A 144,179-nucleotide genomic window follows, 5' to 3' on the forward strand; every position below is an offset into this window, starting at 1 on the left:
GAAGTAACGTCGAGAAAGGAGTGTAAATAAATAGGGAACTATTAGTCTATAGTGACCAGAAATGGGTGAAGAGTGCTATCGATAGAGACAGAAATGTCAATGAAATTGATGATTGCAGTGATGGTGGTGGATTTGATAGTAGTGAATTCCAGTGTGGCGGTGGAAGAGACAAAAAGACTGAATTGTTCCTTTGTGAGAAAATTGGCCTCGTTACAAGCATCGATATAACTGCCACATATCTCCGGGTTCGGTCCAGTGAACTACGTAGAAACATATACGTCGATGTGATCCACAAACAAGTTACTCAAGGATATTCTGCTCACATGGTGGTCGTCATCTCAGAAGAAGAATCAGTTTAAAGTGAGGACGAGTTGAATGAAAAGTGCAAGAGCGCTAGATATGAAGGTGGTGTGCAGCACGGAAAAAACTGAAGAGCTTTCATATCCCTGACTATGATAGGACGTCTTCGTGTAAATAATAGTATCAGGAGTTGTGACATTTTGTAATGAGGAGCATAGGACGTTCATGGTGATGGAATGTAGAGCTGGACAGCATAGTTTTTGCTATAGGTATCGAAGACAGTAATCAGAAGCTGCATGTAAAGACAAGTTAAAGCTTTGGAATGGTCAAAATTGTTGCGTTTAGATAAGTTTAAAAATGTGAATCATAGTCAAACTTATCCTTGAAAATAACATATTTTTCCAATGGAAAGAATTACATTCAAATTAGAGGCACAGGGATGGGAACAAAATTTGCTCACGTTTCTGCAAACTCCATAATGGGATACTTAGAAAAACAATTCTATCAAAGAGAGAGGAAAACTACAGCACTGAATTTAGAAGGTATATTGAAGATACATGGAAGAGATATCTTCATAAGCTGGACAAAATCTCTGGATACTCTGGAAGAATTCAATATCCTCCTGAACAATCTGCACCCAACTCTTCAATTTACAAAGGAGATTTAACACTTCAACAGCACTTTTCTCACGGTAAAGCAAGAGTTTTTATGTGAGTGACAGCAGTTACATTCACCAGATGCCTTCGCTAAGCCGGAATAATGTCTTCGCCACTTGACCCTTCTAACTTCTTCTAGGCCACCAATAGCTAGAAGAGAGATATCACAGACCTCCAACGAAATCTATTGTTCTCAACAATATGTCTATCCTTCTAGCTAGTTTTGGATAGTAATAAAAACAAGAACTCTGTAAGCCAAAGTCAGTTAGTGAGAGCGACTTTGGTCGAGCTAGTTATTGGATGGGAGTGAGTATTTATCATTGTTATACCTGTAAGGTTAGTGTTATTGTTTCCTGCTTGCAGGAATTATTAATTTTTTGTTGCGGTTTCCCGTAAGGGAAACATTGTTGAACTTATAGGAAAGTTGGTTATACATCATTAGATGTATACCTGACTTTCCTATATAAAATTATGGAATATATAACGGAACGCTGAACTCCAGACTATCAACTTAAACAACATTTTATTCAGGTGGTAAATATATGCATCTTTAGCTCTTGTTGACAGCTTCTATGTGTGTGAGCATAGTTGTTGGGACGTTGTTATGTAGATGTGAGCGAGCTGTCGGTTGTAAGTCCGAAAGATGGAGAGTGACAGCTATACACGTAAAGAGACTGTCTCCAGGTTGGAATGTCAGAGACACTGCTTGACACGTCTATGCTCTATTGCTGGCCAGCAAGAAAGAGAATGAATTGAGCGGGAACGCTTGCTTGTTTAATTCCACGCATGCGTGAGACTACGCATGCGCACGGCGTTACTACAGGGCTCCCTTGCCAGTGCGAGAAACGCACGATAATATAAAATCTGTTAGAACGCCTGAAGCAGGATGGCCACTGAAAACCACCCACAAGATGTAGCACAAAACACACACAAAGAAAAATGAAAGAAATGAAATGTACACTCGTGTGATACATGCATGCAATGTATAAATGAAATGACAATGACAAAACAACCGTGATGACAACTGTCCAGGAAACTAGAATCACGCGACGTAAAAGTCTGATTGTTTGTTTTTACTGAAAGGAAAGAAAATGTATGAGTGCACAAGTGTGTGTGTGAGAAAAAACACAGAACAAGTGAAAGTGTCTGTAGTATAGACTGCGAAAAGTCCCAAAACACCGAGATAGAGAAAACCAGTTCGTATTAAAATTCCACAAGGAGAATATGGTCTGTTGATCGTGAGTGGAAACATCCACGCTAACAGAGTCGATAAAACCGAGTGTGTTGATCTGGGTTGTTGGCGCACGACATTGTGGTAGACAGTACATTGATGGTGAAGACGTCGGCGCAGGAACTGTAATATAGCTGTGTTCTGTATGTGTGGTGCTAATGATGTTGATAGTGGTAACTTGGCGACGTCGGGGGGAATGCTTGTAGTTGGTAGTAGTAATTGTTGTCGTCACGGTGGTAATCTTGGTTGAACGAAGCTGGTGGCGAAAAGGTCACTCGGTGATGGTGTTTGAAGAGGTACGCTTTTACAGACGATCGACAGACAAATCTCTGTACGACCATTAGCGAAAACCTCGAAGAAAAATTTCTTAACCCAAGATGAAAAAACGACCGTGCGAACTCAAAAAGGAGAAATGGTGACGAATGGAAAAACAGAGGACTCCTTTTATTTAAACGTGTCACACGGTCGAACACCAAAATATATATCAAAGATGATATACAAGTAATTATGTTATACTACGGTAACATAGATTTCGTAAATACCAGTAATGAGACGATAGAAAAGACAACCATATGAAATGAATAACAAGAGTTATTGTGTGGCATAAAAGATGTATGTGTATGTGAGAGTGTGAATGCGACATATAAGAACATAATAAAAACAGGCCGTCTATATGTATGTGAGAAATCACAGCAGATAGAAAGTCAGAACACGTGAGAGATTTATACCAAGTTTTTTGAGTACACAATAGGAAATATCGCAGGCTGTAATTCTTGTCTGTTTATCGTGAGTGGAAACAACCACTCTAACAGAGGCGAGAATAAAAACCGCGCTTGTTGGTGTTGGTAATACGTAGTTCAGTCTCCATGGCCGTATTTGTTCTTAGTCGGGTTCACCAGTTATAAGTTGGTAGTCCAGAGTCCATGCTGCGTTTGTTTCTTCGTCGAATCACCACTTTATAAGAAAGTGGGTTATTTCAGCTCAGCGGGCTGCGTGTTCGAATCACGTCGGGGGTCACCAGTATAGGAAAGTTGGTTATACATCATTAGATGTATACCTGACTTTCCTATATAAAATTATGGAATATATAACGGAACGCTGAACTCCAGACTATCAACTTAAACAACATTTTATTCAGGTGGTAAATATATACATCTTTAGCTCTTGTTGACAGCTTCTATGTGTGTGAGTATAGTTGTTGGGATGTTGTTATGTAGATGTGAGCGAGCTGTCGGTTGTAAGTCCGAAAGATGGAGAGTGACAGCTATACACGTAAAGAGACTGTCTCCAGGTTGGAATGTCAGAGACACTGCTTGACACGTCTATGCTCTATTGCTGGCCAGCAAGAAAGAGAACGAATTGAGCGGGAACGCTTGCTTGTTTAATTCCACGCATGCGTGAGACTACGCATGCGCACGGCGTTACTACAAACTGTTTTTACAGTAAATTATTGTTGAAATTGTTATCCTCCCCTACGGGGAAAGGATTTGTTTATTTTTGTTTACTTTGTGCAGATTGTGTTCCATTTTGGAATGTACTTTGTTATTAACATGTTTTATGAAATTTTGTGAAAAATAATGTCTTATGTTGAAGAAAAAATGAAATTTGCCTCCGTTGTGGGAGGAAGTGAAATAATCACATACAAAAAAGAAGAAATTCAAGCTTTGTACGGCATGATTTCTGAGAAAAACGGCGAAAGCAGAATTACGCTCCCCATCGAAATTTTAAACAGAACCAAGGAATGCACAATTGTGTATAAGACTTACAACACCGAGAAGAAACATTTTGAGCACCTAGAAGAAAGTACAGTAGAAAGGTGTCTCGGGCCAGTGTTGGGCCAGATAAAGTACTTAACCCGAGGTACAAGATTCGCAACGGTAGAGGCAAGGTTCGAGTCGGTCGAGAAAGCAAAAGAATTATCGACTCGAACCTTGCAAACTGGTAGTATTATGATGCTACCACTATATCTGGGACGTAGAACGTCCCGGATTAAAATTAATAATATCCCCCCACCCCCACCCGAGGAGGAAATTTCATGGATACTGGCTACACTACTTTACGAGAGGAAAGAAAAAATAAATATCATACAAATAACAAGAGATGCACCACAAAACTGGAGAGGACAAATGCTAGAAATCCTATTTTAAGCTACCATGATTGATTTTTAAAAATTGCCAGAAAAGATTCTATTCGGTGAGAACATCGTGTTAGCAGTACACGTGGAAGCCCAGGTGGAAAAAAAATGTGGAAAAAAGGGGAACATGAGGTCAAAATGTTCCCTTCTACAAAAGGAAAAAGTACAGGAGAACGAACAGGAGGAAAATACAGAGGAAGCGGCGCCCCCGGCCACGGAGGTAGTTACACAGGGGGACCGCCGAACTAGAACCCGAAAAAAAAAACCGGCCTAAGCGACACCAGCAGTAGAAGAAATGAACTTCGAAACGGTGTCGCGAAAAAGCCTAAAAAAGTAACGGAGTCACCAAGCAAAGAGGCGGCTCCGAAAACTAAGGAAAAGAAGGAAAACAACCCGGAGGAGAGGATAAAGAAGAAGAAAAAATTACTTGACTTAGTAAAAATAGAAGTCACGCATAATTTAAAGGAAAGGACCACTGTAGTGTTTAAAAACACTACCAATACCATGATGGGGATAATCAAGTCCCACTTAAAGTGCGACATTTTCCGGACTAGCAAGTCAAAAACCCAAATCGCATCGCAAAAATACCCTGAGATCTTTACAAAGATCTGAAAAACAGATATCCAAAAGCAATAGAAGAATTAATAGACATGCCCAGAGTGTTCGACCCGCGGAAGGAACCCACATTAGAAGAGACGAAGGTGGGGTGGTCCTAGTTTCAGTGAGACTAAGAACGATCCCCCTGGATTAAGGTAGGCAAATTTCCTTCTTTTCTTGATTTTTGACATGGCTGCACTACGTGTAGGCTGTCTGAATGTACGTGGCCTGAGTTCGAAGTGGAAGCAAGCCTGTTTCCTTGACGACCTCAGGTCACATAAAATTGATATTATGGTTGCTACAGAGACAAAGCTGGACAAGCTGCAGGCCGTCTCAAACCTCCTGAATGACTATGAGAAAATCATGTCACCTAGTCGGGCAGGGGAACGGGATGTTGTGGTTCTGATCCGAAAGAACTTGGCTCTGCAGACACGTGCAATCTTTGTAAACCCAGAAGGTGATTCGGTCGTTCTGGATCTGACTGTCAGTGGTAAGACCTTCAGGTTGATCGGCATTTACGCGCCTTGCACAACAGGCAAACGGAATGAGTTCTATCGACGCCTGGAGGATTTTTTTGTGACGTCAAAGACAATAGTAATGTTAGGAGACTTTAATGCACGCCAAGATAACGTTGGCTCAACCGGTAGGAAAAGTAACTCACGCCTCATCGATCTGCTGAAGCGATTTAGGCTGGCAGATCGATTCAGGCTCGAGAATCCGAGCGTTCCAATGTGGACTTGGAGTAATAACGACGCATCTCTCAAGTCTTATATAGACAGGATAGTAGTGAATACCAGAGATAGGTCCTCCTTTAGCTGTCCACAGTTTACTTATATATCCTACATGGATCACAAATTAGTGAGGCGTAAGGTACATATAGATAAAGACAGGGATCTGGTTACTGGAAGTTGAACAAGAACCTATTGACTTGCGAAACATACCATAGCCAGGAGTTAGTCATGAGGGCACTCACCGATACCGTGTTGAATAACCGGTGGGTGGGTTGCCATCAAAAGAACCATTTGACTTGAGTTTATTAGATTTAGCAAACAGTTAAGTCTAGAGCAGACTAGAGTAGAAGGGTCTCTAGTTAAGGCATTAGAAGAGACACTGAGAATGGGCTCTTCACCCCAAGTTTTGGCGGCGAGATCGGCCTTGGACCAAAACCTCAATGCCAAACACGAAGGTTGCAGGGTCCGGGCTAAAGTACGTGCACTGGGTCGCGAGGGTATCAACGTTGCCGGTTGGGCTTGCTCGGTAGAAACCCAACGTGGCGTAAATGCTACGATAAGGTCTGTGGTAAATGAACAAGGACAGGAGATCGACGGTCAAGAAGAGATGTATAAGGCTTTTCAGGAGCATTTCGCTGCGTTGTCCTGGAGGGGCAGGACGCTGGACCATGGGGATGCCCTTCGGGATTTCCTGGCCGGCAGCCCGTGTCTCTCGGCACGTGAAGCGGAGCGCTATGAAGGGCCGATCACAGCTGCAGAAGTCATAGAAGTACTTTCCGAGTGCCCCGGGGACAAGTCGCCGGGACTGGATAGTCTTCCTTACGAATTTTATAAGTGTATGCCAGACTTGTTGGGGAACATACTGGCCGGTGTATACGCAAACTGGCAGCAGAACGGGAGAATTCCCAAATCTATGAGCCGAGGAGTAGTAACATTGGTCAGGAAGGACCCGAGCAAGAGGAATTACATTAATAATTTTAGGCCAATAAAGATTTTGGCCAAGGTGTTAGCCAAGAGAATGAGGCTTGTCGTGGGCGAGCTGATGGGAGAGGCACAGACATGTGCCATCCCAGTAGGAAAATACACAACAACCTTCACCTCATACGCTACACTAAAGAGCGGGTTGGCAAAGGTGGGGCACTGGTGAATTTAGACCAGTCTAACGCATTCGATAGGGTTGACCATCGGTATCTGGTGGCGGTCCTCCGGGCGGTCGAACTGGGTTCGACTTTCTGTGGATGGATCCATGCTATCTATAACGACATCGATTCAGTTGTCCGGGTGAACGGTTTCTTCTCGAAGCCGTTTGTGATTGAGCGTTCAGTTCGCCAGGAGTGCCACCTGTTTACGCTTCTGTACGTATTGGCTCTTGATCCACTGCTGCGGAGGTTAGAGGCCACGGGGGGAGACCCGCGTGATCTATGTTATGGTAGAGGAGCAATGGCATATGCAGATGATGTCACCGTTATCGTGTCTGATGAAGGACAGCTACCTCGTTTAGAAGACGCCATCAAAAGATACGAAGCGGTGGCAGGAGCAAAAATTAACCAGGAAAAATCAGCCAGCTTGCAACTCGGCACCTGGAGGGTCAAGTCGATGCCTCCCAACAGCGTCGTGGGACGTTGGACGGAGGGCCCGGTTAAATTGCTTGGGGTCTGGTTTATACCAGATCTCCAGATGGAGAAAAACTGGAGCGAGGTCACAGGCAAGGTGACGGCCATAACCAGACTTGGTCTGAGAGGTCGCTGCCCTTGCTAGGGAGGGCCGAGGTTGCTCAGGTGTTTATAGCATCTGTGATAACTTACCGCCTAACCGTTGTGCCTTGCCCCGGTGTGTGGCTGACCAAGCTAGAACGGATCCTTTTCCGCTTTTTGTGGAATGGAAAGCCACCACTTGTGAAGCGCTCCATCTGCTGCCAGAAACCGTTAAAGGGTGGGTTAGGGATGCCTTGGCTGATTACGCTCATGTATGCGCTGAGGCTGCGACACCTCTGGTTCAACCTGAATGGTGAACAGGTGTGGTCAACGCATGTCAAGTTCTTCCTGCCACAATTCACGTCCCGGCGGGACGTGGGTGCATGGATCACGCGGAGACCAAAAATGAGTGAATGTCAGAGGGAGTGCAGACATGCAATCGCTCTGTTCTCCTTAGCGAGCAATACTGGCAGCGGGGCTACCACTGCGGATTTTTATAGCGGGTTGGTAGAGCACATGTCCGACGACGTACTGGGGAAGATTCTAGGCTTCGATGAAGAACAACTTGTCAACTCGTTCGGAAGAACATTCGGGCTGAGGTAGCTGGACAACTTCCAGAAATCTTTGGTCTGGTTGTGCTACCGATCGGCCTTGCCAGTTCGAGAGAGGTTGTCAAGGCATAGTGCTGGCAACTCACCCATATGTCCGAGGTGCGGGCGTGTCTATGAAACTGTCACGCACGACTTCGTGCATTGTGAGGAACTGAGGGGATTGATAACCTATGTCAAGCAACTTGTGTCAGATACGGAAAGAGTACGGTTATCGATTGAGTCTATCATTAAGATTGTGTCGCCTCCTTCCTTTAACAAGGAAAAGGAGGCGTCATTTTTCTACGTAGTTGCTGTATTGAAAGAGACACGGGTAGGTAAGTTACCAGACACGGGTAGGTAAGTTATTTTAACTACCACCTGTCCAGGAAGATCAGTTTGGAGAAGAGGTGCCTGCCTCAAAGAACGTTTGAGAAAAGATGGACAAATGTCGTAAGGAAGTTGAGAGTGAATGGGGCCGCGCTAGTGTAGCCAGTCTGAACGGAAAAGAAGGAAAAAACGGAAGAAAAAACTGCAAAAATTTAATATAAGAGTAAAAAATGAAAAGAAAAAAAACCCGGCGGGACGAACACAAACCGGAAAATATATTATCACTTAATTTTAAATTCATTTCGATTTCATTGTACTGTGTAAATTCATTCGATTTCATTATATCCGATTTTTATACGAACTAACTAATGTATAACCCCAGTCCCTAAATGTTTTTGTTTTGTCCTTGTGCTGTCCCCCAATGTGAGCCATGTATTGGCAATAAAGAAATTAGTTAGTGAGAGCGACAGTTGGTGTGAACGGACAACTAGAGTCGTGGCCACAAGCAGGCAGCCACTAGAGACCAAACGGCCAGAGCGAAAAAGAAAGTTACTATCAGCGACTATGCGAGACTTTCTCACTTTCACTAACTTACTTTCTTTTCTCTGTAACATTACCATATCTCTATATACTACTTTGAGATCGTGTACACATATACCGGCCGAAATTAGCTCTTTTTACCTCGCATGCTTTTCCATTAACTAATTATACATGCCAACCCGTCGTGGTTTTGGATAGATACAAAGTAACGGTAAATAAAAATCTATTTACAACTTCAATCAATTCTTCCATCTTGCATACTGGCAACCAACACCTTAACAACAACCGTTACAAATTGGTGACCCTCGACTGCAACGAAGAACTAACCGTTACACACACACACATATAAACGCTACGCATCCATTTCCAAGCTTATATATACATACATACATATATATATATATATATATATATATATATATATATATATATATATATATATATATATATATATATATATATATATATATATATACATTTAATTAGAGGATATGTAAACTTCATGAAGGGATGGTTTCATCCAAGGAAATACTGTTTCAATACCTAATATTTTGGGGGAATGAATTTCCTTAAAATAATAGGTATATATAAAACATATACAGTTCTATATTTAAGAGATGAGGAACTATGTACATTATTTACAGTTGACGGATATTTGTCCTCATCTTGTTTGTTGTTAACACAACGTTTCGGCTGATATACCCTCTAGCCTTCATCAGGTTTCTTGGGGGAAATTTCAAACCTGGGTTCTCATTTCTAAGGTATTTTTCGATGTTATTTATTATTATTATTATCATTACTCAGGTCACAGCCTGGAATCGAACTCGGAATCTTAAGGTTAGTTGCCCGCGCTCTTAACCACTACGCCATATGCCCGTTAAGAGCGCGGGCTACTAACCCCAAGATTCCGAGTTCGATTCCAGGCTGTTAGCTGAATAGTAATAATAACAACAACAACAACAACAACAACAACAACAATAATAATAATAATAATAATAATAATAATAATAATAATAATAATAATAATAATAATAATAACATCCAAAACTACGTTAGGAATGAGAACCCAGGTTCGAAATTTCCCCCAAGACCATTGATGAAGGCTGGAGGGTATATCAGGACAAATATCCGTCAAATGTAAATAATGTATAAAACATAGTTTATATCCACTTAAATGAAGAAAAGAAAATGGAGATTTGAAAGTTAATAATTGTTTTATTATTAATAACAAATTGGTCATCTTCGCTTTTTACTACCGTATATATATATATATATATATACTGAAAGAGTAGGACACGATTTCTGCCGACCAAATTCCACTCACAATGTTGTCTTATTCAACCCGAGCTTCTGGTGGGGGACACTTGCCAAGGTGCTGTACAGTACATTTGAACTCAGAGTCCCTGTGTCATAAAGTAAACTTCATGAACATACAATAATACAACCATACAAAGGGATATACCATCAATTGCTTATAGACTCCTGTTGATGGTTACTACTTGCTGTTGTTCAGCTCCGAGTCAACTCTGATCTGCCTGGCATATTAGCCGTGATCTTCCCTTCTTTTAATTATGCAATGTATGCCTTGGACAACATCATCCATTCTTCCTTTCAGACGATCAGACTCGATTCGAGAGACATTTGGCTGCCGTTTCTCGCATGTGATGCGCTCACATAGAGGTCCCACTGCTTGGCTTAGTTTTAGCTTTTGAGGATATTTTTTTTGATAGGATAGTAATTCTCAATTATCTCCCTTGACTTAGTCTTAACTAAGATCCGCTACAGACTGGTCCAAAGTTTTCATCCGGGTTTCGTATTCAGACAAAATCTAAATTAAACTGGATATTGCACAACAAAGCGTCAGTCACCATAAGGTGGAATGAATCACACTGAATGTTTCTGGCGTCGATATCATGTAAGTATTTTAATGAGACATCTCCGTAACACTATCTAGCTATTTAGCGCAGGTGTGTGTGTATACGCACTCACGAAGATAGAATGTGATGTGAGGGAGATTTGTCTACTATTTCTCGCAGCTCAGACGACTCACTAACGGCTCTTTTGTCTTGTTTTTCTTTATTCTGCGAAGTTGCTATCCTTAACTAGCTTCTTTTGGTGATCCCCGTATAAATAATTATGGTAGGTACCTTTCCAATATTACAGGTTAAGAAAATTTTGACAGATGAAACATGATGTGACAAATGGTTACGACATTATCAGTGAAAATCGGTGTTCTTTTCTCTTCCCGTATGTAATTGTTTGCGCGTGTATTAATGCGTGCACACACGAATATAAACATACGCACACAAACATGTTTGTGTTGATTGACCCTCAACGTAGTTCTTAACCTGCTTGAAATAACTGCCAAATCTCCCTTAGATATATCTTATTGTCTTAAAGAAGGATTAACACTGGAAGAAAGAAAATACCGATCATAACTAAAATGTCTTTAATTATAGATCTGTCCGATCAATACCGAACTAGTGTTAAACAACAACTACTAGCGCGAGACAACAATCGATCCTCTACCGGTCTGTCGCAGAATGGACCCGGAGCTAAACTACTTACGGTTACTTGTAACAAAAAACTATATGCAATCAAGCAGAATATAATATTCAGTTGTTTTTATATATCTGACTCTGTGTCAATAGAACTGTGAGGAATTGTTAATTTCTGAGGAAATTTAAAATAAGACTGTGTAGCCTGTATGAATCTCAAAAAAAAATGATGACGTGTGAGGAATTATTAAACTTCTGTTAGTGCTCGGTAATCTTAGCTGACATCAGGCAGCAGCACATAGAGTTATGAAAAGTGCTAATTTGTCCAAATCTTTAAGAGACTCTCTTTCTCTCTCTCTCTCTCTCTCTCTCTCTCTCTCGTAAAATACTTATATAAACAGAAACGTCAACCACCAAACAATTTGCTATATAACTGCGCATGTACATACACGCACACGTATATGTATAGATTACACACACACACATGACTAAGTAAAATGTACTGCATATTATTGCCCGTCAGAAAAAGAATTCAGTTTGTATATGCATATGTACGTATGTGTTGAAAGCGGAGTTAACACCAAATGCTTGTGGGGACTCCTTTGCACTGATGAATCAGCCACAGATCTAGAAAAGAAATTAGAGTAGAACCAAAAATTAGAATTGAGAGGTATTAAAGTTTACTTAGCAAAGACTAAATAGAGGATAATAAGTAACAGACAGGACCCTGTTACCATCTGGGAAATGGCCATGCTCAATATGCAGAAAAGGAGTTGCTAAGAATTCCATATGCTGTACTCAGTGTAAACAAGAGATGCAGTAGAATCACAGGGAGACTAACAGATGATGCAGGCTTCAGATGTGACAAGTCCACTGAGGTAATAAGCAAAATAGCTCATGGGAAATTCTATCAAATGTCTGGAAGTTCCCTTGAAGTAGTTGATAATTTCTGCTACACAGGACATCTAGTTAGCAGTGGGGTAGGTGTTCTGAAAGCATAGTAGCCAGTGTAAGAATAGTTGGAAAAAAGTTGAAGGATCTATTACTTCTGCTGCCAACAAAAAAGCATCTCCCACAAAGTAAAGAACAGATTGTATGATGCATGTGTACAGTGTTATGTTACTTGGTAACTATATATCGCCTTTGAATATAGAAGATTCGCAAGAAATAAAATAGTCATGCGCCACTGAATGTGTAATCTTAGAGAGCATAACTGATGAGATTTTACTGAGCTGAGGGGAAAAGTGAATATAAGAGGACTGAGACATAGTGTGCAAGAGAGGAAACTGTGACGTTATGGATATATGATGTGCATGGAAGATGCCAGTTATATAAAGAAGTGCCACACACTCAAAGTATATGGAAGTTGTGGAAGAAAGAGACTATGAAAGATTTGGAATAACATCTGACCTCAAGATGCTGCGTGTCTTGCAGAAAACGAGAGTGTTGAGAGGTGATTTGTTTTCTTGCAGAGGATCCAACCACAGGCGACCTATCCAGCAGTGCAAGCATGATCAATGAGAGTATATTATATTTATGTGTATATGTATTCTTAGGAGTGTGGGCATGTGTTTGTGTAGTTATATTTACCACTAAGTCTACTATTACAGCCTCTTCTGCACCTAGGTGCCTTTTCATCTCCCCAATAGTCACTTTCATGTCATTCCTTATCTCAATAGCTCAACCTACTAAATTCATGCTGTCTATTAATATGGGGCCAGTCTACTTTCTGTCCCCTACCATCATCCTCATCCCTTACCTCTCCTGCCCATCTTGAGGTCTATGTATAAAAGACCATGCCATATTGAGCCTGTTGTACCCCGTGCACTTTACACTCAGCCTCCTCTTCACCCACACATCCTGGCTCTTCCTCTATCATCATCCTGTCCTCTGGGTCACATGACCTTCATTAATCACATATGCTTAAGCACATCAAGTACCCCTTTCACTAACCTTTTTATGATTTATTACCATCCTTCATGCCTCTGCCACTACCTTCCATACATCTCACTATGCTAAGAGTTTGTCAAGTGAGGCAGAGGCATGGGATGAAGAAGTTGCTTTGGTCATGTTATGGATATGGCTACATTTGTAGTGTTGGTGCCATGAAAAAATATCCTCAGTACACTCTGTAAAATGTATAGGTGAGAAAACTCAATAGTCTTGTTGAGAACATGACACCTCTTTAGTGTTGGTGCCACAAAGAAATACACCCTGTGAAGTAACTGGTGTCAGGAATGAAGCCAAACATGGAACTCATAAGTGCGATGTGATCTGCTGACCCATCCAGGTGAACAGCAACCCCAAATATGTACTGACCCTGACTGTGGTGACTTGTTCAACCCATGCCAGCATAAAAAGTAGTTGTACGATGATGATGAGGTTGATGATATATATATATATATCCATGCTAGCATGGAAAGCGGACGTTAAACGACGATGATGATGATATAGATATATATATATACATACATATACATACATACATACATACATACATATCATACATCTCTAATCCTTCTCTTTCAGTGCAGATCATCATAATTTGCTTATTAGTTCCTTTCATTATTCTATCTATTTCATTACCTGTGTAAACATAGTTTCGTCTTCCACATTGTATGTTTAAAAAAAAACACACTTAAGATCCCTTTTACTCGATCCAATTCTCTCCCTTTCACGCATATTCATTATCGTCACTTATTCATTCATTTATCTAATTTTGTCACAGATTGGCTGACCAAAAGCTTTTGGTTATAATTGTAGTTTAAGATTTTCAAATGCCCAATTCTATCTCACTATTATCACAATATTCTCTGATACCAGCAACTTGAGTTTCTCTGCTGTTTCGCGGTGTGCTCACCCTCCCACCACCACCACCACCTGTACCGGAAGTCTCTATCCTCTGACCTCTATCGGATGTCTTCCATGAACACTTCTAAAGGCTTAATGCCCTCCCCTCCCTACTTAGGGTTTATCTCCTATGTAAGGTAGTGATCATATAGTGCATAAAAATGATGGTGGGATGTATGCAGGTTGAAGACTATTGTACATATATGAGTTCTGCCAAATGCAAGCTTTCTTTTCAGGTGCATGACGCTGCTGTCCCCCATCCCAGGGTCTCATGGGCCCACACCTCCCACACCCTCGTGGGCACACTGAAAGGTAGGTCCGGTGAGATTGTTGAGGTGCTTGAACGGAGATGTGTCAATATCTGCTGCCTCCAAGAAGTAAGGTGGAGAGGAGGTTCTGCTTGGTTCCTCACAGGCAAAGAACATAGGTATAAGATTTTCTGTGCAGGGAACACTGACGGGGTCAGGTTCGGGGGCGTGGGTATACTTCTTGTGGAGAAATGAGCTGATAAGTTAATCGAGGTAGTCAGAGTCTGCAATAGATTAAATTAGTGCTGCAACATGGATTAGCAACCATTATCTCGGCCTATGCCCCTCAGCCAGGGCTACCTGATGGACAGAAAGACCGATTTTATGACACCCTCTTGCAGACTACCTCATCGACGAATGACAGGGACCTTCTCTTTGTGGCTGGTGACTTCAATGGGCATGTTTGACAACATGCAGGGGCCTTCCATGGTGTACATGGAGGCTATGATTTTGGTTCCTGCAGTGAGGAGGGAACCAGGCTGCTGGAGTCCTGTGATGCAAATGACCTTATGGTTTGTAACACTAACTTCAGGAAACCTGCCAGTCACCTATTCACCTACCGATCCTTGCTAGGAAACAGGAAAGATGGCTACTTATAAATGCCAAAACCTTCCCAGATGACAAATGCACCCCACAACATAGATTAGTAGTTAGCGACTCCAGGATCAGGGCTAAATGGATGCCCAGTAGACGACCAGCATGGAGGAGAAGGGTCTAGAAGCTTAAAGATCCTGCGAATGGACAGAGATTTAGAGACATATTACTCGAAGCTTTTGACGAAATAGAGGGGAATATAGCATCACATGATGTGGAAGACAACTGGAGGTTTCTATGGGACAACCTGTTTAGGGCCACTGACCAGATCTGTGGATGGTGCAAAGTCCCCTCTCAACTCAAGGTGGAACAATATAGTTGACAGGGCCATTAGGGAAAAGAGACAGGCTTGGAAGGACTGGAAGAACGGTGGTAGCAGGGAATTGTATCAGACTGCCAGAAGGGAATCTATACGACAGGTTTATTTAGCCAGAGGGGAAACAGATAAGAAAAAAGATTGCCAGTGTTCTGTGCCGTGAGGACCAAAAACTTGAGGTATTTTGTGGTGCAAGACAGTGTGTGAGAGAGAATCGTGGTGTCATAAGAGAGAAATGTGTCCGTATGGATGATGGTACACTTGTACTAAACGAGGCTGCAAAGAGAAAGACTTGGAGACGCCACTATGAAAGGTTGCTCAATAAAGAGAATGAATGGGAGAAAGAGAGTCTGCCGAATGTCGACCCAACAGAGGGACCAGCTATCCAAGTTGACAGTACCATGGTAGATAAAGCAATTAAGAGTATGAAGAAAGGGAAAGCCCCTGGCCCATCAGGAATCACTGCAGAGATGCTTAAAATATCTGGCGGTGTCGGCTATTATCTAGTCATCTGTATAGTCAACCAGGCGATACATGATGGAGTCATACCCAATGACTGGTGTAGCAGCACCATAGTCAACTGTTACAAAGGTGACGCTTTAGATACAAATAATTACAGAGGTATCAAACAGTTGGATCAGGTAATGAAAGTCATGGAGAGGGTCATATCCCAACTAATTAGGGAGAGAGTCAGTTTAGACAAGATGCAGTTTGGGTTTGTGCCAGGGAAAAGCACCACTGATGCTATATTTCTGGTAAGACAGCTGCAGGAGAAATACCTAGCCAAAGATAAACCACTGTACCTGGCTTTCATTGACTTGGAGAAAGCTTTTGACAGGGTCCCCCGATCCCTTATCTGGTAGTCAATAAGGAAAGTAGGGATAGCTAAATGGTTAGTAAGAGCTGTGTGAGCCATGTACAGGGACGTTATCAGTAATGTGAGGGTTGGCGACAAGTGCAGTAAAGAATTCTGGGTAGGGGTAGGGGTTCACCAAGGATCAGTCCTCAGCCCCCTTTTATTCATCATAGTCCTCCAGGCAATAACAGAAGAATTCAAGACAGGATGCCCCTGGGAGCTTCTCTATGCTGATAACCTTGCTCTAATAGCTGAGTCACTATCAGAACTAGAGGAGAAGTTTCAGGTGTGGAAGCAAGGATTAGAATCAAAGGGCCTTAGAGTCAACCTCGCAAAAACCAAAGTCTTAATAAGTAGGAAGGCAGACAAACCACAAATTCCTGCTCGATATGTAGAAAAGGTGTAGGTAGAAACTCCATAAGATGTACCCAGTGTAAGCTATGGAGACATAAGAGGTGCAGCAATATCAAAGGAAGGCTAACTAGGAAGATAGTTTTTGTGTGTGGCAAATGCTCAGGGGCAATAAACACTGAAAATGAGCAGAGAACAGCTTCCATCACATTCCAGGGGGAAAAACTAGAAGTAGTTGATAGCTTCTGTTACCTAGGTGACCAAGTCAGTAGCAGGGGTGGATACTCTGAAAGTGTAGTTGCTAGAATAAGAATAGCCTGGGCAAAGTTTCATACATATATATATGTATGAAATTTAGTTACTATTTCTTGCAAATTGAATGATTATATAGAAGCTGGTACATTATTTGTCAAACCCCTGAATTCAAATTCTCAGGGCAATTTGAATTCAGAACATAAGTTACTGAAATAAATGTCTGCATGTATTTTGTCTGATTCTCTAATGCATTTGCCTTCTGCTTGTATAATATAGGAATCATATCCTGAAATATTTAACCAAGTGGTTTCTTTTTACTTTCCTGCTTATTTCAGAGAAGCGAGTAACTTGGTTTTACCATGTCTTTCATCAGAGCTGAGTGTGGTTTGAAGTGTCAATCGAAACAACATGCTTCCCAGTTAAATGCAGCAATAACAAAAGGAAGTTTTGAAGAAATTAAAGCTTATTTCCAGACATGCCATGCTGCAGGCAAACAAAGTGATCTTGATGGCAATTTTCCTCTCCATGTGGCAGCTGGCTGTGGTAAGTTGGATGTTGTCCAGTGGCTTCTGGATGAGAAACATGTGGATGTTAATGCAGTGGACAGAGAATCAGGATGGACTGCTTTACACAAGGCTTTGTTCTATGGTCATTTGGACGTAGCAAGGCTTCTCATTCAGGTGAGTGCAACAAAACATTTGTGTGTGTGTGTGTGTGTGTGATCATGTGACAGATCAGGCTATCTATGTTGTTACACGTCGCTTGTCACAGTGCACTTTTGCTTTGTTTTAGCTTTCAAATGATGCTACCCCAGTGGCTAGGTGAACAGGCCAACATCCCCCACTGACTGGAAGGGGGATTGTAGCAATGTGTAATGAAGTATTTTGCTCAAGAACACAATGCACTGCCCAATCAGGGAATTCAACCATGATCTAGTGATTGTGAGTGCAACAGCCTAAACGCTAGGCCACGCGCCTTCACACACACATATATATATAGTTGAAATTTATAGAAAAACGAAAGATGAAGACAAATGTCTGAACAACAAGTAAGTATATTAGTTTGACACTCAGGAAAAGAAAAAAGTCTTTTATGTTTTGAGCCTACACTGTTCAACAGAAAAGAATATGAGAAAATTTTCTCATATTCCTTTCTGTTGAAGAGCATAGGCTTGAAATGTAAAAGACTTTTTCATTTTCCTGAGTGTCAAACTCATTCACCTGCTTGTTGTTCATACACTTGTCTTCGTCTTTTGTTTTTCTATAAATTTCAACTCTGTATTATAAGCTCATGTAGTCACCCCAGTTTTATCCTGCCTTAACTTCCTACTCTTTGGACTTACATATCTTAACTACTTCCTGAACTTTCTGCACCTCTCCTCATCTACATACCAGCACAACACCTGGATTACCTCTGGATATACTGACTCTACTTCCATGGATTTCACTGGATTTTTTGTTGATATATTTATGTATACATATGTATGTAAGATCCAAGGATTGTGGTGTAGGAAGAAAGTGAGCATCAAGCAATCCATAGGAAATATAAAAAAAACAACTTTGGGGAACAATAGTGGTTTATTGGTGTGGAAATTTGTAAATTTTCCAGGTATGCAAATAAAAATCCAAGAGTTAAAGGAATAGAGTAGATTAAATCTGAGCTGCATATGTTTCATTGTGAGCGGAACCTCAGAAGTGGTAAATATCAAAGCGAGGTGTATGCCGCAGGCTACTCTTTAGGCCAAGGTTATCTTGATTATATGAAGTTTTAACTAGTTGTTAGGAGGCCCATGTTAACACAGAGGATTTGATCAGAATCCTCCTTGTGTTAACATGGGCCTCCTAATGACAATGTAAACTTCATTTAATCAAGATACCCTCAGCCTGAAGAGTAAACTGCAGTATACATCTCACTTAGATATTTAGTACTTCCAAGGTTCTGTTTGCTATGAAACATATGTAGCCCAGATTTAATCTACTCTAATCCTTAACACTTGGATTATATACACACACATACACATACACAGAGATATAGAAATATTTTATTCTCAAATGCATAATAATAATGCTGAATAGCATAAATAGGATAGAACGTCCTTATATTGCGGAAAAATTTGTTTGTTTACATATATCGTAATATATCATCATCATCGTTTAACATCCGCTTTCCATGCTAGCATGGGTTGGACGATTTGACTGAGGACTGGTGAACCAGATGGCTACACCAGGCTCCAATCTGATTTGGCAGAGTTTCTACAGCTGGATGCCCTTCCTAACGCCAACCACTCCGAGAGTGTAGTGGGTGCTTTTACATGCCACCGGCACCAAATAATCACTGCGATATATATATTTCTACTTTTTGAGCCTCTCCGACAACCATTCCAATCTTCCCTTATCATCTCTCCTTGCCTTTAAAAATGATAGGAATCTTGAAAACCTTGGAATCTTGGAAAGTAAGAAGCTCAACAGTACTCAGTCTCACACAGTCAAGCACCTTTAAATACCCTTTCTGATGCTGTAACATCTGCCCCTACATTAACAACACTATAACCATTACTGGGCCTAAGTTCCAACATTACATTACTCAGAACTTCTGTTGTCCAACCTTGTCCAACATTGAACATTGTCCAACCTTATACATTGTATCATATGCAAACTTGCAATGCTCTTTACATTGGAGAAAGATTTGCCATTCACTTTTGGGAACACATTCAAAGTATACTAGCATACTACTATATATGCCAGGCCAACATATTGCCACCCACTTCAACACTACAGGCCATTCCATCATTTACTTATCAGTGTGTGGCATCTCTGTACACCATAGATCCACATTTTCAAGGATACAGAATAGTGTTTCATATTTGAACTTAGCACCATGTCACTAACAGATTTAAATGAACATTTTCCCTTCACCTCCTACACCTCCTTTTAGTTCATTAATCCCTTCCCTGTCTTCCAGCTTCTCTCTCATTTCATCATTTCTTTTCCCCATGTTTCTTGACTTTGATTGCTTCTCCTCCTCATTCCATTCCTCTTTTCTTTTACCTTTTATACCACTTCTTGTTTATGTATGATGTTTGTTCTCTAATCAGTGATATTTATATATGTGTATATATATAACGGAAAAAAGTGGGTGTCTTTAAGTCGTGAGTTCAACTTTGCCTTTCATCTTTTCAGAGTTGATAAAATAAGTACCAGTTGAATACTGGGTTGATGTAATTGACTTAACCCCCTCCTCTGAACTTGCTGGTCTTGGGCCAAAAATTTGAAACCATTATTATTATTATTATTCTTAGCATGAAGCAAGCCTCGAGATACAAGATCATGAAGGACTGAGACCTTTCAACATACAGAGAGAAGATGAATTGACCAAAAAGTTAAAATTTCCTGGAGGTACTTATAAGTTGTTTTATCATAATATGTACCCTAGTAGTAGACATTTCCACAGTAGCATGTTTAGTTTCATAAAGATATCATATAACATTTCACACTAAAACCAAAGCCTTGTAAGTGGATTTGATGTGTGTGTGTATGTGTGTGTGCATGTGTGTGTGTATGTATGTATGTATGCATGCGAGTGGATTTGATATGTATGTACATGCGTACACACATACACACACACACACACACACACACACGCACTCACATATATACATGTGTCTCCTTGTCTTAACATTGTCACTATTGCATGAACAGCATCATTCATTTCCAGTATTCTGTGGGGACATGTCTGGCCATGGCAAAATATTGCCTTGCTTGGAAACAGGTGAGGATTGATGACAAAAAGAACATCAAGCCATAGCAAAATCTACTCCAATAAACTTTGTCCAGCCCATGCAGGCATGAGAAAGTAGATGTTGAGATGATGTTGATGATTCTTTTGTGAAGTCTCATCAAGGGGTTCTTCAGTAATTCACCATCTCTATCACATGTGGCCATCCAGGTACCCAGCAGTACTTCATGTTATTATGTTTCATCTTGATCTTGCATCATGTCTTGTAAATGCAGTTATTGAGTCTCATCAAAATACTCTTTAATAATTTATTGTATTCTTTATTCTCTTATCGGTTTCAGTCATTTGACTGTGGCCATGTTGGGGCAGCACCTCCAAAGGTTTTAGTCAATTATATATCTGGTCATTAAGAATGAAACGTCTGATTTTCTTATGCACCAAGTTTGACAGTTGTTAACTTTAATGTTTAATCCTGACAATTCTTTGTTTTACAACATTGAAAAGTTGCATCATTACTTTTCAAAATGCAATTCATGGTGTCTGATTATATTGTGAGTTTTCTCTTGTAAATCAATTTTTGTGAACCCATGGATAGATCAAAAATTCAAGTTGTTTATGACTATGAGTTTTGTCGTGGAACCAATGCATCCCAGACAACTCAAAACATCAATGAGGTGTTTGGTAAAGATGTGGCAAATGAGTGCATGGTACATCGATGATTTGAGAAGTTCCGGTCTGGTGACTTTACTCTTGAAAATCAACCCCGTGGTAGACCTGAGACCAAGGTGGATAATGATGAGCTGGAAACTGTAGTGGGTGCGGATACATCACAAACTATGCGTGAGTTAGCAGCAAGTTTTGATGTTTTGATTCCAACTGTATTGGACCATCTGGTAAAGAAGCTGGACAAGTGGGTACCACACGAATTGAACGAACATTAAATGATACGTCATCTTGAAACTTGATGTTCTTTGCTGTCTCAGCATAAAAGCGAACCATTTATGCATTGTATTGTTATGTGTAATGAAAAATGGATTCTTTTCAACAATAGCAAGCGTTCTGCATGGTGGTTGGATTGAGACGAAGTGCCAAAACAAAATCCAAGAAAGAATATTCTCCAAAAGAAGCTAATGGTATCTCTTTGGTGGTCCAGCACTGATGTCATCCACTACAGTTTCATGAGACTGGTAAGTCAATTACAGCTGATGAAATGATGAGTGAACTTGCAATTAAACAACCGAGATTGGTCGATAGAAACAGGCCAATTCTCTTGCAAGACAATGCTCAACGACATGTTGCACAAAGAATGCTACTCAAGTTACAGGAACTTGGAAGTACTCTGTCATTTACCATATTCACCAGACCTTGCACCAACTGACTGTTACGTTTTCCAGGCATTAGACAACTTTTTACAAGGAATAAACTTCAAACCTGAAGAAGATGCAGAAACAGCCTTTCATGATTTCATCACCTTTTGCCCTCCAGAATTCTTTACTGCTGGTATAAATAAGCTACCAATAAAATGGCAAAATTGTGTTGATAATTTAGATGTATACTTGATTAACTGCATTGCTTTTTGTTGAGATAAAGTAAAATAAACTTTCAGTTCAAAATTGGACATTTCATTCTTAATGACCTGATATATATATATATATGTATATATGTATCATCATCATCATTTAATGTCCATTGTCCATGCTGGCATCGGTTGGATGGTGTGACAAGAGCTGGCAAGCTAATGGTGTGGGGGAGCTGCACCAGACACCAGTCTGATTTGGCAAGGTTTCTACAGCTGAATGCCCTTCCTAATGCCAACCACTTTACAGAGTGTGCTAGGTGCTTTTGCATAAAAAAAAACACTGATTAGCACTCAAATGATTTACATTTACACTTTGTACCAAGGACCAAGTCTATGGAATAAAGAATAGATATAAGAGGAATTCTGGTGAACAAATATATAGATAATGATGCAAATAAACAAATAAAACTGCTTGGGCTAGAGATATAAAATATACATACATGTACACATATAAATAGAGAGAAAGCAAAAACTGAAAACCTAGGTTTTCATCTCTGTCAGACTTGCAACACCATACCTTCTCTCTAATTTTCTCTATCTTTGTACCCTGTGTAAGTTTGCTCTGTTAATATGTAATTATATATTTATACTTGTATAGTCATCGTCTCAGAATTTTCAGCCTTTGCTTTCTCTCTATTTACATGTATACATATTTTGTATATCTAACCCAAGCAGTTTTATTTGTTTATTTGCATCATTATCGCTCTCTCTCTCTCTCTCTCTCTCTCTCTCTCTCTTTGTCTACACACACACACACACACATACGCAATAACAATATGTGTGTGTGTGTGCCTGTGTCTGTATCTTTATATGTGTGTGTGTATATATATGTATATTTACAGACCGACAGATGTATGTATATATGTATGTATGTATGCATTCAGATATATATGTATGGATATTGTATAGATTTGGTCAATTTGCAGCCCCAAATAATGTGTATGTGTGGGGAGAGAACCACAACAGTACTCTGGGATTGTCTACAGACAAGGAATGTCCCAAACCTACAATTCTTGATACATTCCAACAGCAACACATCACCATCAAACAGGTTAGTTTTTTCTCTACATTTGTTTATCTCTCTCCCTTTGTTGTACTCTGTTTTTCTTCCTCTTTCTTTGTGTGTGTGTATGTATGTGTATATATGATGACAGTTTCTTCATGACAGAAGATAAAGAGGAAGAGCAGCATACCTGAAAGTGCATATGCAAACTGATCCTTGATGCTGCAGAGCTGTCCTTCCTGCCTCTGCTGAGTAGTTTTAAGGTGAGGATCAGTCCGTGCAATCTGATCCCTCTCTTTAAACATGGAAATTTGAGACCACAGTAGCTCAGTGGGCGAAGGTGACTGCAGTGACTAGCAAACTAGGTTTTACATTGGAGTGGTCTTCTAAGTGAATTGCCTTACACGGCTGGTGAGCTCTACCTACACTGCAGTTGCCAAAATGGTGTCAAAGAGGGGACTGGGCCACTTGAGGCACTTCACTCCTTGATTTGCTTTCAAAGTTGACTCCCCTAGCCTTTTCCTTTCCCAAGGCACTCATGAGGCAGTGAAGGTTTCCTTCTACAACATTCTAATTAATCCACAGCCGGGACCCTGACAGGTGCTGCTACTCTGGGTCAGAGTTAGCCTGAGAACAGCAGTTGCTAAGAGGTGGTTCCACACACCTCAAAATCCTGGAGCTCCTGAACCAGCGTCTCGCTACCGGATGCAGTTTTTTTCTATATGTGTAGATCTGGCAGTCTATGAGTCAGAAGTTTGGGTTTGAGTGGCGTAAAGGAAGTTCACTAAGGATTGGTTTCATTGGAGGATAAGGCCATTGTGTGTTAATGGCCAGCTACAAATCACCTCACAAACACATATATATACTTGAAGTGTGTAAGAATTTACATGTGTGTGTGTGTGTATGTAATATATGTATGTCTGTATATACACAGGGTGGCCACTAAAAAACCAAAGGGTTTGAAAAAGTCATAACTTGTTTGTTTTCAATCTTTTTTATTTTCTTTTTTTTGCATGTTATAAAGCATCCCTTGGGGATTAAAATGACTACGTATGATATCCAGTAATGAGTAAAACCCATTGAGTTTTTCTATTCAAACTCAATTATTCAAACTGAGAGGAAATACTGGCCACATTTTACTGTTAGAGTATCTCTGAGTGATAACATGATTCAGAACCTAATTGCCCAATTTGAAAGAACTGGATCAGTCGGCGATCTTCTGGGAAGAGGTCCTAAGTGCACTATGCACACTAGCACAGCGGTGGAAACTGTATGGCAGAGTGTCCTTGAGGATCCATCAGCCTCTACCCATCGTCACTCTGCTCAACTAGGCATCACCAGAATATCAATTCAGAAGATTTTAAAACTGGATTTTAAAATGTTTCCATCCTAATAAGATAATAAAAAAATAAAATACCATGTGTTTGTAAAAGTTATTTTTGTTTTATATTACTCAGTCTTTCAGTGGCCACCCTGTATATATCTATGTTTGTGTGTGTTTGTGTGTGTATGTGCATATGTATGTATATATGCATGTATATATCTTTACATACAGCTCATGCTAGTATGGAAAGCAAATGTAAAATGATGATAATGATGATGAAGTTACACTTACATATACCTAATGTACATCATGTTATCATAACCTTATCTTTCTTGCTGAACAGGTGATTCTGTGTACATACCACACTGTATTTCTAAGTCATTGTGGGCGAGTCTACACTTGTGGCCATGGAGGAGGTGGACGTCTTGGACTTGGGAATGAGAAAACATACCTCGTAAGTCTCTCTTTCATTCTTCTAACCCTCAAGCATTCAAACTGGCCATGTCTGATCCAGATACTCTATCAGCTTTATGTTCAAACTGTTCAGATGTGGCCTCTCACACCTTCTCTAAAAATAAATAATCACATCATTGAAATCCTGAAGCTATGAGATAATACAAGATTAATTCAAAAGAAAGTGAGTAAATGATCATCGTATTTGACAGAGTAATCTAAAGAGTTAAATGGAGATACAGATCCATCAATAACACCGTGTTTCACAATGGGACACAGCCACCAACTATGCAACACTTGGATGCCCTTCCTGTTGCCAACCCTTACTCATTTTTCAGGAAAGGACTTTTTTTATTCGACTTGTCTTTGGGAGAACTGAGCAACCGATTTTACTGTCAACAGGGAATGTAAATATCATGTCAACGTTTTGTCAGGCAGTGAGAAGTACACATGCATGCATGCATACACGACAGGTTTTCATACAATATCTGTTTACCAGTTCCACTCACAAGTTATTGGTTACCCAAAGGCTGTAGTAGGAGAGTGTCATACAGTGGCTAAGAAATTGAACCCATGATTACGAACTCAGCTCTGTATCCACACATCCACACCTGTATCTATATTACACACACACACATACATATATATATGTATATATATTTTGTATGTATATATTTTTTTATCTTTTATCTTGTTTCTACTACAACCATGCTGGGGAACTATCTTGAAGAATTTTTAGTCAAATAATCAACCCCAGTACCTTTTTTTAAGCATGGTACTTACCCTATCGATTTCTTTTTCCTGAACCACTAAGTTACAGGGACATAAACATACCAACACCAGTTGTCAAGCAGTGGTGGGGACAAACACAGACACAAAGACACGGACAGAGACACACGATGGGCGTTTTTCAGTTTCTGTTTACCAAATCCATTCCAGGATTTGATCAGCCTGTGGCTAGAATAGAAGACACTTGCCCAAGATACCTTACTGTGAGACTGATCCCAGAACCATGTAGTTGAGAAGCAAACTCCTTACCACACAGCCATGCCTGCACCTATATGTGTGTGTATGCGTATGTGTGTGAGAGGGTGCATGGCTTAGTGGTTGGGGTGTTGCACTCACAATCACAAGATTGTGATTTCATTTCCTAGACTGGGTGGTGTGTTGTGTTCTTGAACAAAACACTTCATCTCAAGTTGCTTTGGAATCACTTTGACACCTGACTCATTGTATACTGTGCACCTGTTCAAGCAATGTCAATTACGCCAATCAATTGGGAATATATCTATATAGTTTGCATATATTTTGGAAAGATTATTTAAGTATGTTGAAGTTTTGAAGTTAGCACATGTTGTAAGTATAGTTCTTTTCTGAATGAAGGTGCATGGCTCAGTGGTTAGAGCATTGGGCTCATAATCATGAGGTAGTGAGTTCGATTCTTGGACCAGGCTGTGTGGTGTGTTCTTGAGCAAGATACTTCATTTCATGTTGCTCCAGTTCTCTCAGCTGTAGACATGATGTTATATGGACTGTTAGATATGTAATTCGTCTGACGTTCCGTGTGTCATGTGGTTCGTCTGAGTTCATTGTTTCATTGTTGTTGTCTTGTGGGACTGTCGTAGTATAAGGTCATTGATATATATATGGCGGACATGACTTTTGTTTATTCATAACGAACATTGGGTGAGTGCGTTCTTTGTATGTAATTGAACAATAAATGTAATAATTAAATTGTATAACTCGTTGTGTTATCTCTACGAGTCACCCGAGGGAAACATAACAGAGTTTATTGGCGTCGCCGATAGGACCGATAGGATACATGCTTACTTTACCGTAAAATTATTCATCGTAATAACAATGGCTGAAAAACAGACAGTAGAACTTATCAAATTGTTTAGGGAACAAATGGACAAGCAAATGCAACAACATCAGAGAGATATGGACGCTCTGTTAAAACTGTTTGGTGCTCGACAAGTTGAAGGCGATTCTAGTGGCTATTTTTCAGCTGCTTCAACAACAGTGTCGATTCCACCATTTACTGCATTTGATTCAGCGACAGAACTATGGCCTGATTACTGGTCAAGATTCCGTACGTTTGTGGCTGCTAATGCTGTACCTGAAAAACGCATGGCACAAGTGTTCCTGACCAATCAGACTGCTACTGTTTACAAACAACTTGCTAATCTGACTACCCAACAAAATCCGCCTAAAGATATCAACAACTTGATAATGGACGAAATCGTTGACTTCATGAAGGAACAGTTCGACCCTAAACTTTTCATTGTGAGAGAGCGTTTCAAGTTTTGGAGTGATATGCAGCGGAAGCCAGGCGAAACTCTCCAGGAGCTGGCAGCACGTATACGCCAGGATGCAGCTACCTGTGATTTTCCAGCGATCACCAACCCACAGGATGAAGCTCTGAGACAGAGATTCATATGTTCGGTTAACAATGAAGCGGTTCTGAAGGCGCTTTTTAAGATAAAAGACTCAGAACTAGATTTTGCCCGTGCTGTCCAGGTTGCCATTGAGACTGAAGACGCAGCAAAGGTTGCAAAAGAAACTGTATACGGTTCCAAAACCAAGCAGGTGTACAAGGTCCAGCAGAACAGGAATAAGAGTCCTCAAAAGAAACATCAGCAGTCTTATTCCACAAACCAGGAGAAATGCTACCGATGTGGAAAGGCCCACAAAGCAACAGACTGTCCTTTCAGGGAAACCAAATGTCATTTTTGTGATAAAAAGGGTCATTTGCAAGCGGTGTGTAGGAAAAAACAACATCAGCAACGCAATGGCCATTCACAAACTCCCATGAAAAGAATCACAAAAGCTGAGCTAGTCAAGGCGATCCTAGGTGAAGTTTCCCGAGACACTCACAGTTTAATTGTGCCAGTAACAATCCAGAACAGACTGTTCACAATGGAATTGGACACTGCTACTACAGGCAATTTTGTTTCCTTGTCAGTCTGGAAACAACTTGGAAGACCAAAGCTGCAAGATGTCAAGCATCGCTATGAATCTGCCAGCAAGCACAACCTGCCTGTTCTAGGAACTTTCATGGGCCAAACCAAGGATCCAACAACTGGTAAGCAGGATCTTATACCTTACATAGTCACCAAGATCTCTGATCTTAATTTGCTGGGTCGGAATGCTATCCAGACTCTGGGAATTTCCGTAGACACTGCTCTAGGTTTGAAAAGCATAGACAGCCAAGCTAAGAGGGAAGGTGCAGAAGGGATGTATCCAAAGACCTCAAGCGAGCCCTATGTTTCCCTGCAGCAAGATTGTCACAACATGTGTGATGAATTTCCAGATCTTTTCAAGCAAGAATTGGGATGTCTCAAGAACTTTGAACTGGAAGTGAAGTTCAAATCGGACGCAACACCAGTCTTTCACAAGGCACGTCCGGTCCCATTTGCTCTTTGTGATGACCTGGCCAAAGGTTACGAAGAAGGCATCGCCAAGGGAATCTGGAAGCCTGTTCAATTCAATGAATACGGAACGCCAGTGGTACCGATTCGTAAAGCACACGCTTCAAGCAACCTGAAGCCCAAACTACGGATTTGTGGTGACTACTCTGTGGGAATTAATGACCAACTTGCTGATCACCGTCATCCAATGCCACTCCCTGCTGAACTGATGCAGAAACTCGGAGGTGGATTCGGATATACAAAGATAGACCTTGCTGATGCCTATAATCAGATCAAGCTGGCTCCAGAAAGTCAACGCAGACTCGCACTCAGCACTCACCGTGGAGTACTCCTGCAACAACGACTCCCTTTCGGAATCAAGTCAGCACCTGGTTACTTTCAGGAGATCATGGAAAACCTGACCCATGATCTACCTGGAGTGGCCGTCTTCCAGGATGACATGCTCGTCAGTGGGAAAGATGCAAACAGTCACTTAAACAACCTAAAGTGTCTGCTCACACGTCTAAGCGACAATGGACTCAGATGTCGCCGTGAAAAGTGCCAGTTTGCACTACCCAGTGTAGAATACCTTGGACACATTTTGTCGACTGAAGGGATCACTAAGGGATCCAAAGTCGAAGCAGTCTTAAAGATGCCATCTCCAACGAACGAATCAAGCTTGAAATCTTTCCTAGGTTCAGTTCAGTTTTATGGAAAGTTTATCCCAAACCTAGCCAGTATAGCAGAGCCACTCTATTGCCTTACAAAAAAGTCAACTATTTGGAAGTGGGGAGATGAGGAACAGTCAGCTTTTGATCACTTGAAAAATGTACTTTCATCAAGTCAAGTTCTGATACACTTCGATCCAAACAAAACTTTGGGACTGGCTTGTGACGCATCAAACGTTGGTATTGGAGCAGTCCTGTTTCACCGCTATCCTGATGGAAGCGAGCGCCCAATATCCAATATGTCCAAGACTCTCACTTCTGCACAGCGTAACTACAGTCAAATTCAAAAGGAAGCCCTAGCTATCATATTTGGCTTGCAGAAGTTTTACCAATATTTGTACGGTCGTAAATTCGTACTCGTGACTGACCACAAGCCACTGACATCACTATTCAGTCCGAGGAAAGGGACGCCACTTCTCGCTGCTAACAGACTAGCACGATGGGCCCTGTGGCTGAACCAGTTTAACTACACCATTGAATATCGGAAATCAGCAGATCATGGCAATGCTGATGCCCTCAGTCGCTTGCCATTCGGTGATGATAACGACTTTGACAGAAAGGAAAATGGTGAAGACATAGACATGGTGTGTGCCATCAAAGCTCTTAGTATTCAAGTCCAACCTGTGGATGCTAACGTCCTCCGTCAAGAGTCAGGGAAAGATCCAGTGATATCTACAGTGATGCGCTACGTCCGTGAAGGCTGGCCACCAAAGAACATGGAGATCAATGACGAAGTCAACAAGTTCCGTAAGTTATCAAACTCACTTAGTATCTGTCATGGATGCCTTATACATGGATCTAGAGTTGTGATTCCACATAGCTTGCAGCCAAAGATCCTCAATCTTCTGCATCTTGGACATTTTGGCATGGAACGCATGAAACAACTAGCAAGAACTGCTGTTTATTGGCCTGGTATCGATGCTGCTATAGAGATAGCCAGTCGACGATGTGATTCATGTAATGAACATCAAAGGCAGCCATCTAAGCCTCCAGTTCACCCATGGATGTTACCAGAAAAGCCGTGGAGCCACTTACATCTGGACCATGCAATAAATTTTATGGGTAGAGATTGGCTGGTGATCACAGATGCTTATTCCAAGTACCCATGCATTCATCCTACTTCCTCTACGTCCTCCAAAGCCACTTTAAATCTGCTTGAGGAAGACTTTGCGCACTTCGGATTTCCTCACACACTGGTCACCGATAACGCACCAACTTTTACGTCTGAGGAGTTCCAGAGCTGGTGCAAAGAACGCGGGATCACACACCTGACAGGTGCACCTTACCACCCAGCTACCAACGGAGCAGCGGAACGTTTGGTGCAGATCTTCAAACAAGCTCTGAGGAAGTCTTCTCTTCCGCCGACACGAGCACTTCAAGAATTCTTGATGCAGTACCGGAGAACACCGACATCCTGTGGATTCTCTCCAAGTGAACTTTTGAATCACCGGCAGATACGAACAAGGATTGATTCTCTGCTGCCATCGCCAGTACACATTGCTCAAGGCAAACAGTCTAAGGAAGCACATAAGTCTCAGGTGACTCCAAGCTCGGCTGATGTCGCTAAAGTTACCAGGCAGTACAAGGCCGGAGATCCTGTGTATGCACTATACTATGGACCTCGCCGAGACAAAGATCCCCGATGGGTACCAGCAATCATTAAGAAGTCATTGGGTACTCGCTGCTTTAACGTGAAGGTCATACCTCATGGCCCGATGTGGAGACGACACTGGGAACAGCTGCGACCGCGGTACACAACTGAGGAAGACAATGAACCTGGTGATGCAGAAAACACTGTATTTGAATTTGCAACAGATCACCCGATGGAGATCTCGGAAACTGTGCCACTAACACAAAGACAAACCAGACCCAAGACCATGTTACCCGTTCCAGAGTATGGACCAGACAACCCAAGACGGTCCAAGAGAACCCGTAAAACCCAAGAGAGACTTTGCTGTTGATACTTCTTGTGTAGCATCAATTTCAGTGGGGAGGTGTTATATGGACTGTTAGATATGTAATTCGTCTGACGTTCCGTGTGTCATGTGGTTCGTCTGAGTTCATTGTTTCATTGTTGTTGTCTTGTGGGACTGTCGTAGTATAAGGTCATTGATATATATATGGCGGACATGACTTTTGTTTATTCATAACGAACATTGGGTGAGTGCGTTCTTTGTATGTAATTGAACAATAAATGTAATAATTAAATTGTATAACTCGTTGTGTTATCTCTACGAGTCACCCGAGGGAAACATAACACATGAGTTGCGATGTCACTGGTGCCAAGCTGTTTCAGCCTTTGCCTTTCCCTTGGATAACATCAGTGGCATGGAGAAGGGAGATTGGTATGCATGGTCGACTGCCAGCCTTTCATAAACAACTTTGCCCGAACTTGAGCCTCTGAGGGTAACTTTCTAGGTGCAGTCCCATGGTCATTCATGACCGAAAGGGGTCTTTACCCTTTACCCTCTTTTGTGACAACTGACATAGATGGGCAGATGGATCATACATTTTGTTTGGAAGATGAAAACATCTACTCTATGAAGACTGCAGCTGACAATACCACCATCACTCCTACTACGACAACATGGGTGTAGCCAGGATTTCAGTTGATGGGGTTTTCAATTTTTAAAACAGATCTACCATTTGTCACCTAATTTGCAAAAGAACAATAAAATTAAAATAAATGCTTCATAATAATTACATTTGCATGAAGCTTTGAAGTGGAGGGAAATTTGTCTGAACCTGTCAAACCACCTCACTTGGTTAAGAGGACAGGGTAGCCTGTACTACAGCTTCTGCTTTGGTAAGATTCTCTTAATATTTATTAATAATTCATTCTTTGTTTTCAGACTCCTCAACTGGTGAATTCTTCAAAGGTAGAGAAATATAATGCCATTGCAGCTTCTGTCAATCATACGGTGATGGTAACTGAAAGGTTAGTTCTTTCCACATTTATTTCAGTACTCTCACTAACCATAACCCCCCCCCCCACACACACACACACACGTATACCTGTGAGTGTGTGTGTTTAAACGGCTATATAATGATGTACACACATTTCTTCTTTGTTTCTAATGTGCAGTCAAATTAGCATGAGAACTTCCTAATGGACATTTCACAATTTGTTGATTGTTCCTCTGAGAAAACATGCTCATCTCCTTCACCAACCAATAGCATAACTGCTATGTATAGCAGTAGGCAATTAAGCTACTAGCATGACAGATGGTTTAATTGACATATTTGTCAATGCTATTTGTTTGAAAAAGAGATGAGTATATCAACATCTTCTCTGAGGAACAATCAATAGATTGTGAGGTGGTCCATCACTCAACTCCTATACCTTCTTTTCTCCACACGTGAAAAGCAAGGAAGAGATGTGTGTACATTCCTATGTAGTTCTTTATCACAACAAATGGTTTTTATAATTTTATTTATTTCAGTATTTATGATTCATACTCTGTGTGTGTGTGTGTGTCAAGGATCAACATCAGAAACAAAAGTTGGGTCTACAAGTACGACCCTGGGATGAAGCAACAGTCATCACAATTGAAGAAGGCAGCTCGGTCAAGACAGAAGGCAATGTATAATACATTTAACCTCTCTGCAATCTCTCGCACAGTTATATGACAATCAGATTCAATTATGACTTTGATTCAGTCATCATCAACTTCAGTAGGTCGACCAGAACGTTGGTCATCTTTGAATGAAAAATCTCCAGAACAGATTTCTTAAAACCATTTTTGACATGTGCATTCTGTTAAGCAATCAACATCATAAACTTCACATATCTCTTTGTGAGCCTCAGCAGCTTTCTTGCCTTTATGGAAATAAAAAAGCAAAATACGGCAAAAATGTTCATTTTTGCACTCCACGTTAAAATTGACACTGAACTAATAGCTGTAAACAAAATCATGTGCAATTTGCTTCTAAAGTAAGCTAAAAGTAACAGCTATCAAATGTCAAAAGAAAAAAATCATAAGTCATTCAAAAAAAATCATAACTCTGTTTGAAAAAACGAAATTACTTTCTTGCCAACCCATACACTCTCGGAGTGGTTGGCGTTAGAAACTCTGCCAGATCAGATTGGAGCCTGGTGCAGCCATCTGGTTCGCCAGTCCTCAGTCACACCAGCCAACCCATGCCAGCATGGAAAGCGGAGGTTAAACGATGATGATGGTGATGAAATTTCATAAGACTGTTATCATGTAAACTTGATTATTTACCAATTTTTTTAGCATCACCATCTTCACATGTTTTTCCTTTCATCTGCATTTGGGAAGACTTCTATATAAAAAAAAAATGAAACCACGTGCTTTATAATAAAGCAGTTACATGTGTTTTATTCTGAAATACAAATGCATAGTTGTACATGCATACATACATACATACACACATACACACACACACACACACACACACACACACACACACACACACACACACACACACACACACACACACACACTCACACATTTTCCCTAAGTAAATACATACTGACATCCATACATCCATATACACCCCTGAACAGAGAGAGAGAGAGAGAGAGAGTCTAGAATATTTAAGAGAATAAAACACTGAGTGAAATTAATTCAGAATTAATGAGAAACATCAACTTCGAAAGCAACAACAATAATTAGAATTGATTTCACTACAAGGAAGTGACCAAAATATCAATGACTGATATTATTTTGAATGTTTCAGCTGGTATGGGGAAGAACTGTGAACATGTTTTAGTCTTAATAGAATAGACTTCATTGAAAAGATTCCATTCAAAGAAAAACTTCATTGTACTAAAGTAGGAGAATCATTATGGAACTACAGTATACTAAATGATGTGGAAATTTGTGTTATTAATTTATTTGGAATTGGTAGTGTTGCTTACAATATTTACTTTTGTTTCTGTTCACAGAGGCAAAGTACATTCTTGTGGTTCAAATGAACATTTCCAGCTGGGGCAAAAACCTGTGCCTGCAAATTGCCTTATTCCTACACTTGTTTGTTTGAAAACCTCTCGTGTGATTGGAGCCTGTACAGGCCAGTACCATACTGTTGTCTTCACCCATGATGCTATCTATGCTGCTGGTTTCAATGGAGGACAGTTAGGTAAGTTTGAAAGGAGGACAATTGACTAAGTTTTGATAGGTTGATGGAGAAGTTGACTATGTTTTAATAAGGTGGAGCAAAAGGCAGATTTAAGTACAAGCATCCCTCAACTTAAATCAGCAATTGGTTCCAATGTGACTAACCTTAAAAAATAATGTAACACAAAAGTACATTTAAAAGAATTAGCTTATATCTGTTTGAATGAATAATTTGTACATACTTTCATATGTATTTTACTTGATTTTCCACCTCAGTATTGGACTTTAAGTGTTTTTTAAGTTTATATGCTTTAAGTATTCAGATTTACTCTGTTAAATATAGTGTTTGTTTATTTATATTGTTTTGAATTAATCATGCATTATCTCATAGCTTTGAGATTTCAATGAAATGATTGTTTAGTTTTTGAATGTCATTGTATGATTGAGGTGAGAAACTGGATCCGGTCAGCTTCAGCATGAAACAGGTTAAATATTTTGGCCGGATATGGCCAGTTTGAATGCTAAATGGTTAAATATGTTTGCAGAGACTGATTTAAGGTTGAATAAATTGACTGAAATGGAAGTTTATTTTTTCCTATTAATTTCTTAAAAAAATAAAATATGTTTGAAAATGACAAGTTGAAATTATGTAAGTTGAGGTATGCTTGTATTTTGATTTTAATGGGGAACAATTGACTATTTTAATGGGTATTAACTGAGTGACTTTCAATGGCAGGAGAGGCAATTAGTTAATTTTTAATGATAAACAATTGATGGGGTGACAATTTGGTAAGTTTTAATGGATGAGGTGAATAATTAAAATAGCTGTGTAGATTTTAATGAGATACAATTTGCCATGTTTTAACACATTACAACTGAATAAGTTTTGTTATGAAAGCAATGGCTTTGTTTCAATAAAAAGAAATATTTTGGGTAAGTCTTAATGGGGTATAGTTGGGTATATTTTACCAAAAGACATTTAGATAAGTTTTCTTTACTGTTATTTTTGTTTTGCTTTCTGCTTTAACTGGAGACACTCTGTGCATTGTATACATGCAATGGCATAGACAAAATGGTATAGATAGGGTGTAGATACAGTGGCACTAAAGCAGATGCAGGAATATAAATGCATCAGTAAAAATATAAAGGTAAAACTTAAGTACAGAGTTGAGCTCAGCACAAAAGTAAGTACCAGGTTGTTCCTATCTTTTAAGTGAGTACCAAGTTGTGACCAGTTTATAAGTGAGGACCGAATTGTGCGTGCTTAGTGAGTATGTGATGATCAAGTTGAGCCCATCACTACACAACTATGTCCAGTAAATAACCATTTCTGTTCAGTGTCAGGGGAACAGATAAAACATTATTTGGTGTAGTATGTTATCACTCTGCTTTCTTCAATTCTGTGTTCTCTTATCTTTGAGGTCTTTAAAACCTCCAGACCATATTGTGTCTTCCTAGTTCACTATTTTTGTGCCTGGCCTGGAAAAACATTGATTCTGCATCCTCTCGACCAAGTGGCCCAGCAAAATTTTCACTATTTTTATGATGAGTCATCAAGAAACATCAGTATAGCCTATGACCACTGACTACTTCTAAGTCCTATGTCCTCTTCTCTTGTCTTGGAGGTCCAGCAAAATAGCAAATCTCATTGTGTCTCCCCTGTCTGCTATATATATATATATACATTTCTTTTGTTGTATTCAGTCAGCAGGAAGCACTATTGGTCCAACATACAAATACCCCATTCTCCATCATTTCTATGTCTACTCTTCTCATTTTTGTAGCCTGACAAAACACACCAAATCTAATTGCATTTCCCAATTTTTTTCCATGACAGGTCCACTGAAAGGAGAACATTATCAGAAGCAATTCTATCTAATACTTGATCTCTTAAAACTTGACCAAACAGTCAAGTGTGTTGAAAGTTCTGATGCGGCAACTGTCTGCCTCTCTAAAAATGGGCATGTTTATGTTTTCCATGAATTTCTGTCTCGGAAAATCACATCAGAGTAAGTGATTATACATCAGTTTGGTGTTATTATTTGTTGTTGTTGTTGTAGCTGCTGCTGTTGCTGCTGTTGTACTGAATCTTCTGAATGATGGTCATCTATGCTAAATGGAATACCTACTTACAAAAGCATTCCAGCTGTGACCATTTTAATTTGGATTCCATTGTTCAAAGGGTTCTCTTTCGGTGGCAGTAGTATTCTGATTCAAAGGAATTTATCTGCTATTTCTAGCAATTTGAGGCTGCATTCCTAGCTTGTACAGGCTCTGCTCAAGTAGCCATATCATCAAAGTTGTTCCAGCCATGATCATCCTGTCTGACTATTTGACTTAGTGTTTCAAGGACTACATTATCCAATGAGACTTCATTTTAAAAACTATCACATGCAATTTAGAGGAGGTTTAACTGCTGTATATATTGAAAGGTTTGTTGCTGTTTGACTTCAAGTCAGCCTTGAATGAGCAAACCTATGATTAAAGTTGTTCCAGCCATGACCATCCCTTTAGTGTATCCAGCACTACATTATTTAATGTCCTTTTTTTCGTGTGATTTGAGGGAGGTTTTATTGCTATTTAGCCCCAGGCCAGTCTTCACCAAGCAAACTGATGAGCAAAGATGTTTCATTAATGACCATCCAATATTTTTTGAGCATATTTAGGGTTACTTCATCTAATTTAAAGGGTAAAGATACGAAGTAATATCCACATTTCACCACCATTACCACATGTCTCACCATGTGGTAATGTGTCTCACTATCGTCACCACATATCTCACCACTGTTGCCACATGTCTCAACACGATTGCCACATGTCACTATACCATTGCCATTATTGGTTTCAGAATTTGGCACAAGATCAGGGAGTTCAGGGAGGGGACATGTCGATATCATCAACTCCAGTACTCAGCTAGTACTTATATTATCAGCCCCAAAAGATTGAAAGGCAAAGCTGGCTTTGACAGAATTTGAACTCAGAATATAAAGATGGGTGGAATGCTGCTAAGCATTTTACCCTGTATGTTAATGATTCTGCAAGCTCACCACCTATTGCCATTATTGTCACATGTCACTGTATTCTTGCCACTTGTCACCATTTCCACATCAACCAGTAATTCCATGCTTCTGTTATATTATAGTTTGAACCTTGCCACGAGAATCACTTTGATTGGAGGAACCCTGAGCTTGGAACATTTAAATACATCCTCATCTTCATCCAGTTCCAGTTTGTTTCCAAATTCTCACCTTGTTATTCTAATATTTTGTAAAAGTCAAAAAAGGGTAAAACATTTTATTTCTTTTTTATTCTTCTTCAACTCTTTCACCTAATTCAGTTGTTGCACTTTTGAAGGGTTTACATGATCATATCAACCCTAGTATTATTTAAAATCAGATACTTATTTTATGAATATCTGTTTGTCAAACTGTTAGGTTACAAACAATACTGCTTAATTAAGCTGTATAAAAACAAATACATGCACACATATTAACATCACTATCATCCTTTTAATGTCTTCTTTTCTATACCCACAAGATATTGGTCAATCCAACACTATGACTAGAAACACATACTCAAAGTGTCATGCTATAGGACTCAGCTACAAACTATGTGCTTGTGAAGTAAACTTAAATGCTTTAAAGTATTTAGTTAAAGCTCTTTATGCTCTGAATTCATATCCCTCTGAGATTCATTTTATCTTTTATTATCCCAGAAAGGGACAGTGAAGTACTAGAGTTTATAAAATTAGCTGCCCCTCCCCTCAGATTTGAGACTTTTTGCTTAAGTTAGATATATGGCAGACATGACACTTGAGCATCTCTTGTTATTGTTTAACCCTGGGTCAGCCATGATCAAGTACATTATGATGAAAAAATGTTCTCACCATGATCATCCCGTCTGTTTTCAGATAATAGGTTATCCTAGACTACAGTATCCAACCTAATTGAAAGTGAGACTGAAAGTAGACTTGGCTGCTGTTTCTAACAGATTGAGGCAACTTTGAAGATCACCTCTCTTTTGTCAGTGTTGTTTCTGAGTCAACCCTGACTGAGCAAACATATGAACTAATGTGCTCCAGTCATGCTCATCTCATCTTTTTGGTCATGTATATCATCATCATCATCATCATCATCATCGTTTAACGTCCGCTTTCCATGCTAGCATGGGTTGGACGATTTGACTGAGGACTGGTGAAACCGGATGGCAACACCAGGCTCCAGTCAAATGATGAATACTTCCTATATTGAAGACAATTAGATGTGAGCTGAGAGATTTGTTTTCTATTTCTATATGAAGCAACTACTGTTATGTAACATTGATGATAACAGCAACAAGAGTTTTTTTTTTCCATTCTCTCTGCTTTTCAGGTTTGTATCTGGTGGTCAAATACTCCCGTCATAAAATACTGTCGGTTTGATTTGTGTGATTTCAATGTGATGGATATATGTTTGAGTAAGTGCAATATTGGTATTGTCACAACTAAAGGAGAAACTTATATTGGCAAGTGGAAAAAAACACAAGTGACTTCCAAAGAAAAATGTGAGTACTATTGTGCCATGCAAGTTTTTGTAGCACTCTTCTGTTTCCACTCTTCTGCCTGATCTTGTGATTCTTTTGCAGGTTGGCATTGAGCACTGCTCATGCATCTGGCCATTATTTTGTGTTTCTGCATTGATATGAGGAGGAGCATTTGTTGGACTGGTATTAGGTACCAGTCTCTTCGGAGGTGTGGGTTCACATCCCACTGCTTCCACCATATTGTGTCATGCAGGTACTACAATAATGCGATGCAGAGTGGTTGGTTGTTTATTTGACTATTGTTACGCCAGCCACTGAGCTGGCCCGCCTTTTATCTGTGACAGCGTATTTAACAATGGGAAACTAAGTACATTTAGTTTCGTATCATTACAACAAGTACTGCAGCAAATGAATTTTATTTATCTTTTTCTTGTTATTGTTTCATTTTTTCTTTTTGCTGCATTTTAAAATACTTTGAAAAAATTTCGTCGCATCATCTCACTTCACCTTCCACTTTCTGATACCACCTATAATGGGTTGGTTAATTCTCAATAATCCTGCTAGATTTTTACATGATGAAGAAGAAAAAGATGAAATGGGGTCCCCTTTTATGAATAGATATACCTTCCTATCATTGATTCATAATATGCTATTATCAGCACTGCCATCATTGTAGAAGCAATTCACTGCTGTAAGCAGTAAACAGAGTCAGTAGTGTGAATTTGATGAGTGCTTCACTTAATTTCCATTGCTCAACTCAGTTCTTTCTGCAAGTGAAGCCTGGAGAGGTGTGGGTTCCCTGCAAGCTTGTTTACTCTTCAAACTGCTTTGATGGAAATTTTTGAAAGGACCTCAAAATGACACAGAAGTTTAAGGGTTTCACCTAATGTGAGCCACTGAACCTTCTTGAAAAAATCTGGAAGGAATGTGAAAGCGGAGAAAGGAAAGTTGGGTGTTAAGTATATTTACCCAGGCAAGAAAGTATGTCAGAGAAAACTGAAATGCCTTTGGGGAGAAGTATATTAGGAATGATTGAGGCACACTTATCCATTGTACTGATGACAAGAAAGAAGCATGGAAGTGCTGTTGTTATGAGAGGTTGCTGATTGAGGAGAGTGTGTATGGGAGAATGAATGTTGACCCACCAGTGGGACTGGAAATACAAATGGACAGCAGTATGGTAGATAGAGTGATTAAAGAATGGAAGGAATACTGCTGACCCATCAGAGATTTTTGCCAAGATACTCAGAATATCTGGTCTGGTAGGATACATGCTGGTTACCCAAATAGTTAACCAGGAAGGTGTTGTACCCAATGAGTGGTGTAATAGCATCACTGCTATAAGGACAAACTAAATGCTTTAGAGTGAGGAAATTACATATGCATCAAATTGTTGAACCAGGTTATGAAGGTCACAGTAGCACAATAATCTGGATCAGAACTAGTCTGACTGAGATGCAGTTCAGCTTTTGTGCCCAGGAAAAGTACCACAGATACAAATGCCTTCTTCCTCATGTAGCAAAGTACTTCTAAGTACATTTAGTATTTGTTGACTTGAAGGCTTTTGACAGGATATGCCGTGCTTAGTAATATGAGGATCACTAAGGAAACAAGGTACACAAATGGTTTGTGAGGGCTTCACAAACTATGTACAAAGATGCTGTGATTAAAGTTAGAGTTAGAATGAGTCCAGTGATGAATTTAGTGTGATGGTAGAAGTCCGTCAAAGTTCATTCCTCAAGTGTCTCTTATTCATCTTAGTCCTGCAAAGCTGTCCTTGAGAACTTCTATATGTGGATGATCAAGTTCTTCTAGCTGAATCTATAGCAGAGTTAGAGAAGAAATTCCAGCCATGGATGGAAAAAAAGATAGAACTGAGAGGCCTCAAAGTAAACTTAGCCGAGAGTAAAGTTAGTAAACGGAAAAGAAGGTAAGACTCTGGTACCACCAGAGAAATGGCCTGGCTCGATATTTACTGAAGTATTTAGCAAGGCTGCAATGACATAATGGTTTATGGCTCTCACCATCATAACCTACCAAATCATCCTGACATTGATGTGGGGTGGGGTATATATGGCGTTATCCAAGTTAGCTCCACTCAAGCAAGACTTATTGTCATCTCCACTTAGGTATTATTTTGAAAAGATCGATCAAACATAACATGAGTAACTCACTAGAGAAATGGCCTTGCTCGATATGCAGAAAAAGAGTAGGTAGTAACTATGCCCAGAATAAGCTATGGACACAACGTGGTGAAGTGGAATCACAGGTAGACTAACAGAGAAAGCAGGCTTTCTATGTGGCAGATGCACTGAGGCAGCATGCACTAAGAACAGGCAAGATATAGACTCTCTTAAATGCCTGACTGGCTTACTGGAAGTTGTGGATAGGTTCTGTTACCTAGGTGACATAATAGGCAGTGCAGGTGGAAGTATATTACCTAGGGTAAGAAGTGATTGGACAAAGACAGGGACTATTACTTCTACTGGCAACAAAGGCGTTCTCTCTCAAAGTGAAGAGCATCATACAAATGATGTTTGAAAAATATGTTTGGCAGGGAGAAATGTTACTTTGCTTGGAAACAGATGAGGGTGGGTAACAGGAAGGGCATTCAGTCATAGAAAATCTGCCTCAACAAATTCTGTCTGATGCATTCAAACATAAAAAATTAAACATTAAAACGATGACAACCATCATCATCTGTGTGTGTGTGTGTGTGTGTGTGTGTGTGTGTGTATGGTGTGTATGTGTGTGTGCGTGTGTGTGTGTGTGTGCATGTATTGTGTTTGAATCAGTTCTAGTTAGCCCTGTCCAAGTAAATTCTGTTCAGCTGCTCTCAGGTGTAATGAAGTGGTAGGTTCATTAAAACATGAGATGAAATACTTTGTAGTATTTGTTCTGACTCTGATTTCAAATCTCACCAGGTCAAGTTTGCCTTTCAGGGATAAAATAAAGAACCAGCCTATAACTACTGTAATTCATTTTAATGCAATTGTCTAATATACTTTCTACTTCGTTTTATCCTGAAAGGAGGAAAAGTAAGGTAGACCTAAGCAGAGAGTTGGAAAAGATACAAGGAGCCATTTTGTCCTATGCTCTAATGCCAACCAATTTGTACACCTAATGCAGTGGGTTGTTTTAATTAAGGTGTGATTTGACTATTTTTACCCAGTTGAGCATCCACGTAGCACTTTCTTTTGGAAAGTTAAAGAGTCCAGCAAACTTATTTATTCCTTATTGTTTACTGACTTCAATATGAAATGTTTAAGGAGGGCTGCAATGACATAATGGTTTATGGCTCTCACCATCATAACCTGCCAAATCATCCTGACATTGATGTGGGAGAGGTATATATAGTGTTGTTAAGCAGGCTACATTCAAGTTAGCCCCACTCAAGCAAGACTTATTATAGTATTGAAAATATTGATCAACACCTACATGAGTAGCTAACCATGACCAATGCCCCAGATGTGTCCTTCAATGAGTTCGGGAGTACTGGGAGTACTGGAATTGTGAAAGACATTGTATGGGGTGTAATGTGGTATGAGGGACAAGTTGTATGGAATGTAATTTTGTAGTGAGTACATGTCTTGGGTGTAGTGTGGTAGTGATAACATGTATGCAGTGTAGTATGGTATTGGGTATTTGTTGTGTAGTGTAGTAGTTCATGTGGACTGGAATGTAGTAGTAAAGACATTGTATGGAGTGTAGTGTTGTTGTGTAGTAGATTTATGAAGGTATGTGTAAGTGTACTGTAGTTGTGTGATTAGTAACAGTGACTTGGTGTGCGAGGTATAGTATGATAGTAAGAACATGCTGTATGGAGTATAGCATGGTAATGAGGATAGAGTGTTGGGGTATAGCTGCTTGTTGGTAGTGGTGGAGGAGGTGGAGGAAAATATTTCCATTATATATACAAAATATTTCTCCTCTATTGTCTATCAAACATTTCTCACATGATTTATGTCAATATTTTTACCAGAACATCTTTCAAATAACTTCATCCAATATTCATTGTTCTACCAAGGAAGGAGGAATTTCAACCATGTTTCGTGGTCTGCTACCACAACAGCTCCTTTATAGGATCCAGTTAGCTCAAGACATCATCAGGAGGAACCACGTCCGGTTTCGGCCTCTACCAAGTCTCTACTAATACTTATATCTATATTTCTATTATGATATCTACCAACCAATGGTTTGTCATATCTAACAATATTTCTATCAATACTTCTACATATAATTTTTGCAGCTCCTCTGAAGGAGACTCGGGTTCCATCCAAAGGCAGTTCCCTGAAGAAAATCATGACTGAACATCTTCACATGAAGCGCCTTCCTTACATCCATCGAGCTACACATCTTGCCATAAGCCATGATGAGAAGAACTTTGTTGTAACCCAAACTGATCCTTTTGCAAGGTTTCTAATAACCCTTCTTTTTATGCCTCAGCATTTTTTCTTTCAGCCATGATGGTGATAGAAGAATTACTTGTACATATATATTAAGTTAAGAAATTTGCACATTGTGGGAGCAATTTGTTTTTACAGCTGGGCACCATGCCTACCATCAGTTACTGCGTTGTTATGTAAAAGTATGCCTTTGGTTGCAATCCTCTGGCTATAATTAAATGCATTTTGGGGTCATTTTTAGCCAGGTCTTTCAGCACCATTTTTGTCTAAATTCCATTTTTAGGCAAAAAAAAACCAAAAAAAAACATGAGTAGTGTGTATGGCAACTTTGAATAATCTTTTTGATTCATAAGGCCACCAGCACAACCAGAATCTCAGGATTAATTCAGGAATGTTCAGCTTGCAAAAACAATAGCATTCAGCAGACAATTAATCGATGATTACTCTAAGAATTGAAGACATCATATTTGAAAGCCTTGTAACATATTCAATTACCTCCTGACTAATGGCCATGACTTCAATACCAGGTAACAAGTACAGGCTTGAACATTATGAATAAATGTGAATGTTGATGTGTAATACAACTAAAGGCTAATAATATTTCTATATATCACATGATGCAATATCACAAAAAAAAAAAAAAAATCAATATTAGTTCAAAGCTGGGATCCTTTTTTTATTCTTGAGAAAGGTGTGAACATTACCCATTTCCATTTATCAACCCTCCCCCAATAAATTTCATGTTTTCTGCTTAAGAAAATATTCTAACATAGAAAATATAGTCTCTAATATGCACAGGCATGGGTGTGTGGTAAAAAGTTTACTTTCCAAGCCATGTGGTTTCAGGTTCAATCCCACTGCATGGCACCATGGGCAAGTGCCTTTTACTATTGTCCTAGACCTACCAAAGCCTTGTGAGTGGATTTGGAAGATGGAAACTGAAAGAAGCTTGTTATGTATATATATATATATATATATATATATATATCTACACACACACACACACACATACATATGTGTGTGTGTGTGCGTATATATGTATGTATGTACATAAATGTATATATCTTTGTGGTTGTCCCCTACCATAACTGGTGTTGGTTTGTTTATGCCCCCATAATTTAGCAGTTCAGCATGAGAGAAAAGAAATAAGTCCTGGGGTTGATTCTTTTCATTAAAACTCTTTAAAGCGGTGCCCCAACATGGCCACACTCCAATGACTGAGACAAGTAAACAATAAAAGATAATCACCAGCACCACCACTGCTGCCACCACCACCACCACCACCACCACCACCACCATCATCATCATCACCAGCATCATCTATATCTTTTTTCCATGCTGGCATGGATTGGACTGGTTGTTATGAACCAAGTCATTTCTTATTTAAAGTTAATGACTTCCAAGATAGGTCAGAGAATATATCTCACTTCTATGTTCCATTTTTGGCATATTTTCCAATGGTAGGGTGGCTTTCTCATCACCTACCAATTTGTAATGGATGCAGTTTATCAGGGTACCATCTTCAAGAATTTTAGTCTTTCATGTTGATTCCTGCACATATCTCGCTCTTGTAGTTATTTCATCAATTTCTATTTATTGAATCACTAAGTTATGCTTCAAGCATAAAGGGATGCAACTTGACACTGGTTTGCACAGTAAACACACACACACACTCACACACACTCACACACACTCACACACACACACACATACACACACACACACACACACACACATTGTGTAGCAAGATAAGGAATTATATGATTCACCTCATAGTTGTTTGGTTTGACCACCACATAAACATACACTGCACCGCAAAAGAAACGCGAGTCATTTGGCCACTCTGCGGCTACTTTAGAAGACAATTATCCATGGAACTTGACTGGAATTACACTGGGAACCACAAGGTTGCAGAGCTTACATCTTAATCCCGCAGCTATGTTTGTGCCTTCGTAGCATTTTGGAGAAAGATCTTTCCGTGAGATGCTGAAAGTCAACAACAAAATGAAATCCATTTCTTATCCCTTTCTACTGTTTCTACTGTTCAAGTGTGCCCTGTCTCTTTTTATTGTTCTTATCTTTCAAAGTATAACTGCATCTAGCAGACATTATTAGATAACATGTACAAGACGTAACTGCATCCAGCAGATTTTATCAGCTGTCAAGCTAATTCACCTACATATATTTAAAAAACAAATTTTCTTTCGTGTTTCTTGGTTTGTTTCAGTTTAAAAGATTACACAGCTCAGAGAAATTCTAGAATGATCTCCTCCTTCAGAGAACTACTGGATGCAAGTGATGACATGTCTCTAATTCAGGATGTACAAATCAAGGTTTGTCTCTCTTCTTTTTTAATTCTTTCTTTTTTTTTTCCAAACACACACACACACACACATGCACACACACACACACACACACACACATATATATATATCTCATAGAATGGATTAAGCAGAGCAAGAGCACACACAAAGACGGAAAGTGTTGCTGAGGGGGTCACAGATGTGTGACAAAAGATTTCTCAACAATGGACACGAGTTAGAATACGAACAATAATAAATGAATGAAGAATGAATACAGAGTGCATGTGTTTATTTGGCAAAAAAAATAATAATAACCGTCCCAAAATACAACCATACACACACACACACACACACACACACACACAAAGGCAGTGAGCTGGCAGAAACGTTAGCACGCCGGGCGAAATGCTTAGCGGTATTTCGTCTGCCACTACGTTCTGAGTTCAAATTCCGCCGAGGTGGACTTTGCCTTTCATCCTTTCGGGGTCGATTAAAATAAGTACCAGTTACGTACTGGGGTCGATATAATCGACTTAATCTGTTTGTCTGTCTTTGTTTGTCCCCTCTGTGTGTAGCCCCTTGTGGGTAGTAAAGAAATAACACACATGTGTATGTGTGTGTGTTTGTAACTGTTAAATTTTAATTAGTGTATTTACCAATTGTAACTGGTAAGATTGATTAGGTACACAATAATATGAAATGTCGAAGTCAGCAGTTGTGACGATAAAAAATTGTTGTTGTTATAACGGCCTGTTGTAGGATGCGAAAGATGAACAATGCATGAAGTTTTAAGAAAATATTTATTAACCGGTACGTTGAAAAATACCATACCACGACAGAAAGGTTATAACATCCGAGAGCATGCGAAAGAAAGATGTGGTAAAATGTTTCTTTGCATAGTTTGGCGTATACGAATTGTTAGTAGTAATCCACAGATAGCGATAGAATGATGTAAGAGAACAGAATTAGAGCTAGTGGAAGTTGTAGGTTTGTGGGACGTTGTCTCACAGTTGCTGACAGTAAATTTGGTTTCTCTCGCTGACCATTGTCTTAGTAGCTGCATTCCTTGTGATCATGATTCTAGCAGTTCGTTCCCTAACTAATTGAGTCGTCACGAGCCGCCTCGCTACCTTGTCGCCAAGTGACTACTTGGTTTTTGCTTGGGGTTTCCTTGCTGTTATAACAATCCAGAAGGATAGACATATCAATGAGAACAATAGATTTAGTTGGTGGTCTTGTTATCTCTATTCTAGCTTTTGGTGGAGTGGAAGAGGTTAGAAAGGGTCAAGTGGTGAAGACATTATTTCAGCCTAGCTAAAGGCATCTGGAAAATGTAAAACTGCTGTCAGAGAAAAACCATTGTTCCACCGTGGGAAAAGTTCTGTTGCAGTGTTAATTTAAATTTGGCTATGGTGGATCGAATCCACTTCATGCATGCAAGATTCACTACATATATATATATATATATATATATATATATATATAAAGAGAGAGAGATACACATGTATGTTTGTATATCTTATCTATCCTTCCCTCTGTTCCCTCCAGCTATTATTGATCACCTCTGATCTTACCCAGTCTCTACATTCAATACTTGCTCACCTCTACCTTACTTGTAACTCATTTATCATCAACTACCCCTCAACCATTCTTCATCATTCATTATATCTGCCATTCCCACCCTCTCTCTAACCACCACTCACTCTTCTTGTCCAGTCTTGTAACCTCTTCCTGTTTTTCCAACCCCATTCCTACTCATACTTTGTATGGTGGTGGCCCACCCCAACATCTCATCACTACCATTTTTATCTCTCTTTTCAGCTCCACCCTGATTACTCCCACTCATCCATGTACAACAAGAGTAGCCAGATATCTCCTTTAAAGCAAGAAACTGTACCAGCCCCTTCTTTCATATTCAAACTCTTCGTTTCTTAGCATAGAACCAATTCCCATTCAGCTGTAGTGTCACTCAGTTGAAGGAACTCTTAGTTTTGTTTGTTCAATGTTTACCTTATTGGTGATGTTTCCAAGATAAAACCACTCACTTCCTAGTGCTATCCATTTTATAAAGTGGTTAGCATTAGGAAGTGCTTCAGGCTGTAGACACCCAATCAGAGCATTGGAGGTTGATGCAATCCTTGGATCTGTCAAATCTTGTCAAATCATCCAACTCTTGGCAACATCGAATACAGACATTAATAGATGATAATCACACACATACGCACACATCTAGGAGCTGACATCCTATTCTATAGCTGTGGGTTAATTCATACCTTGTAAGTGAAAATGATAGATAGAAACTGAAGAAGTCTGTCACACATATGTATGTATGTGTATATGTGTATATATATATATATATATATGTATATCATCATCTTCATCAACATCATCATTGTTTAACACTCATCTTCCATGCATGCATAGGTAGAATGGTTCACAGGATCTGGTCAGGTAGAAAAACTACCCTATGTTACTGTGTCTGTATTGGCAGAGTTTTTATATATATATATAGAGAGAGAGATAGATAGATAGATAGATAGATAGATAGATAGACAGACCTATTTATATATGTGTGTGTGTGTGTGTGTGTATACATGCACTGACACACACTCATACATATGCACACAGCAATACCAACGCACTCACACACTTGTCACCTTGCGTGACCATCAAATCTAACTGCAACTGCTAACCTAGCCAGGCCACTCCCTTATACAAACATCACTCACATAAACACAAAGGCACACAGATTCTACCACATACACACACTGGTCATTTTCACACTCTCCTACCTTAAAAACACCACTTTCTCTGTATCTCTCTCCACTTCTGGTCACTTCAGCCATGTAACCACACATGTCCTTTTCTTGGACTTTTTCCTTCTCTCTGGACCTTTCCTCTCTCCTTTTTCTGATGCTCAAAACATTATACACCCTCTCTTTTTTTCATCTTATACTGAGTGTCACGTTAATACATTCCACATGTATGACCTTTTGACTTCTGTTGTTTTTGTTTTTATTTTCATTTTTGATTTGCCTCTATATATATATATATATATATATATATATATATAGATATAGATTTAGATATAGATATATATATATGTAGATATATATTCTTTTACTTGTTTCAGTTGTGTGACTGCAGCTATGCTGGAGCACCACCTTAAATATATATATATATATATATACATATATACATACATATATAAAATTATAATTTAGGGTATCTAAGAGATACCACCATGCTGAAAATAGCAGCCAGTACGAATGGTTTTGATAAGCGGTGTCAAGTTTTACAATTCTGTAAATAATAATAATGCAAATGACTAAGGAAAATAGTCTAATAATGGGGCTTATAAGCCCTCGACAGAATCTGCATTCCTTGTTAACATTATTATTTACGGAATTGTAAAACTTGACACTGCTTAACAAAACCATTTGCACCGAAAACATATAAAGTTTGTTTACAAAAACAACTATGAACTAATTTAGTTCTTAAATTTGTCAGAAAGAAACAGGCTGGTTCGCTGGTGTAATCGGTAACACACTTAGTCGCTTTAACAAAGGGATGTGGGTTCAAGTCCCATACGTACAGGAAAGCCTAATTTTTTCTGTTTATATGCCCCATTATTAGACTATTTTCGTTAGTCATTTGCATGGTGATCACTATCAGCTTTAAGCTTATAAAAAATTACTATTGTTATATATATATATATATATATACACACATTTGTTTGTGTTAGTCAGTTTACACTTTTCCTCGTGTTCACATATATGTACTGATTTTAAACAAAGACCTCACAATTCATACAGTTGGTACCCTTTGTTTGTAGTCCATCACAAAAGCATGTGTGGGCTGTTTGTTGTTCAACAGCCTGGTGCATTATTATCTTGCATGGAAACAGATGAAGCTTAGCATCAGGAAGGGCAGCCAGCCATAGAAAAATATCTACTTCAACATAGTCTCATATGACCCATACAAGCATGGAAAGTATACATTAAAACAATGATAATGATAGCGATGACAATAACAACAACAACAGTCTTCTGCACTATTTTCATCTACCAAATTTTACTCATGTCATTGGTCAAAGCAAGTTTATGTTTGAAGATACTACTCGAGGTAGTGTGCTGTGGGATCAAGCCTAGAACCATGTGGTTGTGAAACAAACACCTCAACCGCTTCTTCTCTATGCCTCATGGCATCAATGTTTGTTTTTTATATACTTTCTATTTCCTGTCCTCTGGCTCATTGGTTCCTATCAAACCATCCAACCCATGCCACCATGGAAAACTGACATTCATAATGATGATAGTGGTGATATATCATGTGGTCAACTCACCATTATATTGTAGTTAAAGATTCAAACATATAACACAACTTGATAGCCAGCAAGGTGGGGGCTTGTAAATATCCCCACTCTCACCTGTGCAGGGTTAGGGTTAGGGTTAGGGTTAGGGTTAGGGTTGGCATCACACTTGAATGGGGAAGTTTCCATCCTTCATCTAAGTTTATGGTACAAGAGTCCCAGCACCTTGTAGAGGAGCCACTGACTGTATCTAGCTATTTGGTTTCCTCCATTAGCTCCTGCTCTTTATCTGTAAGGGTTGTAACTTCCCAATTCCCAACCATTAATGGTTGCCCCTCCTGGATCCACTACAGGGGATACCCATCCTTTGTGCTTCCACCCAATGCCCTCCAGAAGAAGCTGCAGGCTTATTGCTGGTTGTTTTGGCTTTGGGTGGACACTGAAATATATTTTTCAAACAGACCATTTTGCCTAAAACCTGAATGTGTCCCTTGTTAACCTGTGTGATGGACAATACAGTACAATTATTCTTTTGAACACCTTTCATTTTGCAGTTTTTTGTGGTCTTATTAGCACCTGGTATGAAGCAGGTATATGAATTTGACTCAAAAAATAACAACTAGTAATCTACAAACATACATTTGTATTTATTTACTTTCTCTTTCTTTTTCTTTTCCAGTCAGGATGCAAATCCTGGTTTGCTCACCGTTACATTTTAGTACACAACTCAAAGTACTTCCAAGCCTTAATACTGATCAATTCTCCAAAACATATAGATGATGTTCAATTGATATTGATTCCTTACATTCATCCTGACCTCATCAACCAAATCTTGCAGTTCATTTATACAAATACCTGTGATTTGTTAACCGTTGGCAAGCAGTTTATTTGGAGTGTGGAGCCTGACATACATGTGAGCCAGTGTCGGTTCTGTAGAGACAATCAAATGATACAAACTGAATCCACTGATCCTATTGCACTCCTTGTGCAATTGGCAAAAAAGCTTGAACTTAATGAACTCGTTCAAAGGTTTGTTAAGTAATTTGTGTTTTAATTTTACTTCAATTTTGTTTTTATTTTTGAATTTCTGTTCATTTTAAAATTATCTCTTCAAAGTCAATGTGTAAAGACAATTAATGCTCGCTGCTTTGGTATGGTTTCTATGGCTGGATGCTCTTCCTAGTGCCAACCATTTTTACAGAGTGTACTGGGTGCTTTTTATATGATACCAATGCTGGCGAGGTCACCTAATAATTTGCAAGACAAAGACCCATCAACTGAGATGGGGAGTAATATTGAAGGAGGTGATGAGAAATTAAACAATGATACAAGGACAGAAACAAATGTCTTGCTGTAGAGGAGATATATGGCTATCACAGTCAGAGGGGTGAGAGAGAGAGAGAGAGAAGATAGAGGTGAAAGCGTACCAGGGCATACCTTCAAGGTACAGGAAGGTGAATATAAGTGTAGAGGTAGAGGGGATTGGACAGGGTTAATGAGCAGGGAGTTCACGCAAGGAGAGTAGTAGATAGAAGGGAGAGGAAGGGGAATGCAATGAGTAGTGAACATGGGTGTACAGGGAGTGGCAGGGGAGGAAAAAAGAGGGAAGTGACAAAGCTGCAGGAACAGTAAATGATGAGATATAGTTTGTCTCATTGGGTGGCGTGAATTAATGTAATGTGTGGGTGGAAAGGACATAATATTCTGCACTTCTAGAACTCAGTTTCACTGTGGTGGTTGGGTCTTCTCAAGAATTTCATATTGTCAGAAATCTCGATCTCTTGTCTCCTCTTCTGTGAGGTTCAACATCTTGTGATCAGCTTTCACTCCTTCATCCCTGTCGTCCTGGGTCTCCCTCTTCCACAGGTTCCATCTACTTTAAGCAATCAGCACTTCTTTATACAGTTGTCCTCATCCATATGCATCACATGACCAAACCATCATAGTCTTCCCTCTTGTCTACTACACCTGATTCCTCTTAGCCTAACTTTTCTTGCAACACATTTGCACTTTGTTGTACATGCATACTGATGTTGCACACTTGTTGCAGCATACTAGCTTCATTCTTTGCCAGTCTTCACATTCAGGACCCACACCTTACTACCATACAGCATAACCATTCACACACAAGCATTATACAATCTGCTTTTGTTGCCAACTGAGGTTCTCTGCACTTTCTCTATTCTTATTCTAGCAACTATACTTTCAAAACATCCTCCTCCACTGCTAATTTGCTCACCTAGTAACAGAAACTATGTTCAACCTCTAGTGAACCTCCTGGGCATTGGAGAAAATCTAATCCTCATGTGTCTATAGTGTTCATTATTCCTGTGCATCTGCCACATACAAAGACTACTTTCTTTGTTAACCTACCTGTGATTCCACTCCACCTTTTATGTGTCCATAGCTTGCGTTGGGTGCATTGAGTGGAATTTCTTCCAACACCTTTCCTATCTATTGAGCAGGGCCATTTAACTGACGGAAAGAGTCTTATCTGTTTTCTTGATAACTACAACTTTGATCTTTGCTAGTTTAACTTTAAGGCCCTTTCATTCCAAGACTAGCTTCCATACCTGGAATTTGTGTGTGTGTGTGTGTGTGTGTCTCCTTGCAGTTTGTAAATGATCATCACTATCATACAAGCTGTGACAGTCATTTCCAATATTCTGTGAGACCATGTCTGACCATGGGGGAAATATTACATTGCTTGGAAACAGATGAAGGTTGATGACAGGAAGGGCATCCAATCACAGAAAATCTGCTTCAAATAAATTCTGACTCATGCAAGCATGGAAAGTGGACATTAAGATAATAATGATGTTGATGATGGTGGTGGCAGTGGTGGTGGCTGTAACAGCAGCGGCAGCAATGATGATGATGATGATGATGATCCAACACCAGGAATTTCTGAATGGTTAGACAAGATGTAGTCAATTAAATCAGTCCTCACCATTAATTCTCCACATTACTTGATTGGCACTTTATGTCATTGACTCTGGAAGGATGAAAAGAAAAGCTAATCTTGGCAGGAATTGAACTCAGAGCATAAATGAAAGTGATTAATTTCCACCAAAACAGCTTGACTGCCATTCTCTCGATTCTGTCAAAGCCTTTTTACTGTAGTAGTAGTGGTGGTGGTGGCGGCGCCACCAGTAGTAGTAGTTTAGCCCCAGATCAAAATTTGATCAAGCAGACTCAGATGGAAGCCATTCCAGCAGTAGCCATCCTATTGTGATTTTTATATTTTTTTTACTTTAGGTATATTTAATAAGGACATCATTATTCAAGATGTGCTTCCTTTTATAAGATAGTAGGGTAAGATTTTATGGACATTTGTTTACTATTTCATGCAGCTGAAGCAGATACATAAGGTTCTCTTTGTTGGCTCATCCAAATTATATGTGAAATAGTATACCATCCTTTCTGTCTGTTGCTTTTATATTTTATATATTCTGTTTGTAACCCTACACAGCTAGAATTGGTGGCAATGGTGTACATGGAATCAGGCTTCGGGAATAATGTTTGCATTGCAGACTGGGCTATGATGATGATGATGATAATGATAGTTCAACAATGCCTTTCTCACTCTCACATTAACAACAACTCTAGTGTCAACAACAAGAACGATACAAGATAAATAATTCTTGTTCCCTTATATTATTAATCTTTTCTACTCTTGGCACAAGGCCTGAAATTTTGGGGGAGGGGGCCTGTCGATTAGATCGACCCCAGTATGCAACTGGTACTGAATTTATCGACCCCAGAAGGTTGAAAGGCAAAGTTGACCTCAGCGGAATTTGAACCCAGAACATAAAGACAGACAATATACTGCTAAGCATTTCACCCGACGGGCTAACGTTTCTGCCAGCTCACCGCATTCCTAATATTAATAATGTATGAAACAATGGTTCAGTTTTGATTTTTTTTTTTTTTTTTTTTGTCTTTTGAAGGTTAGATAATGTGTGTCTGTATGAGAACAAAGTTTACTTCAAGAAGAAAGTGAGAAGGCTTTCATTCAGTGAACCAAAATTTGATCGATCAGCTTTGTAAGTATTTAATATTGATATACCCAGCCTCTGCTCAAATATCATATAATAAATTTCTACTTCAAATTTCTTCTAAGTCTAAAAGCTATATTATACATTACAATTCTCTGCTGTACTCTCCTATACTGCTTTATACTGTACTGTTCCAAAACAATTAGAATGCAACTTTTCTGTAACAGAATAACTCTCCACCTTTGTAATGACACTATCATATTTTCAATCAGTGAAGTGGAACCAAAATAATACAGAGAAAATGTTTATGCCATGTGATGAGATTTATCAGTGATTTACAACAAAGAGCTACATAGCAGCAGAGCTAGGCATGGCTATTTTGGACCCATGCAATTTTATGCAAATACTGTATTATGTCACTCTCTATTAGCGCCCCCTTGGGAGTATTTTGAGCTCCCAGCAAGATAACAAATGTCAAGGGGGTACTGTAGAGAGTACTGAGTGTATAATGATGGGTGGTGGCATGATTTTTCTTTGAAATAAAATATTTGAATCAGATACAATACTTGTATGTTAAACACATTTTCAGAAAAATCTTTGACAGGATTAAAATGAGTCAGACATTGTATTTTTAGTGAGTAGAAACATCGCTGATGATATGCCAAGCTCCAATAGATTTTCATTATATAAGTTCCTGCTTCCTTTAGTAATCATTTGTCCCTTTGTCTGTTTGTATGTATGAACGTATATACAGACAGGCTGCAGAGAACAACTGATTCCTTCCAGTCTCTTTAGTCTCGTGTCTGGTCCTAGCATGGCATCTCAAAGCAAACAAAAATTGCTGTGTACCATGCATGTGTACTCACATTGCTCCTTTACTTATGTGAGGCATGGACCCTTTGCAAACATCATGTAAGGGTCCTTGAACGCTTTCATCAGAGATGTCTCAGACACATTGTGAATGTTGGCTGGACCTTAAAAATTCTAGACACACAGGTCCTGAGGACAGCTGATATCTTGAGTATTGAGGCGATGGTGCACAAGCAACGGTTACGTTGGACTGGATATCTTATTAGAATGAAGGATAGCAGAATCCCTAAGCAGATGCTATATGGAGAACTTGTGAATTAAGGACTGTGTTAGGTCCTCATTCAAGGCCTGTGATATGCAGGAGACTGACTGGGAGAGCAATGCCTGGCATTGCCACAGATGGAGGAAGCAGGTAAAGGAGGGGGTCAACACATTTGAGAGAGCACGTATTCAACATGAATAACTTAAGTGTGCTGCTTGAAAGTGCACAGCTCGTATAGTGAATGGGGAAAGCTTGGTTTGCAATGTTTGCAGTCGTGTATGCTTGTCAAGAGCAGGGCTCATTAGCCACCAACTGAGCCGCAAATACAAAATTTAAGTTAGTCCTAGAGCACACAATGTTCCTGAAGGTCAGCAATGGTCTTCGTAGGTCACAAGTGGATGGCCATCATCATGAATGTACATACAGACAAATATATTTCTCAACACTATCATTAAAGACAGAACAAAAATATGAATCTCTATTCTGTCCATCTCTCTCTCCTCTCTCCCTCTCTCTCTCTATCTATTTGTCTATTTATCTGTATACTTAAATATATACAGACATACACACAGGTGTGTGTGTGTATATATATATATATATATATATATATATAAATGACAAGAGTATTATCTGTCTGGATGTACATAGACATACATATATATTTTTTTGCAGGCATTAAGCTACCACCTCTGAAAATGATAAATTTCTTCTTTTAAAAGAAGTAAGTTTATTACAAACTGGAGAGAAAACTTAATAAAACCAGCTAATAAATAATTCTATTTTGAAACATTGGCTCTTGAGGAACATTGCATAAAGCTATAATTAGTAGCAAGTAAATTTGGGGTTGAAAATCCCTTTTGGACAGAGAAAGTTGTAGGCAAGCTTTGACTTTCTCTTTCCCAAAGGGTTTTTCAACCCAATATACACATGCAGTTATTTATAGCTTTTTGTGATGTGCTTCGAGAGCCAATATTCCCCAAAAGATTTATTTCACATTCTCTTTAAAATTTTTTAATTCTTACCAATAAATGTTTGTTTTTCTCTGTTAAATTTTAATAAGTTACTTTTTTCACAATAAGAAATGCTGTCTATTTATCTGTCTGTCTGTCACTGTGTTTTCACCACAATCTCTTACCAAGTACACCCCACTCTGAAAGAAAATGATGAATCTACATTCTTTAAATTTCTCTTAAGAAAACTTAGGAATAAATACTCATTTTTCTCTCTTAAATTTAAATAAGTTATTCTCTTTACAATTATACTACTATCTGCACACATGGTCAATTGCCTGTTGTTCTCCGTAGGGTTTGTGATCCATCAGATGTAAAGATTTTTTTCTGAACAAAATCAATTTACTACACCAAAAGAATCTCACAGGCATCCAATCGTAGAAACATTAAATTCCATTAAAAAAATTGTATATAGCTGCCATTGAGGAAGTACTATCTGCACATGCGCAAGGGACTTGCCTTTCCAGAAGCCCCTTGAGTGCGCATGCGTAGTAAAACTAGTACTTAAAGAGTTTGTTTCACTTTGTAAGCCTCTTGGGCGCAACACCTTCGACGTGACAACACCTCGCTCCTCATCGAAGCACTCTTCACCATGATGCTATCGATATGATAGCTATTAGCTCCTCTGGCATGCATCAAGGAAGCTCTTAACCTTCCAATACCAATTACAACTTAATCAGTGGCTGCTAAACTGAATGACAGGATTTGTAAAACCAAGCATCACCAAAAATAAAGCTTATTTTTATTACATTGTTAATCGTTCTACTGTTCCTTCATATATAATTATGTTGAAAGGTGATAGAGAGAGAGACTAATGTCTCTATGGCAACTATCAACTTTTTACATTTCCATAAAAATTTAACACAGGGGACTATATTGTCTTTGTGAATATCTATAAGTTGCACAAACTTGGTGAGATGATATAAGTACATCGTCGTCGTCGTCGTTTAACGTCCGCTTTCCATGCTAGCATGGGTTGGACGATTTGACTGAGGACTGGTGAAACCGGATGGCAACACCAGGCTCCAATCCAATTTGGCAGAGTTTCTACAGCTGGATGCCCTTCCTAACGCCAACCACTCAGAGAGTGTAGTGGGTGCTTTTACCTGTCACCCGCACGAATAAATTACTGTTCATAGTTAGCTTCTGTTTGATTAAAACAATTTGCTATTTTTACTCTGAAAAACTTAGGGAAAGAATATAAAATGTCATTCTCATATCTTTCTCTCTTGCATTCTCTGTCTCTCACTCATATTCTTTCTCTCTCTCTCTCCCTGGCCAGCTCAGCTTTGTCAGATGTGACAATCAAGTGCAGTGACAGTAAGGATCAGTTCAAATGTCACAAGTGTGTCCTTATCGCTCGATCAGAATATTTCAGAAGTATGTTCTCTTGTGTTTGGAGAGAGGTAAGTCATTAAACATTTATTACTTGCACACACACACACACACACACACATGCACATGTACACACACACGCACATGCACACACATACACGCGTGCATACACACATACACACACACACACACACACACACACACACACACACACGTGTGTGTGTATGCAGACATGGGTGTGTGGTAAGATGCTTGCTTCCCAACCACATGGTTCAGGGTTCAGTCTCACTGTGTGGCACTTTGGGCTGACCAAAGCCTTGTGAGTGGATTTAGTTGATGGAAACTGAAAGAAGCCCATCATATTTGTGTTTGTGTCTGTGTTTGTTTCTCCCACCTGCACCACTTGACAACCTGTGCTGGTGTGTCTACATCTCTGTAACTTAACAGATCAGCATAGGAGACTGATCGAATAAGTATTGGGCTTTAAAGAAAAAGCACTGGGGTCGATACATTCGACTAAAATTTCTTCAAGGTGGTGCCACAGCATGGCCGCAGTCTAATGACTGAAATATGTAAAAGATACATATACATATACATATATATATATATATATATATATATATATATATATATATATATATATGTCTACATATATGTATGTATGTGTCTGTATACACATGCATATATGAATACACACACACACACACACACACACACACACACACACACACACACACACACACACTATTCCTATTCTCTTTCTTATATTTAGCTTGTACCTTGAGGGTATGCCCTATCCATTCTCCCTCTATGTTTCCTGCTGAGGAAGCCATGTACCTTCTCTTCAGTAAGACTCATGTTCTTGTCCTTCCATCATGTTTTCATCTTCCTCAGTCTTGCAAGTTCTTGGTTATCTCACTAGTGCTGGTGCTGTGAAAAAGGTGCCTGGTATACAGGAAGGGCATCCTGGAGTATGATGCAGTCTTCTGGCTGATTGATTCCTGCCAAACTGTTCAATCCATGACGAGGACATACACAATACACAATACACACACACACACATACACACATACATATATACTTATACAGTTGACATGTATGCAGCAACTTTTACAGTACTGTACAATCAATGAAAGCCTCTTCATCTCTGTTCTCTATTTTCTCTATAGACATCTGCTAGTACTTTAACGTTATCATTTCCAGCTGATGTTCTGGAAATTTTCCTATGGTACCTCTACACTAATGATATACCCAATTTAAAAGGTAAGTTAATCGTTGGGTTGTTGTTGTTGTTGTTGTTGTTGTTGTTGTTGCTATTGTTATTTAGCTTTTAGTCAGTCCAAGTTAAGCATACTTGTCTGTGACTAAATTCATTCCTCCCATGACCATTCCATCTTTTTCCAATGTGGAGGTAACACAGAATCACATTATCCAATGTGTTCTTTTTTTAAGACAGTCAGGTGTGGTTTAAGGTAGATCTGGCTGCTATTTCTAGCAGGTCTTGTGTGACAGAATTTCTTTCTTTGACAGTTGTTGTAATTGTTGTTGTTCTTTGTGGTTAGTTTTGTTATTTACAAATACAATATGAAGTGTATAGGCACAGGTGTGGCTTTGTTGTAAGAAGCTTGTTTCCTAACCACATGGTTCCGGGTTCAGTCCCACTGCATGGCACCTTGGGCAAATGTCTTCTACTATAGCCTCAGGCTGACCAAAGCCTTATGAGTGGATTTTGTAGATGGAAACTGAAAGAAGCCCATCGTATATATGTGTGAGTGTGTGTTTGTGTGTTTGTGTTTGTCCCCTCATCACTGCTTGACAACCAATGTTGGTGTGTTTAACTTAGCGATTCGGCAAAAGCAAATGATAGAATAAGGATTAGGCTTGCAAAAAATAAGTCCTGGGGTCGATTTGTTCAACTAAAACTCTTCAAGGTTGTTCTCCAGCAAAACTGCAGTCAAATGACTGAAACAAATAAAAGAATGGAAAAAACCTCATATTGTTTTCTTTTAATCTCTTTTACTCGTTTCAGTCATTAGACTGCATCCATGCTGGGACATTGTTTTGAAGGATTCCAATCAGTCAAAATGCCCTGAGTACTTATTTTTTAATTATTTGTCTTAAGGATCTCTGTTGAGCCACAAGCACTGGTTTTTTTCGAGTAGTCATGCGAAACAGTCTGCTGGACTTTCTGAGTGGCACACCTAACAAAAATTACTTTGAACCAGTTTTTTTGTAGTGCAGCTTCCCTGATGATGAGCCATGTCTCGTGTAGTTCACTTCTTGGAAAAGGTTGCCTGTGCCTGATCTAGAGGGTCAACAAAAGGACCAACATGGAAACAGAACTGTCTTAGCAGCATTATAGGCCTTCGGACAAATCAGTCACTGGGCCCTATGTGTATATATTTATTGTAATGAGCAAACCACAACATATATAGGTCAGAATACGGCCCCTAGACTAATGAGGTCCCTTGGCAACTGCCCAGTGAGTCCATGGCATAAGATGGCACTATATGGAAATACACACACACACACACTAAGTCCACTCTGTAATCAACATAAGTATTTATTCAAAAGGAACAACTGGTCAACAATATTGGATGTAAACAAAGTTGAAGGTATTTCATAGGAGTTTTCCTTCTCCTGGAGAGTTGTCTAAATAAAGACCAGGGGCCTCACACTCCCAGCTGTTAAATAGGTGTCCACTCTACTGAGTTCATCTACCCTTTGACAGGTTTTGGTTTTTGTCCTGCATAATATCCGACAAAAACCATCCTCCTTACAAGGCAATTGTTTAGTAGAATTCCTGGTTTAGTTGCAGACGTTCCAACCTTGCAACATACATACACGTGTGTCTGCATGCTCACCTACACGCACACACACACACAGGATCATGCATCCATTCATTCATTGAGACACTTGTGTATGATATAAGAGATTATACTTGATCTTTGATTTCTCATTTTATATTCTAGATTGTATCTTACTGCAGGAAATTCTAGCAAAAGCTGAAGAAACTTTGCTTGTTGATCTAAAACACCTCTGTGAAATCCAAATTATCAGAGCAAGTAAGTCCAATTTTTGTCTTTTTTTTAATAGTTACCTCATTTTGCTGTTAAATTAATGTGTAAGTGGCTGAGTATTCCATTGTCAAGTACAATGTAACACTATGTGGTGACAAGGTCGAATCTTTTGAATTAGTTTTCATTCACACAATTTCACTCACAAGGTATAGTTTTATCTGAGATTATAGAAGATAACATTTTCCCATATATATGATATACAAGGTGATATCAAAAAGTTCTCAGGCTAGTTCTGTAGCATGCCAACAGATGGCAGCACATGGTTGTGTGCACAGTGAGAGCTAGCAGTGACCTTCATGAGGCAGTGTGCTGAATAACATCACTGTGTTTACTTCACAAATTGTGAAATGTGTTTGTGTGATCATGCGTATGCTGTAGTCTGTAATTTTGTCATGGACAGGAAGAAAGAGCAAAGAACCAACATGAAATTTTACGTTACTTGAGATGTCTGCTACAGAGACATTGAGCATGCTTTGGCAAGCTTATGGCAATAAGACAATGGGTCGTACACAATGCTTCGAGTGACATGGGTGCTTCAAAAACAGAACATCCCTGGAAGACAACGAGCAATCTGGAAGACCTGTCATGAGTCACCCCTGGAAGTGTGGTAGTGTGCATCGAGAATTCATCTGCAACATTTTAAAGCGTTGAAGGGAGGTCATTCGGTAAAAGTGACCAGATCTGTGGAGTGTGAAGAATTGGATTCTTCACAGATAATGCACTCTGTCACCCAGCTCTCCTCACTTGTGAGTTTCTTGCGAAAAACAACATGGATTTGCTTCCACACCTGCCCTATTCACTAGATTTAGCAACTGCAGACTTCCATCTCTAACGCTCTAACCTAAGATGAGAATGCAGCTCAAAGGTCACCGTTTTAACATCATTGTCAAGATCCAGAGAGAATTGAAGAAGATCCTTGACTTGCTTGTGGAAAATGAGTTCCAGGCTAGATTCCAAAAGTGGCAAGAACACTGTGCAAGATGACTATTTCGAAGGAGATGATGTTAAAACCTTGGCAAATAAGTTATTTTTTATTAAACATAAACTAGTCTGAAAACCTTTTGATACCATCTCGTATTGGTATGCGTACACATATATATATAATACAAATATATATATATATACATATATATATGAAGGCCTGGCAGTTAGGATGTTGCACCCATGATTGCAAGATCATGATTTTAATTCCTGGACCAGGTGATGCATCGTGTTCTTAAGCAAAACACTCCATCTCATATTGCTCTGTGATCACTTTGACACCTGGCGTGTGGTATAACATGAACCTGTTTAAACAATGTCAATTTCCCATATATATATGTTGTGTTGCCAATATTTATGATGGTACTTTTTTACACTATAATCGTATAGTAACAATAAAACATAATGAAGCACGGTAACAACAACGTAACAATCCAACAAACTCTCCATGAACTATACACGAACCAATAAACGATATTCCAACAAACTACCAAACGACACCTATGACTTCCTGTGATTAACACCTGCTCTTTCTGACCTCTCACTCAGACTGCTACTATTTATAGTTGTTCGGTCAAGTCTTTTCTCACTGGGGATGTCATAACTCGCCACATCTCACCTTTTGAGATTTTGATTTCCGTAGGAAATGAAAATTATTTTATCATTTTTTGTTTTCTTTTTCTTTCTAACACACCTCCCTTTCTGAAATTTTGCTTCCCTAGGGAGTTCAGTATCTTTTCCACTTAGGAATTATTTCTAAATGTTCAGTCTGTTTATGTTTTCTGTTACTTCTAGATCAGTCTCTTTCAGTGCTTGCACATCAAACATATCGTAAAATACTTCCATTAGAATTTCCTTCCTTTCTACTGTATGTCTGGTTTTTAATTGATTTAAGTCGTGTTTATGCTCCCATCATTGGCCTTTTATTAAATACATCATGTTTTCAATTCTTTTAGTCACTACACCATCCTACCAACTCTCTTCAATGTTCTTGTATACTTTGAAATGAACTTTGTCTCCAACTTCATTTAGTTGAATTTTTTGTATTTTCTCTATACGTTTTCTCCTTTGGCAACAATTTGTCAAAGATAGATTTAATCCTTTGAGTAAACATTAGCTCTGCAGGTGACTGAACTGGTACTTGGATTGGGCATTATTCTGTACACCCTTAAGAATTTAGTTAGCACTTCTTCATTTCCTAACTTGTTCCTTGCTTTTTTTTAGCACTCACTTGAAAGTATCTATGAATTGCTCTGCTTGCCCATTTGACCTCAGGTGGTAGGCAAATGTGTTTGATTGCTTGCATTTTGCAGAATTTCTTGAACTCATATCCTGTAAATTGTGTTCCATTGTCCGATAGTATGGTGTCCGGAACACTGTATCGAACAAAATGTTTGTGCAGGAATTTTATTGTTGCCTTCAAAGTAGGTTGACTGCCCCTACATACTTCCGGCCACTTGGTAAAGATATCGACAATGATCAAGTAGTACATACCTTTCACTGGTCTATGTAGTCTATATGCACCCTGGACCATGGACTATCTGCCTCAGGCTACGATTGGTATTTCACCAGTAATGCCTTGGCTGCTAGCACACAATCTCTATTGGAGCTTGGTTGGGAAATGATGTCACATCCACCATATATCCCTGACCTTGCACCATTAGATTACCATTTATTTTGAAGTTTGCAAAATTCTTTGAATGGTAAAACTTTCAATAATGATGATGGTCTGAAATTGCACTTGCTTCAGTTTTTGGCTGAAGCAAGTGCGATTTCAGATTATCATCATTATTGAAAGTTTTACCATTTACAGAAGTTGTATGAGCATGGAATCGTGAAGTTGCCAGAAATATGTCAAAATGTCATCGAGCAAAATGGAAAATATATAAGTGATTAAAGTGCATTCTTTGTATGAAAAATATGACTTTTATTTCACACTAAAAAACCAAAATTACTTTCTTCTTTCTTTATTGCCCACAAGGGGCTAAATATAAAGGGGACAAACAAGGACAGACAAAGGGATTAAGTCGATTACATCGACCCCAGTGCATAACTGGTACTTAATTTATCGACCCTGAGAGGATGAAAGGCAAAGTCGACCTCGGCGGAATTTGAACACAGAGCGTCACGGCAGACGAAATACCGCTAAGCATTTCGCCCAGCGTGCTGATGTTTCTGCCAGCTCTTCGCCTTTCTTGCCAACCTAATATATATATATAGGTGCTGGAGTGGCTATGTGGTAAAGAGTTTTTTTCCCAATCACATGGTTCCAGGTTCAGTCACACTGCATTCCACCTGTGTCAACTTAGTCATTCATCTTTCTGAGTCAAGATAAAATATAATGCAAGTCTGATTCCAGGGTCAGTGTCAATGACCATATTTCCCACATCAATATGTTTGGCTTGGTGCCAGTATTAGAAACTGATGCTTAATTACTAACCCAAGGGTCAGGTTTACACTCCCTCCCCATCCTGCTCCCTTCTATGTTTACTCAGCTGGTAATGAATCTCAAAAATATCTTTTTTCTCCTTTGCCAGTAAATATGAATAATATTTTTGACCTTCTGCGATTTGCCATGATATACAGTGCTGAGAATCTTCAAAAGACATGTCTTCAAGGGATCTGTGATAATATTACTCATTTTCTGGAATTAAGGTAAGTTGTTACATTAAGAAATTTGTATAGAATTTATTTTGTGGGTGGATCAGCTTTGGGTTCAGAAGTCAAATAATTTTTGCAACACTTGTATTGTGTGTGTATGTGTGTGTGGTTACAGGCATGGCTGTAGACACAGTCATGTCTTTGTGGTAAGAAGTTTGCTCCCCAACCACATGGTTCTGGGTTCAGTCCCATTTAGGCTAAATGTTGCTTCTAATTTAGCTGAAAAATTCTTTTAGGCTTTAGATAAACATATCTCTAAATCTAGCCCATATCATAAAATTTTTAATTGGCACACAGTTAAACTAGCATACTCTACAATACCCAACATTGCTGAATATATAGGTCATTCGGAGTTTTCTCTCTTTAGTCAAGATCCAGATTATCTTTGCAATTTTGACTGGTTATTCTCGATATTGCTCCAATCTGGCCAGACCCAAGGAAAAACTAAGCATTAGATTCCTTGGAAGAAAGCAGCAAATGTATACAAAAGACAAGGACAGAAAAAAACGAACAATGTTACATAAATACAGTAATACAAATACAGTAAGAATAATAACAGGACAAACCAACAGATGTCAGGTCATCCCATAAGTTCTGTCCGAATTTTGAATAAAGAAAGCAAGTGATCAAATGTTATATTTAATTGAAATTTAATCATCAATGTACTTTCCCTGATTATCTATGACTTCCTTCCATCTATTTACAAGCTTTTTAATCCCATCAATGTAAAACTCTTTTGGTTTCAAAGCGAAGAACTCTGAAATGTCAGTTTCGACCTCCTCCTGGCTTGCGAAAGTTATGTCCCCCAAACGATTCTGTAAACTACGAAACAAATGGTAGTCTGAAGGAGCAAGGCTGGGAGAATAAGGTGGATGAGGAATTTTTTCCAAACCAAGCTCTTTGATCTTCTGTGATATGATCTTTGCAGTGTGGGGTCGCGCATTGTCCTGATGAAACATCACTTTTTTTTTATTCACTAAAGCAGATTTTTTTTTCTTCAAAGCTTGGTTCAAACACTCTAATTGCTGACAGTAGACTTGAGCATTGATTGTTGCGTTAAGTGGTAATAATTCAAAGTGAATTACTCCTTTGCAATCCCACCAAATAGAGAGAAGAACCTTTTTCCCATGAAGTTCCCTTCTCGGTTATGGTTTAGCTTTTTCCCTTTTACCAAGCCACTGTTTACAACATTTAACATTTCGATAGAAGATCCATTTTTCGTCACCAGTCACAAGTCTATCCAAAAAGGGTGAAATGAGTTTGCGAGAATGGAGAGAAGAGCAGATGTCAACTCGGGATTTGCAGTTACTTTTGGACAATACATGAGGCACCCATTTTCCAAGTTGTTGAAGATGATGATGAACAGTTGTATAGTTTGAACTAAGCTTTATTGCCAATTCTTCAACTGATAATGCAGGATTTTCTTCAAGTAATGCCTCAAGGAGCTTATCATCAAACTCAACTGGACATCCTGTTCGATCTTCATCTTCAAGGCTGAAATCTCCACTTCTGAATTTTGCAAACCATCTTCTGCAAGTTCTTTCATTCAAGCATTCTTTCCCATAAACTGAGTGTATGTTTTGAGTCGCTTCGGCTGCAGAGTTTCCATTTTTTGTACTCATAAAGCATTATGTGCCTTAAATGCTCTTTGGATACTTCCATGTTAGAAAGGGTTTTAATCAAAGAAATTTTAATTCTATTATTCTGTAAAATAATATTTAATTAGTTTAAATGTAAACAAATGCATAAAAATCATTTTTAATTACATTTGACATTCTAAAATACTATTAAATTTCATTCAATTTTAAAAAAGGTAAAATCGGACAGAACTTATAGGATGACCTGATATATATAGATATATATAGGTACAGGCATGGTTGTGTGGTAAAAAGCTTGCTTCCCAATCATATGGTTCTGGTTTCTGTCCCACTGCATAGCACCCTAGACAAGTGTCTTTTACTATAACCTTGGGTAGACCAAAGCCTTGTGAGTGGATTTGGTTGATGGAAACTGAAAGAAGCCCATCATATATATATATATATGTCTATATGTGTGTATTGGTGTTTATCCCCACCACCATCGCTTGACTATGGATGTTGATGTGTTTATATCCCCGTAACTTAGCGGTTCAGCAAAAGGGACCGATAGAATAAGTACTAGGCTTACAAAGAATAAATCCTGGGGTCAATTTCTTTGACTAAAGGCACTGCTCCAGCATGTCAAATGACTGAAACAAGTAAAAGAATAAAAGAGTAAAAATAAAAGAATATATATATATATAAAGGATAAAGACCCCCTTCGGTCATGAATGACCATGGGATTGCACCTAGAAAATTACCCTCAGGCAAAGTTGTTTATGAAGGACCAGCAGTTGCCCATGCACACCAGCCTCCCTTCTCTACACCTCTGATGTTATCCAAGGGAAAGGCAAACGCTGAAACACCTTGGCACCAGTGATATTGCAACCATTTCTACAGCTGAAAGAACTGGAACAATGTGAAATGAAGTATCTTCCTCAAGAACATACCACACAGCTTGGTCTTAGAATCGAACTCACTACCTCCTGATTATGAGCCCAGTGCTCTAACCACTGAGCCATGCACCTTCACATATCTGTGTGTGTGTGTGTGTGTGTATATATCTGTATTTATCTATCTATCTATCTATCTATCTCTCTCTCTCTCTCTCTCTCTATATATATATATATATATATATGTGTGTGTGTGTGTGTGTGTCTGTATTAATAAATGTATTAAAATTATCTTCCCTTTGAGAGAACTCAAATCCATGTGGTTGAGAATTAAACTCCTTACCACATAGCCATTCTTACTCATCGTAAAAATTTAGTAACAAACTACCATGAAAATATCTCCTATATAACATCTTTTTATAGAATAGAATCACACTCATCAAATCCCTGTACAGAATTATAATTCTCTAATTGTTGCATCCCTTATCAGAATGACAATTCTCCGTTAATAACATGTTCTTATCCTTTTACAGATTGCTTGATCCAATTGAAGAAGAAGTAATGTATGAGATTTCCAAGTTTTATAAGGCAAATGTAAGAATTCATCAAATTTACTTCTTCACTCCAACATGAATTTCATTGAATTTAGGCTCAGACAAGGCTCTGTGGTAAGAAGCTTGCTTCCCAACCATGCAGTCTTGAGTTCAGTTCCATTTTGCACTATCACTATCACAAGAAGGTTGACAGAGAATATAGTCTTTGTGTGTGTGGAAAATGTGCAGGAACAATAAACACTAAAAATGTGCAGACAATAGACTCCCTCAAATGCTCGGAGGGATCATTAGAAGCAGTTGATAGCTTCTATTACCTAAGACTAAGTTAGCAGTGATAGAGGAAGTTCTGATAGTGTGGTTGCTAGAATAAGAACAGGCTGAGAAAAGTTCAGAGAGTTTCTGCCTTTGTTGGTAATTAAGGGCCTCTCCCTCAGAGTGAAAGGCAGATTGTATGATGCCTGTGTATGTACAGCTATGTTACATGGCAGTGAAAAATGGGCTTCGACTATAGAGGACTTGTGAAGGCTTGAAAGAAATGAAGCTAGCATGCTCAGTTGGATAGTTAATGTCAGTGTGTATGCACGATGGAGTGTAAATGATTTAAGAGGAAAACTGAGTACAAGAGACATCAGATGTCGTGTGCAAGAGAGAAGACTGCACTGGTTTGGTTATGCGATGCGTATGAATGAGGACAGCTGTGTAAAGAAGTGCTGAAATGTAATTGTGGAATGTACCTGTAGAAGGGGTAGTACACCCAAGAAGACATGGGACAAAGTCGTGAGAAAGGATCTTCAGACACTGGGCTTCACTGAGAAAATGAAAAGGGACTGGGAGTTGTGGCAATTTGCTGTACTTGATAAGACACGTTAAGATAAGAAAACCAAAAATGTGGCACCCTAGTCGTAATACCAACTTGAACTTCTAACTTGTCTCTTGAGGTCTCTGGGTGAGACTTGGAATCAACTTGTACAAATACAAAGCAAAAGCCAAACATATACAGGGGTTGGACAAAATAATGGAAGCACCTTCAAATTTATTTTAATATTGGGTAGGATCACCTTTGGCAGTAATTACAGCTTGAATTCTACAAGGTATGGACTTGTACAAAGTTTGAATTGTTTCCAAAGGAATTTTTGTCCATTCTTCAGCTAAAACAGTCTCCAGTTCTTGTAGTGATGATGAGGGAGGATATCGACTCCTTACTTGTTTTTCTAAAATGCACCATAAATGTTCAATAATATTGAGATCTGGGGACTATGGAGGCAAGATAAGATGTTCAACTTCACTAGAATGTTCCTTGTGCCATTCAGTAATAACTTTAGCTGTGTGAATTGGTGTGTTATCATCCTGAAAGATTGCATTTCCCTCCGGAAACAGTTCTGCAACCATAGGAATTTGATCAGATAAAATGCTTAGACAGTCTTGACTATTAATTCTGCCATGAAGGGAAATCATTGGACTGGTGGATTTCCAAGATATAGCCCACCAGATCATCACAGATCCTCCTCCATATTTAACAGTTGGAAGAAGGCAGTCTGGGTCAAATGCTTCTTTTGGCTATCTCCACACATATACTCGGCCAGTGGTCAGAAATAAGGTAATGGATGACTTGTCTGAGAAAATAACTTTCTTCCACTACTCTAGGGACCATTTCTGTAGGTTTTTACTCCACTCTAAATGCTTTGCAACATTTGTTTTTGAAAGTAGTGGTTTTCTCATTGCAGCCCTCCTGTGAAATCTGGCTTTGTCAGCTTCCGGCGAACAGATTTTGTGGAAACTGGGTTCTCGAGGTGGTCATTAAGCTCTGCAGTAATTTTGGGAGCTGTACTTTTGTGATCCTTTCTAACAATTCGTGTAAGAGTTTGATGGTCCCTATCTGAAAGTTTTGGTTTCCTCCTGGAGTTTTGTTTCGACAAGGAGGTTTTTCCCTCTTTCTCAAAGGTTGTCATTACTTTCGAGACAGTACTTCTTGATACACCAAACATTTCAGCTGTTTTCATTATGCTAGCGCCTGCCACACAAACACCAACAATTTGACCACTTTGAAAGTCCGATAGATCTGTCATTTTAATAAATTTTAATTATCTTTTTCTGATGATATCTGAAAAGAAACAGCAATTTTATCAAAACATATTAAGCAACACTAATAATAAATCAAGAAACATAAAAATAAACAAGCTTTTGACGGTTTTATAGATATTTCAAAATTATGATACTATGATGCTAGGTGTTTCCATTATTTTGTCCAACCCCTGTATATATATACCCAGGCTTATTCCCCATTTTATTTTTTAGGAGTGGGTAGCCACAACAAGACACCCATCAAGCATTCCGTTCCTTTTCCCAGCTCAAAGCCAAACAGATGATGATGACGATTTGTTTTTCTTTCTAATTTTGGCACAAGGCCAGCAATTTTAGGGTTAGTTGGGTAAAGGAGTTAGTTGATTACATTGACTCCCCGCTGATATTTGATTGGTACTTTATTGACCTCAAAAGAAGATGAAAAGTAAAGTTGACGTTGGTAGTATTTGAATTCAGAAAGTAAAGAACTTGAAGAAATGCCATAAAGCATTTTGTCCAACAGGCTAAGGATTCTGACATCTGATTTAGGCACAAGGCCAGCAATTTCTTTGGGAAGGAGACTAATAGATCCCATTGATCCCAGGACTTGGCTGATGCTTCATTTTATCAACCCTTGCGGGTGGGCGAACATTTTTTTTTCTGACACTCTAATGATTTTGTCTGATCCCAGGTTTCTCACTAGACATCAAGGCTTTAAATTTTGGAGAGGAGAAACAATTGATTGCATTGACCCCCGTAGGTGACTGGAAGAAAGGTAAACTTATCTTTGGTGTGATCTGAATACAAAATGCTGGTGGACATAAACAATACCACAAGGTATTTTGACCATGATTCCATCAATTTGTGCAGTCCAGATTTTTAAAATTCACATGAGCCCAAAACATTTAGAGAAATGTAAATACAATCATCACTTGCAAGTGACTATGACTTGGTAACACATACCGTGCTATCACTAATTGTTTTCGGTGCTTATGTAGTAACAAGCATACATAGACACTCTCTCAGTCCCCCACCACTGACCCAGCTGAGCACCCTACAATGAGGAGAGAAGGTTGTTCCAGCATTTAGTACACATTACAGTAATGTGAGATGAAATGCCTGGCTCAGAGCAAAACTTACCATTTGGTTCATAACTTTATGATCATGTCTAGTCACCTTTGTCTAATGAATGCAACACAACTAAGTATATTAACCTCACTACTTGACCATTATAGATTTTTTCTTTTTTCCTTGTCACCAAATCTTTTACTATTTATTTCTTTTGTAGTCAAAATGTGTGAGACATCGAGTGATCACACCATTTAGTGAAGGCCCTGACAGACAATACCTGGAACAACTTGCTAAAGACTTTACCAGCAGTAAACAAGTCAACCCAAAACCTCAAGCCACACCTGTGATCAAGAACAAAATTGGAAGGCGCCGTAGTCGTCATAAAAGTTTTTCCTTCAGTGAATTAAAGACTCCTGAAGCTGTACATAACAATGGATCTCCGCCAAAAGACAGTCTTGTGAATAATAATAATGATGATGATGATGATGACAATAATGCTAATAATAACAGCAACAACAGTAAATATGATAACAATAATGCTGAACATATGCAAAATGAGGTATTTTTTCAAAATGATCTTTATCTTTATCTAAATTTATTAAGCATAATATCAGTATAAATATTCAAACATTTTCTATTGCTAAAAGTGAGGTTAATAATCAGAAAAATTATTATTTTATTATTTTAGAAGTATGTCAGTCTACATGCTGGAACATTTTATCTTGTTCCTCTAATAAAGGGTTTCCTGAATAAGACCTCTTCTAAAGAATTCATTATGGTTCTTATATATTCTTTCTAAATTCACAGGCTGGTGCTTTAAATCAAAGTTTTACAGAATCTACAAGCTGTCAGAAGCCAGTAGTTATTCGTGACAAAGATAATCCTTGGAGCTTAATTTTGTCACCTGTGAAAGTTCCTGACAAAAGTCAAACAGGCTCTACTCGAACTCCTCCACAACCTCTACCACATTCGCCACCACAAACTGTGATAAGTCTGACCAACATCATGGCGGAACAACAAAGTCAATTGCCGCAGCAAAAGTAATTACAATCTCTTACATCACATTATGTTTTAAGGATGAGTGTTTGTTTGTTTGCGAGGTGGGGTTGTTTGTTTTGCTTTTTTCATTTAGTCTGAAGTCTAACTGAGTATCTTTGCTTTATTGGTTAAAGAATCATATTTGGATAGAGTAAACAAATGGGAGTGATGAATATCTCTGATATATTGGTCAAGGTATCACTCCTAGAATATTGGTTTAATAGGAAGAATTAGTGTTTATGGTTTATTACTCAGAGCATCACATCAGGCATATTCAATAAGCAGGAGCATCTATGGTGCATTAGTCAATTAGTTAGAATATCACTTGGAATGTTTGACAAATGAGAGTGACTAATTATAGTTTCTTCGTGAGAGTAGTACACTTGGAATATTAATCAAATGAGAACATTTATAACTTAGTAATCAATCAGAGATTTCAATTTCACATTTTGAATATTTGCTAGATTAGAGTGGGAGTATCTCTGGATGAAGAGCCCTAACATTTTGGTTAAGACCCCTCTTTAGATAATAATAAGATTCCAGAATAAGCTCTTCTCAAGGTACACAAAACTTGGAGGTTTATTCTTTTATTCTTTTACTTGTTTCAATCATTTAACTGTGACCATCCTGGAGCTCTGCTTTGAAGAGTTTTAGTTGAACAAATCAACCCCAGGATTTATTTCTTAAGCCTAGTACTTATTCTATCGGTCTCCTTTGCTGAAATGGTAAGTTACAGGGATGTAAACACAACACCACTGATTGTCAAGTGGTGATGAGGGAGAAACAGACATAAAGACACATGTACACAAGTATATATATATATATATATATATATATATATATATATACACACATATATATATATAAATATCCGAGTTTGTATGATTGTGTATAGAATAATATATTAATCATTGAAATTCCAACTTAGTCTGATTTTCACGTTTTATTATTTAATAAAACATGAAAATCAGACTAAGTTAGAATTTCATTGATTAATATATATATATATGTACGATGGGCTTCTTTCAGTTTCCTATTTCTTTATTGCCCACAAGGGGCTAAACATAGAGGGGACAAACAAGGACAGACAAAGGGATTAAGTCGATTACATCAACTCCAGTGTGTAACTGGTACTTAATTTATCGACCCCGAAAGGATGAAAGGCAAAGTCGACCTCGGCGGAATTTGAACTCAGAACGTAACAGCAGACGAAATATCGCTAGGCATTTCGCCCGACGTGCTAATGTTTCTGCCAGCTCGCCACCTTCTTTCAGTTTCCGTCTAACAGATCCACTCACAAGGCTTTGGTCAGCCCACGACTATAATAGAAGACACTTGCCCCAGGTGAAACTGGAACCACACAGCCATGTCCATATATATTTTTTACAAAATGAAATAGGAAGTTCTGATGCTGATGTTGATATTAATTAAAGGCATAAGTAATGTAAAAGAAATAAAAAGTTAGATACAATAATACTTTGGCAAGTCTTAGTATTGATTTGAGTATTGTTTGCATATACTAGCTTCATTTTTCTCTAGTCTGTGTGTGTTGATAATGTTTGATATTGCTTCATTATTTTTAGGGAGGTAAAGAGTCGGTGCCAGAATCTAAAAGCAGCAAAGTCTGGAAGCCATGAAAATAATAAAAATACTTTCAGGTAAGAATTTCAAATTTTAGTGCTGGAATTATGTATATAAATCATATAAATATGTGAACTGACTCCAAACTGTCTATGATGTTTGATATAAACATGTGGACTAATACATTAATGTATGACAGATCGTATAAACATGTTGCATTTCTGAAATATAAATTTAGACTGACATAATATAGCTGATATATCATATAAACATGTGTGGTAATGTAGTGTTGTGTTGCATATATCATAAAAACATGTGAACTGACATATAAACATGTGGGCTGATTTACAGAACAGTGTTTATGTCACCATACACAAAATTAATGGAACACTATCTGAATTGTTTACTTTTTAACTTCCTGTTTTAAAGAAAGTCTGTATCATAGAATAAATTTGTTGTACGACACAAGCTTCCATCGAAATTTCATGTTAGTTTATGTTACAAACACCTGATTAATAATGTCGATTATTTTAGTTAATTATTCAATATTTTAAAAAGTAATTGAAACAAAGGCAGTATATTTCAACAGAAATATGGTAACAAAAGGATTAAGTTTAAAAATTAAAGTTTCTATTGGTTCCAATCCACTACTGTATACTCATCCAGAAAAAAAACACACACCTGATGACATTCATAGAACAGACCAACTAAAGCATGATATCAGTATAAATATTCAAGCATTTTATATTGCTAAAGATGAGGTTAATAATCAGAAAAAATATTTTATTATTTTAACTCTTTGATAGGGAAATAGCTAAAACTAAAAATTGCCTAAAGATCCATAATGATTTTAGCATACATGTTTGTATGATTACAGCTTATATAGTAGTATGTCAGTCCACATGCTGGAACATTTTATTTTGTTCCCCTGTAATAAAAGGTTTCCTGAATAAGACCTCTTCTTAAGAATTCATTATCATTCTTATATATTTTTTTCTAAATTCACAGGCTGGTGCTTTAAACCAAAGTTTTACAGAATCTATATACTCATTCTTCACTTCAGCTTTATTATTATTCTTATTTTAGTGTCTTTTGTCTGTAATTTCCTATCCTGTTTAGTCCATGGACTAAACAGGACAGGAGACACATAGGATGGAGAGCCACCCAAGAGGTCACAGGATGGGTGATGAAAGATTTCAGACAAAGTACACTAAAACACGAATAACAAGAGCACACAGAGAGTGCAAACCTCTGCCAAGGCAACACCAATGTCCTCTCAACAATTAGCCAGAAATGATTTTTAAAATGAGAATATCTAAAATCATCTCGACTGCTCTCACAAACGAGAATACTAAAAATGAACCTGACTGCTCTCAAAAATTAAGTAAAAAATCAGGAAAAATAATCCAGAATCCTTGTCCAGTGCCGGATCGATCGCAAAATCTGATCAGTTTGTACTAGTTCCATCCGAATCCATCCAGCGGTTCTTGTGATATCTTGTCCATGGACAAACAAACAAACGAACAAACACAACTGAAAACAATACCTTCACCTTAGTGAAGGCGAAGGTAATAATAAAGCTGAAGCGGTTAATCGGCAGAGAAAAAAGACCATCCTGAAATATAGCAATACTTGAAGACTGTCATGTATTTAATGAAAGAAAAGCTATTCCCCATGTATACAAGTATGTGTATGTGTGTGTGTGTGCATGCATGTATTACAGTTAAAAAGTAAACAGTTCAGATAGTGTTCCATTAATTTTGTGTATGGTGACATAAACACTGTTCTGTAAATCAGCCCACATGTTTATATGTCAGTAACACTAGTGTGTCAGTTCACATGTTTTATGATATATGCTACATGACACTGCATTACCAAACGTGTTTATATGATATATCAGCTATACTGTGTTTAAATATTTATATATCAGAAACACAGCATGTTTAAATGGTGACAATCATCATCATCATCGTTTAACGTCCGCTTTCCATGCTAGCATGGGTTGGACGATTTGACTGAGGACTGGTGAAACCGGATGGCAACACCAGGCTCCAGTCTGATTTGGCAGAGTTTCTACAGCTGGATGCCCTTCCTAACGCCAACCACTCAGAGAGTGTAGTGGGTGCTTTTACGTGTCACCCGCACGAAAACGGCCACGCTCGAAATGGTGTCTTTTATGTGCCACCCGCACAAGCCAGTCCAGGGGCACTGGCAACGATCTCGCTCGAAAATCCTACAGGAGCCAGTCAGGCGGTACTGGCAACGGCCACGCTCAAAATGGTGCATCTCATGTGCCACCCGCACAAGAACCAGTCCAGGGGCACTGGCAACGATCTTACTTGGCTTGCCGGGTCTTCTCACGCACAGCCCATTTCCAAAGGTCTCGGTCCGTAGTCATCGCCTCGGTGAGGCCCAATGTACGAAGGTCTTGCCTCACCACCTCAGCCCAGGTCTTCCTGGGCCTACCTCTTCCACGGGTTCCCTCAACTGTTAGGGTGTGGCACTTTTTCACGCAGCTATCCTCCTCCATTCTCACCACATGTCCATACCAGCGCAATCGTCTCTCTTGCACGCCACAACTGATGCTTCTAATGTTCAGCTTTTCTCTCAAGATACTTACACTCTGACGGGTATTCACATTGACATTACACATCCAACGGAGCATACTGGCTTCATTCCTTGCGAGCTTACGTATGTCCTCAGCAGTTACAGCCCATGTTTCACTGCCATGTAGCATGGTTGTTCGTACGCATGCGTCATACAGTCTGCCTTTTACTCTGAGTGAGAGTCCCTTTGTCGCCAGCAGGGGTAAGAGCTCTCTAAACTTTGCCCAGGCTATTCTTATTCTAGCAGCTACACTTTCAGCGCACCCACCCCCACTACTAACTTGGTCGCCCAGATAGCGGAAGCTATCGACTACCTCTAGTTTTTCACCCTGGAATGAGATAGAAGTTGTTTCCTGTTTGTTTGCAGTCTTTATTGCACCTGAACATCTGCCACAAACAAAAACTAACTTGCTAGTTAACCTGCCTTTGATGTTGCTGCACCTCTTATGTGTCCATAGCTTGCACCGGGTACATCTTATAGAGTTACTACCTACTCCTTTTCTACATACTGAGCAGGGCCATCTACCTGAAGGGGTTTGTGTTTTATCTACCTTCCTACTTATTAGGATTTTGGTTTTAGCTAGGTTGACTCTAAGGCCCTTCAATTCTAGACCTTGCTTCCACACCTGAAACTTCTCCTCTAGCTCTGATAGTGACTCCGCAATTAGGGCAAGGTCATCAGCATAGAGGAGCTCCCAGGGGCAACCTGTCTTGAACTCCTCTGTGATTGCCTGGAGGACTATGGTAAATAATAGGGGGCTGAGGACGGAACCTTGGTGGACCCCTACCTCTACCCGGAATTCATTGCTGTACTCATTTCCAACCCTCACCTTACTGGCCGCATCTCTGTACATGGCTCGCACAGCTCTCACTAGCCATTCTTCTATCCCAAGTTTCCTCATTGACCACCAGATAAGGGATCGGGGGACCCTGTCAAAGGCTTTCTCCATGTCAACGAAAGCCAGGTACAGAGGTTTATCCTTGGCTAGGTATTTCTCTTGCAACTGTCTCACTAGAAATAAGGCATCAGTAGTGCTTTTACCTGGCACGAACCCAAACTGCATCTCATCTAAATTGATTCGCTCCCTAATTAGTTGGGCTATGACCCTCTCTGTAACTTTCATAACCTGATCTAACAGCTTGATGCCTCTGTAATTATTTGTATCTAAAGCGTCCCCTTTACCTTTGTAGCAGTTGACTATGATGCTGCTACACCAGTCATTGGGTATGACTCCTTCGTGTATCACCTGGTTCGTAATACGGGTGACTAGGCTATAGCCAACACTGCCAGATATTTTGAGCATCTCTGCAGTGATTCCTGATGGGCCGGGGGCTTTCCCGGTCTTCATACTCTTAATTGCTTTATCTACCCTGGTACTATCAACTCGGATAGCTGGTCCCTCTATTGGGTCGACATAAGGCAGGCTCTCTTTCTCCCATTCATTCTCTTTATTAAGCAATCTATCGTAGTGGCATCTCCAGACCTCTTTCTTTGCATCCTCATTTAATGCAAGCGTACCATCATCCATGCGAACACATTTCTCTCCTACAACATCACTATTCTCTCTCCTACACTGTCTTGCAACCCGAAATACCTCGAGTCTTTGGTCCTCACGGCGCAGAACATTGGCAAATCTTTCCTTATCTGCTTCCCCTCTGGCTAAATAAACCTGTCGCCTAGCCTCCCTTCTGGCACATTGGTACAATTCCCTGCTACCACCGTTCTTCCAGTCCTTCCAAGCTTGTTTCTTTTGTCTAATAGCCCTGTCTACCTCCTTGTTCCACCACCACGTTACTCTGGGTTGGGAGGGGACCTTACACCACCCACAAATCTGGTCGGTGGCTTTCAACAGGTTGTCCCGCAGAAATCTCCAATTGTCTTCCACGTTGTATGATGCTATATCCCCATCTATTTCGTTAAATGCTTCAAGTAACTTGTCTCTAAGTCTCTGTCCGTTTGCAGGGTCTTTAAGCTTCCACACCCTTCTTCTCCAAGCCTGTCTAATTCTGGGCACCCATTTTGCCTTGATCCCAAAGTCGCTAACTACTAATCTATGTTGTGGGGTACATTCTTCGCCAGGGTAGGTTTTGGCATTTATAAGCCGCCCTCTTTCCCTATTTCTGGCGAGGATGTAGTCGATTTGGCTAGAGTGTCTGCCGGAGCGGTAGGTGACTAGGTGACTGGCAGGTTTCCTGAAGTTGGTATTGCAGACCATAAGATTGGTTGCATCACAGAACTCCAGCAGTCTGGTTCCCTCCTCGTTGCGGGAACCGAAGCCATAGCCTCCATGTATGCCATGGAAGCCCCCAGCACGACGTCCGACATGACCGTTGAAGTCTCCAGCCACAAAGAGAAGGTCCCTGTCACTCGTCGACGAGGTAGTTTGCAAGAGGGTGTCATAGAATTGGTCTTTCAGACCATCTGGTAGCCCAGGTTGAGGTGCATAGGCTGAGATGACAGTAGCTAATCTATGATGAAGCACTAGTCTGATCTTAAGTACTCTGTCACTTACTCTAACGACCTCGATTACCTTATCCACCCATTTCTCCGCTAGAAGTATTCCTACGCCCCCGACCCCGTCAGTGTTCCCTGCCCAGAAAATCTTGTACCTGTGTTCTTTGCCTGTGAGGAACCTTGCAGAACCTCCTCTCCATCTTACTTCCTGGATGCAGCACATATCTACGCATCTCCGTTCAAGCATCTCAACAATTTCACCAGATCTACCTTTCAGCGTGCCGACGTTGAGAGTGCCAATCCTAACAGTATGGGTGTTGGGGGTGTGGGCCTGTAGCCTGGGAAGGGGAAAAGCAGTGTCGTGTACCTGAAAAGAAAACTTGCAATTGGAAGAATTCATAAGCAAAACATTACCTACAACCTGCAAACATTTCTCAACCTTAATGCGCTACCCAAAGGTAGGGGAGAGGATGGCCAAGGCCACTAGATGGGTTCCGGGAGACAGCCGAGGTTGACAGGATGACAGAGGGATGAACTTCCGGTGGAGGGGGCGGGATGACAGAGGAATGAACTTCCGGTGGAGGGGGTGGGATGACAGAGGAATGAACTTCCGGTGGAGGGGTGGGATGACAGAGGAATGAACTTCCGGTGGAGGGGGTGGGATGACAGAGGAATGAACTTCCGGTGGAGGGGGCGGGATGACAGAGAAATGAACTTCCGGTGGAGGGGGTGGGATGGCAGAGGAATGAACTTCCGGAGGAGGGGGTGGGATGACAGAGGAATGAACTTCCGGTGGAGGGGGTGGGATGACAGAGGAATGAACTTCCGGTGGAGGGGGTGGGATGACAGAGGAATGAACTTCCGGTGGAGGGGGTGGGATGACAGAGGAATGAACTTCCGGTGGAGGGGGTGGGATGACAGACGAATGAACTTCCGGTGGAGGGGGTGGGAGGGCGGGTTACCGCCAGCGAGTAGATAGGGCTCTTAATTGTAGATTTTAAATATTTGAGAGACAACAATGCATAAATCGTAATTTTTTTAAAAGAGCAATGAATTCTGGGTGATTAGAATATAACGTAGCATGAATTTAGGAAGCTTAGAAAATGAATAAGCATGAATTTAAGACAACAACTGAATTCAATTGAATTTCATGGAGAGAAACAAGATAAATAATAAGGGACAAGACTAAAGCGCAAGGTATTGAGATGTTTGAGGCCGTAAATAAATAAAAATCTCTATCTTATCTGCATCTTGGGTATTTCGTCGTAGTACGTCAGCGAGATAATTTAGAATGGGTTTCTCATTTATATATAGCCAGAACCTGAAGACCTTAAAGGAAAAACTACGAAGGGGAGAGAGAGGATGGAGGGGTAGACAGAGGCATGGCGGGAGAAAAGATCATCATCATCATCATCATATATATATATATAAAGAGAGAGAGAGAGAGAGAGAGGGGGGACCAGTCAAGCAGCACATCACGCTGTAATTCTTGGGCTGAGAAATCAACACTTAAAAGCCATAATTTTAAGGAGCGATAAGAATTTTTGAATAAAGGAAAATGGGTAGTGGTGGGTAGGTACCGCCAGCGAGTAGAGAGGGCTCTTAATTGTAGATTTTAAATATTTGAGAGACAACAATGCATAAATCGTAATTTTTTTAAAAGAGCAATGAATTCTGGGTGATTAGAATATAACGTAGCATGAATTTAGGAAGCTTAGAAAATGAATAAGCATGAATTTAAGACAACAACTGAATTCAATTGAATTTCATGGAGAGAAACAAGATAAATAATAAGGGACAAGACTAAAGCGCAAGGTATTGAGATGTTTGAGGCCGTAAATAAATAAAAATCTCTATCTTATCTGCATCTCGGGTATTTCGTCGTAGTACGTCAGCGAGATAATTTAGAATGGGTTTCTCATTTATATATAGCCAGAACCTGAAGACCTTAAAGGAAAAACTACGAAGGGGAGAGAGAGGATGGAAGGGTAGACAGAGGCATGGCGGGAGAAAAGATCATCATCATCATCATCATATATATATATAAAGAGAGAGAGAGAGAGAGAGAGGGGGGACCAGTCAAGCAGCACATCACGCTGTAATTCTTGGGCTGAGAAATCAACACTTAAAAGCCATAATTTTATATGTGTGTGTGTGTGTGTGTGTGTGTGTGTGTGTGAGAAAGTTGATGTGTGAAAGCACGTGGTTGGATGTATAAAATTCAAAATCAAATCTGACTTTACTTGTACCTCAGAAAACCTTATTTATGTCATAAAATGCTCGGGCTGCCACAAAAACTACATAGGGTCCACAGGATTATCGCTCACACACGGATGCACTCTGCATCGACAGCAGATTGCATTCCCAGAATACAGAATGATACCCCTTAGTGAAAATATTGAAAAATGTGCAAAACAAATGCTACCACAATTTATAATCTTTCCATTCTATCAATGTGCCATTGGAACACCAACACAAATTAGATTAAATAAGGAAACCTTCTTCATTGAAAAATATAAGTCAAAACTTAACCATTGCTAACACTTTTAAATAAGGAAACTCACCTCACTGAGAAAAAAATATAGAGCAAAACCTAACATTCTATTCCTTCTAAACCAAATCATGTTAAATTAATCAAAATCTATGTACAGCCTGTAAAATAGTTGGCATTAGGAAGGATATCCAGCTGTAGAACTCATGCCAAAACAGACAATTGGAGTCTGGACAGCTCTCCAGTTGGCCAGCTCCTGTCAAATCTCCCAGTCTATGTTTGTATGGAAAAAAGATGTTTCCCAGGCTACAGGCCCACACCCCCAACACCCATACTGTTAGGATTGGCACTCTCAACGTCGGCACGCTGAAAGGTAGATCTGGTGAAATTGTTGAGATGCTTGAACGGAGATGCGTAGATATGTGCTGCATCCAGGAAGTAAGATGGAGAGGAGGTTCTGCAAGGTTCCTCACAGGCAAAGAACACAGGTACAAGATTTTCTGGGCAGGGAACACTGACGGGGTCGGGGGCGTAGGAATACTTCTAGCGGAGAAATGGGTGGATAAGGTAATCGAGGTCGTTAGAGTAAGTGACAGAGTACTTAAGATCAGACTAGTGCTTCATCATAGATTAGCTACTGTCATCTCAGCCTATGCACCTCAACCTGGGCTACCAGATGGTCTGAAAGACCAATTCTATGACACCCTCTTGCAAACTACCTCGTCGACGAGTGACAGGGACCTTCTCTTTGTGGCTGGAGACTTCAACGGTCATGTCGGACGTCGTGCTGGGGGCTTCCATGGCATACATGGAGGCTATGGCTTCGGTTCCCGCAACGAGGAGGGAACCAGACTGCTGGAGTTCTGTGATGCAACCAATCTTATGGTCTGCAATACCAACTTCAGGAAACCTGCCAGTCACCTAGTCACCTACCGCTCCGGCAGACACTCTAGCCAAATCGACTACATCCTCGCCAGAAATAGGGAAAGAGGGCGGCTTATAAATGCCAAAACCTACCCTGGCGAAGAATGTACCCCACAACATAGATTAGTAGTTAGCGACTTTGGGATCAAGGCAAAATGGGTGCCCAGAATTAGACAGGCTTGGAGAAGAAGGGTGTGGAAGCTTAAAGACCCTGCAAACGGACAGAGACTTAGAGACAAGTTACTTGAAGCATTTAACGAAATAGAAGGGGATATAGCATCATACAACGTGGAAGACAATTGGAGATTTCTGCGGGACAACCTGTTGAAAGCCACCGACCAGATTTGTGGGTGGTGTAAGGTCCCCTCCCAACCCAGAGTAACGTGGTGGTGGAACAAGGAGGTAGACAGGGCTATTAGACAAAAGAAACAAGCTTGGAAGGACTGGAAGAACGGTGGTAGCAGGGAATTGTACCAATGTGCCAGAAGGGAGGCTAGGCGACAGGTTTATTTAGCCAGAGGGGAAGCAGATAAGGAAAGATTTGCCAATGTTCTGCGCCGTGAGGACCAAAGACTCGAGGTATTTCGGGTTGCAAGACAGTGTAGGAGAGAGAATAGTGATGTTGTAGGAGAGAAATGTGTTCGCATGGATGATGGTACGCTTGCATTAAATGAGGATGCAAAGAAAGAGGTCTGGAGATGCCACTACGATAGATTGCTTAATAAAGAGAATGAATGGGAGAAAGAGAGCCTGCCTTATGTCGACCCAATAGAGGGACCAGCTATCCGAGTTGATAGTACCAGGGTAGATAAAGCAATTAAGAGTATGAAGACCGGGAAAGCCCCCGGCCCATCAGGAATCACTGCAGAGATGCTCAAAATATCTGGCAGTGTTGGCTATAGCCTAGTCACCCGTATTACGAACCAGGTGATACACGAAGGAGTCATACCCTATGACTGGTGTAGCAGCATCATAGTCAACTGCTACAAAGGTAAAGGGGACGCTTTAGATACAAATAATTACAGAGGCATCAAGCTGTTAGATCAGGTTATGAAAGTTACAGAGAGGGTCATAGCCCAACTAATTAGGGAGCGAATCAATTTAGATGAGATGCAGTTTGGGTTCGTGCCAGGTAAAAGCACTACTGATGCCTTATTTCTAGTGAGACAGTTGCAAGAGAAATACCTAGCCAAGGATAAACCTCTGTACCTGGCTTTCGTTGACATGGAGAAAGCCTTTGACAGGGTCCCCCGATCCCTTATCTGGTGGTCAATGAGGAAACTTGGGATAGAAGAATGGCTAGTGAGAGCTGTGCGAGCCATGTACAGAGATGCGGCCAGTAAGGTGAGGGTTGGAAATGAGTACAGCAATGAATTCCGGGTAGAGGTAGGGGTCCACCAAGGTTCCGTCCTCAGCCCCCTATTATTTACCATAGTCCTCCAGGCAATCACAGAGGAGTTCAAGACAGGTTGCCCCTGGGAGCTCCTCTATGCTGATGACCTTGCCCTAATTGCGGAGTCACTATCAGAACTAGAGGAGAAGTTTCAGGTGTGGAAGCAAGGTCTAGAACTGAAGGGCCTTAGAGTCAACCTAGCTAAAACCAAAATCCTAATAAGTAGGAAGGTAGATAAAACACAAACCCCTTCAGGTAGATGGCCCTGCTCAGTATGTAGAAAAGGAGTAGGTAGTAACTCTATAAGATGTACCCGGTGCAAGCTATGGACACATAAGAGGTGCAGCAACATCAAAGGCAGGTTAACTAGCAAGTTAGTTTTTGTTTGTGGCAGATGTTCAGGTGCAATAAAGACTGCAAACAAACAGGAAACAACTTCTATCTCATTCCAGGGTGAAAAACTAGAGGTAGTCGATAGCTTCCGCTATCTGGGCGACCAAGTTAGTAGTGGGGGTGGGTGCGCTGAAAGTGTAGCTGCTAGAATAAGAATAGCCTGGGCAAAGTTTAGAGAGCTCTTACCCCTGCTGGCGACAAAGGGACTCTCACTCAGAGTAAAAGGCAGACTGTATGACGCATGCGTACGAACAACCATGCTACATGGCAGTGAAACATGGGCTGTAACTGCTGAGGACATACGTAAGCTCGCAAGGAATGAAGCCAGTATGCTCCGTTGGATGTGTAATGTCAATGTGAATACCCGTCAGAGTGTAAGTATCTTGAGAGAAAAGCTGAACATTAGAAGCATCAGTTGTGGCGTGCAAGAGAGACGATTGCGCTGGTATGGACATGTGGTGAGAATGGAGGAGGATAGCTGCGTGAAAAAGTGCCACACCCTAACAGTTGAGGGAACCCGTGGAAGAGGTAGGCCCAGGAAGACCTGGGCTGAGGTGGTGAGGCAAGACCTTCGTACATTGGGCCTCACCGAGGCGATGACTACGGACCGAGACCTTTGGAAATGGGCTGTGCGTGAGAAGACCCGGCAAGCCAAGTAAGATCGTTGCCAGTGCCCCTGGACTGGTTCTTGTGCGGGTGGCACATGAGATGCACCATTTTGAGCGTGGCCGTTGCCAGTACCGCCTGACTGGCTCCTGTAGGATTTTCGAGCGAGATCGTTGCCAGTGCCCCTGGACTGGCTTGTGCGGGTGGCACATAAAAGACACCATTTCGAGCGTGGCCGTTTTCGTGCGGGTGACACGTAAAAGCACCCACTACACTCTCTGAGTGGTTGGCGTTAGGAAGGGCATCCAGCTGTAGAAACTCTGCCAAATCAGACTGGAGCCTGGTGTTGCCATCCGGTTTCACCAGTCCTCAGTCAAATCGTCCAACCCATGCTAGCATGGAAAGCGGACGTTAAACGATGATGATGATGATGATAAACAAGAGTGAAAAAACTACAGAAGGCTTGTGTTATATGGTTAAAGTATATATTTAAATCATTATGTTAGAAAAATGTTATAAAATTTTGAGTATAGAAACATTGTATTTGGAGAAAAAACCAGTTTCATATTGACTTTCCTGCTAATGGACTGATTATATCCACAAGGAAGTGGCTCAGTGGATGACATGTTGAACCTCTACAGCTCACTATAGCTCTTAATGGAATATCATCCTTGTGAATCTTAGGGAGACCGTACATGTGTGGTAGTTTACTGTAGTGTTGAGTCAGTTGTCTGTACTTCATTGGTGTGAAGTGATCCTTGTTCTTGATCAAGATCTGTGACAACTTCCTCTCTATTTTCAAAGTTGGGTCTTTCTTTTCTTTGCTGTAGCTACCATCACTTATAAGACTTGCCAATTTTTCGGAGTAGTCAGACTTGTTCATCACCACTGTAGCATTTCCCTTGTCCGCCAGAAGTATTACAATGGAATTGTCACTCTGTTGTCTTTTGATAGCGAACATTTCTTCCTTGGTGATGTTTGGTTTGGGAAGTTTCACTTTTTCTAGTACTTGTCTCACTTTCCACCTTAGTTCATCTCCCTGGGCTTTTGGTATCTTTATGGCCATCTCTTCAGTAGGGGCTATTATGTCCAAGTATGAATGCGCTTGATGGTTGTTGCAAAGTTGAGACCTTTGTTCAGTACTGCTTCTTCAGAACTTTCTAGGTGTCAGCTACTTACATTAATTACTGCTTCAAAGGTGGGTGACAGATTTCAGTTTTCATTCTCTGACTTTTGAGTTTCATAAACTTCTTAATCTGGCGTGTCTTCACCACTTGAAATTCTTTCATGTATGACTTTTCTAGAAGACTACTTTCTCTGTTAACCTTCCTGTAATACCACTGCACCTCTTATGTACCCATAGCCTGCACTGGGTATACTCATTGCTGACCCTCACCTTACTGACACCATCCCTGTACATGGCTTGTACAACCCTCACCAACCACTCATCTACCCCTAGCTTCCATATTGCCCACCAGATAAGTCTCCATGTCAACAAAAGCCAAATACAGAGGTTTATTATTAGTTAGATGTTTCTCCTAAAGTTGCTTCACCAGGAAGATAGCATCAGTAGTGCTTCTTCCTGGCATAAAACCAAACTGCATCTCATCTAGATTAATTCTCTTCCTAATTAATTGAGCTATGACCCTTTCTGTAACTTTCATCACCTAGTCCAGCAATTTGATACCTCTGTAATTATTTCTGACTAAGACGTCACCTTTACATTTGTAGCAGTTGACTATAATGCTGTTACATCAGTCGTTGAGAATGATTCCCTTCTGGTCAACCTGATTAATAGTACAGGTGACTAAGCCACGTCCTACTCTGCCAGATATTTTAAGCATCTCAGTAGTGATTCCTGATGAGCCAGGGACTTTCCTTATCTTCATATTCTTAATCTACCAAGCTACTGTTGATCTGGATAGTTGATCCTTCTGTTGGGTCTACATTAAGCAGACACTCCTTCTCTCATGCATTCTCTACATTTAGCAGTGGCATTTCCAAGCCTCTTTCTTTGCAGAATCACGAACTGCAAGTGAACCATCATCCATGCACACACACACAGCAATCCAAAACACCTCAAACTTCTCTGGTCCTTGTGCTACAGAACATTGGCAAACTTATTCCTTTCTGCTTCTCCTGTGGCTAAGTATACCTGTCTCCTAGCTTCCCTTCTAGCTACCTGATTTAGTTTTCTGCTACCACCACCCTTCCAGCCCTGTTTCTTTGCTTTAATGGCATTGTCATCTACTCTGTTCCATCACCATGTCACCCTAGTCTGGTTGGGACTTTGCACCAGCCACAAATTTGGGTTGTGGCTCTCAGTAAGTTGTCTCTTAGGAACCTCCAGTTGTCTTCTGTGTTACATGTCTATAAATCCTCTTCCTTCTTGTGAAATGCTTCAATTAGGACATCTCCAAATCTCTGACTATTCAAAGAATCCTTAAGCTTCGAAATCCTTCTTTTCCAGACTGCTCTACTTGGAATCCTTTTAACCTGCAGTCTGAAATCACTATTGACTAACCTATGCTAAGAGGTACATTCTTTACTAGGAAAGGTCTGTGCATTTATGAGCAACCATGCATCTCGCTTTCTGGTGAGAATGTGGTCAATCTGGCTAACATGGACACCAGATTGATAGGTTATCAGGTGACTGGCAGGCTTTCCAAATCTGGTGTTGAAGATCATAAGGTTTTATTTTGTATCACAGAGCTCCAGTAGCCTTGTTCCCTCCTCATTGCTGGAACTAACTTCATGGCCACCATGCACAATGTGGAAGACACCCAAGTGCTACTCAACATTTCCATTGAAGTCACCAATCATGTATACACACACACACACACACGCACACACACACACACACACACACACACACACACACACACACACACACACACACACACACACCAGAAACGTTAGCACGCCGGGCGAAATGCTTAACGGTATTTCGTCTGCTGCTACGTTCTGAGTTCAAATTCCGCCGAGGTTTGACTTTGCCTTTCATCCTTTCGGGGTCGATTAAATAAGTACCAGTTACGCACTGGGGTCGGTATTATCGACTTAATCCGTTTGTCTGTCCTTGTTTGTCCCCTCTGTGTGTAGCCCCTTGTGGGTAGTAAAGAAATAACACACCACACATATTTACTTATGTATATTTATTTTTTTATTGTAGTTGGGGCTTAACAAGTTGTAGAAAACAGAAACTTTCAGAGGGATCTAGCACAATGGAAGCTACATCTCCCACCAGTCCTCCTCCTCCTCCAGTAATTAGTCCCTGGCAGATAAAGAAAAATCAAGTCAAACCTGATACTAATCTTCAACTGACTGACATTGTGAAAGACGAGCTAGAGAAATCACAGAACCTTTCCAGAACCCGTAATAAAACCCTCCATTACATTCAGGTAAATATTTCTGTTACCTTTCATTTATTAATTTGGCCAAAGTCAGTTTCAAGTCTAAAGAATTGGTACAGCCATATTTGTAAAATAAAGAATTGTTTGTGTGCCATGAAGCACAACGAGCAAGGTTTCCTTCATATTTTTAGAAGTTGCTGCAAACAAAAGCTTGTGTTTTATCTTTTACTTGTTTCAGTCATTAGACTGTAGCCATGGTGGAGCACTACCTTGAATAATTTTTAGTTGTACAAATTGATCTTAGTATTCTTATAAGCCTTGTACTTATTCTATCACTCTCTAAGTTACAGGGACATATACAAACCAACACTGATTGTCAAGCAGTGATTGGGGATAAACAAAGACACACACACACACACACACACACACACACTCACATACAATAGGCTTCTTTCTGTTTCCGTCTATCAAATCCATTCACAAGGCTTTGGTTGGCCCAAGCTATAGTAGAAGACACTTTCCCAAGGTACCATGCAGGGAAACTGAACCTGGAACCATGTACTTGGGAAACAAACTTCTTACCACACAGCCCCATGTAAATTATTTGACAAATGTTGATGTGCACTGAAACATCATCATCATTTAATGTCTGCTTTTCCATTCTTGCATGGGAGTAAGACAGAATTTGTTGAGGCAGATTTTCTACAACCAGATGCCCTTCTTGTTGCTAACCTTCACCTGTTTCCAAGTAAGGTAATATTTCCCTGTGGCCAGACATGTTTTCTACAGAAGATTAGAAATGAACGTCAATTGTAGGACAGTGACTGATCATTTATAATTATCACATGATGCCATGACAAGGGTACACACAAATAGAAACACATGCACAATGTGTATGTATTGCCCCGGGATTGGCTCTTGTGCGGGTGGTACAATAAAATACACCATTTTGAGCATGGTCGTTTGCCAGTACCGCCTGACTGGCCTTCGTGCGGGTGACACGTAAAAGCACCCACTACACTCTCTGAGTGGTTGGCGTTAGGAAGGGCATCCAGCTGTAGAAACTCTGCCAAATCAGATTGGAGCCTGGTGTAGCCATCTGGTTTCACCAGTCCTCAGTCAAATCGTCCAACCCATGCTAGCATGGAAAGCGGACGTTAAACGATGATGATGATGATGAAGATATATATATATATATATATATATATATATATAAGAGGGAACAGTGAAAATGTCTGTGAAGAAATGAGAATTTTATTGAAAGACTAAATCAAATAAAAACCTGATAAGCAATGTTCTTTCTCATTTTTAGAAGTTGATGCACACAAAATCATATGTTGCCTCAGACAAATATGCAAATGCATGTAAACACTCATTGTAATTCTTTCAAGAGAATTCTCATTTCTTCAAAGAAAGGTCATTCTTCAGACATTACAACTCACTATTCTTCATGGCATAAAAGCCCAGCTTATTTTTCAAATTTTATCAGCTTTTATCAGCACATTGAAAATAATGATTTATTTTATCAGTTGGCAGATATAAGCACCAATCAGCAAACTATTTGTTAAAATTATAAGCAAAGGCCAATGGCTTGTTTAGGCTCAAAGGCCTGGGTATGTCTGGTGAGACATGATATGCTGAAACGACTGTGTTCCAGAATCCCTTGCACCAAGAAACAGAGCATGTTACAAACACACTGTCGTCATAAAAGGGAGAACTTTTTCTCCTATGACATATACAATAGTCAGTTGTATATCTTGTGCTTGAATCTGCTTGGACATATTAAGAATAAATATGCAATTATTATTTTTTTAATATTGTTTTTTACTTTTGTTTTCATTTCATGCTTATGCAGACCATTGCTGTTTTCCTGGGACTTTTGTTCTTTCAATTTTACTGTAATTGGTAACTCTTTTGATACCAACTCACTTGCGACTGCCTCTGGTCCTTATTTAAAAATATTCATATTCAAATTAAATCTTCATATAGTTTTATGTAAGAATTTTTTACTAGGTTCCAAACATAGAAGTTTACTAAACTAATCCAAATTCATTCCCCAAATTAATTGAAATATACAGTCCAATCCATGCCAGCATTGAAAATGGACATTAAATGGAGAGGAAGAGGAGAAACAGAATGATGATGGTGGTGGTGGTGGTGGCGGCAGCACCTTCTTTCATTTTCCATCAACCAAATCCACTCACAAGTCTTTGGTCAACTTAAAGTTACAATGGAAGACACTTGCCCAGGGTGCCATGCAGTGGGACTGAACCCAAGACTTCATGATTGGGAAGCAAACTTCTCAACCACACATCCACATCTGCACCAAGGATGCTTTATACTGAATGTATAATTATTAATTAATAATCCATTCAGTGTAATAAATGTTATTAACTTAGCAATTATATAAAAAAAAAAGACCTTTTATGTATATATTAGTTTCTGTTGTCCACTAGTTGTAAAACATGTGTGAACATACAGATGCACCCTGCATAGAAGAGGGTGCAGTGAAGATGAGTGTTGACATTTCAGGCAAAGCTGTTCTGGAAAGAAATGTAAATTATATTGGAATGCTGTAGATCAAATAAAACGTGTCTGTGTGCCATGAAGCAAGATAAACAATGTTCCTTCTGATATTTAGTAGTTGGTGCTCACGAAACCTTATCTAAGAAGTTCTGTAAAATAAAGGATAATAACTGCTGCCCTTTCTGACCCAATGATAAAAATAAATAAATCTAAATTCTCTCCTACCCTTCTGAACCTTTATAGATTTCGATTTTGGAGTTATTCCCCCTGTCTTTGAAAACACTTAATCACTAATGCTATCAAGGTCTTTTTTTCTTTATATTTTTGTTGGATCTATTTTAAAACGGGGGCCACATTTTTCATTAATGTTTTACGTAGTGTTTTTGGTACCGAAAGACTTTCAAACTTTGTATACTTATCTATTTTGTGTTATAGAACAGAAAAATATTTTTGTATTCGAATTTATTTCATGTAAAAAATTGTCTTATTTCGATAATTTCAACCAATCACTGACAAGTATTCAGTTGTTTACATTTACCCCTTTGGCTGATTAAGCGATGTAAAGGGTTAATTGTTTCAGAATCGTTTGTTTATGTAGTCGGCACTTAATGTATATCGGCTGAATGGACGTCAGTGATTGGTTGAAATTACAGAAATACGACAACTTTAACATGGAATAATTTATAGATTTCTTTTTTTTTTAAGAAGACTAAGAGAAAAAGATGTTTTATATGACACATTCTACCAGTGTTCCAAGTTTCAAAGTGTTTCGTTAATGAAAAATGTGGCCCCCGTTTTAAAAAACATCCTTTTTATTTTCTTACTTGTTTCCTTTGTTTTCTACTTGTTTCAGTCATTGGACTGCAGCCATGCTGGGGCACCACTTTGCAGGGTTAAGTTGAACAATTCTATATCAAGCACTTAATTTTTTTTAAGTCTGATATTTAGTTGTGTTTCTTTCTATTCTTATTTTGAATCCTACCAAGGTGGCCTCAGTTATATAAGTACCCAGCAAGAAATGGTGGTTGGTTCTAATAATAGACTGTATCCATTCTTCTAAAATGTGAGTGTGTACATGCAGAAAATTAATGTATGTTGGATTTGTCTATTTTGCAGATTGAAGAGAAAGCAATAACAGACCTCATGGCATACTACATAGACCAGGTATCTTTTGACGAAACCATCAGCATCGAGAGGGAATATGTCCATATAGAACAGCCATTGTGGAATGTAAACCGCAAACTCTGATATAACGAGACTCTTCTTTCCTGCCCTCCTCACTCATAGCTATTAGCTGTGAGAAATATAAACTACATGTGTGTGTGTACGTATGTATGTGTGTGTATTGATAAACCATGTGTGCAATGACAAAATAAGACAACCTCAATATTGTTGGTAATTGAAGACTAAATTTATTAAATGACGCAAGTAAGCATTCTACATCTGTGTCATTTTATATATATGATGTTATATTAGCTATAATCAACACTAATCCTTCATGACAAAGTATAGTAGGGATATCAACTTCAAAATGAACCTGGATCAAGTAAAGTGTATAAAAGTGCAACATATGCTTTTCATTTTTACTTATGAGATGAGTTGCTGCCATTAAATTAGCTAAAGGCTTAGCAAAAATGTTAATGACTATATATATATTTATTTATGTGTGTGTATGTGTAAATAAGACAACCTCAATATTGTTGGTAATTGAAGACTAAATTTATTAAATATATGTATAGTGCCAGTGGAGCGCTAACAGCACCGTCCGAGCGTGATCCAGAGTGACTGTCTGGCTTCCGTGCCAGTGGCACATAAAAAGCACCATTTGAGCATGATTGTTACCAGCGTCGCGTTACTGGCACTTGTACTGGTGGCATGTGAAAAATCATTCAAGCGAGGTCGTTGCCAGTGCCACTGGACTGGCTCCTGTGCAGGTGGCACGTAAAAAACACCATTTGAGTGTGGCCGTTGCCAGTACCGACTGACTGATTCTCGTGCCGGTGGCACGTAAAAGCACCCACTACACTCTCAGAGTGGTTGGTGTTAGGAAGGGCATCCAGCTGTAGAAACTCTGCCAGATCAGATTGGCGTCTGGTGCAGCCATCTGGTTTGCCAGTCCTCTGTCAAATCGTCCAACGATGATGATGATGTTGATGATGTTGATGTATATATGAGATTAAATAAATGACAAGAGAACAGGAATTATGTAATCATCTTCGTTAGCTTACAACTGTTTCTGCATTTTATAGCAGAAACAGCTGTAAGCTGATGAAGCTGTTCTTTTGTCATTTATTCAATTTCATATTACACACTGGACTTGCATTACACTTCATTTTGAAGCATATGTATATTGAGTTCTAACACTAGATTATTAATATTGCTATACCTAAGTAAAACCTTAAAACATATTTTTTCCTATAGTTTCAGCTGAGAGCTGCGGCCATGCTGATGCACCACCGTTTACATATTTATATATATATGTATATATAATATATGTATGTAACTCTTTAGACTAATGGGTATACATCAATTGGTGTGTTGAGTAAAGCATGTTCACAGTTTGTATTGCCTGGGGTCATCCACGGTTGGGGTATATATCTGCTGAATCTACATCAGGAAGTCCACAGTGTTAGCTGAGATAATGATAACTGATGAAGGAAGCAGAGGATAGATTTAGCAGGAGCCTTTATTCAGTTCAATGATTGTTTTGACTCATCCTGAAACTGTCTGTTATGGGTTGGATTTTGTGCATCTAATTGTGTTGCATCAATCTATGCAGTTTGTATCTCATCAGGTATATTTAGCGGGACATCCCCTTCTTTATGTATTCATATGCATATACATAGGAGAAATTACAATAAACACAAGTCTGTATCATTTGTTCCTGTGTACATGTGACCATTGTGGTTGTTTGAAGCTCTGCATTGGATATTCTAAATGCAATTTGATGTTTAACCACAATGGACCTTTCTAACTAAATTCAATAAAGTGTTCCCCAGTGATCCGTTGTGGTTAAGTATCTTGAAACATCAAATGCAGAGTTCCAAACAACACAAGGGTGAAATGTATGTAGGAATAGATTATATAAGCTTGTGCTTATTATAATTTCTTCTACATTTGCTCTGTATGTCACAACTAGCATACTGCTAAGTATGTTAGTAGCTTAACCACTATACTGGAAGCAGACTGGATGATGGTAATCTGCATGAAGCTCTAAACTTAATGGTAACTGTCTTACATCTATTTCTACACACAAGATACACTATGTATATACATAGACGTGTGTGTATATTTTGCCAAAGAATTGTTTTAAAATGTACTACTTTTATTATGTTTTAAATTTACCTTCCACCATACAGATGTAACATTTGCCCTTAATATCTAAGGAAAGCGTTTGAAATAGCATCTGATTTAATCCTCCATTCTCATTAAATGTTGAATCTAACATGGCAAAATTTTCTTAGACTTTATAAATAAACAATTCCCTGTTAACCAGCATTACAAAACAAAATTTTTACAGAAATGACATAAAGGAAGTTATTGTTGCATTGTCAATAGGAAAAACTAAACGACATGTAACAGAACTAAATCAACAAAAGTAAATTGCACACTCTTTAAGCTTGTCATGAAATACTAAAGCAATGATATATGGATCAAAGATTTCTTCTGAAAAAATTAAACCCAGAGACAGAGCATAAAAATTACACTGAAACACTGATGGATACATTTAAAATATGATAATGTCACAGTACAGAAAAATAGAAAAATATTTTTTCTTCAGTAATTAACAATTTCTGTAAGTATTTAAATATCTTAAGAAGGTAATTCATCTTGATTAATGAATAAGTAAAAACAGAATTACTATACTCCCTTACACTGTTTTCTTGATGCAGCTGCAGGCAGAAGTTGATATCCCTATTTTACTTTGAATTGTTGGTGCTAAAACCATTCTTGGTTGTTCATTTGATGACTGCTGCCAGAAGACACCTCTTCTGCTGTATGAGACTACAATTAATGTTGACCATAATTATTATAACAAAATAAATATATCACCTTTCTATACATAATTGAGTTCACTTGTTTATGACAATACATTATATATGTATATATATATATTATATATATATATATATATATATTATATATATATATATATATATATATATATATATATATATACATACATGCATACATACATACACACACATTATATATATATATATATATATATATATATATACGAATTTGTGTGTCTGTGTGTAAACAATAAAACTACTTGTTTTAATTGTAAATGTTACTTGTGGTTGAGTGTTTGCCTAAGTATGTGTCTTTGCGTACACACATTACTGTATATGTATGTGTACTCGTGGTTGTTTATATATTTCTTCCCCCTTGTACACTCTTACAAACCCCCACCCACACACCCTTCTAGCGTCTCTGTCCCCAATCACTACTACTCACTTTGTACCCTGAAGTGCTACCTGAATACCTCATCACCACTACATTTCTCTTTGGAGATATTACGGATTCATTCTCACTCTCTCCCTTAAATATGAGTAACCTGATATACCTCCTCCTCTTCAACAAGCTCTAGCTCTACCCTAACCTCTCTTCTCTTACACTTTAACCCCCATAAGGATGCACTCCCACCCCCCTTCTCAGGATTTGCAGACTTGCAAGCTGCATGGTGGGTGATCTCAACAGTGTTGGTGACATGAAAGAAGGACCCAGTACGTACTGTAAAGTGGTTGGTGTTAGGAAGGGCTTCCAGTTGTAGAAATCATAGCAAGACAAACACTGGAACATGGTGTAGTCTTTAGACCCATGGAATCCTTGTCAAACTGTCCAGAATGGAACATGGATGTTAAATGATAAAGATGATGATGATGATGATGATAACTGTATTTGCTGGCATATAAGATACACTTTTTATTTTTATTTTTAAATGTATTCAAAAATGTCCTTGCATCTAACATGACCATTTTACAGATTGGAAACCAAGCATCATAGGCTACAAATCTGGGTGAGCATAAGTCTGCAAGGTACAATAACTGTTACTTCTAATAATATATCAAAAGCAAGCAAATATATATCATAGTCTGTTAGCACAGACTTACAAAAAATTGCTTATATTACATCAGCTGTTATGTGGGGGAAGCCACATCATCTCATTGTACCTCCTTTCAGCATACATAACTCACACCTGCATAATTTAATGGCTTCATTACCTTAATCTTTTACTCGTTTCAGTCATTAGACTGTGACCATGCTGGGGCACCACCTTGAAGAAGCTTAGTTGAACGAATCAACCCCAGTACTTTTTTTCTTAAGCCTGGTACTTATTCTGTCAGTCTCTTTTGCCAAACTGCTAGGTTACGGGGACGTAAACACACACCAACACTGTTTGTCAAGCAGTGATAGGCGGGGGGGGGGGGGAACTCAGACACAAAGACACACACGACAGACTTCTTTCAGTTTCTGTCTACCAAATCCACTCTAAAGATTCAAGGCTATTGTGCAAGACACTTACTTGCCCAGGTGTTATGCAGTGGGACTGGCCCCAGAACCATGTGGTTGAGAAGCAAACTGCCATACAACCACACCTAAGAAACTACCATACAACCACACCTAAGAAACAATTTTTTAATTTTCTGAATTAAAAATTCTCCTAGAAAGCTAAAAAGCCATGAGTGGATGGCAACAAAACCATAGTGATAATGTGACAACCCTGATATCCAATCATGGTTACACAAAATATTGCAGCCAGAAATACAATTTTTACAGCCTGTTTGGCAATTCTCTTGACCAAAATATGAACAACTATGCAAGTGATCTGAAAGAAGTTAAACTTGAAATATGGTAATCATATAATGTAGTTTACTCTTTTACCTGTTTCAGTCATTTGACTGTGGCCATGCTGAAGCACCTCCTTTAGTCGAGCAAAGCAACCCCAGGACTTATTCTTTGGAAGCCTAGTACTTATTCTATCGGTCTCTTTTGCCAAACCGCTAAGTTATGGGGACCTAGACACACCAGCATCGGTTGTCAAGCAATGTTGGGGGGACAAACACAGACACACATACAAACACACGCACATACATATATAAATAAATATATACGACGGGCTTCTTTCAGTTTCTGTCTACCAAATCCACTCACAAGGCTTTGGTCGGCCTGAGGCTACAGTAGAAGACACTTGCCCAAGGTGCCACGCAGTGGGACTGAACCCAGGACCATGTGGTTTGTAAGCAAGCTACCTACCACACAGCCACTCCTATGATAAATTTATTGTTTCATACTTTATTCCAACACACTATCAAAATAAGTCATATATTTTCCCCTAACAAAACCAATTCAAAATATCTTTCGGTATGTGTATGATGAAACATACTAAATTTGTCTTTTTCCACAAAATATACTTGTAAAATATGAGTGCATCTTATTCATTAGCATTTGTTTTTGTCTGTATGTTTGTGTGTGTATGCATGCATACATTTGTTTGTGGCTATTTATATGTAGATCTGTTTATTGTTGTGCTAAATTAAGTTTAAGCAACATCTTCTCGTCTCTCTTTCCATATTTTATTTCATTTTTGTTCCTGATGAAGGACAGGTGTCTGAATCATTGAATTTTCCTCTCTTCTTTTCTGCGTAAAAATTATTTTGCATGTATTCTTGTTTGTTGTCTTTTATTTCTGAAACATTTTTTCAGATATGTTTATTTACCTATATGTTTGTGCATATTTTTATATATGTATAGGTGCAAGCATGGCTGTGTGATTAAGAAGTTTGCTTTGAGTTCAATTACATGATATTTGAGTTCAATTGCATGATATTCAGCAAGTGTCATCTACAACAGCTTCTTGCTGAGAAATGTCTTGTGAATGAAATTTGGTTGATGAAAATTCAATTCTGTGACAGGAAGAGCATCATGCTTTAAAATTCAACATGAAATTGTTCCCAATCAACACATACAAACACAAGAAAACAGTCATTGAATGAATGAAAGAATAATTGCCAATATTGTCAGAGTATAGGAGAAAATACTTTGTGATATTTTGTTCTGATTCTTTATGCTCTGAGTTCAAATTCTATTAAGGTCAACTTTGATGTTCATCCCTTCAGGGTTGATAAAATAAAGTAGCAGTCTCAAGCAGTGGATTGGAAGGATTGTTTGAATGTGGGATGAGATGCCTAGTGGTATTTTGTCCAGCTTTTTGTGTTCTGAGTTCTTGGTTGGTAAAGTTACTCCTTCATCTGGTCCTTGGGTGCTTCAAGTAGAGTCTAATGCAAGCGTTCAGCCCATGTCTCCAATTTGGGGATAACATGCTCCTACCAGTCTCACAGAACCACCAGAATAACAGGGATACAATTGTTACCCTCCCCCACCTAACTATAGCTGTAAAAAAAATATTAAAAAAAAAAGACTCAAACAGGTACAGGTGTGACTGTGGTAAGAAGTTTGCATTCTAGCCATGCAGTCTTGGATTCAGTCCCACTGCATAGCACCCTGGGTAAGTATCTTCTACTATAGCCCTGAACTGACCAAAGTGACCCAAACCTTGTGAGTAGATTTGGTGGGCAAAAGCTGAAAGAAGCTGGTTTTTTGTGTGTGTATGTATGCATATACTATGTTTGTGTTTGTCCTTCATCACCAATGTTGGTTTCATTTTGTCCCCATAGCTTAGCAGTTTGGCAAAAGGGACTGATAGCATAAGTACCAGGTTTAAAAAAGTAAGTGCTGGGGTTGATTCATTCAAATAAAAATTTGGCAAGGCAGTGCCTTGTATATATAGATCTGCTGAGCGAGACATGTCGCACGATTTGCAAACAACAGATTGGACTGTGCAGATAGAGAGTGGTAGCCAAGAGATTGGAAAAGGCAACTGAGAAGGGGTCTCTACAGTGATAGGAAGACAAATTAGTAAAATAATTTGGGCCAAGATGGCTGAGAATGGTGCGATCAAGAAAAAATCCTTTAATCTTTTACTTGTTTCAATCCCTTCGCTGAAACTGTTCGCCTTGTGCCTAAATTTGAAACCAGCATTATACAGACTTCAGTATTATATATACATCAATATTATACATGCATCAGTATTATATATCTGTCAACTACTAACTGGAATAAATTAAAACTCATTAAAATTAAATATTTCCAGAAAGGAAATCAAAGAGGTCAGTGGTGGGAGGAGGGGTTTAAATTGAAATTCATTATTTCAGTCATTCGTCTATGGCCATGCTGGGGCACTGCTTTGAAAGGTTTAGCTCAACAAATCAACCCCAGGAATACTTACTTTTAAGCCTGATACTTATTCAAGTGGTTTCGTTTTGCCAAACTACTAGATTACAGAGAGGTAAACAAACCAACTTTGGTTGTCAAGCAGTGATGGGACACAAACTCAAAGGTACACAGTTGTTTACATATCCAAGGTGAACATAAAATCTGGAGACAGGTGAAAATGCTTATTTTCAATAATTCTATTCAACAACATCAATGAATAACACTTTCAACAATGGGTTTATCCAAGACACTGTGTGTTTTATCTTTCATCTTTTTACTTGTTTCAGTCATTAGACTGTGGCCAAGCTGGGGCACCACCTTAAAGAATGTTTAGTCGAATGAACTGACCCCAGAACTTATTCTCTTCTTTAAGCTTGATACTTTTATTTGTCACTTTTGCCAATTTGCTAAGTTACAGGAAACACACCAGCACTGGTTGTCAAGTAGTGGTGGGGGACAAACACACACACATACATATGTATGTATATACAACATGCTTCTTTCAGTGGTGTCTGTCTACCAAATCCACTCACAAGGCTTTAGTCAGCTCAAGACAATTACCCAAAGTTTCATGAAGTGGGACTGAATTAGGAACCATGTGATTGGGAATCAAGCTTGTTACCATACAGTCACATCCTAGAAGAGAGGAAAGTTCTAGAAAGTCAGGAGGCATGAGATGAATATATTTATTTCACCAGTTGATATCCATAAGATTATGATCTCCATTACACTCCTCTGTATTGGTTTACTCTGTGGTTTATAACCTGGTCCACTGGAGAAGCTTTTTTGTGATTACCACTGGATTAGATAAATCCATATATTGCACCTTAAATTTTGATTACACACACACACAAGCACAAAACAAGGTGGAAAAAATAGTACTCAAATACCAAAGGTAGAGTAATATACTTTTTGTTAAAGCTGCAGAAAGTTTTCATCACAACTGTCCAACGAATAGGCTCTCACAGCCTCTTCTACAGCAACTACAATGGCCTCTTCACCTCTGAATTTGCCATATATGTTCCCACCTCTAATTACACAATCTTTAAAATGAAGGACATGTATAATGTGACCATTTGTACATCTGTCTCGGAAAAGGTTTTGAGGCCATGAATAGGATACCTTTCATAATATGCCACTTGCTAGATCAGAGCTAACTAGGTCCAAGTAATACCACCACCATCACCACCGAGCCATTGAGGAAGCATCTGCATGGTTAGTGAATGTGCTATTAATTACAGCTAAATTTCCGCCACATCATACATTACTACATTAGGAAAAGGAAAAGTAGACATGCACAGCTGTGGTTAAAAATTAGGCTTTACAACCATGTGTTTCCAGTTCAACTCTCATTCTTGTCCTAACAGAACATCCAGGATGTGACAACTTGTGAGGAGACTGGTACTTATTTCTCAATTCAGTGGTCTAGAGCAACATGAAATGAAGTGTCTTGCTCAAGGCCATGGTTTACACTCATAAGTCCAACTTCTCAACCATTAGGCCACGCAGTCATGAACAATTGTTGGAGCAACTTTTTCTGTTTTGAAGAACTGGATGTCCTTTCAACATTAATCAGTCAGGCCAGCTGGAGCAGATTAATGTACTTTGTTCAGGGGTCTGACTATATGGTCTAAAGTTTAGTCATGTTACCTTGGTGGCAATAGAACATTAGACAAAATGCTTTGTGGCATTCATTTGTGCTACTCCAAGTTCTAGATTCAAATTCAGCCAAAGCCAACTTTGACTTTCTTGGTTTAATAAAAACCCGTTTCAAATACTGAAGTTGATTTAACTGATTGCTGACCCTCCCTGAACTATGTTAGAAATCATTGTTAACAAGAGTAACATGAACAGTTTGTTGTGGAGGCTATTTTCAGATATCTCTGACTTGGCAATGGGATACCAGTTAAAGATAAATTCTTCAGACACAGAAGCACTATCAATCAAGCCTTTTTGAGATACTTGCAGGATGACAAAATGATTCTGGCGTTCCTTCAGAGTCTGAGTTTTGCTAATTTGTGTAGTTTTGTTGAACAACTGTAGGACAAATCTGGTTTTCAGCTAAGTCCTTCATGAAGATTGCTCTACCAAAATTTTTTGACCAAGAAGGGCAGGCAGCAGTTTTCTTTTGTTTAGCAACCATGGAAAAAGAGATTGGATACTGTACAAGATTGAAAGAACTGAATTAAAATACTGCTCCCTTTGGTCAAGCCATCTAGTTCTTAAAGTTTGACTTGAAGAGGGAGGTACTGCCTTTTATTGAATTTGCAGAAAGGTGGGTGTGAGTGGAGTGAATGGCTTGGAGGTATGAGCTTGTTCTCGTCATGTGCTTGTAGGGCAGACTGCCTGATGCTGGCCAGATTTGAAATTAGAATCTAAAGGTATGTAACAACTGAAATGTACAAATAATATTTATTCCTAACATAGGTTATAAATTTGAACAGTGGATGCAGTTAATGATACTGATGTCTCCAAGAAGGATAAAAGGGAGAGTTGTCTCTGGAATATTTGAACTCACAACTTAAAGGGACACATTAAAATTGAAGGAATTTACAAATGATTTGTAAATGATAATTATTTCATGTATTTTGTTACACAGTGTAGGGTGTGGTAGTTGGTATGACTTCTTTATATACCCATACATTTCCTTCCAGTATTTGACTGGTATATAATGTGATTGATTCCTGAAGAATGGAAAGAAAAGGCTGACTCAGCAGGATTTGAGCCCAGAAAGTCAAGGGATGTAACTAAACATCAACAACTGTATAAATAAAAATAAGAACAAATTTATCATAAATCGGTTACAGTGTTCTATAATTTTCAATTAGAGACCTAAAAACCATGTTTGAAGAGTGGAGTCATATAGTGGTGATAAGTGAGAGATGTTTACTTAAGATTGTGGGGAGAAAGGAAGATGTTATAGTGATATGTGTGAAATACTCCCTGGTCCAGTGATGTGTAAAATATAGCCATACAGCTGCAACAAAGTACTCCTTGATCCGGTGTTGTGTGGAATGTATTTAGTCAGTGCTGATGCAATGTTGTACAATGAAGTACTCCTTGATCAATTGTTATATAGAATCTGTTGATTCACTATAAAGTGCTACAACTCCATCCAATGTTGTAAGGTACTGCTTGAAATAATATTGTGAAGTCCTCGACAATCCCATCTTAGGAAGAATTTCCTTTAATGTGGAGTTCTGAGATATATTTTAATCCAGTAGAATATGCATGTGATACGTGTATCAATCTGGTATTGTAAAATAATCCTTTTAGTTTGGCATTGTGTGGATATTAGCATTCCATAATCCAGTTGTGAGACATGATTTTCACTGATTCTTCTTCTCCAGCTTCTGTCTTCTGAATTTTTGGTATTTTGGTGACAAATACTGTGTTAAACTCACCAAAATATACATGGATAACTCTATTATGGACAAGAGCATGTTTGCTAAACAATCTTTTTCACATTATTTTCTAAAAATATAATCAAACATTTTATGAATATGAACTGAAAATTTCATACAAAATCAGTGAATCCTTACAATAAAAAAGGTGAGGAGAAGAAGGGTCAAAGCAGGGATAAGAAAGAGAAAAAAGGCAAGTGAATTTCCAGGACCTCAAAAAATTGTTACTTTATCTTTCCTTCCCCATTACTGGATCAATAGTGAGTAAACCACATGCAATCAGTTTGTTAATCTTTTTGCGGATTTCTGGATCTTTCATATACATTGCCATAGAGTTTGGATTATTTTGCATGTCATAAAGTATTTTGCTTATTTCTGGTTCACTTAGAATCGCTCTCAATTCAGGGTTTCTCTGTATACGTCTTTGGACAACTTCTGGTGCAGTTGTGTCCAGTCCAGCTTCTTCAGAACTGATCTTGTATCCTTTTAAAGCTTCCTCACAGTTACTGTCAATATCTAAGGCCTTTTCATATTCTAGATGGGCTTTTGAAAAGGCCCTCATCTTCTGAAATAGCTTGCCCTTGATAAGATAGGCTTGAATGTATGTAGGATCAATCCTAGAACAGGATTCTGCATCTTGCAATGATAGTGTATACTCTTGCATCTTCAGGTAGCAGAGAGCTCGGTTGTAATGTTGTCTGACATCGTTAGGACTTCTCTTAATTGCCTCAGTATAATGATTGAGAGCGTTGTTGTAATCTTTCTCTTTGAAACACTGGTTTCCCTTTTGATTTTCTTCTTCAGAAATATCAAAATTGATGTAAGCATTTTTACGTTGTTCTTCTAGGTCCAGTTCCATCTTCTGAGCAATTTTTATCACTGCAGGATTTCTGTCTTCTATAATGGAATAGTCATAAAACTTCAGGGAATTCTCTAAATCGTTCAGTTTTTCATATGCTTTAGCCAAACGGTAATATGTTTTTGCTAAAGTTTTTCTTTCAACTTTATTTTTGGGGTCCAGCTTCAAAGCATTTGTACAGAGTTCTACACATTCCTGGTATTTTCCTTGATCAAGAAACACTGCTGCCTTGTTATTAATTACTGTTATATTATTAGGATCATACTCCAAAGCAATCTCGTAATGTTTCAGGGCTTTGTTAAAATTCTTTGCCTTGTATTCATCATTACCTTTAATTTTTTCTTCTTCACACAATCTGCTCTGTTCTTTGTTATCCATTGTTCAGAGATGAAAGGTTTTCCTCCAAATTAAACAAACTCAAACGAATATAAGAGTCATTGGAAGGTTATTCCAATAAAAATTTACAACTGAAGTCAGTCTGTGAAGAAACATATAATATATTTATCACTTTGAAGACATTAAGTAAAATATTTTGCTTTTAACAGATGAAGATGACTGTTAGTGAGTTGCGTTGAATTTTTGGTGTGAAAAACACCTCAATAACTCCAGCAGAATAATTTAACAACCAATCAACAAAATTATTTCATTCACTAGTTGGTTTATGATATAGCTAGATAGCTAGATAATATAGCTAATATAGCTAATATAGCTAATATAGCTAGATAGCATTAATGACTGCAAACTGCAGCCTGCAGCAGACCGGGGGATCAATGAAACACACAATATGTTGCTATGACAAGGTTAAGTCCACGTAATGAGATTTCTCTAGATTGATGTTGAGTAAAAGAAGGAAATAGGGTTGAGTGTGGGCAGATTAGTGAAATCCACAATTAGGCTAATAGCATTTAATATGCCAGGGATTTAACTTAATTACAATACTTCAATAGTATACACAATTCAGTATTGTACATTATTCACTAATATACATACTTCAATATTATACACACTTCAAAGGCAGCGAGCTGATGGAATTGTTAGTATACTGGGTAAAATGCTCAATGGCGTTTCATCTTAGTTCAAATTTCACCAAAGTCAACTTTGCCTTTCATCCTTTTGAGGTCAACAATAGAGTACCAGTTGAGCATTGGGGTGATTACCACTCTTGGATACCACTCAGTAACTGCACAGACTCACCTGTTGTGTGCGAATCTTGTGACATGTCTGGCCCAGCAGAATTATATATAGTCTGGTGTAGTCTTGGGCCTGGCCAGCTCATGTCAAACTGTCCTACCCATGCCAGCATGAAAAACATACATTAAACGATGGTGATGATGATACACACACACACACACACACCATATTCACACATCTTAATATATCTTTTATCATTTACTTGTTTCAATCATTGGACTGCAGCCATGTTGGGGTCACGCTCTGAAGGGTTTTAGTTGAATGACTCGACCCCCAGTACTATTTTTTAAAGCCTGGTACTTATTCTCTTGGTCTCTTTTGCCGAACTACTAAGCTGTGGGGATGTAAATTGCTGGTCCTGTGTCAAAATTTGAAGCCAATATTATACACACTGCAGTATTATACATACTTCAATAGTATACATACTTTGCCTGTGACTGCGTGGTAAGAAACTCGCTTCCCAACAATATGGTTCTGGGTTCAGTCCCATTGTATGTCACCTTGGGCAAGTGTCTTCTATTATAGCCTTGGACTTACCAAAGCTTTGTCAGTGGATTTGGTAGATGGAAACTGAGAGAAGCCTGTTGTATAGATATGTGTGCATGTGTGCACGAGTGTCTGTGTTTGTTCCCCCAGCACCACCACTCCTTGACAACCAGTGTTGGTGTGTTTATATTCCAATAACTTAGGAGTTTGGCAAAAGAGACCAAAAGATTAAGTACCATGCTTTACCAAAAACATGTACTGGGGTCAATTCATTCAACTAAAAATTCTTCAATGCAGTGCCCCAGGATGGCCACTATCAAATAACTGAAACAAGTAAAAAATGAAAGATAAAAGACTTCAGTATTATATATACATCAATATTATACATGCATCAATCAGTATTATATATACATCAATATTATACATGCATCAATCAGTATTATATATATTTGTCAACTACTAACTAACCAGAATAAATTAAAACTCATTAAAATTAAATATTTCCAGAAAAGAAAATCAAAGAGGTCAGTGGAAGGAGGAGGGGTTTAAATTGAAATTCATTATTTCAGTCATTCGTCTATGGCCATGCTGGGGCACTGCTTTGAAAGGTTTAGCTCAACAAATCAACCCCAGGAATACTTACTTTTAAGCCTGATACTTATTCAAGTGGTTCCTTTTTGCCAAACTACTAGATTACAGGGAGGTAAACAAACCAACTTTGGTTGTCAAGCAGTGGTGGGGCACAAACTCAAAGGCACACAGTTGTATACATATATCCAAGGTGAACATAAAATCTGGAGACAGGTGAAAATGCTTATTTTCAATAATTCTATTCAACAACATCAATGGATAACACTTTCAACAATGGGTTTATCCAAGACACTGTGTGTTTTATCTTTCATCTTTTTACTTGTTTCAGTCATTAGACTGTGGCCAAGCTGGGGCACCACCTTAAAGAATGTTTAGTCGAATGAACTGACCCCAGTATTTATTTTTCTTTAAGCCTGGTACTTATTCTACTGGTCTCTTTTGCTGAACTGCTAAGTTACAGGAACATGAACATACCAACACTGGTTATCAAGTGGTGGGTGGGGTGGGGTTTGGTGAGGGGGTCAAACACAAAGATGTATACATACGTCACGAGGGGGAGGGGGAGCGCTAAGCGGTGATAAGTGAAATTGCAATGTTATTATCAGTCCAAATATACTTGATGCACATTTGAACTGGGGAACAAGCTACTTACTGTCTCTTTGTCACAGACAGTATATCTACCTTGACTGTGAGATGTTAGCATTTCACAGTAGTTACCTCCTCATTGATCACAAACATTAAGCAGACAACACCGAGCTGAATTAAGAGATTATCTTTCTTATGCTTTTCCAGTCACTGTACGATGACTGTCAGCGCTACACGATGACTGTCAGCGCTACACGATGACTGTCAGCGCTACACGATGACTGTCAGCGCTACACGATGACTGTCAGCGCTACACGATGGCTCACTGTAAGTAAATTATGGAAGGGGAGCACTAAGCAGTGATAAGTGGAATTGCTATGTTATCAGTCTGAATATGCTTGATGCATGTTCAAACTGGGGAACAAGCTACTCACTGTGTTTTGTCATGGATAATATATCTTGCTTGTTGACAAATGAGGTGTATATACCTAAATCATCTCGCAGTGCCATCTACCTAGACTGTGAGATGTTAACATTTTGGAGTATAGTCTGGTGTAGTCTTGGGCCTGGCCAGCTCATGTCAAACTGTCCTACCCATGCCAGCATGAAAAACATACATTAAACGATGGTGATGATGATACACACACACACACCATATTCACACATCTTAATATATCTTTTATCATTTACTTGTTTCAATCATTGGACTGCAGCCATGTTGGGGTGACGCCCTGAAGGGTTTTAGTTGAATGACTCGACCCCCAGTACTATTTTTTAAAGCCTGGTACTTATTCTCTTGGTCTCTTTTGCCGAACTACTAAGCTGTGGGGATGTAAATTGCTGGTCCTGTGCCAAAATTTGAAGCCAATATTATACACACTGCAGTATTATACATACTTCAATAGTATACATACTTTGCCTGTGACTGTGTGGTAAGAAACTCGCTTCCTAACAACATGGTTCTGGGTTCAGTCCCATTGTATGTCACCTTGGGCAAGTGTCTTCTATTATAGCCTTTGTCAGTGGATTTGCTTATTTCAACTGATAATAACATTGCAGTGATAAGTGAAATTGCAATGTTATTATCAGTTGAAATAAGCAGATCCACTGACAAAGCTTTGGTAAGTCCAAGGCTATAATAGATGACACTTGCCCAAGGTGACATACAATGGGACTGAACCCAGAACCATGTTGTTAGGAAGCGAGTTTCTTACCACGCAGTCACAGGCAAAGTATGAAAAGTGTCTGTTGAAAATTTCATATATAAAAAAAAAACGGTAAATTTGGACAAGTCCACCTGCACACGGTCCACTAAGAAAAAACAAAACTCGGATTTTTCACGCACAAACACAAAAATTCTCCAGGGGATATGTTCAAACAACAAAACCACTGTAGCTTACAATTCAGTTTTATCTTTTACTTGTTTCAGGCACTGGACTGCGGTCTCACTGGGTCACAGACTTGAAAGGTTTTGTCAAATCTTTATATTGATAAAATTTAGAAAAACGTTTTTTTAGAAGAGTTTTGTATCTCTTGAGGCGGTGAGCTGGCAGAAAGCAAGCCGGATGAAATGCTTAGCAATATTTCGTCTACTGCTGCGTTCTGAGTTCAAATTCTGCCGAGGTCGACTTTGCCTTTCATCCTTTCGGGGTTGATTAAATATGTACCAGTTATGCACTGGGGTCGATATAATTGACTTAATCCATTTGTCTGTCCTTGTTTGTCCCCTCTGTGTGTAACCCCTTGTGGGCACTAAAGAATTAAGAAACGTTAGCACGCTGGACAAAATGCATAGTGGTATTTCGTCTGTTTTTACATTCTGAGTTCAAATTCCGCTGAGGTTGACTTTGTCTTTCATCCTTTCAGGGCCGATAAATTAAGTATCAGTTGCATACTGGTGGCGATCTAATCGACTGGTCCCCTCCCCCAAAATTTCGGGCCTTGTGCCTAGAGTAAATAAAAAAAAATATTCTTTATCTCTCCTGCTCAGATTTTTTTACCATTAATTTCTATAACTTTAGCATATTCACTTATTCTTTTCAAACTTGTTTGAATTTTTGATCTTATGTAATCCACACTCTCAAAAACGTATTTCTGCAAAATGTTATGTAAAAATATGGGTAAAGAAAGAAACAGCAAAAAAAAATTTCCCCCGTGAAATGGGTGGAGTGAGGTTAAATTTCCGTGGGTTCCACCCTACCCCACCCCCTCGTTTTCCAGATTAAAAAAAAGTGTTTTGTCGCATATTAGGAGGTTGTCGTAATTCATTCAACGAAAAAAAAAAGAAGCATTTTCCAATAATTCCGGGAAGGGTGGGGTCCGATTCCCCTCCCACCTTTTTTTTTTTTTCCTGAACCAAAATAAGGGGTTTGTGGTCCATTAGGAGGGCAGGGTACCTGATTCCATGCGAAAAATCCGAGTTTTATTTTTTTCCTTCGTGAACTGCGAGCTGGTGTACTTGTCCAAATTTACCAAAAAACACTTATTTTTCTGAAAGCTATGAGGAAACAAAGCTAACTCGTGCAAATTTTCTGAAACCCGTCCTCACTCATTGGAAAAATTGTTTCATACAAAAATTCCGATATAATCGGAATCTACACTATCTGAAACGTATTTGTTGAAAATTCCATTAAAAAATACTCATCTTTTGGAAAATTATGAGGAAACAAAGTCGGGGGGGGGGGGCACACACTTATGTAAGTATGCCTTAAACTGAATATATTTTGTATTAAAGATAGCATTTTATCATTTTATTGTTAGTAATGCGACGGGTATCGAACCTGTATCTTTAAAAAGGAAGGGTACATTCTTGAGAAGAAAAAACAAAGGGATCGTCATGGTTGGAACGTCCTTAGTCAGCAACATTAATTATTTCCTTATTCCCCACGTCAAACGAGAATAAGATCAGTGTTTCTTCATAGGAGAGGCGACATCTCCTTTGAGTACCTGCTAGGATTGAAAAGGAACGGGGTAGACAAATTACCAAATTTAATAATTAACTTGTCCAATACCATGGCGAAGAAAAAAGAATTATATAGATACAAATTCTATTTTGTTGTTAATTGTGGAGGCCAGATCAAAATATTTTACTGGTATTTTGAGGTGTGGGGCTTTGTTGTCAGTCTGAGAATCCCACGTCCAAATAGCATTACTATCTTCTCTTCAGATGTGGCAAGTCTCTTATCTGAGATGCAAACATCCGGGAAGAGGTAATTTCCTATTTGACATTCATAAAATCGGTGATCCAAAAAGTTTTATTTCAGTAAAACATTTCATAATTATAAGTGGCATACCACTTTCAAGAATTCTCACATATGTCCTGGACATATGTGAGAATTCTTCAATCCACGGAGGGCACACCAAGCAGTGTAAGTCTTCGGGCCAGTGTCGTAATTGAATGCCTTTCCTTGATTATCTTCTGATCTGGAAATATTTCGTTGGGATTCACAATTAAACGAAGAGTAGCAGGGCGTCCACGAGACATACTAATCTCGTTGAAATAAAATTGAAATTCAAGCGATTTCAATTTTTACGAACGTTAGACAGGAAATTACCCTGGAAGACAGGATCTGTTTTGGTAAGGTTTCAGTTTGATTTTCGTACATTTCTGATAACTGTCAATGCCGTGACAAAAGATCGTCAGGCAACTGACTCTCTTAAATGGTAAAATATATGAAAAGCGGCTTAATGAAATGCCATTTCTCAGAAGCGTTTTTCTGTGCAAAGCGATGCAATTGTTGCATCGATGACGTAGTGCTAAATTCTTTTCTTTTCTTTTTTTAAGTTTAAAGACGAATTCATCCGACGTTATCAAACTTTTTTTAGGTAACTTCTCCATTTACTTCTTTCGTAGACAGATGAAAAATGGTAATCTAGAATTATAGATGACTAAAATTCAATCGTTATTCGATCTCTTCTTAAACAAATTACACAGTCACATCTATACTCAATAACTATATCAGACAAAAGATGTGCAAAGCGGTTAAACAATAATCGCGTTTGATTTTGCAACGAGACCGAAATATTCCTGTCAAACAATTATTTACTAAACAACTTTCGGACGTGCTTTAAAATTCACCACTCAATTGAAGATATATATATATATATATATATATATATATATATATATATATATATATATAACTATCCAGATGTGTATATATATATATACAAGTCGACTCTGTGAATCTTCTTGTCTGTATTTAATTTATTATTTTTAAACTACCGATATTCGCTGTGTTCTTGTTTAACCATAAATCGGTCATGATCAGACACGTCTATGATCAAAAGCATTCCAACCGTGATCACCCCATCTTTTTGTTTACCTAACATTATATTTTACAAAACGTCTTTTTAAAAAGAACATATAAAATATAAACTACGGTTGTGTGTAAGCCGAGGTAGATTTGGTTGCTATTTCTCATTAATTCAGAATTCGCTGTGTGAATAGTTAACTCCCCCATCCACCCAATGTTTGTTGCTATTGAATATATTATAAGCATTCTTTTTGTCTCTTTTCTATTGTCAATCTCAATTGTTTCTATCGAGTTTATAGATATGTTTTGTAAACGATTCCATCTTGTTGAGTAAATTGCGAAAATCCGAAGAAAGTGGTGAGAATCTGTATAGCTGCACTCCACAGAAGACTTCGTGAAAAGTGTAGATTTTAATGTCTTGGATATTTTCGTTCGATTGAGAGAGAAGAAAGCAGGAATAAGTGGTTTTGTTGTTTGAATTAGAGGTAAGTAAAAAAAAAAGGGGGGGGGGGAACGGTTATGGTTCTTTACTTGTCCTGTTATCTTTGTTATGAATTACGCTATCTTTTATGAATATCAGAACTATAAAATACAAACACACACACACACATGTATGTGCATAGATACATACATTTACACATAGTGGTATGCACACATATACACACATAGTCTGACATCTGTTAGTCTTGGAAAATCGTTGATTTTCACCTGGCAAGTTGTGATTTAGTCTTGTTAGCAGAGTAGCATCTGCAGTGGCAGTAGAGGTCCCCACAACAGGAATCACAAATACATCAGAAGCACCATTTGATAGTATAGTGCTCTCTCTCTCTCTCTCTCTCTCTCTCTCTCTCTCTCTCTCTCTCTCTCTCTTCTTTCATTCACCAATAAGCTTTAGTTTTCTTAATTTAAAAAAAAATCTGCCTTATTCCATGCCTCGAATCAGAACGGTCACTTTGCAATGTCCTCCCATCTTTCAACTTTCTTATTCAGTGACTTCATGTCTTGCTTGCAGATATCTTTGAAATGAAGATGGGATTGCTAGAGGACTCACCCCATTCAGCATATCTTTGAGGATTCTCACATTTAGCATGCAGTGTGTATGACCCAGTGTGTGGAGATGTTGCAACAGAACATGGTATCTGGATACTGGCCAGGATCCTATTATTGGTGATTCAAATCCAACCTACTTGATATCTAAGAAGCATGTCAGTCTACACAAAATGAGAAGTGTAGTGATACTATTCTTTGCCATAAAACAATGTGCTCAGAATTCAGGCTCTGAAGACTGTAATATAGCTGGATGTCTCTAGCTTGCTATTCTTCTAGTCTCTTGTTATCCACTCCATCCACTGATGCTTTATTTTTCTATGTCAATTAAGGCTTTGTTTTGCATTTCATTTGTGCAAATTACATTAATATCAGGGCTGGCAAGATTCTAAACTTGGTGCTTAGAATCTTCTGCAAAATCATCTTTGTAGTTGTTCCATAATTGTAAAGGGTCAACTCCTATATCACAGGTTTTCAACAAAATAGCAAATAAATCTCTTGACTGCTTTGGGGATTGGTTAGGGCTGCTTTTTTTAAAGTGACTTCCCTTTGACTATCATCTTCTAGTATTTCACATTTGTGGCATGCCTCTCTCTCTCTTTAAATGCAACACAAATATGACCATCAGCTGTTCTAAGATCTTCAGAAGATCTAGGACCTATAACTTCATGCAGATACATTCTTAAAAAGAATTTTGGTTGGGATGACTAGTCTAGACTCTGCCTAAAGTGCAGACAAATTTTACCTGTGGATGACCTTCAACTTTGCATCCTCTCTTCTACTCCATTTTCTGTTGTTCCATATATAATAAGGTAACAAGTGATACAATGAAGTTTAAGCAAACATATCTTCTTGGCATAGTGTAAAAAAAGTTGTAAGTATAGTTTCTGTTGAAGCAAGATCTTATTACTAAGCAGGTTTTTTATCAGTCTATTTTCTAAATGAATTGCAAGTTACTGTACTGTAGAATATCTTTCATGGTTGGGAATGCCAAACATTTCCCAAAATATTTTATTGCTGCTTAAGTAACAACTTTGTTGATAGTTTGTCATTTCATCAGGTATAGTTTGTTGTACATCAGACTTAACTACATCAGATCCCTTGTTCACATACTTGATAGACTTGACAGAGTTACAAAATACAACCTTAATATGTACTTTAATAAAAGCTTTTGTCAAGAGAGAGCAGTGACGTACAATCCATTTATTAGCAACTAGCAGACATACCCGGCGTTGCTTGAGATTTAAATGGCATAGTTTGTATATCCTGGTACAGTTAAGTTGAAATGTGATAGAGGGAAGAGCAGCGTTGATGACAAAAGATTTGTGGAGTAAATGAAGCACTAATTCAACATGTCATGTGTCTGTTTGGTAAGTTCCAGGCCCTAACCATGTCATGAAAAAGTGGGTGAGGGGTATGTTATTTTTGAATGCACCAAAAAGCTCTCAGTGGATATACTTTCCTTTGTGGCTGTCGCTACCATGCTGATCAATCAGCAGACATAAGAACTACATCTATGTGATGAATTAAGCCTGTGGGCATGCTCACCAGCACTACATGAGAGAAATCTACATGAAAGAAATGAGGTGGTAAGGGGTGGGGATTGGCTGAAGCAGCATTCTTGGTCAGGTCAATACTACGCTGCTCATAGCTTTCCATTGCTCTTGCAGTAGCTGTACATGCAGCATTTTGTGATTGTCTAATTGAAGTTTCATGTGACATTTCATTTGCTCTCCTTTTCAATTTCTCTGCTACTACTGTTTTTCAACCAATGATATAATAAACTAAGAAGAAATATGATGTAATAAACTAAGAAGACAGTTGTACGTTAATGATGAAATGTCAATAAAAAAGGTAAATAATATCAACATCTTAGCAAATTTTAAGAAATACACACAATGAACTGAGATGACACTGTTATGTTAATAATTAAATGTCATTCAAAAACATTAATTAATGGCTGTGTGGTAAGTAGCTTGCTTACCAGCCACATGGTTCTGGGTTCAGTCCCACTGCGTGGCACCTTGGGCAAGTGTCTTCTACTATAGCCTCGGGCCGACCAAAGCCTTGTGAGTGGATTTGGTAGACGGAAACTGAAAGAAGCCCGTCGTATATATGTATATATATATGTTTGTGTGTTTGTGTTTGTCCCTCCACCATCACTTGACAACCGATGGTGATGTGTTTACGTCCCCGTAACTTAGTGGTTCAGCAAAAGAGACCGATAGAATAAGTACTAGGCTTTCAAAGAATAAGTCCTGGGGTCGATTTGCTTGATTAAAGGCTGTGCTCCAGCATGGCCGCAGTCAAAAGACTGAAACAAGTAAAAGAGTAAAAGAGATCAATATTTTAAAAAGATGAAAAACGCTCAATGGAAAAAGCATTACTTAGTAACATTCCTAAATGGATTAATTGCAATGGATGTAAGGGAGGCAATCAATTTCCAGGAGTTACTTCACAAAGCATTACCACATTAGTCGTATGTACCCCAGAAAAGGGAGTTTTCTGCCCCCAGAGGCCCCATAACTCATTGTGTAAAAAATTTTAAGAGTCTAAAACCAACTCTGGAATGTAAGTAATATATGTTCCCAGTTTGGGGAAAATCGGTTGCGAACTTCAAAAGTTATGTAGGTTTACACAGACATACTGAGTTTTATATACATAGATTATATTTTGTTCAAATCTTATTGTAAAGCCTTCCTCATCAGGTTTTCTTTTGCAATATGAAAGATAAACGTTAGCATGCCGGGCAAAATGCTTAGTGGTATTTCATCTGTCTTTATGTTCTGAGTTCAAGTTCTGTCAAGGTCAACTTTGCCTTTCATCCTTTCGGGGTGGATAAATTAAGTACCAGTTGCGTACTGGGGGTCAATCTCATCGACTGGCCCCTCTCCCAAAATTTCAGGCCTTGTGCCTTGAGTAGAAAACGATATGAAAGATAATCATCTGATAGAGTGTAATTTAAAAATGGTTTTGGATGATAATGTTTTGTCCATTAATTATCCTTCATACAAGGTAATTTGAAATCTAGAGAATCCCATGGACTATGTATCTCAAGTTCAAGAGATGTTTGTCTGTATTAGGGTCCAGAAGTTCTGCTGAAATAAAGGAATCAATTTGATTAGCTGAATTTTGTTGGTCAGTCAAATTAAAATGTAAACATATTTGACATCTTTTTGGACTCAAAATTTTGGATTTTATCATGAAATTCATCAGGTTTAATTGCTTCAGCAAAACACTCTGACTGTGTGGTCATATCTGATATAATATTTTGTACGGTTGTCCAGGTAGTAACTGATTTTAATTGTGATAAATAGGTCAGGTTGACCAAAGTGCAAGCATATGTCATTACATCTTATGTTGTTTGATGCATGTTATGTGCATTACCTGTAGGAATTGAAGGAGGAATGCAAAGTTGGTCAAGGTCTTCCCCAGCTGCATTATTGTTGATGGCATCTCTAAGATACATATATGAATCACATCTTAATTTTCTTTGATGGTTTTTAATCTTTCAGCTCTCATTTTTATAAACAACTGAAAATTGGTGTAAAAATGTCTCTAGTTAGCAGATAATGGTATATTATTCTCTAAAATCTTCATGGTTCCATCACAGAATTCAACACTAATCCTTAACCCCACCTTTTTTTTTTACCATATTTCCATTTAAATACTTTGTCCATGCTTTTCAATTCATTTTGGAAATAGTTTAGAATTTGGTAGGATTTTGTCAAATAATTGAAGAAAATCTCAAGAAAAAGTTCTTGCTTAAAATGTTAATAACTACAAACATTTTAGAATTCAGTTATGTATCATAAAACCAGTTGGTAGTTACAGAAATGATTGGGATCTAGAAGGGGTTTAAATTCATACTATATAGGTACATGCATGGCTGTGTGATAAGAAGTTTGTTTTCTCACTAATTGGTTCCAGGTTCAGTCCCACTGTGTGGCACCTTGGGCAAGTGTCTTCTGCTATAGCCCTAGGCCAACCAAAGCCCTGTAAGTGGATTTCATAGATGGAAACTGAAAGAGGCCTGTTATATACGAGGTGGTACCAAAAGGTTTCTGGACTAGTTTATCTTTAATAAAAAATAGCTTAGTTACCTAAGTTTTAGCATCATCTCCTTTGAAATAGTCACTTTGCACAGCAATACACCAGTCCCAGCATTCCTGCCACTTTTGGAATCTAGCCTACAATTCGCTCTGAATCTTGACATTGGTGTTAAAATGGCAACCTTTGAGCTGCATTTTCATCTTAGGGAAGAGATGGAAATCCGCACGTGCTAAATCTGGTGAACAGGGAGGGTGCGGAAGCAATATGTTGATTTTGGCATGAAACTCACAAGTGAGGAGAGCTTATTGAAGAATCCAATTCTTTGTGCTCCACAGATCCGTCTCTCAAAAACTTCAAAATGTTGCAGCAGAACTCTCAATTGACAGTCTGGCTCTGAGAGATGAATTCTCAATGCTCAATACCACATTTCTGGGAATGACACTCGTGACAGGTCTTCCAGATCGTACATCGTCTTCCAGATCGTACATCGTCTTCCAAAGACTTTCTTCAGCTTTTGAAGTGCCTGTGCCACTCAAATCATTTGCTACAACCCATTGCCTCATTGCCATAAGCTTACTGAAGCATGTTCAATGTCTCTGTAGCAGACTTACCAAGTTTAATGCAAAATTTCGCATTGGGTCTTTGTTCCTGTCTATGACAAAATCACAGACTACAGCATACACATTATCAAAAAACACAAATTTCATAACTTGCAAAGTAGACACAGTGATATCACTTGGCACACTGCCCCATGAAGGTCATTGCTAGCTCTCGCTGCACACACAACTGTGTGCTGCCATCTGTTGTTGCACTACAGAACTAACCCAGAAACTTTTTGATACAACCTTGCATTTGTGTGTGTGTCTGTGTGTTTGTCCCCTGCCTTCTCTTGACAACTGGGGTTGCTTTGTTAATGTACCCATAACTTAGTCATATAGCAAAAGAGTCCAACAGAATAAGTACCAGGCTTATAAAAATAAGTACTGGGTCAATTCATTTGAGTAAAACCTTTCAAGATGGTGCCCAAACATGGCCACAGTCCAATGACCAACACAAGTAAAAGATAAAAGACATTTACTTTTGAATCTCAGATAATTTGGTGTTAGAGGAAGAGAAACAAATCCTGATTTTATATTCCATTTATTTAAAATTTTTTTCTTTTAACCAGAAACCTTTGGTGCCATAATGAAGAAAAGCACATTACAGTGTAATGCAGATATACATTATCGAAGATATTTCAAGGCTCTTTCGGTAAAGAAAGAAACGATTTGTATATGTTTTATCTTTGTGTTTAAATAAGGGATGGGGAAAACCACATGAACTCATTTTATTGCATCTGCAAGCTGATGTACTAGTATTTACTGAATATAGTAAGTTTTTCAATTACAACATTTATACAATACCTGTATGCCTATTTGCGACATAGCTGACGTTTCCATTACGAGTGAAAGCGGTCAGACTTGAACAGAAATTATTCAGCAATTGCCATTTGTATGGAAATTTTGTTTCCACTATAAAACACATTGCTAGGTTTGTACCACCCCCTTGAGACCCAACTACACTCCAACTAAAAATATATTGCATGTATCGAAATAATATTTATATGCAACAAAAGCTGAAAAATGGTAGAAGATGCTGTGTAAAAATTATTCATATCCATCTCTGCCTGCAGACCTTTTTCTTTGGAAATTTTTGCCCATCCCTGGTTTAAATGTATGACAGAAATAGCTAGGTTTCTTTCTCTGATATTTACATAGTTCAACCTATACAAGTGAATGAGTGACTTTTGAAAGTAGTAACTATATAATTAGTTTGTAAACATTGAATGGCCATGGGGATCCACCAGAAAAAAATAGTCTAGATCTTCTTTCTAGCCTGATAAATTTCATGCTACTAAAGTTGCATTTGCACTCAGGGGAGCTGCTTGAAATTATATTTGAACAACCATTTCTTTGGGTTATAAAGGTAGAGTTTGGGGCTGGGATTCCTCAAATATATCTCTGTTTCCTTAATTCTATACTTCGTTTTACATTGACAGGTGGATTGGACGAAGAAGCCCAGTATCTGTAATGAACCGGAAATTCTCAAGCAATATTTTAAGGAGGTATTATTATTTTATTTAGGCCTCTTCAAACTCAGTCTTCATCTTTACTTTATCATTTCACTATTGTTATTGTGGCAAGCCAGAAAAAAAGTTAGTGTAGCACACCGGGCAAAATGCTGAGCAGTATTTCGTCTGAGTTCAAATTCCGCTGAAGTCGACTTTGCCTTTCATCCTTTCGGGGTCAATAAATTAAGTACCACTTAAGTTCTGGGGTCGATATAATCAACTGGTCCCCTCCCACAAAATTTCAGGTCTTGTGCCTATAGTTGAAAGGGTTATTATTACCGTTGTGGGTTGAGAATGGTAGACTCGGTAAAGCATCAAATAAAATGTTTTGTGGTACTTAGTTCTTTCTATTTATAGTCTAAGTTCAGAGTCCATCATGTTCAATGTTTCCCTTTCATCCTTCTGCAGTGAGGAATTTATAAAAGTTAACAACAGCCTTTTTAGCATGTAGTATGTGGGTGATTGTTTTAGCATAACTAATGGCTTTCTTTAGGAGTGAGAATATGATTGAGTCATAGTAATTATCTATGCTGAACTGGATAAGCTATTTCAAGTTTTATTCTCCATGTTTCTGAATCACTCAATTATCTCTATTGTACTCACCTGCTGGATAAGGTGAGTTTGCTCTACCTAAAGTCTTCACACTGATCTTGCCTATGTATGACTTGGTCAGATTGATTCATCTAATAGCAGGACTTCACAGTATGAAGTACAGCTGTTGGGGCTTGAGAGGATCGGTATGATCCAAGATTCTGATTTTCCCAGTTATTCTTATATTGTCCACAGAGGTTTATGTGCTTTTGTTTTTTTAAATTTTAATGTAATTTTGTACTTGTTTCAGTCATTGGACTGTGGCTATGCTGGAGCACCACCTACAAGGGTTTAATTGAACAAATCAACCCCAGTACTTAGTTTTTGTATTTTTTTAAAGTTTGGTACTTATTTTATTGGTATCTATTTGCCAAACTGCTAAGTTATGGTGATATAAACCAACACCGGTTGTCAACTTGCGGTGGGGGGCAAGCACAAACATAAAGACACATACACACACATAGATATACATGTATACAATAAGCTTCTTTCAGTTTCCATCCACCAAATCCACTTGTAAGGTTTAGGTCAGCTTGGGGCAATAATAGAAGTTATTTGTTCAAAGAGCCATTAGTGAAAGACACTTTCACAAGGTGCCAGGACCATGTGGTTAGAAAGCAAACCTTTTGAAACACAGTATCACTCTTCATCAATTTTTGTGTACTTAATATGGTATAGGTTTCCAGTGGTCTTTGCAAACCCAGGTTCTCATCGAAACTTCTAATTTTACTTAAGAGTTATTGTTGTTGGAATTGGTTTCTGTTTCTCTTAAATTTACTTCTTTTTACCATGGAAAACAAAGTTTCCAAGAACAGCAATAGTAATTGGTTGGGTGGCTGTGTGTAATATGTTTGAAACTTAGGTTTCTGCTTGTTGTGGCCCTCATTAGTGTCCTTTTGTTCAAATGTTGGTGAAAGGAAGCCAGGTGCATCATTCTTGAGGTCAACAAACTATGAAATAGTTTATCAGAAAACTTCCTTTCTTTTTTTTTCCCCACACATCAATAGCATAGAAAAAAATATATTTACATTTTTATTTAATGCATAGTGAGGCTTTGTAATCTTGCTTTTGTCTTTTAATCTTTTACTTGTTTCAGTCATTGGATTGTGACCATGCTGGGGCAACACCTTAAAAGGTTTTAGTCTAACAAATTGGCCCAGTACTTATGTTTCATTTTTTTTCAAAGTTTGGCTCTTCTTGTATCAGTTTCTTTTGCTGAACTGCTAAGTTACAAGGATGTAAATAAAACCAGTTGTCAAGTGATTGGTTGAGAGTGGTAAACACAGACACAAAGACTTTCACATAGACGTGTGTGTGTGTGTGTGCATGTGTGGTGATTGCTCCATCTTCACTGATGATTGCTGTCTTGTTATGCTTCCTTGTTGTTAATGACATTTCTGACTTTCTATCCATGACCTGTCAGATGTCTATTCAGTCCTTTTGCAGATCTGCATAGTTTAAAGCAAAGGTGACAAATGGAAGTTGTAACTTCTGCTGGATTGATATGTCTAGTGTACTTTCCTAGGAATTCATGTGAGTACTGCTCTCCCTAAAAGGGGCTGCTCAGTCACAAGCATCTCCACCAGAGTTGATCCCTGTCATAGGAAGACACAACAGTGATGCTAGGGTAAGATTCCTGTCACCTACGTGCATATTTGTAAAAGTGTGCTTCCACCTGGTTAGGTCTGTATACGTTGCCACTCTTCCATTGTTATAGGACTTTCAGTAGCTGGAATGTTTTGGAGACACGGCAAGGTTGTTTTATGTGTTCATCATCTGATCCTAGCAGAAATTTTTCTCGTCTGAGAGAAACCAAAACATGTTTGGTTGGAGGGGAAACTTGAGCTTGTTCAAAAGCTTCATAGCATGGTCTTTCCTCTTGTTTTAGATGGCTTGGGATAAAAATTAGCCCTTTCTCATCTTGTATGTGGAATACTGAATGTCTTCATGCACTACCTGCTTGATAAGAAACTCAGACACTCCCATGTTCCTGGCGATGGACCTGATTGACTTGGAGGGATCGTTGGCAATCATGGCCTGGATCTCACCAACAAATTCAGGAGTTGTTTTCTTCTCAGAACAATCAGAGTGAGTTTTCCGAATTGCCATACCTTCCTAATCACCATTAGACTCATCCAACTCATTCCAAATCCTCTGCACTGTCCTCAGATTGACATCCAAATGCTCTGAAATGTTCATATTGGAGCTTCTGGTGCAAATGCCAAGCAGCACAGCATGCCGTTTCTAAATTTCTGGCAGAGTGAATTGTGTCATGGTGCTGTTTTTCTCACAGACAGTGCCCAACTGGCCCTACTATACTTGTAGTCAACAAAATCAAAAACAAACAGTGCACATGCTTGAAATATAATGAAACAATGCACATGCATGAAAATATAGAATAGTGACAATTTACCCATTGCACCCTGTATGTGTGTATATATATATATATATATATATATATATATATATATTACCTTTTTTTTTTTTATCTTTTACCTATTTTAGTCATTAGACTGCAGCCATGTTCCCTGTCACAAAGGAATTGATCCCAGTACTTATTTTTAAAAATCTGATAGTTATTCTATTGGTTTCTTTTGCCGAACCGGTAAGTTATGGGAATCTAAAGACATCAGTACCTGTTGTCCAGCGGTGGTGGGGAACAAACACAGACACAAGGAGACACAAACACACACACACACACACACACACACACACACACACACACACACAACAGGCTTCTTTCAGTTTCCGTATATATATAATTTTTATCATTGTAGCTCACCAAAACTCAAGATTCAAAGGTGAGGGTAAGGAAATCGCATCTTAGCATACAGATGGCCCGGCAGATGTTATATGAGGCAGCATTAAATGAGTCTGCTTTCCAACAGTAAGGAAAAGATGTTTATTTTGTTGTTATTTTCTTTATTTACTTTTGTTTCAAAAATTTGATGTACATATATGGTCGTATGTGTGTGCGTGTATATTTGTATATCTATCTACCTATCTATGTGTATGTGTATATTTATGTGTATGTATGTATATTTGTGTATGTATATGTATGTTTATATATATTTTGCTTAGGCATTGTGATACTAATAACTTGGTGTAGAACTCCGTATACATTTTTCTGAATGAAGTGTTATTTGAGTACAGAGCAGTAATAAGAAAAAAGAGATGACAAAGAAATAAGTGACTGATATGATGTGGAAAATACAGATAAACAGACATGCATAAACATATATACTCTTTACTCTTTCACTTGTTTCATTCATTTGACTGCGGCCAGAATACACACAGACATACATATATATATATATATTTTTAAAAATAACGTTGACCACTAACGTGGACAATTAATGTGCTAGAAATAGATCACATCTTGTGTCTATTAAGACCTAAATTGCTCTCAGCATGAAATATAGCAGTATACCAAAACGTAAGCGGGCAAGACATTTAAAACACCTAAAAAAACACTATTAAACAGGTACTGGTTTCGGATTTAACAAATCTTACCGATTCTCCATTCCTCTTCAACCTGATTTGTAATGTAACCGCAATCATCAGAATCGTATACAAAGTAGCCCACCGCCATGGGTGCGCGTGTATATGGTTCTGCTAATTACAGCTTAATGGTAAAATTCAGAAGTCTTCGTTTTGGCGCGCCAATTCCAGGAATATATCCGCAGAAAATATTTACTGCGTCGTATATATTCAGTATGAGAGATTGGCAATGGGTAATACATTATTATAAAATATGGTAATTAATCATATATTAATTAATATCGATTAATTATCAGGAGGCCAGCACATCTAAAGAATCAAAGAGATTCAGAAATAATATCTGCAATCTCAGGGGATTAAGGTACATTTTTAAAAATAACGTCGACTACTAACGTGGACAATTAATGTGCTAGAAATAGATCACATCTGAATCTCTTTGATTCTTTAGATGTGCTGACCTCCTGATAATTAATCGATATTAATTAATATATGATTAATTACCATATTTTATAATAATGTATATATATATATATATATATATATATATATATAGATATATATATATATATATAGATATATATATATATATAGATATATATATATACATATATATGACAGGCTTCTTTCAGTTTACGTCTACCAAATCCACTCACAAGGCTTTGGTCAGCCCGAGGCTATAGTGGAAGACACTTGCCCAAGGTGCCACGCAGAGGGAATGAACCCGGAACCATGTGGTTGGTAAGCAAGCTACTTACTACACAGCCACTCCTATATATATATATATATATATATATATATATATATATATATAGTCAATAAATCATAAATCTGAAAGAGAAGCACACTCTAAGTTATACAGTAGTATAGTATTTAGATAAAGATAATTATGGCCTGTCTATGGGGTTACCCAAGGTTTCATGTCCATAAAGTGTTTAGCTTTACAGCGTCTCTTCAGACCCTAATGGCCAGTGGTCTATAACCTCTCTTGAAAGTGGAGGGAGAAAAGACTTCATAGCTACTTGTTGAACACATGGACAAAGAGAAGAGTTTAGCACAAGGGATTGTCTCCCTTAGACTGCTATCTGAAATTGACCCGGTTGGCTTGTGTGCCCCAGGACTTGAGTAGGAATCTCCTGAAGTGTAATAAGGGTCCGAAGACTTCTGTCCTGGAATTTAAGATGTTCCCTGGGTCGAGGGAATTCTTTAATATTCTCATCTATTTCAGCTATGCACAGCTTGTTATGCTTACTCCTGTTGATGTAGGGGCCTGAATTTTCTTGGATCTTCCATAAGATTATGTGTGGAGTCCATTTGTCCTTCAGGTGCCACACATGGTTGGCAAAGGGTGTAGTGTATCATCTGTCTGGGATCCTAAATGAAGATCTGTGGTTGGGAAGGTGTTTCTGGAATATCCAATACATCTTCATATACTGCTACTGGCAATGCTGCTACTTCTGCTGTTGCTGGTGCTGCTGCTGTTGGTGTTGGCATCATTAAAGCTGATGTAGGGGGTATCATTGGCGGTGGTGTTGGTTTTGGTGCTGTTGCTGGTTACAGCCATCATCGTTGCTGTTGGAGCTGTTATCAACGCTATATTGGTGGCTGCTGTTGTTGTTGTTATCCTTATTAGCATTATCATGATCAATGGTGTTGCTGCTATTTATTTTAGAGTTGCTGCTGTTGCCATTAATACTGCCATTCCTGTAGTAGTTGGGAAAGCTGCTGCTTCTATCAGGGTCAGATACCACCTAAGCTTTGTAAACAACCCCCTTGGTTTCACATTGGCCTCCCACTGGGCATCTGCTGTTGTCCCTGCATTGAGCATCCTGCCTCTGCTCATGGGCTAAGGGTGTTAACGAAAATACTCTTAATATTAGGGTCACACTCCTACACCACAGGTGGCAGTGGGAGGCTACAGGGACTACAGCAGATGACCCCAGGACCAAAAAGTCAATTGTGAGTTCTACTGTGACGTTTTGAAGCGATTGAGGGAGAACATTGAGTAAAAGCAAGTGGATCTGTGGAGCGCAATGAACTGGCTTCTTCACTGAGCTCTCCTCACTCATGAATTTCTCACCCAAAACAACGTGGTATTACTTCTGCACCCATGCTATTCACCAGATTTAGCACCTGCAGATTTCCATCTCTTCCCCAAGATGAAAATACAGCTCAAAGGTCATCATTTTGACACCATTGATGAGATCCAGAGCAAATCGCAGAAGGTCCTTGACTCGCTTACAGAAAACGACTTCCAGGCTGGATTCCAAAAGTGGCAAGAACACTAGGATCAGTGTATTACTGTGCAAGGTGACTATTTCGAAGGAGAGGATGTTAAATTATTTTTTTTTAAACAACTAGTCCAGGAATCCTTTGATACCACCTCATATATGTCTGCACTAGTGTATATGATATAAATTACATAGTACTATTTACATTTTACAAGCTAATACAGATATAGAAGGCTAATTCATCAAATGTACAGAATATCATGGATACATTGATTCTTCAACTTCAGTATACAAAAAGCCATCTTCAGATATTAAAGTATGGAAAACAATAAATTAATAAAATAGTTCTTAATAAAAGGGAAGAAATGAGATTTTGTAAGATATTAAAAAGAAAGCAGTGGGTAGTGGTGGTGGAAATTAAGATTGTGCATAATATGATAGAGAAAGAGAGAGAGAGAGAGTGAGACGGTTTATTGTTAATAACCTGGAAATATTAATAATGGAGGTAAAAAAGAAGAAAGTTTAATGAGATGAGAGAGGAGTTTGCAGATATTGTTTTCAAAACATAGCAATCAATATCAACAAAAATAAAAATAAAATGAAAGTAAAAATTATGATGAGAGAGAGGAAGACAGAATAAGAACAATAGAAATTAGTATGGGAAATCGGAGGATACTTGTTGTTGTTGTTGGCACTCCGTCGCTTACGACGTTGAGGGTTCCAGTTGATCCGATCAACGGAACAGCCTGCTCGTGAAATTAACGTGCAAGTGGCTGAGCACTCCACAGACACGTGTACCCTTAACATAGCTCTCGGGGATATTCAGCGTGACACAGAGTGTGACAAGGCTGACCCTTTGAATTACAGGTACAACAGAAACAGGAAGTAAGAGTGAGAGAAAGTTGTGGTGGAACAGTACAGCAGGGTTTGCCACCATCCCCTGCCGGAGCTTCGTGGAGCTTTAGGTGTTTTTGCTCAATAAACACTCACAACGCCCGGTTTGGGAATCGAAACCGCGATCCTATGACCGCGAGTCCGCTGCCGTAACCACTGGGCCATTGCGCCTCCACTGGAGGATACTAGGCTATATAGATCAAACAAAACACAGTAAATATTTATCATTTAGGAAGAAACAATGATACAAACCAAACTAAACAGTGTTTAGAAATATATAATTAATAATATAAGACAATATATAATTAATAATATAAGACAGAATATATAATTAATAATATAAGACAGAATATATAATTAATAATATAAGACAGAATATATAATTAATAATATAAGACAGAATATATAATTAATAATATAAGACAGAATATATAATTAATAATATAAGACAGCTAGATATATATTAAAAAAATGTTGCTGTACCTTGTAAATTCGAATCCTGCTGAGATCACTTTTGTCTTTCTTCTATCTCTCAAAGTATGGGTTGGTGAGGGAGTTGATATGGTTGAGGATACCCAGTATCTTTTAACTTTTACTTGTTTTGGTCATTGGAGTGTGGCCATACTGGGGTACTGCCTTGAAGCATTTTAATTGAACAGTTTGAACCTAGTACTTAACCTTAAGTTTGGTACATTTTTTTTATTTTCATTTTCGATGAACTGCTAACTTAAGAGGATGAAAACAAACCAAGACTTGTTGTCAAGCAGTAGTGGGGGAGGGGAGGATACATGAAAATACACACACACACATATACATGTGTGCATGTGTATATTTATATTCTTTTATTCTTTTACTTGTTTCAGTCATTTGACTATGGTCATACTGGAGCATCGCCGAAAAGGTTTTTAGTCGAATAAATCGACCCTAGGACTTATTCTTTGTAAGCTTAGTACTTATTCTATTGGTCTCTTTTGCCGAACTGCTAAGTTATGGGGATGTAAGCACACCAACAATATTGTCAAGCAATGGTGCAGGGACAAACACAAAGACACACACACATAAATATATACATACATATATATATATATCGGCTTCATTTCTTTCAAACCTACACATGTCCTCAGCTGTCATAGCCCATGGCAATGAAACATACGCTATGGGAGCCAAGGACGTAAGAGGAATCAGATGTGGTGTGCAAGAGAGATGACTGCGCTGGTATGGTCATGTGATGCATATGGATGAGGACAGCTGTGTAAAGAAGTGCCAATCTCTAACTGTGAAGGGAACCTGTGGTAGAGGTGGACCCAAGAAGACATGGGACGAGGTGATGAAGCATGATCTTCAAACTTTGATCCTCACAGAAGCAATGACTGGTGACCAAGACCTTTGGCAATGTGCTCTGCTTAAGAGGACCTGTCAAGCCAAGTCCACCCATGCTGGTGGCACATAAAGAACATCTTTTGAACGTTGGACCTCACAGAGGCAAGAGGCTGAATTCCTTTTGAGTGTTGTGCCTCATGGAGGCAATGACCACGTCTGTTGGCATTATGTCATGCTTGAGAAGGAGACCCATCAAGCCAGTGTCACACAAATGGCACCTGTGCCGACGGCACATAAACGCACCCATTACACTCTTGGAGTGGTTGGCATTAGAAAGGGCACCCAGCCATAGAAAACCATGCCAAATCAGACTGGATCCTGATGTAGCCTTCCAGTGTGCCAGCCCAATCAAACCATCCAACCCATGCCAGCATGGACAATGGATGTTAAATGATGATGATGAGGATGATATATATATATGTGGCAGGCTTCTTTCAGTTTCTGTCTACCAAATCCACAAGGCTTTGGTCAGCCTGACGCTACAGTAAGAGACACTTGCCCAAGGTGTCATGCAGTAGTGCTGAACCCAGGACCATGTGGTTGGGAAGCAAGCTTCTTATATATATATATATATATATATATATATATATATATACACCCCCCATATATACATATATGTATATATATATATATATATATATGTATATATATATATATATATATATATATATATATATATATATATATATATATATATATATATATATATATATATATATATAAATATATATATAGATAGATAGGTAGACAGACAGACAGATAGATAGATACACACACACACACACACACAAAAGGCTTCTTTGAGTTTCCATTTACCAAATTCATCCACAAGGCTTTGATTGGCCAATGACTGTGGTAGACACTTGCCCATGGTGTCATTCATGCAGTAGGACTGACCCTAGAACTATAAGCATAATATCAATAGAATGAAGGTATAAAAGCAGTACAGGTTAAGGGTTGATATAATTAAAGATACCCAGTTTGGCCACAGTCACTGGAATCCTTGTTTCTATGGGAAGAAAGGGATGTGTGGGTGGCAGTACTTGAATTTCATTTCTTGTATATTTGTTTGTTCCTCCTCCCTCTCCTCCTTAATGGCCTGGCCTCCTCCACCACTTACTTTAAGATAAGAAATTACAGAATGACATTAATGCATGTTTAAAGATAAATTTTCAACTTCTGGGAAATTTATTTCAGTTGTTTATAATAAGGCAATGAGATATCCCAGAATTCTCTGGTTACTTAGTTGTGTAGCCATAATAAGAGTTTAGGTCTCAACATACCATTGTCACTAGGCAAAAATCAAAGTAGCTGTACCTTCAATTATACAAGCATAATCTTTTGGTAAGTGTCTTTTATAATTTTGTATACATAATGCAGTGGTGCAGTGTGTGTGTGTGTGTGTGTGTGTGTGTGTGTGTGTGTGTTTACGTACATGTATGTATATATATAATCAGTGGATCATATATCTGAAAAAAGAAAGCACACTCTAAATGTTAGAACAGTAATGTATTTACATGAAGTTAAATATATGTCCAGTCATATATATATATATATATATATATATATATATATATATATATATATATATATATGTATATATATATATGTATGTGTGTATATGTGTATGTGTATATATATATATATATATATACCACATTGCTTTTGTTAATTTATTATTTACAGTTGCTAAATATAAAAGTAATCTCTTTCTTGTGTTTGTGTGTATTGTGTATATTAATAGTTTCCTATATTTTGATGTGTGTGTGTGTGAGCATGTGTATGTATAAATAAACATACAGTAGGCACAGGCATAGCTCTGTGGTAAGAAGTTTCTTTCCTAACCACATGGCTTGAGGTTCAGTCTCACTGCATGGCACCTTGCGCAAGTGTCTTCTACCAAGTCTGACCAAACCCTTATGAGTAGATTTGATTGATAGAAATTGAAAAAATCAAGGGTTATATTATCCACTCTAATGTGCTGTTATCATCTGAGGTGTTGTATGACAGCCAGGAGGACATAGAGCCCCTCCACTTTCCAGATTTCATTTTTGTCAGTCGACTGCTACTGTTGTTGGTGTTGTTATCGCTTTACCTTAAGTCAACAAACCTATCATCAAAGACATTCTAGCCATGGCCAAATCATGTTTTATTTCAGGTATAGTGTATTTAGGACAACATTATCCTGGTGTCTTTTCCTGTTTTTCTTCTCTCTTTTTTAAGATGGTGGAATGAGATCTGGAGAAGATTTGATTCATATTTCTTATTTCTTTATTGCCCACAAGGGGTTAAACATAGAGGGGACAAACAAGGACAGACAAAGGGATTAAGTCGATTACATCAACCCCAGTACATAACTGGTACTTAATTTATCGACCCCGAAAGGATGAAAGGTAAAGTCGACCTCAGTAGAATTTGAACTCAGAACGTAACGGCAGACGAAATACCGCTAAGCATTTCGCCCGGCATGCCAACGATTCTGCCAGCTCGCCGCCTTTGATTCATATTTCTAGCATGATGAATGACCACATGCAAGCCCTTTCATTGGCCGCATGTTTTAAAATTCTGGATGGCCACAGCAGAAGCAGACAAAATGCATTTGGTCCATATGGGACAGTTGCTCTTTCTCTCCACTTACCAATGAATCTTTTATTCTACTATAATGTTCATACTATCCAATGTGCCCTTTTTTTTTTTAGAGAAGAGAGCATAATATGAGGAAGATTAAGCTACTGTTTTTGTCAGGTCATGCAACCATGTGGAGGCTCCTACATTGTCCCATGTGATTTGTTTCAAACATGTATCTTGGACAACATTTTTGTTTCATATTCTGATCTGTTAAAGCATGGAGTAATTAGTAAACCTTGTCATTTTGGCCTTTTAATAGTTTAATACTGACAGGGGTCATATACTCCTCCTGAGGATTGTATTTCTTCATTAGTAGAGACAAGTTCACAAGTTCTCCTTTGGTGAAGCAGAAATTATGAATGTCCAATGAATCAGTTTGTTGAAGCTTGCTCCACCGCATACCAACCTTCCACAATTCAAGACTGGGATTTTTTTATCATTGAGGTTTACTCCTCTGGGTATGTTTGGTCCAGGACTATTTATTTTTATGTTCACAGCTAACCTTCATATCTGAAAGCCTTTCCCCTATCTGCCACCTAGGGACACAGTGGATGGAAGTTTTCTCTGCACATCACTTGGCCCTCAAAGCAGTGATGTTGGACCGAGAAGTGTGGCAGGTAGACTTTGTTGCTGCGGCCCAGGTTGGAACCTGACCATAATAAGATAATGGAATAAATTATCTGCATCAGTTGTTAGGACACTGCACCCTTAAAATATTCCATTTGTCCTGAAACTCACCATTGCTCTTCCTACATCCTTTTCACTTTATGGCTTTTATACAATTCACTTCTTTGACATCTTGTGAATTATCCTGTGCATTATGCATGTACTTTTGTCTACATTGAGGGCTTTCTTTACTTATTGCTTCCTATCTCTTCTTGTACTCTTTTCTAAATGTAAGCTCATTATACATTTTTTTGTATTATGCAATGTGTCTTTTTTTTATTAAGATGGTAATGTATGACTAAACCATTCTGCATGTGTCTCAGCATTGCTGACTTGTGTGAGGTTATCCTGAACTGCTGCTTTTGCATGTGAGATAGATTTAGTTATCAGCTGAGGTCATAATGATGATTGTTCCATGCCCTTCTTTAACTGGGTCAGAAAAGCAGTTTTTTTTTCTGGTTGATCACTATAGCAAAAGAGATTCTGTGGTGGATGAAATGATTGTCACACTACCTTCCTTTAACTGGGTCATGAAGGTAGTATTCCACTGGTTGATCACTATAGCAAAAGAAGTTGTGTGATGGATGAAACTGGAAAGTTTGAGGACAAACACTTTCCTCTTTGATCAGGCCAGGCATTTGCTCTTGGTGTTTATTGCAATTTTAGACTGGTTGTGTTTCTCAGTTGGCCTTAGATATTCTCTGTATTAGGAGGATTGCTTCATCATTTCTTATTTGTATTTCATGCTTTTCTTTTTAATCATTCAATTTCCCATGTAAACCCTCACTTTTTGTCTATCTTCTGCCTTTGTATCTCATCCATTGATAAGATAAAGTAGTGTGGTCAATGGTATCAACTGATCTCCTACCCTCAAAATTGTTGGCTTTGTGCCAGTAATTTAGTAACCACAACCACCATTATCGTTATCAATAATATTAATGAGCCAACTTGTTGTTTTGGTACATATGTACCTGTGGTATGTGTCACACTTACTTCAAAGGAAGAAGTGAGTGGCAAAGTGGGAGAGAGGAGGACAGAGAGAAAGACAGTGAGTGGTGACTGTGTTCGTTTTGTGTTTTTAAATGTTTATCACATCGCAAGAAAAGTAGATACATAGATACATACACACATTGTTAAAGTAATAGCAGGAGAGAGGAGGGATACAGAGGAAATGAGAGAGACAGTAGATACATCGATCAAAAGAAAAGTTGATACAGAAACATAGAGACATTGTTAAATAACTACAGCAAATATTAGATGTCACTTTCACTTTTCATTACCACAAGAAGATAAAATGAACTCACAAGTGGCTGAGTGCTCCACAGACATGTATACCATTAACATAGTTCTCAGGGAGATTCAGCCTCACACAGAATGTGACAAGACTGGCCCCTTTGAATTACAGCTACAACTCAATTTGGCCAGCTGAGTGGATTGCAGCAAGATAAACCTTCAAGTGGTGGAAAGAAAACAAAAAAAAATCCTATATAGAGGCAGGAAAATCTTTTTAGTCATTAGGGTCACTATGGGTGTTAATCCGGTCTTAACAGCAGCATTTGTGGGTTTCACAGATCCGAGGACCAAGCCCTCAGATAAACACTGATGCACAGGCTGTAGTTATTAAACTGAGCGTGAGTCGAGGCCAAATACACGACAGAATAGCAATTATTTCGTCTTGGCTTTCACTGCTTATACTAAACACTTGACATTTTTACCTTACGCTATGAAACATTTCCTTTCCTTTCACTCTTTTTTGAAAATGGCACTCTGTTGCTTACAACAACAAGGTTCTTGTTCATCTGATCAATGGAACAGTCTGCTTGTAAAATTAACGTGCAAGTGGCTGAGTACTCCGCAGATATGCATACCATCAGGTAGTTCTCAGGGCGATTCAGCCTCACACAGAATGTGACAAGGCTGGCCCCTTTGAATTACAGCTACAACTCATTTTTGCTTTTGCCAGCTGAGTGGACTGCAGCAAGGTGAAGTAGAGTACCTCGCTCAAGAACACAGCGCACTGCAGGGTATCGTGCTCATGACTTTATGATAGAGGGCCGAATACACATAACCACTGAGCCATGCACCTTCACTCTCTTAACCGTAGAGAAAAGGAGTGAAGCGATAGAGACAGAGAAAGGAAAGCTTCAGTTATTTACAATGACAATTAGACTGAAATACGATCGATTTTTTCTAGCTTCTTTACTTTTAGCGATGAAGAAGAGGGAAAGACATTTAGTAATGAATAGAGGGAAAGTCTTTCAGGAGGTGTTTACGTTTTTATTCTGGGAGTTCTAAAACAATTGAGTGTTAGTTCTCTCTTTTTTCCCCCACCCCTGGTACTTATTCACTCTCTTTCATAGTTCTTCAAGTCTTTTAGTTGGAAAGGAAAGACCATGTGTTTTTTTTTTCAGACATGTTTAATGTTTTCTCTACAAACTACAAACAAGCCCCACTTCCTTTTTTTTTCATACAAAAACTAATGCAAATTTCGAACTGGATATAGCTGTGAAAAGAGTCCAGAAAAATGGGTAACACCCCCTACAAAATGGGGGGGGGGGGGTTTAGAAAAGTTGCTAACAGGAGGCTACACGAAATTCAACTCTACTTTAAAGAGTATTTTCTACTATATGGAATCACGCCAACCAAAGCCTCATGAGTGAATTTATATATATATATGTGTGTGCGTGTGTGTGTGTGTGTGTGTGTGTGTTTGTCCCCCAACCACCATTGCTTGACAACCAATGTTGGTGTGTTTGTGTCCCTGTAACTTAGCTGTCCAGCAGAGGTGATTGATAGAATAAGCACCAGGCTTACAGGGAATAAATCCAGTGGTCGAATTCTTCAAATAAAGAGTGGTGCTCCAGCATGGCCACCGTCAAATGACTGAAACAAGTAAAAGAATAAAAGAATGCCAGAAAAACATTCTGTACCATTAAACCATGAAGGTTCTTTGAATATGTACGATGTATTTTAAGGTTAAATAGTAATTCTGTTTACATTTGTGTAACTGAGATATTTTGGTTGGATTATACAGTTATCAGTTTTACCCTTCTTTCTGTTAGGTTTTCAAGAAAGTTCTTGCACGATTTTTAATTTTAGTTTTAAATTATATATTTTCAAATTAATTTTTGTAAATTACTTTGACTTTATGTGTCATTTTAAAGCCCGTTTTTCGCTCTATCTAATCATGTTACCCTTTTTCCTTTTGAATAATTAGGCCATTTTTTCCAGAACGTTGAATACAACATGGACAAAAAGCAAATTTGCACAATTTTCTTATTCCAGTTCAAGCTAGGCCAAAAAGCTGCTGAAACAGTTCACGATATCAATGATGCATTTGGCCCAGGAATCACTAATGAACATACAGTACAATGATGGTTCAAGAAATTTCATAGCAGTGACGAGAGTCTTGAAGATGATAAGCATAGTGGTTGGCCATCGGATGTTGACAATGATCAACTAAGAGTCTTAGTCGAAGCCAATCCACGCACAACTGTTCGAGAGCTTGCTTCTGAATTAGACGTAATGTATATGACAATTTCCAACCACTTGAAAGAGATTGGAAAAACAAAAATACTTGAGAAATGAGTGCCACATGAATTGAACGACAACCAAAAGAAACGCTATTTTGAAGTGTCATCTTCCCTTCTTTTACACAACAATAATGACCTGTTTCTTGACCGGATTGTGACTTGCAATGAAAAGTGGATTCTTTACAGTGACTGGTGACACTCAGCTCAATGGTTAGATGCCAATGAAGCTCCACGGCACTTCCCGAAGCCAAAGTTGCACCAAAAGAAGGTCATGGTGACTGTTTGGTGGTCTGCAGCCGGTCTCATCCATCACAGCTTTTTAGATCCAGGTGAAACCATTATGATGGAGAAGTACTGTCAGCAAATGGATGAAATGCATAAGTAACTCTGACAACAACAGACAGCATTGGTCAATAGGAAAGGACCAATTCTTCTCCACAACAACGCTTGGCCGCATGTGGCACAATTGACCCTGCAGAAGTTGAACGAATTGGGCTACGAAACTCTGCTTCATCCGCCATACTCATCAGACCTCTCGCCTACTGACTACCACTTTTTCAAGCATCTCAATAACTTCCTGCGTGAGAAATGCTTCAAAAACCAAGACAATGCCAAACACGCCTTCAACGACTTCATTGCCACCAGAACGCAGGATTTCTATGCTACTGGCATAAATAAACTTGTTTCGCGTTGGCAAAGGTGTGTTGATTCTGATGGTGTTTATTTTGATTAATAAAGTTTTGTTTGAGCCGAGATATGTGCATCTGAATTTAAAGGTTAAAACCCGCAAGAACTTTCTTGACAACCTAATATATTCTGTAATTGTTACAATATTGAAACATTTTTCATGGCACCAGCACACAACTTACAGATGCTTACATTTTATCTTTTCACGGGTCCAGCTAGTTACTACTACTACTACTACTACTACTACTACTACTGCTACTACTACTACTACTACTACTACTACTACTACTATTATTATTATTATTATTATTATTATTATTATTATTATTATTATTTTATGTTTGACTTTTGTTTTGCATTTGTACAAGTTGGATCCAAGTCTCACCCAGAGACCTCAAGAGACAACAAGTTAGAAGTTCATGTAGGTGTTATGCCTAGGGTACCATATATTTGGATTTGTACAGTTTTGTTCAAGTGAATGTTTAAGAAACCATAAGAAAATTATGTGTTTGCTTTAAAATTTGAGATCACATAGACAGTATTTTACATAGGATATGGGCAGTTCCCATGAGCACTATCTTTTGAACTTCAGCCATATTATTATTATTATTATTATTATTATTATTATTATTATTATTATTATTATTCAGTAGTTTTATTTTTATAACGTGCTTTCACTTCACTACCGAGCGCAGCTCTGTGCGCCTTGGGTATGGGCTGTGGTTTGCTGTGGTGCTCTTATGGTTACTGTATTGAAAGTGTTTTGCGTAGAATGTGGGCAGTACCCAGTAGTGCAATTTTCTGTATGTTATATATATTTGTAAGTCCTGGTGTTTTTGTTATGTATTTGTCTGAATATTTTTTTATTATACCTAAGGCACCTACTATGATAGGAATTGTTTCTGTTTTTAGATTCCACATTCGAGTTATCTCTATTTCCAGGTCTTTGTATTTTGTCTCTATTTCCAGGTCTTTGTATTTTGTTATTATTATTATTATTATTATTATTATTATTATTATTATTATTATTATTATTATTATTATTAAGGCAGTGAGCTGGCAGAATTGTTAACAAGCCAGGCAAAATGCTTAGCAGCATTTCATTTTTCTTTACATTCTAAGTTCAAATTCTGCTGAGATTGATTTTGTCTTTCATCTTTTTGAGGTTGATAAAATAAGTACCAGTTAAGCACTGGGGTTGATGTAATTGACTTACTGCCTCCCTCAAAATTGCTGGCCTTGTGCCAAAATCTAGAACCATTCTTCTTCTTCTTCTTCTTCTTCTTCTTCTTCTTCTTCTTCTTCTTCTTCTTCTTCTTCTTCTTCTTCTTCTTCTTCTTCTTCTTCTTCTTCTTCTTCTTCTTCTTCTTTTTCTTCTTCTTCTTCTTCTTCTTCTTCTTCTTCTTCTTATTATTATTATTATTAGGCAGTAAGCTGGCAGAGAAATGACCCACACAAAGAGAATCAAACAGAAAATTTTAGGCCCACAACTCTGCTTACAGTAGATTTCAAAATTTTGGCCAAGATGTTAGTAAAGAGGTTGGTGCTTGTTGTTGATGGTCTGATTAGTGATGTGCAAATGTTTGCCATCCCAAGCAGATCCATCCAAAATAACCTCCACTTCATGCAATACATAATAAAGAGGCCAGGTAAAGGACCTGACATGGGTTTGGTCCTGATCAATGAAATCCCTTTAATAGGGTTAAATACCAATACTTTGCAACTTGTCAAATTAGTTATATTTGGTCTCGTCTTCTATGGCAGGATTGTCACAAGGTACAGAGACATCTGCTTGGTTGTTTGGGTGAGTGGTTGCCTATCAGAACCAATTGGTATGATGCACTCAGTTTGTCAAGGTTATTCCCTCTTGTTTCTTCTGTATGTATTATTGACCCTAGAACTAGAGTCAGTGCATACAGAAACTGGAGACATTGAGGGGTGTCCTGTGCAAACTAGGGCATGGAATAACTGTGTCAGCATATGCAGGTGACATTACCTTGTCATAGTGTCAAACCCCAGGCACGGAGACCTGATTGACACTGCCCTAAATGAATGCCAGGCAGTGACAGGAGCAAAAATCAACCAATAAAAGTCAGTGGGCCTGCAGCTTGGCACCCGGAGAGGCAGTCCATGCTGTTCAACAGTGGTGTAGGATGCTGTCAGATGTGGGGCAAATTTGGTTATCTGCTGAGTCTATCTTGAAGATCATCCCACCATCTGTCTGGTGGCCTTTAGTAGTGCGGTGGACCAGATTGAAAGGGATGAAGGCAAATATATTCCTTTTTAGTCAAACCCTCATCAATTTTCTCAAATTCCACTTGAAAAGGAAATTGAAGGTGGGGTGGGTAATCCTGTCTTCCAACCTATTTGTGGAAAGATGGGTGAATGTGGCTAGAATCATCTGAGTGAATGGGCCTATACTGAGCATACAACTGTTGATTGAGGGAGGAGGATGGGGAGAGGGCACTTGCTCAAGTGGTCTGGGAAACTGTGGTTTTGTGGGGTTTTCACGGGCAGCCTTTAGCAGTTTCTCTCATTTTGAGAAATATTTTCTTGTTTGAAATTTTAGTTTTTTTGTTTTTGTTATCTTACTGTTTACATACCTTTATGTAATCATATCATGTCATATATTGTATTGTCCTGTTCTGTCTTTGTATGAACCCTTAGTGATGAATAAAGAAATCATCAACATCATCATCATCATCATCATCATCATCATCATCATCATCATCATTATTATTATTATTATTATTACTAATTAATTAATTTATAGAATTTTAAACGACCATAAAGTTGATTTTGGTTTAGAAATGGATCCCTTGAATTCATTTGAGGTAAGTAATTTCTGGTACCTTCGAGGTATATTGTGTATGTGTAAGAGATAAGGAGAAATTGAATTTATGTATTATATGTGTAACTGTAAACGTGTGTATGTCTCACTGCAAATATTTGTATGTTATTGTGGATATGAGTATGTAACTGAATGTTCATTTGTGTGTGTGTGTGTGTGTGTGTGTGTGTGTGTGTGTAACTAGAGATATGTGTCTGTCCTGACGGTCTGTATGTGATTGGGAATATGAAGGTGTAGGTGTTGTTGTGCATGTGTGATTATGAATGTGTTTGTGTGATTGAGATTGTGAATATAATTGTAAGTGTAAAAATGTATGTGCGTTTATAATTTGACAATACTATAAATGCTATCAAAATCAGCCCATAATTTTCTTCTTAACAGCAAAACTTGATAGATTCTAACAAATGGCCTACATTTATTTCCATACTTGGCATTTACTTGAGTACCATGCTCTCTCAAAAGTAATATATTATATGGAAGCCTCTGTTGATCAAGGCTCATCATTGAACTGCAAATGCAAATGTATGTGTAGGGTCTGAACAAGGTCTTATTTGTGGAAGATTGGCAGTTGATCATGCATGCAGGACTCTCTTCTCCCCGTGTTACTGACATGGAAAGATGTCCACACCAAAAGGAAGGATGATCGCACCACTGTCATCGTAGGAACAAATATCTCATGGTATATTATCCAAAGGCAGTGAGCTAGCAGAATCGTTAGCACACCAGGTGAAATGCTTAGTGGTATTTCATCTGTCCTTACATTCTGAGTTCAAATTCCACTGAGGTGGACTTTGCCTTTCATCCTTTAGAGACCAATAAAATAAGTACTAGTTGAGCACTTCAGTCAATGTAATTGACTTAACTATGTCAAGCCAACATGGCAGAGAAGGCTCATCAAATTCATATGATCTCAAGCTCAAATTCACGGCCTCCACATTAGACTATGGTTGGTGGAAAGAACATGTTGGAACCTTCACTTTGCAGTGCACTGAATATAGGCAATCCAATGTAATTCCATTCAACACTTTATCAGCTCCATCTTTCCAGTGCTCTAGAATGGTATTTTTCATCAGCTCCCAAAAGAATGAAAGGCAAAGATGACATCAGTGGGATTTGAACTCAGAACACAGGAAGTCAGACCAGTTACCACGAAACATTCTATCCAAAATATCTAATGATTCTGTCACTTCATCTCCTTAATATTCACCTTAACCCTTTAGTATTTAAACTAACCATATCCAGATCAAATATTCTACACGTTCTATGTTAAAGCTTACCAGATCCAACCTTATATACCTACACTACTATATCGTTCTAAAGATAACCAGTCATATCAGCCAAGCGATAATGCATGATTAATTTAAAACAGTGTGAATAAATAAGCATTATATTTGACAGAGTAATGTGAATGCTAAAAGGGTTAAGGTAGAGTTAGATAGAATATCTCAGGGTATTTGTTTCAAATTCTTGAATTTCAGGTTCAAATCCTGCCAAAGTCAGTTTGGTCTTTCATCCTTTCAGGATCAATAAAGACAATACTATTCTGGAGCAATGTATTGGTGAAATTGTAAAAATGTCAGACTGAATGCCTTATAGTTCTGATTCTGGCTTTTGTATTCTAACAGCAATGCTTGCAATGATATTAGTGCCAAGCTGTATGAGCCTTGCCTTTTCCTTGGATGTTGTTAGCAGTAAGAAGAGATAGACTTGCATGCATGGCCAACTGTTGGACTGTCACAAAATAAAAGCTTCCTCAAACCTACATTTTAGAAAGGGATTTTTCAGGTGCAGAAACCCCTTGTTCAGCCATGTCCATAGCAAGCCATCCCCCCCTCTCTCTCTCTCTCTATATATATATATATATATCTATATATATATATTTGTAAAAAGGAACAGAGATGGCTTTTTTATGGGGATAAGTTTTACTTTAATCTTAATAATAATGTTTACAGTGAGTTACTCTGATATGAGTTTCGAGCTTTATGTAGCCGTTTTCAGTTTGATACTTGTAAGAAAAATATCTTTTGCTATTTAAGCAACCAGTAAAACATACATTTTTCAATTTGAAAACGGCTACTCGAAGCTTGAAGCTCATATCAGAGTAATTCATTGTAAACATTATTATTAAGATTAAAATAAAAATGATCTACCCCCAAAAACCCATCTCTACTCATTTTTTCCAGAACTTTCCAAGAACTATCTTTTTATTATTCTGCTATATATATATATATATATATATATATATATATATATACTATATACTTTATGATATATACAATATATTATATGATATATGCTGTAATATACTATGTAATATATACTATAAAATATTTATGATATAAAATGTACCATATTATATACTATATAACGTATTATTATCATCATCATGATGTAACATGTATCTTCCATCCTGGCATGGATTGGACATTTTGACAGAATTCAATGAGTCTACTTTGGCATGGTTTTTACAGCTGGACATCCTTCATAATGCCAATCACTTTATAGAATGTACTGGGTCTTTTTACATGGTACCAGCTCTATTGAGATCATCTTGCAAAACTGAGAGCTGAAACTGAAGGAGATGAGAGAGGTTGCAATGATTCTAGATAGGGTGATAAAGAGTGTGAGATGAGAGGGATGGATTTCTAGTTAGAATAGGATGATAATGGAAAGAGTAGCAGAGTAGGCAGTAATTGGAAAGGGATGGAGGGGAACAGAGAAAGGGTGTAGATTATGGGGTAATGGATTATTGAGAAAGATGGGTATAGAATAGGAAAGTGATTAGGTGGATTATGGAGGGAGGTGTCTAGGATTATCCAACATAATGAATAGGTGTGAGGGAAAAGGGTCAAGGAAAGGGAGAAATGATCTGGAGCATCAAGGAATTGCGAGAGGGTCATCAAAAGGAAGAAAGGTAGTGGGGGTTCTGTGTGTAAGTCAGATGAAGAGGAGGAGAGTATTCAGCATTAGAAACCATAGTAAAGCAGACATTGGTGCTTGGTGCAGCCCTCTGGCTCATTGGTTCCTTTCAAACCTCCAACCCATGCCAGCATGAGAAAAGGGGTATTAAATGATGATGTTAATGATGAATAGACTTTTTGTCCCTAAATTTCAGTAATATATTTTATCCATGTATCTTTTTTTACATGGTTCAAATGTACAAAAAATCTAAAAGATGAGACAGGTAAGGGGACAACAAACAAAGTGTGTTGGTTTGGTTTGATGCTCAGGAAAAATGGAAAAGTTTTTGATGCTTTGATCTCCTGCTCTTCGACAAAAAGGAATGAGGAAAGAAAACAGAGACAAAAAAACAGAAAGAGTAAAAAAAAGAACATGTCTAGATTAATAGTTTCACATACCTAAATCTCTTTTTATACTCAACTATAAAACTTCTCTCCAGTTTTGATCAAGATATTTTATATTAAGTTTCTCATATCATAACAACATCATCATCATCATCATTTAATATCCAGTTTCCTGTGCTTGCATAGGTCAGACAGCGTTTGTTTAAGTCACATTTTCTTCGGCCAGATGTCTTTCCTGTCGCATACCCTGATCTGTCTCCAAGCAAGGTAATATTTCCCCATGGCCAGACATGGTCTCAGAGAATACTGGAAATGAATAGCACAGCTTGTATGACAGTGTCACTCATTTTTAACTATCATATAATGTCAAGAATTCACTCACACACGCAACACAATAGGCCTCTTTCAGTTTCTCTCTACCAAATCTACTCACAAGTCTTTGGTCAGCCCAGGGTTATATTTGAAGACACTTGCCTAAAGTGCTACACATTGGAACTGAACCCATAACCATGAGATTGGGAAGCAAAATTTTTACCACACATCCCACATGAGGCATTTGTAATACTCTAAGCATTTGTAAATTATCATCATTTTTATATCTATTTTTCCATTGTGCAATGGTTGGGAAAGGAGATTTTGAGGTATTGCTTTATGTCTAAATATACCTTTTTGCTTTTCATTTAGGGGTACAATGTACTTACATTACCCCTTTAGCATTCAAACTGGCCATACCAGGCCCAAACATTCTGTTTTATATTTAACCCTTTAGCATTCAAACCAGTCGTATTTGGCCTAAATATTCTACCTGTATTATGCTCAGACTTGAGAGATCTGGTTTCTTACATGTACCATACAATGACAGGCTAAAAATAAACAATGACATTAATAACTTGAAGCTACAAGATAATGAATGATAGATTTAAAACAATATGAATAAATAAGCGTTACATTTGACAAAGTAATCTGAATTCTAAAGGGTTAAACTGGTCAGATCATGCTTCGTACACCTACCCTACAATATCATTCTTAATATAAACAATCACATCATCAAAGCTACTAGATAATACATGATTAATTCAAAACAATGTGAATAAATAATCTCTACATTTGATAGAGTGATCTGAATGCTAAAGGGTTAAAGGCCAGGATATAGTCTTAATAAAATGTGAAGGAGCATGGCTTAGTGGTTAGAGTGTCAGGCTCACAATCACGAGGTATTGAGTTTGATTTCTGGACTGGGCTGTGTTGTGTTCTTGAGCAAAAAACTTTATTTCACGTTGCTCCGGTTCACTCATCTGTAGAAACGAGTTGTGATATCACTGGTGCCAAGCTGTGTCAGCCTCTGCCTTTCCTTTGGATAACATCAGTGGCATGGAGAGAGGGGAGGCTGGTATACATGGGCAACTGCTGGTCTTCCATAAACAGCCTTGCCCAAACTTGTGCCTTGGAGGGTAACTTTCTGGATGCAATCCCATGGTCATTCATGACTGAGGGGGGGTCTTTACTCTTTACCCTTTTTATGATCCTAATAGATTGTATCTCAGCTTTTAAAATTATTATCTTATATAAAAATGAATGTATATGTTTCAAGTTGTAGGCCATTGTTTGGCTCTTAAGTGACTGGAATTTAGCACAGAAGCATATCTTTCCATGTGGCATCTACTGAATTTTGTTCTTTTGAACATCTGATAGAAAAGCTAAAACCATTGTATATACTTGTCCCAAGCACTACACCAGGGAGTGAGAAAAATTAATCTTTTATTTTTTATCTTTTACTTGTTTCAATCATTTGACTGTGACCATGCTGGGGCACCACCTTGAAGGGTTTTAGTTGAACAAATTGACATCAGGACTTATTTTTTTTAAAGTCTAGCACTTATTCTATCAGTCTCTTTTGTTGAACTGCTAAGTTATGGGTATGTAAACACACCAACATTAGTTGTCAAGCGGTGGTGGGGGACAAACACAGACACAAAGACACACACACACACCACACACACACACACACATATATATATATATATATATATATATATATATACAACATGCTTCTTTCAGTTTCCATTTACCAAATCCATTCACAAGGCTTTGTTCACCCTAAGGCTATAGTAGAAGACACTTGCCCAGGGTATCATGAAGTGGGACTGAACCTGAAACCATGAGGTTGGAAAGCAAGCTTTTTATCACACAACCACACCTGCTCCTATAATGATTATAAAAATAATTAATTTCCCGTAATTATGTAAATTAGTTCAGTATTTCGAAAAAAATATTTTCCCTCAATATAAAAAAATATAGAAGTAAAATTTTATTTTTATTTTCTATATTTTGTTTATTATTTTTTTTTTGCATATTCTTATGAATCCACTTGAACCATCTTCTGGATACCTTGGATACAAGAATTCTGAGGGAATCAACATTCCCAGATCAACTGAAGATTGTCAACATCTTTTTTAAATAATTTATTCAAAATATAGTGAAATCATGTTATAGTATTTATTTTGGGAATTAATATGCATGTGCAAGGCCTGGTACTACTGCCATTTTGTCTTGGGTAAAATCCCAAACCTTAGAATGGTTAATGACAGTCTGTATTGACAGCATTTAATCCGTAAGAGAGTTGATAAAAGAACTTTGCAAGGTAGAGAAAGAATTTGATAAATTCAGCTGCTGTGGAAATTGGAGAATGTCACAGGTTTCAGACTTTTGCACTTCAAATGAGAGAGGTGGGGGCGGAGTGAATATAATTGTGCTGTATATATATTGTTCTAGCATTTTTGTCATTGTTGTTATTTAGATCCAAGTCAAGGCTGATTGAGCAGCTTTATGATCAAAAACACTATTTTTTTAATTTTTGGGAGCTGTTTTTGCTATGTTCAGGGAACACAGGGCCACAGTATTTATCAGGTTCACTTTTTAAGATGGCAGAGTGTGGGTTTAGGGAGATTTAGATGCTATTTCTAGCAGTTTGAACAACTGTATAAAGGTTTCCTCATTGGTTCATTATTGTTGTTATAGTTGTTTAGATCCAGATCAGCTCTAATTATATAAATTAATGCTCAAAAGTATTCTGTCCATTATTATTTTCCTCTCAGAGAATAGTGTATCAAAGACTACTTTACCATTCTCTTTTCTGAAGACAGTACAGTTCAATTTATGAGATGTCTTACTGTTATTTCTTGCAAGTTGACCCTTATTTGTTTAGGGTGCACCACTAGGACCTTACTCTGAGTATGCAAATCTAAACTTTACCAGGCAGTTTTATTTAGGACATTAATCTAAAACCTTACTCTGTGATTTATTAAAGACACTGAAGTTATTATGTAGTTTTATTTATGGCACTGTTTTAGGTCTTTACTGGCCATATCTGTTTGGGACATTATTCCATGTAGCATCTTTATTTTGAACACTATTCTGGGATGCTACCCAACAGTTTTTATTTAGACACTTATAAATCTACTGTTGCTGTTTTGCTTGACCATTAATTTCATCAATGATGTGTAAATAAGTGATGGGCAGGTTCACTGTCTGAGTTCAGGAGTATATGAATAGCTCATTGAGTTTAGATTTGGGGAACATTAACTCAATTCTGTTTTGATGCAAAGCTGGCCAATGAGCATACATGTAAGCCTGTGGTTCCTCTCTCTAAGTACCATCAGATCATTGTTTCTAGATACTGTGAGGTCTCTTTTCTTCAATACCCTAAAGTCACTCTCTCAAAGTAACTGTGACGTCACTCTCTCTCTCTCTCTAAGTGGCTGCAGCATTCTCCCTCTTGGTACCATAAGTCTAGGTACTGTGAAATCACTCTCTCTAAGTACCTATAGTGACACTGTCCCTCTAGTTACCATTATGTTAGATTATCTAAATACCAATGGATATTGCCTTGAGCTACTGTGAAGTCATTGTCACTCTACTTAATGTGACATAACCACAAAGTGCCTTTAATCATCACCATAAAATCATTTTTTTTAAGTTACCAGTGGGGAGCTGAGCTGATTAGATCAGTGTATCATGATATTTTAATGAATCACATTATATGAGTGTATCTCCAAATTGACCAAGTTCAGAATATTATATTTATCTTTTTCACATTTGTAGAAAAAATTTAAACATTGAACTTTTATTTTGACTGCACAGACTTATTCTCACACACAATCTCAAAGATGCTGTGTTTAGTTGAAATACATGCATGCATGCACACACACACACACACACACACACACACACTATCATCATTATCATCATCATCATTTGATGTCTGTTCTATGCTGGTGTAGGTTGGACATTTTGACATGATTTGATGGGTTCAAGGACTGCATCATGTCTCAGGATCTGCTTTGGTGTGGTTTCTACAACTGGATCCCTTCCTAATGCCAACCACTTTATAGTATTTTTTATGTGCTTTTGTTGTCCCATTGACACTTGTGAGGATGTCGTGCAGCTTGCAAGTCTACAAAACCCAAAGAGATGGGAATTTTCATCCTTATGCACCCATTTAATCAGGAAGAAAAGGTAGTGAATATGGTCCACTACAGGGCTCTCAGGACTAGTGGGCGTGGAGAAAGAGGTATTCTCAAACCAGAGATTTAGATACTTGCAACTGTGGACTCTGGTAAAGACACCCAAGGATCAGTTAGTTGTGTTGAACCAAGCAATAGATTAAGTCTACAAGCCATAAGTGATAACAGGATTCCATTGTTGGTCTTATTCAAGAAGGTCAGCAAATGCTGGGGGAAGAAGAATTTTCTGAGTCTAAAGAGATTTTGGGTTACTTTTTTGCCATTTTATCAGTTACAAGTTCTTCAGAAGAGATGAAAGTCCCATTGACTGAAATATTCAAAAGTGAGCTGATAATGGATGAAACCAGTTTTTTCAAAATTCCTATTTTGTTTTCTTCACATATCAACTTGTGTAGGTTGAACTGTGTAAAATGTTAGAGAAAGAAACCTGGCTGTTTCTTGTAATACATTGAAAGCAAAATTTTTTCAGGGGCCCTTAATATACTAGTGTGGATCCTCAATTTACTATTTTGTTGCATGGATCCCCAAACATCTTATATGGACCCGGGTTGAGAATCACTGAGCTAGATGATCTCTTGCATACAAATCTTTTAGCTAGAGCATTTCATTATTTCATAGTATCTTATATATATTTTTTTAATTTGGTAGATTTTTTTTTTTTGTAATGTTTTGTCTTCATTATATTTTTTTCTTTTGTTGTCATAACAGATAGATGAGGAACAAGATGTAAAACCTATCCAAGAACCGTCGATAGAAATCAAGTTTAATTCATATGATCTACCTTCTGAACCAGAACGGGTGTTTGAAGAAGTTTACTATTTTGCTAAATAATATCATTATAATTATTATGTTTAATGAAGACAACTCCACCTTACACTCGTACACACAAAAAGAGAATAATAATAAAGTATTTTAATTTTTCATTGGTTCATTATTATAATTTTTTTACCTTTTTTTTTTTTGATTAAGAAACTGAACTACCATACTTTAAGGTGCTGGAAATTTTTCTCCATTTAGTTCTAAAATCTCTAAATGAGATATAAGTAGTAACAATACTAGACAGTAACGTTTTCTTCCACTATACCATGGCTGTTCTATATAGAACTATGTTACTACATTTTAACCCTATGAAAATGTCTTTTCCAGCTGGTTAATGACACATTTTCCTAGGGTTAAAATGCAGTA

The 144,179-nt window shown here is 38.5% G+C and overlaps 3 protein-coding genes and 2 pseudogenes across 7 annotated transcripts in view; 4 read left to right on the forward strand and 1 right to left on the reverse strand.

Annotated features, from left to right (window-relative positions):
- The first annotated feature begins 10,556 nt into the window (after positions 1-10,556).
- On the forward strand, positions 10,557-93,412 carry LOC106879132 (inhibitor of Bruton tyrosine kinase). 2 transcript variants are annotated; one of them, XM_089342137.1, is made up of 24 exons: positions 10,557-10,715; positions 17,164-17,508; positions 20,127-20,223; positions 23,069-23,193; positions 24,813-24,923; positions 31,913-31,998; positions 33,973-34,166; positions 35,982-36,153; positions 37,287-37,428; positions 38,515-38,686; positions 42,915-43,080; positions 45,299-45,404; positions 50,366-50,715; positions 53,637-53,732; positions 57,049-57,172; positions 58,271-58,364; positions 60,074-60,166; positions 63,700-63,817; positions 66,827-66,887; positions 70,197-70,538; positions 70,787-71,019; positions 72,601-72,675; positions 86,639-86,867; positions 90,462-93,412. In XM_089342137.1, exons 2-24 carry the CDS (start codon positions 17,188-17,190, stop codon positions 90,591-90,593), a joined length of 3,639 nt encoding a protein of 1,212 aa, XP_089198263.1. In that variant the 5' UTR covers positions 10,557-10,715; positions 17,164-17,187; the 3' UTR covers positions 90,594-93,412. The 2 variants fall into 2 exon arrangements, with proteins under 2 accessions (XP_089198263.1, XP_089198264.1); XM_089342138.1 differs by lacking the exon at positions 10,557-10,715 and adding an exon at positions 10,784-10,939.
- An 849-nt stretch (positions 93,413-94,261) lies between these two features.
- LOC106879129 (stress-induced-phosphoprotein 1 pseudogene) lies at positions 94,262-102,704 on the reverse strand (annotated as a pseudogene). Its single transcript, XR_016238314.1, has one exon. The product of XR_016238314.1 is annotated as a stress-induced-phosphoprotein 1 pseudogene (transcript).
- A 5,227-nt stretch (positions 102,705-107,931) lies between these two features.
- LOC149131104 (uncharacterized) lies at positions 107,932-143,917 on the forward strand. 3 transcript variants are annotated; one of them, XM_089342322.1, is made up of 7 exons: positions 107,932-108,318; positions 109,297-109,482; positions 115,266-115,348; positions 116,136-116,201; positions 119,576-119,685; positions 135,089-135,149; positions 143,703-143,917. In XM_089342322.1, exons 3-7 carry the CDS (start codon positions 115,283-115,285, stop codon positions 143,823-143,825), a joined length of 426 nt encoding a protein of 141 aa, XP_089198448.1. In that variant the 5' UTR covers positions 107,932-108,318; positions 109,297-109,482; positions 115,266-115,282; the 3' UTR covers positions 143,826-143,917. The 3 variants fall into 3 exon arrangements, with proteins under 3 accessions (XP_089198448.1, XP_089198450.1, XP_089198449.1); XM_089342324.1 differs by lacking the exon at positions 107,932-108,318 and adding an exon at positions 108,364-108,608; XM_089342323.1 differs by lacking the exon at positions 107,932-108,318 and adding an exon at positions 108,364-108,566.
- LOC106879130 (uncharacterized) overlaps positions 125,998-144,179 on the forward strand; it is a 66,942-nt gene continuing 48,760 nt past the window's right edge. Inside the window, exon 1 of the mRNA XM_052976356.2 lies at positions 125,998-126,145. The gene's annotated coding sequence lies outside the window, so the exon portion shown is untranslated. The remainder of the gene's footprint in view (positions 126,146-144,179) is intronic.
- LOC149131105 (histone-lysine N-methyltransferase SETMAR pseudogene) lies at positions 131,342-132,773 on the forward strand (annotated as a pseudogene).

This window comes from Octopus bimaculoides, chromosome 25, assembly GCF_046866305.1.
Source record: "Octopus bimaculoides isolate indiv1 chromosome 25, ASM4686630v1, whole genome shotgun sequence".
Classification (NCBI taxonomy): Eukaryota; Metazoa; Mollusca; class Cephalopoda; order Octopoda; family Octopodidae; genus Octopus; species Octopus bimaculoides.

Coding starts and splice junctions, on each gene's coding strand:
- LOC106879132 (XM_089342137.1), top strand. CDS start 17,188: ATGTCTTTCATCAGAGCTGAGTGTGGTTTGAAGTGTCAATCGAAACAA. Junction 57,173..58,270: donor TCTCTTGTGTTTGGAGAGAG/GTAAGTCATTAA, acceptor TTTTCTCTATAG/ACATCTGCTAGTACTTTAAC. Junction 58,365..60,073: donor TGATATACCCAATTTAAAAG/GTAAGTTAATCG, acceptor TTTATATTCTAG/ATTGTATCTTACTGCAGGAA.
- LOC149131104 (XM_089342322.1), top strand. CDS start 115,283: ATGAAGAAAAGCACATTACAGTGTAATGCAGATATACATTATCGAAGA. Junction 116,202..119,575: donor TCAAGCAATATTTTAAGGAG/GTATTATTATTT, acceptor TTATCATTGTAG/CTCACCAAAACTCAAGATTC. Junction 119,686..135,088: donor AATGAGTCTGCTTTCCAACA/GTAAGGAAAAGA, acceptor ATTAATTTATAG/AATTTTAAACGACCATAAAG.